The sequence below is a fragment of the Sceloporus occidentalis genome, unplaced genomic scaffold (genome assembly GCF_023333645.1).
Source record: "Sceloporus occidentalis isolate IW3139 unplaced genomic scaffold, rSceOcc1.0.p SCAF_221, whole genome shotgun sequence".
Classification (NCBI taxonomy): Eukaryota; Metazoa; Chordata; class Lepidosauria; order Squamata; family Phrynosomatidae; genus Sceloporus; species Sceloporus occidentalis.
Genome location: NW_028317201.1, coordinates 127,168 through 248,683, shown reverse-complemented (window position 1 = coordinate 248,683; position 121,516 = coordinate 127,168). Strand labels below are relative to the sequence as shown.

At 45.2% G+C, this 121,516-nt stretch overlaps 7 protein-coding genes across 12 annotated transcripts; 3 read left to right on the top strand and 4 right to left on the bottom strand.

Moving 5' to 3' along the window:
* The first annotated feature begins 3,282 nt into the window (after positions 1-3,282).
* LOC149277012 (protein-glutamine gamma-glutamyltransferase 2-like) lies at positions 3,283-19,428 on the top strand. Its single transcript, XM_089503129.1, has 13 exons — positions 3,283-3,292; positions 8,409-8,588; positions 9,965-10,207; positions 10,501-10,619; positions 11,460-11,588; positions 11,747-11,924; positions 12,104-12,239; positions 12,519-12,622; positions 12,702-12,941; positions 13,243-13,527; positions 15,900-16,060; positions 18,927-19,063; positions 19,272-19,428. The coding sequence occupies exons 1-13, from the start codon at positions 3,283-3,285 to the stop codon at positions 19,426-19,428; spliced, it is 2,079 nt and encodes a 692-aa protein (XP_089359255.1).
* Positions 19,429-22,643: 3,215 nt separating this feature from the next.
* On the bottom strand, positions 22,644-43,913 carry LOC149277011 (regulation of nuclear pre-mRNA domain-containing protein 1B-like). 4 transcript variants are annotated; one of them, XM_089503130.1, is made up of 7 exons: positions 43,763-43,913; positions 34,398-34,527; positions 33,800-33,936; positions 32,327-32,442; positions 27,075-27,201; positions 26,663-26,838; positions 22,644-22,793 (listed from the first exon to the last, which is right to left on the bottom strand). In XM_089503130.1, the coding sequence occupies exons 1-7, from the start codon at positions 43,911-43,913 to the stop codon at positions 22,644-22,646; spliced, it is 987 nt and encodes a 328-aa protein (XP_089359256.1). The 4 variants fall into 4 exon arrangements, with proteins under 4 accessions (XP_089359256.1, XP_089359259.1, XP_089359258.1 ...); XM_089503133.1 differs by having other exon boundaries at positions 27,075-27,208; positions 32,346-32,414; positions 33,811-33,936; XM_089503132.1 differs by having other exon boundaries at positions 27,075-27,194; positions 32,323-32,414; positions 33,817-33,936.
* Positions 43,914-44,047: 134 nt separating this feature from the next.
* LOC149277010 (TELO2-interacting protein 1 homolog) lies at positions 44,048-50,267 on the top strand. Its single transcript, XM_089503143.1, has 7 exons — positions 44,048-44,100; positions 44,829-47,020; positions 47,408-47,578; positions 48,817-48,950; positions 49,268-49,408; positions 49,614-49,818; positions 50,176-50,267. The coding sequence occupies exons 1-7, from the start codon at positions 44,048-44,050 to the stop codon at positions 50,265-50,267; spliced, it is 2,988 nt and encodes a 995-aa protein (XP_089359269.1).
* A 2,373-nt stretch (positions 50,268-52,640) lies between these two features.
* On the bottom strand, positions 52,641-74,819 carry LOC149277009 (V-set and transmembrane domain-containing protein 2-like protein). Its single transcript, XM_089503142.1, has 4 exons — positions 74,729-74,819; positions 62,610-62,779; positions 53,446-53,493; positions 52,641-52,913 (listed from the first exon to the last, which is right to left on the bottom strand). The coding sequence occupies exons 1-4, from the start codon at positions 74,817-74,819 to the stop codon at positions 52,641-52,643; spliced, it is 582 nt and encodes a 193-aa protein (XP_089359268.1).
* Positions 74,820-84,630: 9,811 nt separating this feature from the next.
* Positions 84,631-96,315, bottom strand: LOC149277008 (beta-catenin-like protein 1). Its single transcript, XM_089503137.1, has 16 exons — positions 96,286-96,315; positions 90,622-90,786; positions 90,043-90,149; positions 89,768-89,907; positions 89,389-89,486; positions 89,189-89,282; positions 88,305-88,396; positions 88,058-88,130; positions 87,568-87,626; positions 86,990-87,138; positions 86,560-86,741; positions 86,261-86,358; positions 86,045-86,125; positions 85,769-85,906; positions 84,939-85,011; positions 84,631-84,719 (listed from the first exon to the last, which is right to left on the bottom strand). Exons 1-16 carry the CDS (start codon positions 96,313-96,315, stop codon positions 84,631-84,633), a joined length of 1,668 nt encoding a protein of 555 aa, XP_089359263.1.
* A 12,707-nt stretch (positions 96,316-109,022) lies between these two features.
* Positions 109,023-109,286, top strand: LOC149277007 (apoptosis inducing factor BLCAP A). Its single transcript, XM_089503168.1, has one exon. The coding sequence runs from the start codon at positions 109,023-109,025 to the stop codon at positions 109,284-109,286; it is 264 nt and encodes an 87-aa protein (XP_089359294.1).
* Positions 109,287-112,099: 2,813 nt separating this feature from the next.
* On the bottom strand, positions 112,100-118,997 carry LOC149277006 (tyrosine-protein kinase Src-2). 3 transcript variants are annotated; one of them, XM_089503170.1, is made up of 12 exons: positions 118,757-118,997; positions 118,569-118,668; positions 118,358-118,372; positions 118,134-118,232; positions 117,860-117,963; positions 116,818-116,967; positions 113,584-113,739; positions 113,308-113,487; positions 113,140-113,216; positions 112,898-113,051; positions 112,539-112,670; positions 112,100-112,308 (listed from the first exon to the last, which is right to left on the bottom strand). In XM_089503170.1, the coding sequence occupies exons 1-12, from the start codon at positions 118,995-118,997 to the stop codon at positions 112,100-112,102; spliced, it is 1,617 nt and encodes a 538-aa protein (XP_089359296.1). The 3 variants fall into 3 exon arrangements, with proteins under 3 accessions (XP_089359296.1, XP_089359295.1, XP_089359297.1); XM_089503169.1 differs by lacking the exon at positions 118,358-118,372 and having other exon boundaries at positions 118,134-118,262; XM_089503171.1 differs by lacking the exon at positions 118,358-118,372.
* Positions 118,998-121,516: the final 2,519 nt, after the last annotated feature.

Sequence of the window (121,516 nt, the reverse complement as noted above, 5' to 3'; positions counted from 1 at the left end):
ATTTGATAGCTATGTGGCCATTTAAATGTTTCTAATTGCTGCCACCATGCAAATACATAAAAGGTCTGCATTTGCCCCAGTCCCCAGCTATTTGCCATGCAGGAGATGTGTTGGGCTGGACAACAAGGGATGGGAAGGCAACTTTCTAGATTTTGGGCAAGTCACATCAGGTCATGCGGCAACCGGGAATTTTTATTGTAGGGAAATCTAAAATCAAGCCTTGTCTGCAGCTGCAGCAGCCAAGTTCCGTATTACTGAGCATGCCGCTGTAAAAGTAAACAGAATAAGTGACACCTTGGCACACACTAGGGGCAAAAGAAAAGGGGTCCAAGTTTAGGACGTACAAGATGAAAACTAACCTACCGTCCTTCCACGGCACTCTGTAAATAAAATGCGGCGTAATAAAGGTGGTTTGCTGACGCTTCTACCAGCTGATAAGGGATATGCCCCCAATAATGTCTCCATTGTGTAGGAGAGAGCCCAGAGATTAGATGGTGAGTAGAGCTCCTCTAGCGCCAGCCTGTAACAAAGTTCACCGAATACCACGGAACCTATTATTTTTGGCATTGTAGCAAAAAAAAGTAAACAAAAAGATAATCCGCACGTCTTTTATTCTCCCATACATTTATCTCCTCCAGTTACCTACAAAGTCCCCCCTCCTCTTCTCCCGCTTGTTAGCGGGAATTATCAGTAAGAATTAAGTAAATATCACCGTTCTCCTTAATGAGGGCCAAAGTGACCTTTTAACATGACTAGGCTGGAGTTATTACATGCACCCGAAGCACTTTCGCTTCTCCTTTTCCGTTTATCCCCTTTTAACGATCACGGTGCTCTGTTATGGCACATGAAGGGTTAAGCGCTCCACGACACATCGTCTTTTTTTTTTTCCGCTTTACGTACAACACGTCCCTGTCTGATTTCCCAGGTGAGAGTCAGACGCTCCAGGGGCTGGGATTAATAGGTGTGGCGGTGAGTCACGGCGGTCTCCTGGTCGTTTCCAAGTCTGCCGTGTATTTTCAGGTTTACGTTGCGGGATACGGCTCTCTGCCATCGTAGCCGTTAACGTTGCCTGCTCTATTAACCCTTTTCCAAGTGTCCCTCATTCATACACTCGATTCTCTGTCCCTTTTTCCTCCCCTGATGCCCCTCTTTTCTAGGAGCTCAGACGGTTTGCTGGGTATGAGGGTATCAGAGGGTTCTACAGCCATAAAAGTAACAATAATGTGTTTATAAATTAAAACGTGTAAATAATCATTCTTTTTCTGATTCCATATCTATTTGTATGGATGACAATAATTGGGCCACATAAAAGCCCCAGTAAAGCCCTTCCCTTGGCCACACCTCTAACCACACCCCCAAATTAATGTCCACTCCCCTTTCGCTAGTTGTAACGTTGAGGCTATGATGCTTGCATCGCAGTCATAGAAAATACAACACAATGAATGAAATTTGTATTGAGAGAAAGAATGGGGTTGTAAATGGATATCAGACAGAGGGCTGTGGCCCGGGGGCCGCGGTCTCTGACCGCAGCAAGCCTTGTGGGGTCTGCGTGCATCACTATGCTTTAAAAAAGGTGCGATGGCCCAACACAGGGGACATTTATTTGGTATCCAGTTGAATACCCAATGGAATCGTAATTTGTCTCCGGACTCTCGGGGGGTGTGGAAGTGTCCGTGTTCCCAACAGCTGTAGCAAAACCTTCCGAACGCACAGAGAAGAGACTCGTGAGGTTTTAAGAGGCATAAGCCAATATAAGAAGTTTTACCAAGCGCACAAAAGAAGGTATTTCACGTATCTAGAAGGGATTCGGAAAGCTCGACACCGATGAAGAAGAAACATTTGGGGTTTAGAGAGCTTTGTCCAAGAGAGTGGTTTGGGATTAGCAAGCTCTGCGCACACGAGGAAGAGATCTGTGCTGTTTGGGAAGCGTTCTGCGCATGAAGAAGGCACTTGTGAGGTTTAATACGCTGAAGAAACTCATGGGTGGTGATTGAGAATGGTCTGCAGAACCGGAGAGGTTTATGAAGCTCTTCGCTGACGATGGGATGTTTTCTGAGAGGCGGAAAGTGTCATTCTGATTAATTTTATATGTAAGAACGTTTTATCCGGGTAACATATAATCCAATAATACTGCGCCGACGTTTGCATCCCCGATCGACGTGCTTGGTCGATATGTGACTATTTCCCACAATGCTTTAGAACATAAAGCGATACTATTTTTTAAGATGTATTCCGTTATACAGCGCTGCGGAATATGATGGCGCTATATAAAACAATCAATACTGTTTTCAGACTGGGAAGATCCTGTGGATTAAGAGGGGACTCCTTTACAAAGTTACGATTACCAGGAATTATTATTATTATTTATATAGCGGCAACAATTTACGCAGCGCTTCATACAATATATATATATATATATTCAGGGGGTCGGACATGGCATGTATATCATGTAAAATGCTGTTGGGAAGTTGGGCAGTAAAGGAATACAATCATCGTGATTGTCTAAACATGTACCTGAGGTTTATATCCACGTTAATTTATGGAACTAGGTCATCACATGAGTAAAACTTACCAATATGTTCTATTAATGCAAATATTGGAGTCCCCCCCCCTCTTTTTTTTTTTTAGAGCTGTTTCAAATATGTTCAACAGAATCCTTTTTACAAAACACCCTTAACATAATTACTACTAGTTAACGTCACTATCCCTATTTCTGTAGGAAGCCCTAGACGGAAGAGCTTACACTCTAATTGGGCTGACGATCCACATTTTTGCACCAGCACGTACTCCATTGCTTGAAAGAGCAAATGGGGGGGGGGGGGGGGGCTGACATTTTAGGGCTAAATCTCCTTAATCCATACAATGACAGTTTTCCAAATGCACACATCTCCTTGGATAAGTCCTATAGTTCTGCATATAATATGTACACAGTAGACCTTAACTCCTTGAGTGCCAGAGAAAGTTTAGCGAGGGTTAAGACCCAATCCTTTCAGCACTCTTGAGTAGTGGCTTTGCAAGGCTCTAAGCATTCCTGCTCTGGAAAGCAAAGGGTTAAACCACTACCCTCCACCCAGCAATCAGAGGGTTAATAAGCTGCCCCCCCCTTCTCTCTCCTTTGTAGTAAATGCCACCCATGGTCCTGTGAGTAAAGTTCTCCCTGCCCTGACTGTCCCACTCCCCCCCCCCAGGGGTGTGATCAGGAGGCTGTGTATAAAAGGGCAAAGCTATAGTTAGGATATCATTTCTTATACAGAGAGGAGATCTGTTGCTGGGACCTGAATCATGGCTGAAGGTACTGTGTATAAAGATCACTTCTCATGGTCTATAGACCTGCACCTATACACTGACCTCATATACAGCCTGCACAATGACATCATAACTGCTGTAAAGTTGGTGAATTATGAGGTTATTTTTAGTTAGGCGCAGACTGCCCGCGGGGGTGAGAAATATCTGTGCATTCTCTTTGTATAAATCCATGCATTGCAACGTGAGATGACTTCTGCATATATATGTTTGTCACTCTGTATTACACGCTTATACACTTCTATACTGTATGCAGACTCGGCGTATTGCTTTCTATACGGCCAGATACACCATAAAGTTTCGGGTCTGCCTTAACATATTTTCATAACGTATATTTTCTATAAGTCTTGGTATAGATTCATGCATCTCAATGTCATGTACTTTTGTAACGTATGTATCCTAGAATGCATTACATATGTTATGCGGTATGTATCATTGCAGATATACTGCGTGTGTGCATGTGTGTATATATATATATATATATATCCCCTATATGATGCTATTGCACCAATATTTTTTGTTAATTTATATAGCGCCATCATATTGCACAGAGCCATACAATGTATCAAAGACCATTCTAGTGCAAAGTTCTATAAGTGGTGCAGTCGCCATAGCAACCAATGGAATGCAGATAACCCCACAAAAATAGTTCTTTTTTGTTTTTTTTCCATTCCGCGCTCTGTGCCCCGGTCCGAATGGTCGCTGCTGCGGTTATCGCTGCATATGTGTCCTGGAACGCGTTGGCTACGGCTCGTGATTTTGTGTGTTTTCTGTGCACGCAATCGGCATAGGTTGGAGAACACAGAAGGTTAGAGCCGTCTGCGCTTAAATAGCGAGCCCTCGGGCGGTAAAGGATGTATGAATATTAGGAACAGATGTAATACAGGGTACGAACCTCACTGCAGGAACCCCCTCTGAAGTCAAATCCGGGACCTGCCAACCTGAGGTTACCAATATTTAACCCTTATACCACCTATGCGTTTTACACAACGACTTGTGTTAGCAAACTGGCAGGCTGCTCCTTCCCTAACGTCATGTGGTTATAAATTCCTTACTGGGTCACCTGTGCTCAAGCAGAAACTGAGGTATACCTGGGGGATGGGATGCTATTGTCAAGCCATTATTCTGCATGAGCAGCCAACAGATAGTGGTCCAGCTGGCTGTCCAAATGGTTGGCTGAGATCCATGGGAGTTGTAGTTGGGTAATGTTCTGTCCCCCTCTTTACCTGACTGTATCGGCTCGTCTTAGTCCGTCGGTTCTAGCTTTGACAGACCCTTTGAATGTAGGGACTGTAAGAAGTGCCGCGGGAATCGCTGGTTCTATATAAATAAACGATAATGATGACTTTACCATACCTTGGGTAAAGGGGTGGAATTTGGAAATGCAAAGTACAAAAAGTTTCCCCTCCCCCCCCACCCAGAGGAATGTGTTAAAAGCTTTTTGTAGGCGACAGATGACAAACACAAGGCACAGGCTCGAGAACTGCAGATACAGAGAGGGGCCGATCCCGCTCGCCCGCCCGCCCTCTGAAGGGTTAAACCTGATTCTCGTTGTAAATGACCAAAGTACGTGGACAGAACGCTGTACACCTTGGGGTTGTTTTACAATAAGATATAAATATTTTTAAATCACGTTATACAGAAAAACATAACATTGTAACAATTTTGTGTCTATAAAGAGCAAATAAATATAAAATGTCCTTAATGTCTGTTCCTTTAACGCTACTTTTTAGCTTCTATGTTTTCACCACACAAGGGGTGTGTGTGTGTGTCCAGTGGATTGTGTAATGTGCGCATGTGTGTATGTATTGTGTTATGGTGCTGTATTTATTATTTACATTTTAAATCTTAAGTAAAATATATTTAAAGAGTGTCGCTGTGTGCGTACGATATGGCCTGGGCCCCATAACTGTGTTTTGTGTCCCTCCTCCTAAGCGTGACATATTGGAAAACTTGGTATTACTGTAACAGTCACAAATCCCGTGTTCTGCATCCAAGTACATGCATACAGGCGTGGGGTGGGGGTGAAGCTTTCCTACGCTACTATCCATACACCCAGTACATATACACTGCCTCCTGTATTCAGCTCTAGAAGGGGGGGGGTAACATTACTTTGGCATCCATAATTTCCAGTATATTCCTTTGCCAGATGCTTTATGTAGGGAGGATTCCATAAACCTGCTGCCAACCTTCGTTAAGGAGCCCGACGACTCCGTCCCACGCTGGCAATCCCTTTATTTTTAATGTTCGGACAGGAGATCGTAATCTATAATTAGGAGGTCAGAGGCTTAGGTGTAATGGACGGAGGTTTAACTTTACTGAGAGAGTTGTTGATGCAGGGAACAGCCTCCCTGCAGAGGTGGAAGAGGTTAATACAGTCATTGAATTTAAACATGCATGGGATGGGCAGTCTTTAAGCATGACCTTGGGCAACCTATTTTGGTGGCACTCCTTACATATTCTTACTGGAGATTACGCGTGTTTCAAGGAACAGATACGATCTAGAAAAGAATGTTTTATAAACTTTGTTTCTAGAAACTAGAATGAATATCTGTTTTTTTTAAAACTTTTTTTAAATTTTTTTATTGAATTGGTGTCATTTTATGATACGCATTACACTGTTTTTTTTTCTCTGCTTTTAGCAATTTAACGGGTGATCACTTCTGTCTCCTTTTGAGTTCTACTAATATATACCTCCCAAGTGTCCTGAAACCCAGTCCCTCTTTTGTATTATCTCGGAATGTTTGCTGGGTGTTAGAGGGTTTGTAGGGTTCTCCTGCGTATAGAAACAGTAGCAAATGGGTTTGTAAACGAAACAATGAAAAAATAAACCGTATACAAATACACGCCATTCTCCCTCTAAACGTATACATTGTATGTATAGAGTCACAGAGTCTCACAGCAGCATCTTTAACGCTCGTTATTTGAAGCGCTTGTAGCAGAACGCCGTAAAACGGCTGCGTTTCGAGCCAAATCAGACAGTAATTGAAAGAGACCATGAAAAATGGCAGAAATCATAAGGTTTATGTTCGGTTTGGCGTTGGAAGAATTTGTCTCGCTGTGGCTGCCAAGTTCTGTAAATATTTTTCGGGGGTCTAAATTGTTCCAGCGTTCGGTGAATAGGTCTCTGTGATCTCCGTCCGCTCTTGATGAATGTCTCGCCTTTCACCTATGCTCAAGCATTTATTTTTTGTTCTATGAGTCCCAGTTAGGAAAAAAACAAAACAGTAATACCATCAGTCTGGTTCTCTTTAAAAAAAAACCAAAAACTATTTTGACCACCCATTTCCTGTTGACGCATGTAAAATTGCTAAATTAGTCATTATTTACCTTTTTGACTATGAAGGAAAAAATTGCAAAACGAAGGCAAGATAGATGTAAAGCCGCCTTGCTAGATTGGATAGAGGTTTCGATCCGCATACCTGATTTGTTTGACCCCGAGTTTGACCCCAGTGTTGGGGTAAAGGGGCAGATTCTTAGGGTCCCGTAGTCTGGGCCAGCACAGTTTCCATGACGACGGGGATTGGAGCCATTTGGGAAACGCATTTGGGACCAGTCACTGCCTAGAAGATTCACGATGGGCATTCAAAGGGTTAATATCTCGGGGTCAACTCATTCATAAACTCCCCTGATATGATGATCTGCCGCCCAATTATTAATGAACGTATGGGACATATATGTGTATATTTTAACGTTCCGTTTCACCTACCCTTCTGATGAACGCTTTGGAAGTAAACGCAGCGTTAGAAACATTATCCCCGGGACCGCTGGATGTCCGAGTCCATCCCAGAAACATTTCTCTTGTGAGAATTACACTGTAGCAACGGCAGCTCCTCTGTAGAACGTTGAGGAACTATTATTCCCACGATCCCCCAGCTGAATGGATGCACGGTTCTAGGGCATATCCCTGCACCGAGGGGGTATTTATTTTTTTTTTTAACCAATTAAGGAATTGTAAAAATTAAATTTTTGGTGACTCATAGAAGTTCCTACTTGGTAATGACAATGAAACACAATGTACTTTCCTGCCGAGATTCCAGAGATTGGGAATGTTTTTTATGGTCCCAGGGGTGGTCGGTCCTGATGCCGTGAATCATATCGTGTTATGATTCATATTCACAAGCAAAGTCAGTAGGTCATGGGTTATATATCGTCTGGCTTGTAAATATTGATCATGACACCAAAGGTCCAACTGACCTTCACAAACCAGACCAGAGGCTTGTATGTTGAATTATCAAGACTGTTGGGCACAAGAAGAATGTGCTCTGTACAAATCTCTAGAAATTTGTCTGTTTTGGGGCCATAATTGTCATTGGATTATGTAGGAACCTCAGATTTGGCATTTTGGTTCTTGTATGGTATGTGTTCTATACTGGAGCTTTGGTCTACAATGGATTCTCCCTCTGTTTAGTTGAAGTCCTCCAGCATGGAGGCCGACTCCAGAAGTAATCGATCTCCCAAAAGTTACAGTCTCCAAATAATTGTAGGATGAGATCAAGATTGGGGAGGAGGACATCTCCAGTTTCAAGAATAAAGGGGGACGGGGGTCACGTTTTCAGCAACTTGTAAAGTTAATGAGCGTTTTCTGTCGCAGATCTTCATCATTCACCGGAGGAGTCAAGTTGTAGTTAGATATAGAACAGGAGTAATTAGGGTCTTCACAAGTAATGCATATCCTCGTCTGTTCTCACACACAGCTGCGTTTTGGCCGGCGCCCTAAAACTTGTCAATGAACCGGGAGGATTATGTTGGATGGAATGCTTCTTGGGCTCCGTGTCTCGGGAATATAACAAGACAGGACCTCGTTTACCGATACTCAATTACCCATGTCCGGTCGCCGAGGTCTGCAAACACACCAGTTCCTCTGGGTCAAATAAAATGAATTTTGCGGTGATGCATAAGATTAATCTTTTAATTTCGGTTGAGAACAGGAGAAACTATAAAACTAGTAAAATCACGGCTTGCTAGGAAGAAACTGGTATGTCAGAACACAAGTATAGACTATGTGCATGAATGATGGGCTACTGTTGTATGACTTTTAAGATTCCATAATTAAGAGATAACACAAACATGATCCCTAATATCTTCACTTTGTGATTCTGCAGATCTGGTTCTGGAAAGCTGCGACTTGGATTGCTCCAGCAATAACCGCAGCCACCACACGGCAGATGCTGGCTGTACGAAGCTCATTGTCCGCAGGGGACAGGCCTTCCATGTCAACCTTCATTTTTCCACCCGTGGTTACGAGGAAGGGGTAGACAATCTGGCGATCAATGTTGAGACAGGTATGTTATGGAATGCCATTCTGTGTTTAATAACGTCAAATTAGATATGCAGGAAGTGACTCTGGTACAGTGGGGAACCCAGGTCAAACATATCTGGGGTACGCGTTGGTCTTTTGAAGCTGAAGCTACTTCTTGGTGGACACGTTGGCCCTTCGAAGCTGATATGGACTACTTCTGGAATTATTTATCATATCACCCGCTTATTGTTGTTCAGAACCATGGCGTGTTCTGAGACAGACATTTAGATCCCAATTCATGGAGAGGGAGCATACCCAACACAGCTTGCCGAAAAGGTATACGAGGGTAAAAGACTCCTTGACATCTAGGAGACCCCTTGGACAATAGGCAAGTCATCCCAAGGACGTATTTTTAGTTTATATTGTTATATAAATCATTAGTTTCCTTTTTTATCAGTATACTTCTCCATTGTTGCCTTTACTAGAAATATTTGGGTTTTACCCAAAACCCATATTTAAGAAGATGGCAAAACAGTGTACAGATACGCTATAAACAAAATGGATGTGGTGCATTTTCTATTCTTTGTTGGGCACCTTATGAAACCACCCGGTCCAAAAGGACCTCAGGTGGAGGAGGGCTGAGCAAAATGTCCATATTTTGGTTAATAGTCTTTCTACATAGAAATCCATTTTATGGCAATGAGCTGTAGGAAGGGGTATCGCTTAATGCCGTGTTTGTTATTTCTATATGGACTCATCTGTAAAAACATGTTTGCCCTGAACGTTGGGGTGGAATTCCGATCATACTGCAGTAATCCCCGGGCAGACGCCGATCCGTTTAAGCGATGTCTCTGTGTTTGCAGAGGGAGTTCTTAGCTCGGTGTTCAGTAACAATGCCAGGAAGGATAGAGTCGCAGGTGGCTATAAGTTAAAAGAGGTGCTTGTGCAAAGTTTGAGAAGTGGTCTTGTTGTTATAACAACGGTAGGAAGATTCCAGTGGTTGCTATGGTGATAAAACCACTTTGCAGCAGGATCACTTTAATTGTTCCATTTTGTACGATATATCTTTTTAGTGTTTCTCATATGTGCGTTTTTCAGGCCAACGATCGTGATCTGGCTGTCTCTGCCAGAGCCGTCTGAACTTTGGTACCTGTGTATGTGCTTAGTTTGTGTATAGGAGTGAGTCTAGCCCCAGCCGCTGGCATTAGGTGTTGGGTGGATGGCTAAATACCGCATCCTACCCCAAGCTAAGAGAGAAGTGTTCCAAAGACCCAGGACAGATAAGGAGAAAATCTGATGCAATAGTGGTCTAATTACCATAGCAACTAAAGCAATGTTACTGCTGATTCCATAGAGTGCCATGGGGTTTTGACATAAGTTAGGACTTCGGTGATCACGCAGATTTCTCTCCTCCTACAGGTCCACAGCCTTCTCAAGAATGTGGAACCCAAGCTCACGTTCCGGTGTCGGACTCCCTTCAGGAAGGAGCCTGGAGCGCAGCTGTGAGTAGCAATGATGGGAATGTGCTAGTACTGTCAATCAACTCTCCACCTGATGCACCCATTGGTTCCTACAACTTTTCGCTGGAGGCCTCCACAGGATACCAAGGAACCAGCTTCCATCTTGGGACTTTCATTTTACTCTTCAACCCATGGTGTCCTGGTAAGAACACGGAAAGAAGGGAAATTGACATGTTTACATCATGGTGTCCCAGACAGGAGTGAGCTGAAGGACATGGAGTCTCTAAATGTTGTGACTTTGTCTGCCAAACTCACAATTAGATTTAATTACCTTGTCAGATTTTTCTTAAATTAGACTATATGCAGTAGTACAATGGCACCCACCAGGTTCAAAAGCTTCATTTCTGCCCCTAGAAATGTTTTATCTCCATCTGGAAATCACTTTGGGGATTCCGAGTCTACCCTTGTATATTTCATTTTGTCTCCTGTTCCTAGAGGACACTGTATACATAGAAAATGAGGACCAGCGAACAGAGTATGTGGTGACCCAGTATGGAATCATCTTCCAAGGGACGAAGAGCTCAATAAATAGTGTTCCATGGAACTTTGGTCAGGTACGTGCATTTGCGAAGTTTCCTTACCCTGCCTTTAAGTTTCTGTCCCTCGCACTGCTAATGCATGGTCATCTCAGGATACCATATAACCAAATTCAATTGACACGTTCTGGGTGAGGAAAGGAATGCATAACCAGACAAGTATGACGGCCTGTCATGAATACGATGAGACGAATGTCCAAGGACATTCAAAGGACAAAAATGTTGTTGCCTCCTTGTGACCTCTGCCATGTTTTGTGCAGAAGCACCGACAGAGCAGTGCACTTTTGTCCTCAAACAGTTCATTCTTTATTTTCCCACAAAGATATATTTCTGGTCTTCAAAGAAGTCCCTCCTTTTCCTTATCGTAACGCCGCTGCCGCTGCTTCTCCACCACAGTGTTTGTTATCTCCTCCCGACACATCCTTGGATGAACGCCGCTTGTCCCCACGTTCAGTTTCTTCCACTCACATGCATTTATTTATAAAAACCCCAGCAAGAGACTTTCTCCCAGTCTTAACAGAGAACTCGCTTTATTCCATAAAAGGTTTTCAGCAAATGCAGGAGTCACAGATAACTGTGGCTACGCTGCTTTGAATGATTGAGAAATATGAATGACCAGAACGAGGAGTGTATCCTGTGGGAGGATTCTATGGAAATCGTTAAATGACACGACAATATGTCGCCCCGCTTGATTTTGACATTCTTCCAACAATCTCCAGTTATTCCTAGTGTTTAGGCAGCATACCATGGGATGATATGCCGAATTTACTGTCGCTCAGACATTTCTTTTTGGGGCAAGCAAAACTCTCCTGCGGATACATACTTTCTTAGGGTCCTGAATACGTTTTTGTTTTACAGTTTGAAGACGGCATATTAGAAGCATGCCTCCAGTTACTGGATACCAACCCTAAATTCATGAGAGACTCCAGTCGGGACTGTTCTCGACGGAACGACCCAGTTTATATCAGTCGTGTTGTGAGTGCTATGGTGAGTCCAGGACACCATAAAACTTCCTCTTCTCGCCAACGCCTGAGGTTGTCTACAACAATTCTGTCACGCCAACAGGAGTTAATGAGTTTGTATCGGAATGTAAAAGTTGCAGAGAATCTTGCATATATGTTTTAATGTTGCTTTTTTTTCCGCAGGTAAATTGCAACGACGATAGAGGAGTGCTCTATGGCCGCTGGGACAACCAGTATGATGATGGCATCAGCCCCATGTTCTGGATAGGCAGTGTTGACATTTTACGGCGGTGGAGGAAATTTGGGTGCCAGGCTGTGAGATACGGGCAATGTTGGGTTTTTGCTGCTGTGGCGTGTTCAGGTGAGGAGCATGGAAACACGGATGACATGGGTACTTAGAACTTTCTAGGTAGATTGGAAGCAATAACTTTCAAAACTATCATTGGGGGTCTATTCTTTAGATTGTGCTTATTTGTAGGAAGGGTGCCTTCTGCCCTGGGCTCCAGAATCTCACCAACGTCTCTTCTTTTCTTCCCACAGTACTACGTTGTCTTGGGATCCCAAGCCGTGTCATCACTAACTACTACTCTGCTCATGATACTAACAGCAACCTGTTGATCGAGCAGTACCTGGATGAACAAGGCAATAAGCAGAAGAAACAGAAGGACATGATATGGTAAGTCTGTACCTGAACACGTCTTCCATGCCTTTTCTCTATTAACATGCAAAGTACTTCTGCCTGTATGAAGCATTGGTGGTTATAGAGTGACTCTCGTGCAAAGTTTGTGAAAAATGCTATTTATCATGATGAAAACCAGTGATTTTGCTTCTGATGATTGGACGTTATTGGTGGATTGTCATAGAATCCTACAGCTCATTCTACAAAAGCAAAGTGACTGAGGTAGCAGCAGTATTAATCTTCCGTTTCATCTCAAATGTTTCTCTTGGATTGAAGGAACTTCCACTGCTGGATAGAGGCGTGGATGGCGCGTCCAGATCTGGGAGGAGGTTACGACGGGTGGCAGGTTGTGGATCCAACCCCACAGGAGAAAAGTGAAGGTATGGGCAACATGCGATGCAATACTAACTTCTTTGTTTTCGGTTGGCTCGGTTTTGTGACGTTCTACTGTCTCCGCAGGAGTATACTGCTGTGGCCCAGCTCCCGTCATTGCCATCAAGGAGGGTGACCTGGGTATGAAGTACGACGTTCCATTTATTTTTGCGGAGGTGAACGCAGATGTGATTTATTATGTGGAGCAGAAGGACGGCACGGTCAAACAGACTGTTTCCACTTTTCAAGTGGGTCAGAATATCAGCACAAAGGCTGTGGGACGGGACAATAGAGAAGACATCACACACAATTACAAATACCCAGAGGGTAGGCGTCATTTATTTGGCTAACCTCTTAACTTCTTATTTTCTCCCACAACGTCTAAATTCTTCCTTATGAGCGGGCTTCCTGACTTACAATGTTTTGACCCTTTTATCGAACAGCATTATATAAACTCCCTCTTTAGTGTAGAAACCTGCCGATTTTAGAGGTCATCACAACTTTAAACTATAGTTTGAAAGGATTGGCACTTTACCGTTGGGAAATAAATGGCTTCAAATTAATAAAGCAAACTTCTCATGATGGATGTATACAATGTAACACGGCTCTGCATTTCTCTCTTCTAAAGGCTCTGAGGGTGAACGAAGGGTCTTTGAAAAAGCAAACAAGCTCTCGGGGCTGGAGAAGGAAGAGGAAAGGGGGGACGCCTCTGGAATCACCATCAAGATTAAAGGTTCCGAAGGGATGAACAAAGGCAATGACTTTGACGTGTTTGCTGTGATCAACAATGGCACAGAACAGGACAAGGAATGTCGCCTGATGTTTTGCGGTCGCACAGCCAGTTATACTGGAGATGTCGGCCCACAATGTGCGATGAAGGATCTTCTCAACCTCAAGCTGGAGGCTCAATCAGGTAAAGCGTGTGATTCTGCCAGGTTATTTAAACCTCTTGCTGTACAAGATGTGGTTGCCTGAAATTCCCTTTATCTACAACCAGAGGCTCCTAAGACGGGGAGGCTGGCATTCTAAGGCACAGGGTTGGAGGTCCTCCATTTGAACTTCTAAGACTGTGTCACAATGTAACAAGTCAATTAAAAATGGAAACTGGAATTTATTGTACAATAATCTACGTGCTCGATAATCTGAAAATGGATGGGGTCTTGGAGTCAAAGGTGATCCCTTTCCAACGTTTTGGGACCTTCTAAGGTCCCTTCTGGTGGACTTTCTTTGACAGTCTAATGGGAGACAAGAAGATGTAACTGCAACACTATAGGCACAGTGTCTGTCTTGGTGTGATGTACTTAGAAAAGAAGGTGCATGCAGAATAGGTAGTGAGTATATGAGACAGTCTCCTACTTCTACAGGGAGGTGAATACAGTCCAGGAGCTTAAAGTACGTGTCTGATATATATAAATAGAGATTATTGGCACAGATATAGAAATATCAACAATCATTTTGTTCTATAAGTCTCTTGATTCCTTGGTGCTGAGTTAATTGTTAATTCTTTTCTGTCACCCAAGATTGAAGCATTTACACCCAGCCTGACTGGGGTCATGTCTTCATGCTCGGTACTGGATCCTTTACCTAATATGGTCAGTAAGCCTGATGGAGGAATGCTCCTCTCCCACAGAATGTTTCATATTCAAGACTCCGTATCAGACATAAAATACAGATCTGATTAGTGATACACGCGAACCTGTCTGTGACTTCCACTGTTGGCTTGTGAGCTAGAAAAGTTCCTTAGAATTGACATGCGCAGTAGAGGGGTAGGAATTGCAGGAGTTATCTTTACATTCATGGCACTTGCCCCACCGTATCATTTTGACCCTTGTAATTATCTGAGCCCCTCTACTTCTCCCAGCTAACGATCCTATTGGGCAATTACGGCTTGGTTATACCTTCTACCTTGTTGTGTGATCCTGGAAATAGAGTTACGATTGGCCACAAGGAACAAATGCCAGCCGTGTCCTGATGATATCGTTGTTTATTTGGTATTAAGATCTAAAGCATCTATACTGTGAAAGTCATTTTTGTATTACTGTCTAAACCAGTAAAGTAACATTGTGCAGCACTACAGAATATAGCGGTGCTATATAAATCAATAAATAACACTGGAGTACTACTGTCTAGAATTAGCCAGCAGTCTATGGCTACATTGTTACTATTCTTTCATATGCCAAGGATCGGCAATGCCCCGGCGCGCAGTGTATTAATGTCAGTAATAGGACCTGCATTGTGTAAGTATGGTTTGCAGATCAACCGATAACCGTTATACACCAGGGCTGCGTGTTGTGATGTGTTAATATTTAAATTGGTTCACAAAACAGTAACCACTTTTGTTGCAGTCTTTTTTCCTGTTATTGACCGGTGTCGTTTGGTTATGAGGTCATCCTGTCTGTCTTTTTACCTTAAATAAAGGTTAATAATCAACCTTTAGTGAAAGCGTTTGTTCCTTTGATTCCCTGTCGATGTTTGGATGGTTAGGGTTACCCTACAGTCTATGTGCACTAGAGGGCGCTATTAGAGATTGGTGAGCTTAATGTTATCTCCACCCATCTGTATTTAGCTGGTTGTCCAAGCTCCACCTATCTTCTAAGTCCCTCCCACAAACCCTGTTCTGTATTACCTTTTCTTGCTTAAGAAGCAGGCATGAGCCAAGGGGCTTAATCCGTGACCGACCTGTTCCCAATAAAACCCCATGTAATTCCTGTCCCGTGTTCTGCCCAAAACACAATACCTGGGTTTTAATAAGCGTTGCCTGGTCTGTATATCATTACGTGGTATGGAGTTACGGTTAATATCACAGTGGTGGCAGATGTATCCTCCATATGATGTTACAGCGTGTATAAACTAATATGGTCCGGGGCATTGCTAGTTTACCCGCTGGTGGATTTTTATGGTTTTGCAGTAATAGCATTGGGGGTGCAAAAAGTCATCTAAGCTTTTTAATAGAAGGTACCTTGACATTGTGCTAGCCTCCAAGCTGAATTAAGTAAATGGAGAAACAGAAACTCTCCTTAGATGTCTTGCATCACAAACTCAAATATCTATTGCCGAAGCCCATTAGGAGCTTCTGGAAGTTGGCCAGACGTCAGCGAGAAACTCGGTGGGGTCGAGCAGGTGTGTGAGAACCTAACCGGTTTCTCCTCTGGGAAGAGCCAAGATGGCCCTTGATAGTAAAAGCTGATGTGGCAAAAGTTCCACTTTTTATATCTGAAACATACCATTTAGTATACTATAGCCAGTCATTTGTAACCATGACTTTCTTGAAAATTCCTTGAACAGAAAAGAAAGTACCACTGCGGCTTAATTATGAGCAGTACGGGTGCAACCTGACAGAAGACAACCTCATCAAAATGATGGCTCTCCTGCATGATTATTCAACAAAGGATATCTACCTGGCCACGAGAGATATTTATGTCAAGAATCCGGACATCAAAGTGAAGGTAAGGCTTTGAAGCAACATGGAAGAGTAACATCTTTCCTTTCACGTCACTGCTTTAAAAGTTTCTGTTGCACGTTAGACCTGTACAGAGGTTCCGGGCAGGTGGCTTGACAGTACAATAGCTTATGGGGTCACACATTAGGCGCACCCTAATTAAACCCTACGGACTTGTGTATCCTTCTATGGCCAGCTGGAGCACTACATGCTGTCCATCGCCAGACCGCAGTAGGACTTCAGCTCTCGTTGAAATACAGTTTGCCTGATCCTCAACTATGCTTTTATTCAAAACCTGGCTGACGGTCAAGCCAGTTGAAGTTCAACAACAGCGGGACATAGTTGGGTTCAGAAAGTGCTGCTATTAAACTCGTGATGTTTTGTTTATGATGGAATAAAGGGATTTTTGGTTGCTGTATGCCAAAACGTGGCTATTATTGGTGGTATATGGAGGCGGCCAAGGCAGCCATGGTGGGGCAGAAGGCAGGCTTTCATGACCCAATGACACCAGAGAAGGGAACTTTTTTAGTAGTCTTCCAGCCCATGTTACTTCACTCTGACGTTCTGGACAGAGGTAGCTGGAGCAAACACCACCCTGCTCGCTTCTAGTGGTATATGGATTGTTAGGTATGTTTAATAAAGCAAGTAAAAGTCCCTGAGGGTGAGAATGTGTCGTAAGGTTGTGTAACTATTTGTTTAGACTAGTACAAGGACAATGCATGGGACAGAGCCAGGTTAAGCAGTAGGAGTTTTACATTTTGGATATTGAGTCAGCTGCGCAGGGAAATGATAGTTTATTATGTTAGGCAGGCACATCGAGAGCTCCCATTAATCTCTCTGTCCATGTGGATCCAGTCTTCCGACCCCGCCATTACATCACTTACGGGAGGGGGCCGGGCGTTTAACTGTTACAAGCTTGCAAGTTCTAATATCCCTTGAAAGGATCGTAGCACAACTTATAATATAATGAACCCCCCCCAAACCCCTCTCCCTCCAGCTGTCTGAGCTATTCCTGGACAGGGGGGATTTAATATCCATTTGAGTGGCTGGAAACCAGTTTCCATATAGCTTCACTAGAGACCATTCTATATGACTTTATGGCAGGTGCTCTTTAACACGATACACTTGTTGATAAATAATGACAACACGCCATCCAAATAATACATGATTTCACCAACTGTAAGAAAAGCACAGATAAGACCCTCTGAGTTACTGTAGACCCCTGTGGTTAGATGACAGCAGTCTCAAAACTGTGCTATTATCACTCGATCCAGTTAGCCATGCTCTGGTGGCCGGCAGGGCCGGACTGGGACTGAAAAGCAGCCCTGGAAACATTTGGAGAGCAGCCCCATATAGTTTATCTCCCGGTCGAGCTCTTATACCCACACGCACCCCTTATACATACCCGAGTCACACTATTTGCCGTACAAATAACTATAAAAGATTCTTTTTATCACATTATTTGTATTAAAATGCCAGAAAGCAAAAGTGTTAAAAGGCCCTAATACATGAAATACATTACACAGAATGGAATCAAAACATTTGCTACTGCGAACATTTTTAAATGAAAGTTCCATTTTTTTTTTTTTAATAAAAGCTATGATTAAGACATTTTTGTTTTTATTTCCTTTTATTTGCCAATCTGCCCCCCCCAGTTATGCACATCTGCCCCAGGCTTGCTACTCTGCCCCCTGATATGCCTTTTAACCCCCTATATGCTATGGCATATAGGGGTATATAAGGCATTTCTGGAGACAGAGTGGCATATAGGGGGTAAAAAGGCATTTATAGAGGCAGAGTGGCATAAAGGGGGTTAAAATGCATATAATGGGGCACTCTGCCTCCAGAAAAGCCCTATGCCCCCCTTTATGCCACTCTGCCTCCCTGATATGCCTTATACCCTCCTATATGCCACTCTGCCCCATGATATGCATTTTAACCCCCTATATGCCACTCTGCCTCCAGAAAAGCCTTACATACCCCTATATGCCACTCTGGCATTTAGGGGGTTAAAAGGCATACCATGGGACAGAGTGGCATATAGGAGGGTATAAGACATTTCAGGGAGGCCGAGTGGCATATAGGGGGGCATAAGGCTTTTACATAAAAAATATTATACAGTTTGTTAAAAAAAAAAAAAAAATTGTTTACTGACCTTCTACTTCTTCCACTTTGGGGCTTTTTCATCTTGGCCGCCATTTTCTATACTGACAGGAAGTCACTGACCCGACATCCGGTGCTCCAGCAGCCTTAGTGCGAGGGGGCGGAGCTTTCACCCCTCACACTGCTCCCATCACTATGTGGCCATCAGATTGCCGGAAATATAATCTAAACGGCTGCTGCGTGCTGATGCCGCCGGCCGGAGCTATTTTAATACTTTTTTTTTTATGTTTTTTTTATTTAATATGCCGGATCGCCTTGGCATATTTAAAAAAAAAAAAAAAAAAAGTATTAAGGTAGCTCCGGCCGGCGGCATCAGCACGCAGCGGCCGTTTAGATTATATTTCCGGCAATCTGATGGGAGCAGTGTGAGGGGTGAAAGGTCCGTGCGAGGGGGCTGAGCTTTCACCCCTCACTAGGCGGCCATCACACATGGCCGCTGGGTGCTGATGCCGCCGGCCGGCGCTGCCTTAATACTTTATTTTATTTTATTTTTTTATTTAATATGGCAAGCCATATATAATTAAAAAAAAGGAAAGTAGCGCCGGCCGGCGGCATCAGCACCCAGCGGCCGTTTAGATATAAAGAGCTTTCATCTAATAACCCTAACTGTTGGAACTTTGAGCTCAATGTGTGCTATTTTCTTAAAATGTTACCGGGATAAGCAACGAAACACAGATGTAAGTTTCTGATTTCTCCTGTACCATCTACAGGTTATGGGGGAGCCCATGCAAAACCGGAAGCTGGTGGCTGAAATTTCACTAAAGAATCCTTTAAATGAACCGATAACCGGCTGCAGCTTCTCCGTGGAAGGAGCCGGTCTGATAGAGGGACTCTTGGAGAAGACTCTGTAAGTTATATATCTAACAGGGGAGTGTATTTAATGCATAGCACAGCCCATGACAAGTTTTTTTTTTGTTTGTTTTTTTTTAATCTGTAAATTCTATGTAACTCAAACAGGAGCCAAAAATGATAAAACCTAGCTTTTATTAGAACGCGCTTGAAAGCAACCACAAAAATACTCCTAGACAATGTTTGACCTCTTACTGTCCTCACAGCGACTGCCCCGTGGAGCCCGGACAAGATGCGAAGGTCAGAGTGGACCTCCGTCCCCAACAAACCGGACTGCGGAAGCTAGTGGTGGACTTTGAGAGCGACCGCCTGAAAGCAGTGAAAGGTCACAGGAATATCATTATTGCGCCCCAGCCCAAGTGAGAAGCTATGGACACTGTTGGGGGGTAGGATAATGTCTCCCCCACCCCCACCCCCACTCAACATGTTACCTGGCTATCCTATAATGTGAGCATTTTGTAAACTTATATATACATATTTAGTACTATCCACATCTTAAGTCCTCACACCACAGAACCTGTATAGTATAAACTGTCCACAACTCTGCCATAAAGCGAGGAGTTATGAGAAAACTCCGTGGTGGCTGTGCACAGGGGGTTAAAGACCTCTTTGCTCTAGGTCCATGTCTTACCTCCAGCCTTTTACTGTGTAAATATTTTGTATCCATGCATTAAAAAACAAAATTTCTATGAAATTAGATGTTTGGTTTTCTCTCTTATGGAACTTTGTGTACCCCTTTACCAAATTACTCTGTTCCTGGACGATGTATGGTAACAGAAGCCAGTTTGGGATCCATCCCATCTGGACCTGCTTTGATGCAAAGTAGTCAGATATTTGGAGTCTGGAAAAACACACACATGGCCCCCGGAGAGTTTTAAGCGGCCTCTGGCAGAATCCAACTGGTTTCCTATTTCAAACTCCCCTACACCTGACCCTTTGCAGACTCCTCACACATACCAGCAATGGCTCCATTACTCATTCCACTTCACCCAGATAATCCATTTCATCTCGGGCAAGCAGTAATTTGCTTGCGATGGAGCGAGGCAAGCAGCTAAGAGCTCTCTGTACCATTTTCTCGTACCAAACGCTACATATTTGAATGCTTTCCAATTGTTCACACTCTGTACTACAAGTGTTTCCATGCAGATGTTACTCACTTAATACTACAGCTAACCTCTTCCTACTAATTGTTCATCTGACGATTCCAAAATGAGAACAATAAAAGAAAATGAGTTCTTTCATACAAAAGCACTTCCCTTCATACATCGATTCATCATCTACTTACATTATACATAATAAGTATATATATTATATCAGCCGCTCTGTGTTGTCAGCAAAGCTTGGGTTAAACCTAAAGACGACCTGAGCTAGACAACAGCGAGTTAAGGGCGCTGGAAAGACGACAAAGATTTTTTTTCCAGGCACAAGCCCAGGTTATTCTAATAGGTTAGCCAGCGGTACAGTACGCACAATACCAAGGAGTAGTAAGAGCCAGGGGGAGGAGGTAGAGGTAGTACGAGGTGCCCCGATTTCATTTCTATGGCTTAACAGAGACTCTATTGGCAAAGAGTTCTAACGCTATGTTCCCAGACAGTATCCAGCTCTTTCCTGTATACACAATTACTTCCCCCCCCCCTGCCCGCTAGGACCATCACGCTGGCAGCTGGATAGGATACGGGAAGGACCTCGGGCAAAGGTGCATCCATGATTACGGAGAAGTTATTTGTGACATCATCAAGACAATATTTCCTGACAAAGCCCCGTTAAACCAGCCCACGTGGACACAGGGCTTTAATTAAAAGACAGGCTTTGCAAGAGTTTTTAAACTTTTAAATGGGGGCTCTGATTAAATTCCAAAAAAACCTGATTAGTTTACGCAGCGGCGGCAGCTCGCTTGCCATAAATCAAAACCTTTTGCAAGGGCGCAGCCGTTGACTTTATTGCCCTATTTACCTTTTAAGTATAACCGCTGGATCAATAACAAGGCTGCTTTGGACAAAATGATAGTTTCCTGATGAGCGCAGTTATAAAGCAATCGCCCTTAGAAATCACATCAGTCATTCTGCAAGAGACGCATACTACAGACACATAACTGGAACAGATCTTGGTCGTAAAAAAAAAAAAAAAAGATGTTTAGTGTGAAAATACAAACCACACAAATCCTGCTGAACCCGACGTCGCGCTATAGTTATTATATATAAAATATCTAATATAATCTCATTGGTATACAAGATGATTAAAACATTCCAACTTTACACACTATGCTAATCTACACAAAGCAGATATCACGCCAGCTCTGGATATTTCCAACATGAAATACAGTGATCGGTGATTGAAGGGTTAACTTCCAGTTGTGTTATCCAATGGCTTTGTGCTTTAGAACAATCTCCCAGCATGCATCGGGCCTACTGCCAAAGAGTTAAATTAGCCGATGTGGAGCTCGATAAAGAGGAAGGTTACAAAGCATGCCGCGACTGTGCAACGCATCGCCATTGGAGGATGAAATTAATTATTAAAAATTAGAAAAACCTTTAATGGACTAAAAAAAAAATAATAATTACATGATGTTTCATTTCATTCGTTTTAAGTTGTTAAGATGGTTTTTTCCAACATAGAAAACCAAATAGTCTTTCCATATAGTATTTAAAAAATTTGTTGTATAATACCACAATCAGTGCAATATTTAAGAAAACACACAGTATTTGCAAATTGGGTCAAAACATAACAGCTTTTTTGAATTTTCTTAAATGTATCTAGTATTAACTTTTTGTATTGTTCTGAGTATAGGCATCCCCTTGACAGTTGAAGCCATAAATTTAATGGAATAAGTGTGTAATATATATATATATATATATATATATATATATATATATATATATATATATATATATATATTTTGGAGGGGTGCATATAATCAGGACAATACGGTAGGCAAATTTTTTTGCTACCCAATATACCTCGTTTTCAGGAGGAATGCCCCCTTGACCACTTGATAATAAAAATGATGAGGATGAATAAAAAGATGTCACCGTAGCAACACAAGAAATGAACCAATCAGAAAGAATGGTGACAAACCCACTTACAATTTAGCACCACAATCAGCCTTGACGTTCTAGATCAATTTGGTTCTAGAGCTACAGATGTGGCCACCACCAAGGAGCTAAATATTATGTATAGACACAGGAGCACAATTGCTGTCGAATCTGCACACCTTGTATTGTGTATTTTGTATCACAATTGCATGACCTCAACAGAAAAAAAAATGGAAGCAGATGCGGAAACAATCCATACTTCATTAACAAGTCTATTTAAAAAAAAAAAAAAAAAAAAAGGTTTTTTTAATAACAGAGGAGATTACAGCCAGCACTGCTTCACCTATCCTCACCAGTGCTGCCGGGAAGAGAGAGGGGCGAGAGGCGGGCGGCCGGTGACGCTAGTCTAAGTTGGTGGGTGCCGTGGGATCACTATTCTCGTAGCAGGGAAAGGTTCCAGTCTCTAGGAGCTCTGCTCCGCTCCCTCTCCTTTTTGCTGGTGCCTACTGGAGATGTGAGGAGAGGGTGAGGAGAGGAGGACTACTCCTAATCTGTGGAGAACAGGTCCCCTGCAGAGGGGAGAGGTGCCAGTCCACCTGTAACGTTGGGAAGTAGCGAAAGGTCGGGGAGGCTCTGTATGTGAGACTTCAGCTCTTTCCGTACTTGCGTCACCCGAGCTAGCTTCTGTTTGTACTCCTGGGAAGCGATGCACACAAAAGAGGAGAAAGTTAAAATAATGAATTAGCGTGTTAGATTTATCTTTCTGCGCATGCGCTTTGATGCAAGCTGATCCTTACTCATCAATAGAAGTAGCATTATCAGAGGAAGCCAACCACTTTTGGAGAGACACAGCTAAAGGAGCCCTAAGTTCTGGCTTAAAGGGACAAACATCTCCTTGGCGGCGATATCCCTACTGTCAGCTCCAGCACTGGCTTGGGGAATGATGTGAGCCAGGATCTTTCCAGATGGCAATGAGAGTGCTTTCGTGCCACCGATTGGCTGACTTAAGCAGCCAATCAGTGGCACAAATCGTAGGACCAAAAGTTTGGAACGTGGCGCAATCACTACAGCTGCCAAATGAGGACAAAAAGCTTCAACAAACCTTATCGCACCTCCCACACACACTACACCTCCCTATCCCAAACACTGCATTAACACACACACACACACACTACACACCTCCCTATCCCAAACACTGCATTAACACACACACACACACACTACACACCTCCCTATCCCAAACACTGCATCAACACAAACACACACACACACACACTACACACCTCCCTATCCCAAACACTGCATTAACACACACACACACACTACACACCTCCCTATCCCAAACACTGCATTAACACACACTACACACCTCCCAATCCCAAACACTGCATTAACACACACACACACACCACACACCTCCCTATCCCAAACACTGCATTAACACACACACACACACACACACTACACACCTCCCTATCCCAAACACTGCATTAACACACACACCACACACCTCCCTATCCCAAACACTGCATCAACACAAACACACACACACACACACTACACACCTCCCTATCCCAAACACTGCATTAACACACACACACTACACACCTCCCTATCCCAAACACTGCATTAACACACACACACACACACTACACACCTCCCTATCCCAAACACTGCATTAACACACACACACACTACACACCTCCCTATCCCAAACACTGCATTAACACACACACCACACACCTCCCTATCCCAAACACTGCATTAACACACACACACACTACACACCTCCCTATCCCAAACACTGCATTAACACACACACACACACTACACACCTCCCTATCCCAAACACTGCATTAACACACACACACACACTACACACCTCCCTATCCCAAACACTGCATTACCTCCCACACACCTGACACGCCATTAATCTCTCAAATTTTATCTATAATGCCTCAACATATCTGCTCGGTTTTCCCCACTCAGACTTCATTGCACCCCCGCACCAATTCCCCGCATCCCCCCCCCCCCCCAAAAAGCTCAGCCTCGCTTGGAGAACCCTTGACCTCTTCTTAAGAAAGAAAACTAAATACACAACATCTGGCATTCTAATAACCTCCAAAAATTCCCCAAATTAATTTGACTTCAGGAAATGATGAATTTCCCTATTAAAAAAAAAAAACATCGACACCACCTTGGGAGGGGAGGACAGGAAGGGGTAGATTCCTGAAAGGCAAGGGCTAGGAATTAGGTCAAAAATAACCATTGCCTCGCCAGCGCAAATACACAAAATACGGGCTTAAACACACACAAGAGCGTATAGTTACTGCAACTATAATAATGTAGATCGCAGCATCTTATAGAGCGTGTAAGGGGTAGGGTATGTAACTGGCACAATGTTTTAAAGGGAGTACTAGGCGCCTTCTCATCAGAAGATGTGTCCCCCTCCAAGTCCCTGAGGGACACATTCCATGTTTGATGAAATGACAAGGGGTGGGAAAGCGAGGACGGCGGAGCGAGGGAGAAAAAGCACAGCCGCTGTTACCAATCTGGGAAATATTAGAAGAATGGTACGGGAATAGATGGAAGGCTGCACTCTACTCAAACGCTGAAGACCATGAATGCAAACGGTCACAAAAGCTGTAACAATTACTCACTATAACCGATAACCAAATAACGGCTGTAGAGATCCACATCAAATGGTAGAAAAAAGCTAGGAGCCAAGGCTACCCAAAGAAACCTTTGTCAAGCGGGTGCGAAATCTGCATATTTAGCAGATAAGAGTAGCAATAATAAAGAGGTGGAACGTGAATATTGTATCGCTGGACAGCTAACGAGTTCTTTATAAGGCTCACCTCGTCACAAAGAGCTTATTGTGAGCCACATACCTGGCCACTGCAGAAAGGCCTTGAGGGGTATTTGTGAGGAAAAAGCTGATTTACTTGCTGGCTCCTCAACGGAACGAGAATGCGAAGCTGCCTGTGGATGTCGTATTAAAAATAAAGCAGAGTCCACGTGGGTTTCATCCGCTGGCGCAACCTCCATGGGTCTCATCCAACCCACTCATGACACCTGGTCATGTGTGCACTTGACATGTTGTTGCCAAGAAACTTTCTCCTACTAAGAGGCTCCAACAGCTACGCCATCTGCTTCTCTCACAGGTTACGCTTATGGCTACAGAAACATCTGCGGTTACAAACTCGCCCTCCAACCTCACACATTATCGCATCAGAGCTTGGATAATATGAGACGTGGACGTCTCTCGGGGTTACAGCAGTCTGGCGATATTTGCATCCAGACAGACCGGACGCAAAGACCTGCCGCAGCGGTGAAGACATGTAGCTGGGCCATACCAAATCACGTGCGGGAGAGGGGTGCCAAAGAATAACTCGAATAAAAACGTTTTCCAGAAAAAAAAAATAAGTTAACAAAAACAACTAACACGTTTCAGGCGTTCCCACCATAACTAGGTGCAACAATTGTACAACTCACTCACAACTATCACTTTCAGATAAACAAATGACTGACAATATGTCCAAAGTCTGCTAACTTACTATAAAAAAGCAGAATATCCAAGATACACCCTAAAATCTCTGTCATAATACGTAACCATAAATGACACAAAGTAACCAGAAATCCTCACTGTGGCATATGCCCTAACACACGATCGGGGGTCACAGAATGCCCCCCCCCCCAGATAAAGAGAATAAATAAAAACACACTCAATGGCTACTGTTACAAATAAACCACTAATTACTCCAGCAGTTCCACATCTCGTAAAGAGACTTGTAGCTCTCCAGGAGCTAAATTACGCCTCCCACAGCACTCTGTAAGACTCGGTCTGAGAATCATGGGAGTTGTAGCTGGAGAGCTGGTGCTGGGGTGGAATCTTTTGGGTTTCCCTGGGATTTATTTCCCCTATTTTTGATTTCTGCAGAAAATAATACAGATACAAAAAAGGCCTCAGAAGCCTGATTTTAGAGCAGCAGATGCAAGATTTCTTTTATAATAATTCCAGCTGTTAACTTCAACCCCGCCATTAATTTTCCCACCATTGGCCATGTCAGGGAATGTCACATCTGTTCCTGTGGGAGCTGCTGAAGACACTTCCAGATGAGAACATTTCTTGGGGCGCAAACACGCTGCCAGCTCAGCTAACGTGGAGAACAGCTTGGATACATGTCAGGGGCCCGGCTCTTGTTATCTACCATCCCGGTGCACCCCACAGCTGCCAGGCCAGCTTTGATGTTCCTGGGCCAACAGGACGTGGTGTCCCACACACCTACTGCACGCAGACCCAGCACTTTTGCTTACAATACACTTATTTGGTCCTTTATTAGGTTTGGTTGGTGGTGGACCTCTATCATAGTGGTTAGCCCACACAGGCCACTTGGCATCACCGCATATGCTAATGAGCGCGCTATGCGAAATACAGGCCAATCATAACCTGGATTGACTAAGGAAAGAGTTCACAAAGTAACCGTTTTAGTTTTCCCGATTGCTTTTTTTATCCGAGAGACTGCAATACATGCCTGTGACTTGGCACAGACACGCAGTATTACCTCTAGCTTCTTCTCCTTGTTGCTCAAGGCCTCCTTCTGAGACTGTGTATACTCCATCAGCATTCGCGCCAACTGCCTGCGATCATCTAATTCAGCTGCCAGTCGCCCGTTGTACTCCGCCAGCAGTAAACAAGCCTCATCCACCGTCTTGGAAAGTCGCTCGGCGGCTTCTTTGTCTGAAAGGCGATGGAGAGGAATCCCTAATTAATTCACTGGCTGTACTCGACTTATCCCTTTAGGGTTCGTTGCAAAATATAGGCATCATCCCGAAGCCGACAACGTACATATTTATATTTTGGAACACAAACTATGTACATTTGAGAAGTGTTCACAAAGGCAAATAAGTGTAGAGCAGCCATGTACGATGGTGAAAGTAGAGCACTATACCTCCTCTTAGATGTTCTCCACTTACCGGTGATCTTTTCCAGTAACGATACATCTTGGACTTCTTGCGGAAGGGATGCGATCTTCTGCCTTACGGCAGCGTCGCCTGATGCGGCATTTTCAAGATCTTGAAGAGCTTTGATGAGATCTTCGGTCTGTTTAAGATAAAAGATGGATATTGGGTGAGGTGTGAGCACAGTGGGCTTCTAGGGGGATGGCCTGGGTTCTCTTTGGAGTAGAGGCTAGGGAAAAGGAGAGAGGGAGAACATGCAAAAAATAAAAGCAATAATGAAAACCAGAAGCGGGACTCCACCACTGAGATGCTGTCCTGCAGAGCTAAGAACGGCTGCGGGATCTAAAGAACCATCAAGCCAAGGTGGGACAGCCAAGCTGGGCTGTAGAATAGCGTGAGCTGCCAGATGGGTGCGTCAGAGGTCAGCACAGAAGAAGAGAATCAATGGAGCTGCGTGGTGCTCGGACCAGAATACATGCATGTCTACCTCTGCTTCTCAATCCAGCTCCTGACAGGGTGATTAATCATCCTATAATCGTCCCGGTGCCCACCACAAATCATCATTATCAGCGCACATACGCAGCTGCCTGCACCTGACAATGTGCAAAGCATCCCACGGAGATTTCCATCCATTCCCTTAACCATTTCACCGGCAGCGCTCTGCATTAACACGGGAGACGTTCGGACCACGGAGGGGACATCGACCCCACAATTACAAAGCCAGCTAACATGGGGCTAGGGATTCCCGCTGGCCATCAACTAGACATTATATCACCCAAAAAATGTTCCATAATAAACATTCTAACAGACAGGCAGCACCGACACAAACACTTCTTTTATTTAGCCAATTGCCCTAAAACGTAGTGATTTGTAATGAACATTAAGCAGGGCTAACTCTCCACTGTGGTCCTTAATGCATCGTTGAGCTGACGAGCTTTGACCACGTCCCTGTCATGGCTCTTTCCAAAGCTTTGTGGTCTCCATCCATACACAACTTGTGAAACTTATTTCTCTTCTACACCTAACCGGTTAATTGGATTTTTCCTACTGATCAACAGGTACTTTTGATTCCTCCCCAGAGATAACCAGCTACATTCCCTGTGATGCCTCCTCAAAGGGCACCAAATAAGACAAGACAACCGTTACGCACGTCAACCGCTGATGTAAAGCCACCTGAAGACGGACCAAGCCCACCTAAAGTTTTAACGTTTCTGGCCGCCCCGCTGGAGACCCTCTCGGACAAGCTTGCCAAGTTTCTACACTGTTCTGGCTAGTTTGCCGTCGACCCATGATGTTATTGGCAGTACATCCCTACGGCGTGGGTCATTAACGGTCACAAATGTTATTCTTCTACTCCTCTCGCGCCGGCTTGGCACAATGTAAACCAATTAGTGCTCTATGGGAAGTTAGGGACGTAGCCCTGCTGCGTGCGAAATAAAATGTAAAATATTATAATAAATCATAAAGTAATTCTGTCCTACCTCCAGCTAACGGCAGCGAGTACAGACCCGGGTAATTTTAGCTGCTTTGTAGGCTTAAAAAGAAGAAAAAAAATGGATTTAATCTCTAATTGAAAATTCCTGTATGGAGAGTCATTTAGGGCTCTGTCTAAGCCTTTTGTATTCAACCTCCTACAGCTGTTTAAATCTTTAGCTTTTTTTTTTTTTTTACTGAAAATGTGAATATCGCTCATTTACCGCTGTCAATGTATTATTCTATGATGTCTTCGCCCACGCTAGACAGCTGGAAATGTATATCAGAGACACGTTGGAGAGTGTCCTAATTTAATTCTGCTTACCTGATAAAGCTAGATATATGGTTTATACGAAATATAAACAGAATGAGTTTACATGAATTAAATACTGAAGGGGGGGGGGTGATTAGATTATCCGAGGGTTCTTGCGTCTTAAAACCACTCTTCCTACAACTACGAGCAGCTGGTAGGACGTCCGATACATTTATTATACAGCCGAGAAATTACTGGGGATTCTATATGTTTTGTAGCATTTTGTATCGAAGATCTCCGGCGGTTACAGGGACAGTTTAATGTCTACGAGCTTAAAAGAAAAAGCATAATAAAGCACTTTAATATGCAATCTTTAGAAGAGAAAACACTCGCTTGATGGTGCAGCTCCTCTTCCTCCATGATCTGAACATTCTCGCCACTGACTGGCTGCTTGAATCAGCCAATCAGCCAATCAGCCAATCAGATACCCGGGAGTCTCCTCTGGTAAGTCGGGGGGGGGGGGCAGAGTGGCAGCATATCTCGGGGGGGGGGGGACAGTGGCAGCATATCTCGAGGGGGGGAGGAGGACAGTGGCAGCATATCTCGGGGGGGGGGACAGTGGCAGCATATCTCCGGGGGGGGGGGAGACAGAGTGGCAGCATATCTCGAGGGGGGGGGGGAGGACAGTGGCAGCATATCTCGAGGGGGGAGGAGGACAGTGGCAGCATATCTCGGGGGGGGGGGGGGGAGGACAGTGGCAGCATATCTCCGGGGGGAGAGACAGAGTGGCAGCATATCTCGAAGGGGGAGGGGAGACAGAGTGGCAGCATGTTTCTTTTAAAAAAGCACCAAACTTTTAGGGTGCGGCCTATATACGGGGGCGCCTATATCCGAGCCAATACGGTATATCACGGGTATGGAGATCTTTTCAACCCCATGGGGGGGGGGGTAGAGAAAGGAGCCGATGCATATGGGGGGTTCTATAATCCCCCCCCAATCCATTTACAAAAGGGACCACACAGCTAAAATGTGACAACGCACAGGCAAGGGTTCTGCTGATGAACAGAAAAGGTAGAACCATATAGCACAGAACAACATAATATATTAAACTGTAATATATTTAAGAAGTATTTCTCCTTTAAGCTAAAATTTTAAGATTCTAGATCTAGAATGCTGAGAAATCACGCCCAGGAGCTTATAACAAGGGACCAAGCCTGGCAAGCTTCTTCGGCAAGCTCTGAGCCGGCCATGCATAATGTATGGATCAAGCTATAGAGCTACATCCGTCTCGCAAGCTTACCTAGAAAAATATTCATTTCCAATAATAAAAGGAACCACAAGTCTGCCTCTCTGGAAAAGCTACGATAAAGGCTTTTTAATTTATATATATATTTTTTTGCCAGGATTTATATATTACAGCGGTGACCTTATTTTAAAAAGCATGCTATGTTTATGTCACGAGGTTTATTCAGAGGTGATTTGTGATGAGAACGATATTCCAACACACGCAGCCAAAAATAATGTGTTTCTCCCGGAAAAGGGGCCGATTTAACCCCGTAATGCAAAGCGTGGCCAGAAAGGTGAATCTCAGCACAACTCAGTGCTTAGTAAATAACCCCCCATCGTTACGGTTAAAGTTGTAAAGTTGAAAAGATGAGTCTGTATATTTAGATGAGAGGCCAGCGTTAACGGATCATCCAAACGTGAGGACGTAACTCCAGTGGCGACAGGTATATCTTCCAAGCTATAACTGTCTTATCAGTAAGGCTTTATACAGCGCTGAATTCACCTTTACCTATCGTTATGCGTGTTTATGAGAAGTTATATAGGCAAGATGTGGCGTGACTAGGATATCGGTAGATAAGAGTGCCGTATTTGCTTGATTATAAGAGGACCTCTTATAAGCTTTGGATTGTAATATAGGATGACCCTACGAGGAATAAAAATCAAAACCACTGTTTTTGCTTTAGTTGCTCTCACACTCTCATTCACTCGCTGTCCCAGAATATCATGGATGGATTCTCAGAGAAAGAGAAGCTTTTCTGAAGCTCTTTATCTCAGTGAAACCCCGGATAATGGAGCTGGCACCGGGGAGAAGCAGAAGAAAAAGAAGAGGCCAGAAAAGAAGGAAAGGGAGACAGGGACACAGAAGTGGCCGCCAGTAGGTAGGGAGACATAGAGAGCGTGTGAGCGTGAATGAGAGCGTGAATGAGAAGCCCCTAGGCTTAGTCGGCTGTGCGGTGGTGCTGTAGATCTGAGGCCTGAATAAAAGGTAACCTAGATTAGAAAGACAAGGTCATATTTTTATTAAAAAAAATACAAAGTAGGTGTTTTCATGAAAAAAACAATGGTGTGAGAGACTCTGCAGAGCGGTTTGGCCCTGAACATTTCAACGGCGCGTTTAGCCTGTTCAGTAATTGTCGCTGAGCCCTGCCATCAGGGAAGAATGCATTGAGAGCATACATACGACCGCCTGCGCAGAACACCTGCCTGCGCCCTCCACAAAACCAGCGGCGTTTGTGATTAAAACACTATTTTACTCAGTAAGAGACGAGACAAGCAAAGCAGGAGAAAGGCTGGCAATGCTGTCCCTTTAAATAGATCGTGTTGGATCAGCAGCTTCTTTTATGGCAACGCTGTGTGAATCAGTGACCTCTGCGACCTCTGTCTATAACCCCGAGATCTATAGCTATAGAAACACACGAGACTCGGCGGAAATAAATACTTCACTTTTTGCTGATGAGACTCAGCGGTATTTTGCATTCGATTGCAAAATAATAATAATAATAATAATAATAATAATAATAAACCACAACTAAATATATTCCGCCTGTTAAAGACGACACATCTGTGACATATCTTCACCGAGCCGCCGGGTTTATCTGCCGGCAGCTCGGAGCGGGAGCGATCGGATGTAACAAGCCTCCTACACGACCCGACTGCTTTATCTCAATGTGAAATAACATCTCACATGACAAGCTGTCGTGACGGCTGTGCGCTCCGAGGAGGCCCTTCACAATGTTTACACAAACTGGAAATTAAACGTAGAATGCGCTGAACGGTCCAAAAACACATCATTTCGAAGGCTTACGCCTGCTCCGAGCTCTAATGTTCCTGCGTTAATGGGGGGGGGGGGGGGGATTATCTGGATCGCTTTCCTACCAAGGCAAAGGGGGATAGCGTGAGTGATCACACTAACGTGATATATTTGTGTATATACACATCTGCACGCAGAACGACAATAAAAGCTATATTTCACGGCCGCGGCAGGAACAAAATAAGAGTATTTGCGGAGTTGGGTTAATGATTAAGGAACTATATCCTGCCCGCCTTGGATCAGGTTGTTTATTCCGATCATTTTTTACTCAAGGAAATGTTATAAATAGTGATCTGACCAATGCATAAAGAGAAGAAAATGAAGAAATAAAACTCACATGCTGTGAGAAGGAGATGGGACAAAACCCCCAAATGTTTGACATTTGGAACAGCATAGATTGTAGAGATTGCGGATTTACCATCCCCCTGATCTGTAAAAACTCACCAAAAGGGGTCCGGCCGTGGGGTCCCGCGGGGAGTAGCTGGCTGGGTAATCATCGTCTTCTTCTTGAACTTGCTGGAAAGTACGTTTTAACGTCGTCGTCGTCTTCTCCTCAATCACTGCAACAGAAAGACCACGGTTACCATAACGGAGACGTTCTGGACACGGAAGGGTTAACCTGTGGGCATGCAGCACAATTGGGTGCTGAGCAAAATAGAACGCCGCTCAGCCATTGTGTCCGAGCGCAGCAGATATTTAAAGATAATTTCATGTGGGATTTATCTGAACTAACATAGAAGCAGTGTCTCATCGGTATGGATTGTGACCCCAGAGTCACCCGTTGCCACCGATCTACTGCCGTATCTGAAAGCTTGTGATTCCAGACAGATCGCGCCCACGACATCGCCCGTCATGGCAGCTGTTACTCATTGCTGTGTGTGTGTGGGGGGGGGGGGGGGGGTAATCCGGATGGCTAAATTAGGGAACAGCAGATCCAGATAGAGGAAACATAATTAAAGCGACAAGGCACAAGTTTAACTATTAATAAATTGGATTAGCATAAGGAACAGTTCCAAAATGGCATTGTTTATTAGTAATGCCCTTTTGCAGACCATTTTGCACGGACTTCGGTGGATTTTTATTGCATGCAAATCGGAGCCGGCATCCTTTAGTTACTGGAGTTAGAATATGAGACTTCCGACTCCTCCCTAGGCCGCCTCCACCGAAACAGGAAGCATTCATAGGTACACTTCCTGCACATGCTCAGTGGCCCTCCTGCGGAAATCAGTGATTAACATGCATGCCACTCGCATGACATGATTCACTTAACCATCGGTGTTCAGAGGGGGAAGTGACTTCTATACAGCAGGCACACATGCACGGATTAGCATGCAGTCAAATGCACTGGAGCCCAGGCAAAATGGGCTTTAATACGTAAAAATACATAGGGGACTGGAGCGTCCCTTTAAACGCCGTGTATCATATAGCAGCAGGGTGCTGTGTAATCACACTCTTCTTTATGTCACTTGCTAATGTTGCAGCCTTGTTTTGGCTCTGTGTCTGCAAGAAGCGCTATATTCAAGTTGAAAATGCAAAACCATGTTCTGTAATATCAAGGTCTTTTACGGTTAAACCCCATCAGGCTCATTTTCTAAAATTAAGGGAATCTAATAAGCAAATCTCATCACGAAAGCCAGACATGGCCTTTTGACCTCCACAGAAGTAAGTCTTGTTCTGGCTTGTTCTAGATTCCCGTCTTAGAAAATTATCTATTGTAATCATTACCGCTATCCATTGTTGGAGTTAATTGATCATTTATTAGCAATGGCATTCTACAGACAGATAAGAGCTCCATCCATGGTCTGTAACACTGTAGTAGTTCCTGCGCATGGCTGAGACATGATCACAGGGGGGCAATGAGGGATTCGCCCAGATCTCACAAGCTGGACGGGAAGACCACCCCTGGTGGTGCCATACCTGGAGGTTCCCTGGGGCTGTTATCTCCATCAATAGCCGATCGGAGCTGCTGGATGAAGTCGGCTGTGTAGACGCTGCGCTCCTGCCAGATGTGCAGCAACCTCTCCAGTGCCTTCCGGCAGCCATCCTCTGCCTCGCTGCAACAGGGTTAGAAGGACGACGGGGTGAGGAGACGGCAACGTTTGGGGCAATTAGGAAAATAAGGAACATAAGTCAAGAAAAACGTCAAGGGAGAAGAACATGAAGAGGTTCCATGCAAAAGCTTCCTAAGACATGATGTTGAATACAAACCGACATAGGGACCAGGGCATGAATCTAAGTAAGAGGCGAGTGCTGCGGGATAGGATGGCGCTATAAAAATCATTAATAATAAAGTGATATTTTATTTTGGGGCAATCCAATGCCGTGTATATAAAAAAAAAAAAAATGCTGAACCATCTCTTGGATCCACCACCGACACAAACTCACTCGGCCTCTCGTACTTCTGTATAGCTCCGGCAGTGCTGCCCCCTTTGTGTACGGGACCCCCTGGAAGCCTACAAACAGCCCTTGCCCTGTCGGGACACACTTTACGTGTGCATGCGCAGGCCCTCTTTACCTGGACACATGTGTGAACGCATCCAACAGCGCTGTCTCAAACTCACGGGTGAACTCGGGTCCCTTCCGCTTGCTGTTCTGGATCACATCGTTGGCCAGGTACAGGAAGGTCAGCTTCCGACTTGGCTTGGCTGCAAAGAGAAGCGGATCAACACCTGGATTAACAACTGGCTAAGGGTGATAGGACCTAGCGATCTAGCCAATATACATCAAACACCAATGCACTTTGGCACACATACATATAGGGCTGCAACTAACGATTATTTTAATAATCGATTAGTTGGCCGATTATTTTTTCGATTAATCGATTAATCGGATAAAAAAAATATGCAAATTTTTCGTTTATTTAAAATAATTTAATGAACTGGATGTTAAAAAACAACTTAAAATTTATATTAACATTCTTATTTTGTTATGATGTAATGAAAAACAATATTTTCAAAGTACAAAAACCCAAACACAATATTTATGAAACAAAATAACCCCAAACATTCTGAAAAGAGGTGGACTATTACTGTTCAAGAAACTTTGCCCCAGCCCTGGCACTCTGCCCCCAGCACTCTGCCCCCAGCACTCTGCCCCCAGCACTCTGCCCCCAGCACTCTGCCCCCAGCACTCTGCCCCCAGCACTCTGCCCCCAGCACTCTGCCCCCAGCACTCTGCCCCCAGCACTCTGCCCCCAGCACTCTGCCCCCAGCACTCTGCCCCCAGCCCTGGCACTTTGCCCCCAGCCCTGGCACTTTGCACCCAGCACTCAGCACCCAGCCCTGGCACTTTGCACCCAGCCCTGGCACTTTGCACCCAGCCCTTTGCACTGTGCCCCTGCACCCAGTCTCCAACTCTGCCCTGCACCCAGCCCTGCCCCCACATTCTACCCTGCCCCCACACCCTGCACCCACACTCTGCCCTGCACCCACACTCACACCCTGCATCCCCACCCCCACTCTGCCCTGCACCCAGTCTCCTGCCCTGCCCCCACACTCACACCCTGCATCCCCACCCCCACTCTGCCCTGCACTGTCTCCTACCCTGGCCTGCCCCCCCACCCCCACTCTGCCCTGCATCCCCTAAAACCCCACCCCCGCGAATCGCTCTGTGCGAATGGAGCCACTCGCACAGAGCGATTCGCAAAGACATGAAGAATACTTACCTCCGGAACGCGTCACATCCGTCACGCAACTAAAAGAAGGCGGAGACTGCAGAGCGTGTAGCGGAAGCGGGGAACGCTCGCGGAGGTAAGTAAAAGGAGCCGAGTGCTCCAACAACGAATCGATCACTCGATTAATCGATAACGGAAATCGTCGTCAAATCGTTGTTTCAGCCCTACATACATACATATACATATACATATATATATAGCAAGGGACGGACGCTGCAGACTGAGCGTTACAGCGCCCCCTGCATGTCAGTATTGATAGGACACACATGGCACATGCTCTTTATTTAGATGCGAGCTGAAGAAGCTCGGGGATTTAACGGCACAATTACAACAATTTGGGAGCCGGTTTAACACCCGAAGCAGGTGGATTCAAATATATCGAGTTTCAAAAAGAGAGGCAGTCTGTGTTTATGCGGCTACATCTGGCTAGGATCAGTAATGAACTGCTTTATAGTAAATATACATTAATGGCGGCCTCTTATATGGGGTTAATCAGAGCCACCTGTCCGGCACGCACACCCGCCATGCTGAAAATACTGGAGTTCGGTGATCTGTTACTGGGAAGACCCCAAGAGAAACCGCGGCGCTCCCACATCAGTTATGGGGGTCCTTCAAACGTCAAGTCACCCTATCCCCTGCACCATACTAGAGACAGCCCTGTATACTGTATACTCCAAACAGCCCGCCTGGCATACGGTGTTAAGGACAAAAATACCTTCAACTGCCCTTTGCAGGCAATTACTTGGCCCCCTTTTATTAAACCGACAGCCTACGTAACCGATTAATCTAGTAAAGGCTGGAGCTAATGATTGATCTAATTGGATTATTTTAATGATTGATCGACCAACGTAAATCTTGTATCTGCAGGTTAAAAAAAAAATAAACTATTCCGATGTCTCGTTAACCCCGCGGAGAGCCTGTTTTGACACCAATCGAGATCCGCGAGCCGCGAGCCATATGCTTCTTGTTGTCAGCAGACGTCGTACATTCTGCGCGTTTTATAGGGAACCGCAATACAAAGTAGCATCACAGAGCGATACAATCACATCGCGCACGGACAGCGGCGAAGGGCTCTCCTCTAACACGCAACCCGAAAGAAACCATTAGCAAAAGAGCAGATACGGAAAGCTTAAAGCAGGGCTTGGCAAATCCCAGGTCAGGGGTCGTCCAAGACTGGCCCCTGCTCATGGTGCAGCACGGTGTGTGCAAGCCAGCCGCCTAATAAAATTCAAGCGGCCGGCGTGCACAGACGGCGGTCTTACCACCTCACGGGCCACACCACGTGAACGTTGGTCAGCTGGCTGTGCCAATAATCTGTTTTATTCATGGTGATGGGCTGTCTCCTTAGTACAGTGTTTAGTTTAGGGGCTGCGGAGTAACGGTCGAAGGACCTAAGTTGGTATCCACCGTTGGTATTGAGTCGCAGCCTCTCCTTGTGGATAGACTCAGGAGTTAGGTTATCCACGACCCATCAATGGTACCCATCGCTGAATGAGGTGGGACCAAGCCAAGCCGCTCCGAGGGGGCTTTCACATCGTTAACGCTCTGCAGATCACTGGAAGGCTGGAGGACAGGAGGACTGTTCTTGGGACATGTCGTCTCTTACTTGAACTTGGGCTGTGGGCGATCATTCTGCAGCAAACACTTTGTGAAGATCGTTTCTTAATGGCGGGGGTCACGAGAGCGCTGACAAAATTGGGGTACTAAGCAGTATATGGCCATGTGTTAAGGTGCACATGACGGCTGGCAGCGTCCCTTTAAAGTTTATTTTTCATTTTCTTCACATTGCGTGATGTGACTTTTTTCTTACATAAAAGTAGCTAAGAATTTATTTTAAAGGCAGCTTAATTAAAAGTATGGTTGTTGCGTTCTTTCAATCTTTCAATTTCTTTCGATGATTTCCTAACGGACTAATTAAGGCGGAAACAAAACAAAGACCTTGAAAAGACTTCTGTTTCTGGGGCAATATTGTGACAAACACACAGAGGTGTCAAAAAAAAAAACCAAAAAAACCACACAAAGCAAAACATTCAGCCGATTCATTAGGAAAGCGAAGGACCAGCCAACATTCAATTAAGTAATTAATCACTTAGGGAATGGGTAAAGCAAATGAGGGCACCGGGTGGTAACGCAGCGCTGGCACCAGCAAAGACATGAAACTGCCGGGAGCGGCTGTCATCCAAGGATGGGTTTGTGTGTTACTGACTCCGTGTGACAATCAGGTGATGTACACAACGGCAAACAACCTGGGGAGCGAGAACCTAAATGGTTTGCAGGATATGCGTTCGTCTGACTGCACATGATATTCTCCCCTCCGGGCCGCTCCAGCGCTGCCTCTGAGACCACCACAGGCAGGGGGTCTATCCAGTGCGCATGTCTGGAAAGCGCGCTCAATTTTAATGGTAGCCGTTTCCTACCACTGATTGGCTGCTTCAAGCAGCCAATCAGTGGCAAGAATGGTCCGCAAAACGCTCTGAAAAATACCCCTCGGCTTATAATCGGGGTCGTCTTATAAATCAGACCTCAAATAGGTCTGACTATGAAACGACTAAGATCCAGATCCCCCGCAGCTGCAGGGGACCGCGATCCTCCTCCCCCCCCCCCGCACCACACTTACCGGTACTTTTGAGTCCCCGGTGTGTAGCTGGGGCAGCATGTAGATGTCTACGCGATTCGTGTAGACAACTTCCCCTGCAGCAGGAAGGAGGTGTGGCTAGTAGCGGGGGTTGTCTGCGTCCATTGCGCAGACCTTCCCCGGCTGTCAGAGATCAGAGTTCCCCGCACCGGTGCCGGGAACTCTGACAGCCGGGGAAGGTCTGCGCAATGGACGCAGACAACCCCCGCTGCTAGCCACACCTCCTTCCTGCTGCAGCGTACGTGCGTGGGATCTACACGCTGCCCCGGCTACATGACAGGGAAGTCAGAAGCACCGGTAAGTGGGGGGGGGGGGGGGAGTGTTAAATGGGGGGCATAAGGCATTTCTGGAGGCAGGGTGCTCTGTGAAATGCCTTTTAACCCACTTAATGCCACTCTGCCTCCAGAAATGCCTTTTTAACCCTCTATACGCCACTCTGCCTCCTGAATGCCTTAAACCTCCCTATATGCCACTCTTCCCCATAATATGCCCTTTAACCCTCTAAATGCCAGTGGCATATAGGGTTAAAAGGCATATCATGGGGCACAGTGGCATATAGTGGGTATAAGGCATTTCTGGGGCAGATGTGCATAACTGGGGGGCAGGTTGGAAAATAGAAGGAAATAAAACCAACATATTTTTCTCAATCATAGCTTTTATTAAAAAAAAATAGTTTAGATGAATTAACATTTACTGGTAAAACTTTTTTCCTATAGGGTCGTCTTATATTCAGGCTTTTTCTTTTTTTCCTAAATTAATATTCAGATTTGGGGGGGGGGGTCGTCTTATAATCAGGGTCGTCTTATAATAGAGCAAATACGGTAATATGCGTTCTAAAATTAGTTTTTAAGCCTATTTTGTTTGCTTATTTTTTTACATTTTTTATTATTATGTTTATTAAAATAAAGGATTTAGTTGGAAGGATAAAAAAAAAAAAAAAAAAAAAGATAGACTTACATTAGAGGATATTTCATATTATTAGATTTAAACAAAAATATATATTTTTTAAAAGATAGTATAAACATACTTCCAGGGTATAGCAGGCAAAAAAAAGGGTAAATATGTTTTGAAATATAATATTACTAATAATAGGGAGGTATAGGAAGTACCCAAAGTTTATATATAAAAAAAAGTTCTAAAAAGGAAGTGATTTTGTTGTACTCTAAGGAATGCCATCATATTTTACTTGTACGAGGCTGGACAGCTCAATGGTTTTTATGGTCTGTTCTGCTTGGACTATTTATCACGAGTGAGCGAATAGGTGAGCGTTTATGGTCAAACATAATGGATAAAATCTCGTATTATATTCACTCCCCGGCTAGCGCAGCCTTGTACTCGGATGGATTTCCATTTTTTTCCCAGTACACGCAATGAATTTGGTACCTCAAGGTCGCGCTTCTGTATCCAAAGGGGAAAAAAATACACGTTTTAAGAATTTCTGCTCACAAAAGCAAAAAATAAAATAAATTAAAAAAAAAAACAACAACCCAGGAACAGCTTCACAGCTCCCCGCGTACCGACCAGATACCCACTTTAGCCCCCTGCACGCGTCATACATTTCTCGTTACCTGGGGTTTTTCCAGTCGTTCCCCCCCCCCCATAGTTGATGAAGAAGGGACAATGCCGGCAGGTTCTTCCACCCAGGTGAGCTAAGCGGGCCCTGAATAATGCATGGATCAACAGGCGAGGAGACTGACGAGATCTCACTATACATTATACAGGGCCATCCAAGCCGTTCCTGCAGCAGATGCTCCCTGGGGCTGGCCCTTCATAATGTCTCTCCCTCTCCCCTTAGTGAATAGATCCCTCTGTTTAGCGATGTCAACCAATTTCCAACATTAAACATGTTTTACATTGTACCCCGTATTCTGCTTCCTACAGGACACCATCACCTATAGGATCACCTATAGGATACGTCAAATTTCTCTAAAGTGTTTCTATGGATTCATTGTTCAGAGTTGATCATACAAATTAAAAAAATAACCACAAAAAAGGGTCCAGAAGGGACCCGCAGATAACGCAATCAACGGCTCTAAGAAACCAGATGTTTCGTAGATAACAAACTGAACGAAACGTTGCATGACACGGCATACCGGCACATACATGACCATAACTTTATACGGTCTAAACAGGAGAGAAAATAAATAGCAATGCAACTACAATTCCCATGATCCTCAAAAACTTGAAGGCCATTTGTCGGGTCTCCGGTGTGACCGGCATGCTGACTAAAACGTCACGGAAGCCTGGTGTGATAAAAATTCACTAACACCGAGTATAAGGCCATAGAGCCAGCGATGCCCGTTCCCATTTAAAATAAGGTGGATTGCATTGAGCGTTAAAGGTGCTGTTCCATCTACTTGCGCATTAGTACGTTCTAGCTATAGAAGCAGAAAATATTCTCTCTTGTTTTTGTGATTAAAGCTGCAGAAAAAAAAATGATTAAGTGGACTAGAGAGAATAATTCATGTTTTGTCTAACTGGAACAGCACCTTTAACAACAGGAAAAGTTTGTTTCTTGTTGTCACGGTCAGGACTACTTGCCAAGCCGTGACTGTGTGGAGGGCGTGGGCATGAAGGGGTTAATAGCACCAGGCCTCTGGATTTACTAACTTCACCCCTTAGCAAGGCATAAATTACACCAAATTAACCCCCAAATCCTGCCTGTATCCCCCCAGGTAGTCTGCCACCACTCACGATTTTGATACCGGATTCGTGAGAAATCCGAATTAGAACCTTTATCTCTATATATATATCAACCCACCCCGGGCAACTAACATATATATATATATATCCTGTAAAACTTAACAATATGGTAACGTGTTATCCTCTCTTAGGGTTTGTGGATATCGATACTAGAGCCCAAAGACAGACTTGGATTATGAATATTTTAATAACAAAAAGACAAAGATCACACAGTGCCAGAATTACAAAAACAAGACATACAAAATAAAAATAAAACAGCAAACAGTTCTTAAAAACAATAGGACTTAAACACAGGACCCTCACTCACGAGTTTCTCCAATAAGTAGGCCTGTGGGAACTCCTTAAGTCCAGATGGTTTCTTATGATGTTGTTCTGATCACAGAATATCATGGAGTTCTGCTTTGAGGTCGCTGCTTTGTCCCTAAATCAGACTTTTGCAAGCAAACGCCGCTCTGACCACATGACTGATTATATGACACCATCCCCAAGAATCGGGTCCCATCTTTGATGTGCCAATAAGTTATGGTGGGGTAAAGGTGATGGAAACCCCCCACTTAAGATAGGAATGGAATTCCTATAACTCAGGGTCCTTATCAGTTAGGCCATGAATCACCACAGGGGTCCTTTGGGAAGATGACACCTCTAGCCAGAACAGATACAGAGGGCATTCACAAAGAAACACATTAAATCAACCTCAGATTAACTCATTGAATGCTTAAACAAAGAAACTAACCACCTCTGCTGGGTTACCCTTCCATGCATCCACTACGTTATATGAGTTAATCATGACACTTGTATCACTGTAATTTTTTTTACTCGCGTTCAAATCTCTTATCTCAGAATTATACGTCATTCCCGGCTGAAGGATTCCATTCCACGTATCCCCGTCTGGGGCTTTAGAATTGGGAAGGTGGCCGCTTGTTGCCATTCAAAGGCTCACAAGCCGCACGCATTGGGCATCAAGATAGGGGTTTGCCACAATCTGCCACTCGACTCCCGGGCGGTTGCCGAGCCCAGTAAACTTTTACAAGCCTCGGCCGATGATTCAGATTTCCCCGGGAGGGATTGATTAAATGTCAGAGCTCCGGGTTGATGTAAACGACCTGCGGCGTGCGTGAGAATGTTATTAAGGAGAGGAAGGTGGAAGCGGAGCGCGTGCTCCCGCATCGAGGCGCCCGGCTTACAAAGAGAAAATCTTTACCTGGCACCGTCACAGAAATCTCAATGTAAAGAGTCACGGCCAGGACATAAAGCCTGCAGTTTTGTTTTTTTTCTTTTTCCCCCTTAAATAGTGACTTTTTTTGGTTCAGAGGCTGAATCCGTAGGATAACGGGGCAGGCCTATGAAAGCACAGCTGAAGATTGCTGGATCAGGTTCTTGTATGGCACCAAAAAAAATGGTTGTCCGTGCTGAGAGTGAGTTGGGGAAATGCCTTCTCGACTTCGTTGGCATAGGGAATCCCGTAACGAATGATGGGTCTCAAAAAAAAAAAAAAAGAAGAACATGGACTAACCAAGCCCTGGGTCAGGATATGAACCCATATGATTATATTTACAGATTAAAATATGTAGCCTTCTTAATGTCCTTTTGTTGAGAACTTAAGGTGATGATGAGGTGGCCCACACCTCAAAAACGTTACCTACTCCACCAACCGCATTCAAGTGAGACGGTGCAGAGACATCACTCATCTAACACTTTATGGTTGCCTTCAAATATGCACAGCTACATAACCCAAACCCTCTCTGCATCTTCAGAGATGATTCTGAGAGCTTCTGATAAGTAGAAGAACCTTCTACTTCTTTATCCAAACTCCGGTTCAACCAAGTCCAACCCTGAAAAGTAGAAATTGATTTCCACATTTCATTGGGAAAGGAGGGGTTGCCATGTAGACCTGGCCAGAAAGCCAAATGTGACAGTGTTTGCCACAAACCCCTTTTATCAGCCATGGGGACCGGCTCACAAGTGGCCTCAGTGGCACCACTGATGATGTAACTGCTGTACACCAGGTTCGGGCTGGGCAGTACCGGTCTCTCACCAAGGAATTTCCCACTTTAAGGGACGCAGATTTAATAAATCGATTCATATCATCTAAGCTAAAATCACGAAGACCATTACTAGCCGGTAGCTACACCACGTCCCAAAAAAGTGCCGGATTACAAAAGGAAAAAGGTTAAGTAAACGACTTTGGATCAGATAGAAAGGAGTCACAGCGCATCGCGGTTTGTTGCGCATGGGGACCTGTCAGGGAGTCCATGCTGACCCCTGTCCACTGCCGAAAGCGCCTACAATGGGCACGCGAGCAGAAGAACCGGACCACGGAGCGATGGGAGAAGGTGACCGGTCTGATGAGTCCCGTTTTCTTTTACGTCACGTGGATGGCCGGATGCATGGCTGACCAGAGAGAACACGCGGCATCCGGACGCACGGCGGGCAATGAGAGGCTTTGGGCAATGAGAGGCTTTGGGCAATGAGAGGCTTTGGGCAATGAGAGGCTTTGGGCAATGAGAGGCTTTGGGCAATGAGAGGCTTTGGGCAATGAGAGGCTTTGGGCAATGAGAGGCTTTGGGCAATGCTCTGCTGGGAAACCTTGGGTCCTGCCATTCACGTGGAGGTTACTTTGACGCAGACCACCTGACTAAGCATTGCTTCGGACCATGCTTGGGGGGGGGGTGTATGTATATATATATATATATAGATAGATACATTTTATATAGACTATATCTTATATGAGAAAACTTATTCTACAGTAATAAACTGCATAATTTGCGCATAATGGGAAACATTTAGCCTCGGGAAGAAGTTACCCTCATACATTAAACTCCGTCTATATAATAAATAACGCACAGGTTAAGTACATGTGCACACTTACCTTTCCGGAGCTCCCGCTGCCACACTGTCACTATATTAGCTGCGTGCTTCCGGTGATGGATCAGCCATAGGGACAATGTCTGCACGCTCTGCTGAGAATTACTAAGCTCCGAAAGCTTCTTCTCCAGGGCCGGCTCGGTAAATGACGCCATGGCTATCGGCGGGCCCTCGGCCCAACACAAGATGGCCGCGTGACCTCTCACCCTGCAGCGCGTCACGTGCCGCGAATCGAAGAGACGCGTCACCTTGACAACGGAGCACCGTTCGAATGCAGCGACGCGTTTTAATGACGTACTTCCGACATGTGAAACCGCCCTATCTACTGCATCATGAGCTAAGGTAAGATCATATTGGTGTGAAGTATATGAGTTTCTAAGAACATATGTATATACATACATACATACATACATATATACATATATACATACACTCGCACGCTAACCACGTACCTGGGGGCAGTGCATGTATAACAGTCATGGGAAATCAGTGACGGTTATTATATGTGTCCCAGAAATGTTGGCAAAATTAGGAAGTCTTAAGCAAATCTTAATATTTCTTAATAAAAAATAATTTATAGAGAAAATATAACCGTTATCTCAGGCTTTTATTGTATCTGTTGGAGCGCAGTGCTTTATTCTAACTGTTTAGAATTATCTTGGTGTATAAAGGGTTACTTTTTGACAGCCGGTGTAGTTATATATGCCAAATGTCTCTGTTTTGGGGGAATTGCCCCCCTTTGGGACATAAGTTCCCTTTTCCTCCCCTGATATCTCTCTCCTTTAGGAGTGTATAATGTTTGCTGAGCATGAGTACATCACGGGGTTCTGCAGCCCACAATAACGTGTATAGAAAACATCAGAGAACACGTTTCTAAATAAAATTATAAGAAAATTATATGTTCTTTGTCTAAATGCCTTACCCAGTTAAATAAATAGCTATCGATAGACTATGAAGTTGCATAAAAAGTTTTCTGAATGAGTTGAATAACTTGTAGCGTATTTGATTCTTCTTTAAGAAACGTATTTTTGCTGATCATAATATAAAATTCTTTTTTTTTTTTTTGCCAGGATCAACCTAAAAAAAACCCCCAAGATGGCAGACCCCACTTACGGTGCTTTTGAGCTCCTTCGCCCGCACTGCGTGCAGCTTACAATGGCACAGACGCTGCCTAACGTGGAAAGTCTGCGCTCGCAGATCTCTGCCATGGAGGTATCGGCTCTTCAGGGCCTGCTGGAGTACGTCTTGTTTCCGCTTCGCTTCTCCTTGAAGACATCAACCTCAAAAAAGCCCGGTTTTGTGCAGGCGGTGCTGGAATGTATCTCTTATCTCCTATCCTGCACTTGTGTTAAGAGCTCTGACACGTTGCATGAGCTTTTCAATGAGCTATGCTGCTGCCTTCCCCCTGATCCGCTTAAACCAGTTCCAGAGGAGCTAAAGCTGGGTGTAGCTTCTGCGCTTCGCTCTTTGCTCTGTTCCTCGAGTCGTGATGTACTTCCTGTCCTTTATAAGCCCTCTACTCTTCCTGAGCTTGGATTCGCCATCACGATGCTACTGAGACTCGCAGAGCTTGAGAAGTCACGAGAGATACGATTAGAGGCTTTGAATTGTTTGGAAGCTCTGTCGCTGCCAGATCTGAAGATATCGGTGGGAGATCTTTTGGCTTCCTTTCTGCCTGGTGTCTGCACGGTCCTCACTAGGATAATCTGTGGAGACCCAAAGCAAGGTTACCGAGTGACAACTGCTGCAGTAAAGCTCTGGGCTGGTATAGTCTCCAAAGTCTTGTCTGATGAGGACCTAGCAAAAGTTCCAGAACAGAAGCCTGTGGTTATTGGGGTGTCCGAGAGAGTATCAGAACTTATGATTCATAGGGACAAGGCTTGGGTGAAACACACAGCTAGTCGCCTGCTTGTACATCTAGAAAAAATCACTGAGCGTTGCACAGCTGATCCACACTGGAAAGTGAGGCTAGCACTTGTCAACCTGGGTCATCTTCTGCTTACTCGTTGTTGGAATTCCCTAGAGGAGGCAACAGGGAATCTCCTTAAAATCTTAGTGGGTCATATGAGTGATGATAGACCTGAGGTGAAAGCAAGAGCAATGGAGGCCCTGCAGGAGGTGACAAAAGACGGTCCATCATCACGGTGCCTCGGGGAAGTGCTTTCAGAAAACCTCCACTCACTTGCTGTGACACTTCCGAGGTTACTGAGTTCTCAGGACGACCAAGGCAAGCTTCACACTTTGGCACTCTTACTGGGATACCTACAGCTACTTGGCCCACGTCTTACTCACACCCTGCACTCATCTGCTCATCTACAGCGTCTTTCTGCTGCACTTCTCCAGACACTGGAGCTCGACTTTTGTTCCGTCAAGGTGGTGGAGGAGCGGACTCCTTCCTCTGCTTGTCCTTTGGAACAGTCAACCACAGATGGAGCTCAACAGAAGAGCTTCCGTTTCTTTAGGGACCCACGCGTGCTCGCCTTTATTCAGCGTGTATGCCGTCTTTTGGCATACTATGGTGAATTCCGTTTGCTTACCGATCATTTCTTGGGCATGTACCGAGCTCACAGGCTGCCTGCGGTGCTAGTGCTGAACCAACTGGTTCTGGGAGCTGCTGGGATTGAAGTGGAGGCGCTGGATGGGGGTAGCCGAGCAATGAATGCAGAAGAACTGCTGGATGTTGTGCGCCCTCTTCTGGAAGAGTACATTGACCCTGCCAACTGGCACTTACATATATGCCAGAACAGCGAAGAACTTGGAGGTCGGTTGGCATTACTCCATCTTGGAACTCCTGCCAGGCCTTCCCTCAGTGATATGAGTGCCAATGCCTGGAAGCTCTGTCTTCAACTTGAAGGAATTGCATGCTTCGCGCAGGCTCTAGGCCAGTCCTTCCGTTCACTTCTCATAACTGCCCTTTACCCGCTGCTAGAGAAAGCTGGAGACCCCTCGTTAATGGTCAGTAGAGCAGCTTTGCTGGCACTGAGCAATGTTAGCCAAGCTTGTGGTTACAAGGATGTCAACCAGCTTATTGAACTCAATGCAGACTACCTAGAAAGTGAGATCTCTGCGGGTCTAAGACTCCTTCATCAGCGCCATGGGGGCGCAGCATGTGTTTTGCATGCCGTGCTGGAAAACTGTGGGCCCAACCTGTTGCCCTTGCTGGGAGAACTTATCCAGGATCTCCTCCCTGCGTTGGACCAGTCACAGGATGAAGCGGCCAAAATCCTCCTTCCCGTGCTTAACTCGCTCCTAGCGTACATAGGTATATTTTGTTGTATTTAATCCAAATTTAAAAACCAGCCACAGAGATGTTTCTGATCTATCAAGGAAGATTGAACTTCAGACCATGGTCTGGAAACATGGTTCTTAAGTAGAAGATACAGAGATCTGTCACACATAAGTAGAGATATGAGAAGTGAGGCAACATCTATGAAATACACTTATAAAAATGTACACTTTATAACTCCAGGGGAAAATCCTACCAATTTAGAATTAATGTTTGCTTTGAGAAATAAGCTATTAAATTCCCTTAACACATCTATGGGGTAGACTGAAAGGTCCTTGATTGCTAATCACTATTACTTAAATAATAGAACTGGTTAATGGAGCTGATTGTTCCCTATATTGCTGCTATTAACATATGTTACAGGGAAGTGGTTTCCTCCAGAAAATGTTATTGTGGCTGAAGAATCGGTTGAAGAACCCGTTAATGATCTGGAACATGCTGGGAGTCTGGCAAACGAAATGCAGGAGTTTTTGAGGAATCATATTGAAGGGCAACGCGTGGCAAGAGGAGATGTTCTGGAGGAGGAGTGCACCGGTAAGCCTTAAAATGTGTTTGTAGGGCAGGTATAGGCCAAGACATTTGTGTACCTGAAGGATTCTTTCCTTACCAGTAAATGGGCTGCATCTTTGTGCTGCCACATTGCACAATGGCTGCCATTCTAGTATAGGTGGGCACCCAGCCATGGCAGGGCATGAGTTGAGCCTCAATGGAGCCAGATCCCTGTTTGGCTCACCAAGACCATACGAAAGTTGAGTTATACCGGCCCAATAGATGACCGGCAAGGTCGTCGGGGGGGGGGGGGGCACTCAAGGGCTCGATCTGAATGAGATCTGAAAACAATTCCAGTGGTTACTACAGAAACTTCACAATATCGGTTCCATCCGATTCCTGAGTCGTTGTGACGTTCATGGTCGTATATGGCACCCAAGCAAGCGCAATTGTTTCCGTAGGGGATATGGGCAAAATTATCTGCTCCATTCCAGTGAGGACCCCAAAGCGGAACGGAAGGTGGGACTTTTAGCTGGCTTGTTGGTCTCAAGCCCACATGGCTTACCCAGTGTCCTGCAGGTACTCCATTCTTTTTTTAGTGAACAGACCTTTTAAAAATGTACCCGTCCATCCAAAATGCTTTTGGTATGCTAGAAACGCCTCTAGGGAAACTATCTGGTGTTGTTCTTTTCTGGTTTCCAGCCTGAAATCGTTTTAGAGATATTTAGTTTAAAAATTAAGGACTATTCTACCAAAGCAGAGTTGGATTCGGATCGACGTGGGACAGATTCCATCAAAGGGGAGGAATAACTTAATAGGGAGGAATAATAATGCAAATCCCGAGGAGGTGGAATTAGTTACAGCTTTCCCAGGCATACAGATAAGGTAGATAATTTCAAAGCTTCTTGTAAGCACCATTCCGTAGGTTTATTAGGTATAATGGACTGTAAAGCATAGCGGCTTGAAATGGGACAGGTTTGTTTATTAAATACCCCCTAAATTTCATGAATTATATGATGTTGTTATGAGTGATAATGTGCAGCCGGCTCCTGTACGATCACTGGAAAACCTGTTATAAACCACCATATCATACCATGTGAAGGGTTTGATGGGGATTATTAGACTTTATGCCCAAAATTTACCCCTGAGTCAGGGAGCTCAGTATTAGGTGTTGGTCTCACAGAAGATATTCCAAAATACATTTGCTTCTGTTGACTGTTCCAAGGCCAGAGATGTCATATTTGGTTGTGCGCTTTTCATTTAACTTCTAACCGTACCCTTAGATGTGGAGCCCCCACCAGACACCAGTGACAGTGAGCAAAAGCCACCAATGGCCACTCACATCAAGATCGCCAAAGAAGTGGCTGAGAAGTGCACGCAATTCCTATCGCACGGCGACCCACAGATCCGAATACAGGTAACGGATATAGAATACACAATGAAAACGTTTGGGATAGAGGTTTACGATTGCAGCATAGGCATTAGGCAATTTCTGTTGATAGCAATTATAGAAGAATCCTTTCTTGAGAGGGTGAAATAGGACAGGAGGAAAGGAGGGGTGCTTGGTGGAAGGGGAGAAATCAAAATAAGGTTAACATTGAACCCAAATCTACTAAAAGGTCCTGCAGATTGTGGTCAAGTTAAATTTGGTGCCAAAAACTTGCATTAAAATAGTTCTGTAATTGCGGAAAATGTTTCTTTGATGACTCTGGGTAAATCTGTGATGTCCCGTAGGCTCTAGACACACTGCAACTGTCTTTAAAAGCACTGCAAGCCGAGGAAAATGTGCTTCTACCTCTTGCTCACAAAATCTGGCCTTGCCTGGTGAAGAGACTGTTACAGGACGAGCCACTTATACTGCTACGGGCTTTTCAGGTAAACTCGGGACCTATGTGAGGTCATTGATGGACCTTCATGGACCTCTCAACAGCTCGCTTCATCTACTTGAAACTCTTGTATGGGTGGCCTTTGGTAATGTAGCTTATGGGAAAGCCAACCTATGGCTGCCTCTCACACAACGTGCTGGATTGTCTTCTTCATGTTCGGTCAGTGACTGTCTCTGCCCTCTCGTGTTTATCAGGTGTTGGTCTGCCTTACTGTTTCCTGCAAAGATTTCCTCCGGCAGCGGATTTGTAAAGATGCTCTTCCTGCTTTTCTCAATTCCTTGCGCTCTCAGGCAGCAATCAGTTCTCGGGCCGGCCCTGTCTATAGCCATACCCAAGGTTTTAAGCTACAGCTGGGTCTTCTGGATGGACTGGGGACGCTGTGTGTGTCAATGGAACTAGGTAAGTGCCTAGAGAGGGTCTGTCTGATATCTTGGGGATTTAACGGAGCGTTGCAGGACGGACGGGATGTCTGAATTGTTAAATAACGATGTAAGGAATTATGTGCAGCGTCTGAGCCTACAAGCGTGAGATGTTGGATTAGGTGAGTTATATGGGTCTGAGAACTGTGGTGTAATAGAGCCCGAATCTATTGCCTTGGTGCATGCGACATTAGGGTCTGAGTATGTGAAAGGGCAATACTGGGGTCTTGGAATATAATGTGTTCTGCAACTGGGTGCAACATAATTTGCAATAAGAGATTTGGGATCGTGTAGTCAGCTGAAACCATGTTATGGATGCGATATGTTATCACTGCAGGTGACAGTGACTTAATGGAGGTGGTCGATTCCTGCATGCTGTACCTGAGTGCCCGCCAACCAAAGAAGCTTCAGGATGCTGCGGTCAGGTAAAGCATTAGGAATATTTGTTCAACTCATTCACATCAAGGATATCATCAACCACCATGATGGAGACTTGATTTCACAGGCACAATAATCATCAACCCTAAATAATTTCCACTGGTGCCTAACCATCTCTATTGGCAAACACCTTTCACAGCAAACATGTACATTTTTGTGTCTTTTTGCGTCTTTTTGCTGTACACCATTCTCTGTGTACAAAAACACCTGCTGTGTCCACACACGCACTCTTTATACTCACTTTTATACTCCAGCACCTGCTCACCATTCCCCTTACTGTTCTGCAAGCTAGTAAACATTGGGTGCCCATGAGCTAATTTCTTTGCTTTCCTGTAGAACCTTCCTGACGTTGGCCAAGATGGACCCAGATATCGTATGGTTGCACCTTTATGAATGGCAGACTCCACCGGCGGCCCCACACTCCTCCCTTGCCAAGCTGGAGTGGAGGGTGAGGGCCCACGATGAATATACCCACAATGTTCTTAAACTCCTGCAGAAGATGTAAGGACGTTGGCCACAATTGACCTGGACAATGTATCATTACCCATGTATTATATTGCCACCTGCAGGCAGGTGATGTGGATTTTGCAAGAGTAACGCTATTGGAGGCATTCTTGGTTTACCAGATGGCATCCACGTGGACTTCTCTTCCGAGAACCTCAACAGAACAGACTGTGGCTTTCCAAAGTTGTATATTTTGAAGTGCTCAAGTGCACTCTTGGAATGAATTAAAACAAGATGTTGGCTTGGTATGACAGTACTACCTATTTTAAGCTCCCGGCGATCTCCATCCATCCTCTGTGAGGGTCCCTGCTTTTGTTTATTTTTTAACAAATTCCAGCATCCGCTTTGGGGTGATCCATTAACTTTATTTACATCCAGAAAGACCAGGGTGACAGCGAGAGAGTGAAACTAATAGGCCCTCTTGGGGACAGTGGCCATCTGGGGATGCGCCCTAAACAATAAGGCATCCAGGGGATAGCGGATATTTCTACCACCAAACCCATTATCAACTCTTACTCTGTGTCACCCATCTCTGCAGTAGCTGTTATAGCAGCATATACAAGGCAAAGAGCAAGTGTAGCAAATGTTACTATATACTATACAACATACATGTCACCCCAACAAAGGATAGAGGCGTGTAGAGCATAATAATGAGCAAATGCATAAAGACGGGGGAAAAAAACTTTGCTCCTTTGATGACATGAGCATATGACCTGAAATGCAAATAAATAATGGGGAAAAAACATGTCATGTATGTATAAGGTCATATGATGTCATAACAAAAAATTCAAATTAAAATATGTATCATCTGAAGAGTTATACACCTGCTAACAATGTATTTATGCTCTACACACAGTATACTGTTAACTGGACAGTCTCATGACAAATAACTCCATTTTCTAGCACATGGGTTACATTCCATGGAGCCAAGAGGTGATGAGCTTGGCAAAGAGGTAAGGATGCCTGTGCGGTCCAAACTTGTCCAGGATATTTTTTATATTACCATCTTAGACTTAGTTGAAGGATTAGTTTCAGAGCCCATCGCTACAGAAACGGAGGGCTTATGTTTCGAGGCATCAATAAACCTTTGAAGACCGAGGGGGTCTGCACACCTGCTGGCAGAAAAGGAGTTATATTATTGAACTGCCAGAAAAGTGCATGGGTACAAAAAGCATTTTCGACAGAGGGGTGCGCAATATATCACACAGGGCTAAATGGAATAAACATGCCGTAGATAGAGTTCTCTTACCGTTGATTATCACTTAAGGTGTTACACTGGTTTTGGGGTGACCCAATTCCTGTGTGGCAGAAACCTCTAAATCTTTGGGCAAGGAATCCACCTTAACCCTAAACTGACTTACACATTTTACTGATGCCTCACAATTACTACCTTGTTTCAACACCAAGCATACCGGATACTCAAAAATAAGCTAATAACGTAGCCAGGCTCTTCACTTCCCATACAGTGGTACACAACCCATAAGCAAGTTAGCCTAATTAACATGAGAAAATCCATACCAAGCGCACACAAGCCTCTGTAAGGTGAGCGTTTAACCCCCGTGACCAACGAGAGGTGGGATGAAAGAGAATGTGAACGATCTGTGTATAAATAAAAAAGGGTGCACACGCCGTGCCCCTTCAATAGTCCACATTAACAGCAGTCTACCAGGGCATCTCTTATGCTCTTCGACGTGGAAAAGGTTAACACACCTTCGAGAGTCTGTTAAAAGTCACAGAGCTTTATTCGCCAACCTATCAGAAGGTGGGAAGAGCCGAGGGGATGTTGAGGTGGGTAATGGGCAGATGCCTCTCATGCACTCCTGTACATCGATGGGACGGCGGATCCCCCACCCCGGCAGTCTACGGCTGGCATTGGTCACAGGGCACCGCCGAGCGCTTCTTCAGCTCCTTGCCTGGGAAGTGACGGTGAGTGCTTGTGTCCTGCATGCGGTGAGAGCCGGCGTTACGGCGGCCCAGTTCCCCTTCCACGCGCAGGAACGCCTTCACCCGGTGCTGCTTGCCCTTCCCTTCGCTGTAATCCAACACGCGGCACTCGTACGTCCCCTCGTCGGACATCTTCACGCTGGACAGGCGCAGCTTGTGGGAAATGTTACTGCCGAAAACTTTCACCACCTGCGTGGGAAGTAGAGGTTAGAACCTCGCAAGATTGATGTTAATGACAACATTAAGTGCAGAGGATTGCCACCTAGCTGAAGGTCTAAAAATGGTTTAACGCAAGCAATATCACGACCCTTTTCTCCTAGGAAAGAAAGATGACCTCATCAGTAAAACAAATATCTTAATATGGTGGAGTTTATTAACGTAGATCAGCCGCAGGGTTTGGCTTCTCTGAAATAAAATAACCTTTTACATTTAAACTAAATATCTGCAAATGTAACTGAACGGCGCCGCTCCACCTATGGTGCCTCATAAAAGATCACTAGATAAGTGCTTTAGGAGACCTTCAAGCCAAAGTCCCTGCTGTGATGGCGTGTGGACTTTCCAAATGAGGACCTCCTTGTACTAAGTCTATTCTTCATAATTCTGGGTTTCCCTAATAAATTAAAGGGTTCAACCACATCTCCTCGCCCCCCCCCCCCCACATACGTTATATATATACGGAGTACTTCCATGCCACCAGTAGAAAATGTTAGTTTTCACTCACACTTATCTTCGTGGCTCCTTTCTCAGGGGCCCCTGGAAGAGTCTTTAGCTGCAAAAAAGATAAGACTTATTAACAATGGGTCTAGTTGCAAGAATAAGCGATTATATACCCTCCGGCATGCCAACTACTTTAAACAACGCTCTGAGAACTCTTAGATAAATCCTTCCTGCTCTCCTGCGTGTGATCCCCTCCTTCCATGCGCTGCCTGTTCCTCGATTATCCCCCTTCTCTGCCATCCCCTGCATTATATCTTCCTCTCTCTTCTCCGTGATAATTAACCTTCACACTCGACCGCGTCTGGTTTAGTAATAGGTCACGCTCTTATGTCTCTCTATATGTTCTTGACTAACGGCGCACACCAGAATAATCTAGGGGTGGGAGAGGAGGCGGCCGTCGAAGCATAGGAGTAATTCAGCACGGCTTTATAGTCTGGTAACGGTGGCTGATGTCCAGAAACCCGGCTGCAGAATGTATTAGTTACCCCACTGATTCCCAACCTTTGTCTCTGTATAAGATGGAGACCGGTGAGCTCCAAGCTGAGACTCTTTCCAAATGCCGACACTCCAAGAGACCGTTGCAAAGTTTCTCACTAATGGTGGCGACGTCTGCGCCAATGGTCTTCACAAAAACCATGACTGATTTAAATCAACCGTATTCAAGCAGGGCCTTCGATTTTGGCAAACCAGCCAGTAAAGGTCCAGCTCAGACGCTTAGGTCTCTTTAAATCAAAGTGGGAAACACATACCTTTTCCAAAGGCTAAGGTCAGGGCAGACAGAGTTCAATAAAAAGTTTAAGTCAAAGCCAGGGACTGTTACATGGATAGGAGACGCGGAAAAGTCCCCAACGTCATAAAGATACTTGTCTACCGCTCTGCAGAAAGTGCCCCCCCCCCCAAAGTATTGAAGAGTACTCAGAATCCCAAAACATAACAGCCAAATGCGCAACAATAATAGTAATAATTAGATTAGGACTTTTCTACATTGTAAAAACTATAACCCGAGGACCAGAGCACCCAACCTGAAATACTATTTATCTCCAGATGATGTTTTACCCCCTTCCTTTTCACAAACCAGCTCAACTGCCTCTGAATTCTCCCACACCAACTCTGGTTAATCGCCGCACAGACTCTTTGGCTCATTAAAATCTCCTGCACGGTGTCCCTGTTAACTCCTCTCAAACCAGCAAACACAGAGAAACCAGTACGATATACGCTGGGTCGCATAATTAGTTTAACTGGTAACATGGATGGACAACCACCAATCCAAAAGTCAAGATGTAGTTGATGGAGACAAGAATCCAAGTTGGCAGGAGAGTAACAAACTCCTAAAGGGCCCCTCCTGCATGTTATGGCCATTGAGGAGTCTGAACCGGCCAATGGTGGAATCCAAAACTGGGCTTGACCACCTCGACTACAGCTTGTACGCCTCCACTATGGTCAAGCTGGGACTATCCAGTCCTGGAGTCTCCTGGAAGCTGAGTTGAGGGGCCTCTCCCCTGAGTTATACCCCTAACAGGTGGGGAACCATATCCAGGTACTGGTCACCCTATGAGGAGACCACCAAGTACCTATACAAACAGCGACAAAGAAAACTAATGGTGCAGTCCCACTTATAAAAATATTAATTGTACTGTCTTGCATGCTAAGCAGAAGAACTGTTATTTTAGTTTAGAGAAAGCTTTTTTAGTTCCTATGGCAACAGGCTATCAATGCCTGCTTTTATGTCACATAATTGTTTCCAGCAAAAAAAGAGAATATTTTACATTATAAATTAACCGAGCTAATGAAACATGGGGAAGGTTTTGGCATCCAGCAGTACAAGGAATAATCTTCCAAATGTGAGAGAAAGAGTGAAAGAGAGAGTGAGAGAATGAGAGAGTGAGTGAAGGGGTAACATGTTTTGGTGGGTCTTGATTCTGTAATCGTTGGAACTATACAGGGCAACACTTCAGGGGTAATTAAACCAACTGAACTGTGAACAATACAGTCAAGGGTGAAAAAACAGACTGACGGGACCACCATGTCCCTCCTTCCACTCGACGAATCGTCCCCACACCGGCTTCTGTGCACCAGCGCATGAACATCTTCAATACACGCGCATCAAGTCTGTCTTCAAAGCTCACAGCGACACCACGATCTGCCACGGAGTCAAAAGCAATGGATCCCACCCTGAGAAAAGCTAGATTCTTGAGACATTTTCTCTTTTGGAACCCAAATCCTCTGCCCTCTTTCCTCCCCTGATCCCCCTTTTTTTCTAGGAGCTTTGAACGTTTGGTTCTACAGCCCGTTTGATATGAGGTTTGTTAGTGGGCGAGTTCTCATTTAGGTGGAGAGTACTGACGACACTCAATCTGGAACATTGACGATATCCTTGCACCAACAGCACAAACATAAAGAGTCTTTATTGATCCATAAACAGACAGGACAGCGCGAGAACCAGGAAGACGGCAGAGTTCAACGCATTTCACGCCCAGTGGAGCTTAATCATAGACATCCCATCAAACACATCTGAGTTATCAAGGTGAACAGTCAGTCTAGTTGGCCATCGAGCCCTATTGAGTTTAAATTATCTTATTTTCCATCTTGTAAATGCATGGAGGGATTCAGTAGAACCCCCCTTGCCCCATTCGTTTACCCCCCATGCCCCATTCATCTGTCGAGCCAAGATCATTTATAATGCCTATGAGACGTTCCTTTCCACTTAAACATCTATATCCAGTCTGCATTTATAAAATATTATTAGAGCAAAATCCCACGAATCTATTCAATTTCTATCCCAAATTCACAGCCAGCTACGATTAGCACCGCGGCCAGTTTTACTTATTGCGCTTCACCAAAAACCCCAATTACTGTGAAATTAAAACAATATTTCATCCGCGGACCGATTCCCTGCTTTTCGCCAGTTTTCTCAGCCGCTACGTACAATTATAAGAGTCTATAAATTGCATACGATATTTTTCAAACACTGGGTGCAAGAAACATGATGTAATAAGTGGGACTGGTAAACGTAAAGTAAAAAAGATGATTAAAGCAATTTATTAATATGTTGCCTAGATAACACATACATCTATGTCCTCTTTAATAAGAGATGCTAATGTCTGAATGGGGTATTTAATAACCATCTTTTATTAAAACATATATGATATATATATATATCAGGGTATAATAATAATAATATATATTATAATATATATATATATATATATCAGGGTATAATAATAATATATATATATATATATATATATATATATATATCAGGGTATAATAATAATAATAATAATAATATATATATTATAATATATAACAATATATATATATATCAGGGTATAATAATAATAATAATAATAACAATATACAATTATATTATTATAACTGTATTGTTTTTATTTTAATGAACAGTATCCACATAAGTTGTATTTTTATTTTTTATTTATCTATTATTGTTCGCTTTTTCCCTAAGAAATCCGTAAGCAGGAAGCATCTACGGAATGAGAATTCTTTAGCAATTGAAAGTTCTTGGCTGAAACCCTCGAATGTCACACCTGAGGTGTAAAAGCAGAAGTTCGGGATTGTTACCGAGCGAGAGGCTGTTGACAGCTTCTCTGAGAAAATGTCATAAAAGGATCGGAGAACAGAGACTCATAAGCCGGGAGCAGCTGACAGATCTTCTTATAACAGCTCGGTTCCTGACCCTAGAACAGTTCGAGGAGAAGGCTGAGAAGGTGCTCATCAGAAGACCCTGGGTAATTGGCTGATCTTTCTACGGCGGCTAGGAATAAACCTATTATTCTAAATGTTACAAAAAATTGCTCATAGATTCCAGGTTTTCTTCCAAAGAAAAAGAAAATTGAAACAGCTGTCATCTGAGGTCAAGAACACATTCAAGATGTAGAGATGAGAGATTCCACAGTAGAATGCGGAAGGTCCCCTTTGATTCTTTTTTAAATCATTGGCCATTCGAAAAAAATAAACTTTAGTAGGAAACTAAGAGCGTCTGCAGAAGACAGGTGTGATGCTGACGCATTTCGCAGTAATCATCTTTTCTCATCACACCAACTCTGTAATATTGCGAGCGGTATTTAAAGACTGTTACAAATAAGCCTCATGCAGCAGCGTCGCTGGAATCTAGGTTTCAAAGACACAAACAGGTACCGTTCTAAGCGTGTAGTCAACACTATGGCTCATGCAACCCATGCCCATAAGTATATGTCCATAAAAGCAAAATGGGGGGGGGGGGTGTTACGGATGCTGCCACTTGCTGGGTGACACCAATCTAGATGCTGCATAAGATAGCTAACCGGCCCCTGGGGGGCAAATTGTAGGTATGCGTCTCATAGCTCTCGTTGTCTATGAGACAAAACCCTGAGACGGTGGGAAGGATATATTGTGCAGTAAGAAGGGGCTGTTAGCAGGTAAACCCAGCAAAGTATGTACGTGAGGGGCCCTGCGCATGGTCTGACTTTCTGCTGCTTAATGGAGCCGCGAGATGAAGCAGAGACTGAATTAATACTTAGAGGCTCGGATTACTCGCGGAAACTGGGATACTCAACCCGAGCCCGGCAGCGAGATCTTATCGTTATTAATATTATCCGCCGTGCCGTCTAACGCTCTGTAACCCGTTTCTGGTGAATGTACAATGAATATCCTGCTTTGGTGTCTTTTTTAGGCACGCATAACGTTACAAGTATTCTGGGGTCTCGTGGTGTCCAAACAGCATGAGGCTGGGGTCACGGAGCAGAGGAAACAAAAGGTTATTTTTCTACAAGAACCTTAGAAAAAGGTAAAAATCACATCATCGCTTAGACGCGGAAAACGAGAAGCTACTCATGAAGATATATTTGAATCTCTCTATGTGAGCGCCCATAGGTCCTTTCCTTTATCCTTCATCAGGCTTGAAGGGATGAAGACAGGCTTCTGCCATAGATGGGGCATCCCTCAGCAGCAAACGTCCGTATCCATAGTACGTCTATAAGTGAAGGTCATGTATTTCTTTACCATTAAGTTATCTGCAAAGATATTTGCTGATATGTATATCATCTTTGCATTTTTCGTACCATAGCAGTTCCAAATCTGACCACAAGGTGGCCGGGGAATAACTAGCGATATTCTTGGCTAGCATTTCTACTCTGTCTGGGTCATTTTTGTGGTCCCTCTACGGCCATTCCATCCAGACCTGTATGTTAGTAAGTGTGTTGTTATATATTTCGAAGAGATATTTCTATGCTGATATATTACTGATCCATTTCTCAGGACTAAGTGGCGCAGCCCAAGCAACGCGAATGTATTCCTGTAATATGCCAACGGAAAGAACAGACATGTTTTCTATGTCTCCTAAAACATGCATATTGAACGGGATGCCTAATTAATTAGCCTTGGCTCTGAATCAGTGATTGGTGATTAGCATTATTAGAAAATGAAAGGCTTTGCCAAATAATGAAACGCAATGATAACAACAAGCAGACAATAAGGTATTAAAGGTTCCAAGTTCTGAGATTCTTTCAGTTTGAGAACGTTTTTCACTACATTGGGTTACATTTGAGAAGTTGGGGTTATAATGGAGTATGGTGGAACGTCACAAACTAGCTTAGCTTCCTTGGTGTCACTCAAGACCTCCCAGGTAGACAACATTCATGACGGGGATACCATTAATACGAGAGGCTTCCACTGGCTCCTGAAACAATTATTTTCTAAAGAAGAGTCATAACTGATGTTTCTAATGGCGTATCTTGTAGACCACAGTCTCTGGGCAACCTCCTCCAGGACAGTGATTAGTGGCAAACGGGGGGAAAAAAAGGAGGGATCATTTTAGGAGAGGGCATGGTTTACTTGTACTGGTCAATATGGCAGCTTTACTCATCGTGGAACAGATAATTACTATAAGTGATAAGAAAAAGACCTCAACGATGAAAATGTAGCTGGCTGGTAGAAGAATGACTGTTGTCCTCTTACCTGCTGGGTCATTAATTAATATTCCCTGCACCTCTTGCCTCTACCGTGGATCTCCTCCAGAATGTAGGTGGCTTCGGGTTGCCCAGACCCCTTCTCCTCTCGATACCCTTCACCCCTTTTGAACACATCATACCCGTTACCTGTCTTCACTCAACCTTTCACCAGACACGTATCTTTATTATTATTATTATTATTATCCTTTATTTATATAGCGCCAACAGTTTACGCAGCGCTTAATACAATACATAAATTCAAGGGATATGACAAGACAAGAATTGACAGACTAAGACAAACCGATACATTTGGTGGAGAGAGCCCTGCTCGCAAGCTTACAATCTAGAGTATCTTCGGCTTGATGGAACCTTTGTGTTATTTAGACCCCTGACCGACGTATTCAACATACCAATTTTTTTATTCAGTGAGTTGTACTTTTTTCTTTTTGCACTCAAGCTTTGTTTTTTGAAGTTTTTATATCAAAAACATGTTAGTTTCGTGTAACTAGTAGGCAGTAATTTACCGATGGCGGCTTTTATTAATCCGTGTGCTGGTGGAACAGCCAGATCCACCTTCTCATCAACGACTTCCTTCCCCTAGACGAATTGGCCAAAAATCACACAGGCGCCCTTTCGACACGCCGATAATTATTGACTTTTATTCCCATACTCTCCACTGCTCCAAAATACCACTTTAGCCAAAGGGTGCCTGCGCTTCCAAAGCAGAATTGCTAAAGTTTCATTTCATTGCCAACATACAGCGAGAATGATATGCACTACTGTTCAAAAGTTTGGGGTCACTTAGAAATGTCCTTGTTTTTGAAAAGAAAAGAAGATTCTGTCGACTAAAATAACACAAGATGGATCAGAGATCCAGAGCAGACGGGGTTAATATTGTAAATGACTACTGTAGCTGGAAACCGCTGATTTTTAATGGAATCTTTTCATAGGCGTACAGAGGCCCTTTATCACTCCCATCACTCCTTTATCACTCCCATCACTCCTGTGTTCCAATGGCCCTTTATCACTCCCATCACTCCTGTGTTCCAATGGCCCTGTATCACTCCCATCACTCCTGTGTTCCAATGGCCCTGTATCACTCCCATCACTCCTGTGTTCCAACGGCACATTGTGTTCGCTGATCCAAGTTTAAGTTTAAAGGGATGATTGATCGTTTGAAAACCCTTTTGCAATTATTTTACAATGGGGAAATTTCCTTGTTTTCCCATGGAAACAGCTCAGTGACCCCAAAATTTGTGACCGTTAGTGTGTTTCAGCATCATTTTGTGAAATGCAGCTCGGCTTTACAAATGTTTATTCCGCATGTGTGTATTTAAGTGGCCGCTGAAAAGGTATCTGTTTCTACAAAAGCCACGGTGATCCATTTATGTAAGGATAACTAATTCCCACCGAAACATTCTATGAATATCCGGCTCGGTTTCTGGCCACCAGCCACATGGGATACAGACAGCTCGTGGATCAAATTGTAATTCACGGTTCCTGCGGGACGCGGACGCCTCCACCTCTGCATTTTGAAACGCAGCAAATCCCCCGCGGGGAATTACGCTCAAGAAATACACCCCCCCCCCCAGCCAGAAGCCGTCTTCTCCTTTGGGTCTTTAGTGAGTTATATGTGTTGTTTATGATAATTTTTTATTCCTTGGGGGGAAAATGGAATTGGATTCGGGAAGCCAGGCTGTCATTAACCCTTAGGACATGTATGAGAATACATGGAACTCGTTCAAGGAAAAGGGCGGACATTGGTGAGCGCTCCAAGTAATGACGCAGACTGTACATGCAAATGAGGAGGCATCTCGTATGCAAATTAGCGCACACCTATATCTTACCCTATTGTCATTTATGAATAAATACTGTATGTATTGTTTCCCTTCTATATGGGAATCTATAAATATATACTGAACGGTAATCTAAGTAAAGATCTCCCCCAACCCTTACAAAAGGAGACGGGAGCCAATCATCTCTCACCAAAAAGTAACTTAAAAAACGCGGAGATATTACTTTCAAATCTTCCAGTATTAAATTAGGTTTAAACGAGACAGAAAGGTTGCCACAACAGGGCCAACAACGGACAGACTAGACGGGCCGAACTCTATGCTTCTATGATGTCACTCTCAATGATGAAAGATCATTAATGTACAACACGATAAGGTTTCATGCACTCTACCCGTTATCTTTTTAGATTAAGGCAGTGTTGGGGGAAAAAAAGTATTGTCTGGGGTTTTTTTTTGCAGGAAAAAAAAGCCTCAAAATATATATATATATTGTCTTAACAATGGATGCTTCTCCTTTAAGGATGATGAATTTTAAGAACCCGAGGTGAGATTTCACGGAATGTGATTTTTTTCACAATAACATCTCCGCAATCCATTAAATCTGTTTACTTTGGTATCTTTTCCTGCTTGCTAAATTCGATCACGTTCACGGGCAAGGATTTTATATTTGCTCTTTGATAAATGCACGTTTCGCTAAGTCTTCTTAGCAAAAAACTGATAAATTTGGTTCCCAGGGGAATCGGGGAATAAGGAAGTACGGGGTAAGTTAGCATGTTCAGTACTGGGAGCCAACGTCTACTGATTCAATAACGGAGGCCAAAGAGCCTGACATCAGGACAACGGCAGACAGATATGAGAAGTTAGATCCACCAGATCTTGAAGGCTTCTGGAACTACATGTTGGCTTATATTGCATTAGCTACTGAGACAAAAAATAGAAGTTTCAGGAAAGGGCATGCAAACTGAGAACATTGAACCAAATCTTCTGGAGACCTGAGACTCTCAAACAGCCATGATGAAGACATACTTGGAACAGGGACGAAATCCCAATTTCAATGCAGTTATCGTAAAGAAACATCGTGATTTTTTTTTTTTTTATTAAGCTGAATGCAATAATGTAGCTGTCAAAAAATTATCTACTATGTCTACTCAACCAGTCTGTGTAACTGTCTTAAAGAGAAGCTTCTCATGGTCCAAATGCATGAACCTGGCTGTAAAAGTCCATAAATGTTGAGGCTAAATTCTAATTAGTGATTAAGAGACACTCGCAAGTTACAGCCTACGACCCCCAAAAATTAGTCCCTTGCTCTGTAATTCCTTTAAAACGTTTATTCTGTTAATTATATGTATGATAAGCTATCGGAGAAGTTTGCCTGATCTCTGCCTTCCAATGTACACATTGTGTTCTATCCTCTTGCCGATGGCACTCACCTGGCTGTCTGCCCACGTCTCTTTGTTTGCCCAGTCCCGGTGGGTGCGAATATACCACCACTGGATCTCCAGCGAGTAAGGGATGTCTCCGCTGCCACGGAAGGAGCACGCCATCTCCACATCTTCTCCAGGATGAGCGCTCACGTCTTGTGGCGTCTCTGTGAATAATGCTGAGAGAAAGGAGAGCGTTAGCTAAACTCTGAATGAACTCCATGTTTTACCGATTGCGCCATATGAGCTACATTGTTACTTCCGTGACTGCTGCATCTAAAACCCCTGCCTGTTATACCTCCTGTTACTCCGTACAACCAGTCTTCCTTCTACCCCCTCGTATAATTCCACCTATTGCCCTATCCAATACCCCCTTATAACTCCACCTATAACGCCATATATCTCCTCTCTGTTAATAAGGGTAGTTATATAGTTTATGCCCCTTATAACCTAAAGCCCAGTTGACTTCTCTACCCCCTCCCCAGTCCCAGATTTGTCTTTTTTTCCCCAATTCCTTCTGCTTTCCGACATCCCTTTCTCGTATACGATCTTCTCTTTTCCCTAAACTCCTGTGTTCCTCTCTTTCTCTCCAATCACCAATATGTCTCTCCTCTAGTCTCCTATAATCCTCCTTCTCTCCCCCCTGTCTCTGGCTCCTTAGCTGTAGTATTTAGTTTCCCTTCAAGGGCCGCAGAGCACCATCTGTCAACAGAACTGTAAAAAGCTGATACATGTAGAGGGGGGAAAGAGCCTGCAGCACGGGGGAAATGAGAGAGAAGACAGAGAGATGGAGAGAATGAAAAACAGAGAGAGGCGGGAATCATAGGAGAAAAAGGGAAAAGAGGGAGTGAGAGTGACGGACAGAATGTGAGAGTGACAGAAAGATGGATGTGTTCCTGCACCATGGAAGGGGGGAGAGGGACAGAGAGGGACGGATAAAAATAGAGAAACGGAAAAAGGGGTATCCAGCGGCAGCATGCGGGGAAGATGGAGAAAAAAGTGGGGGAGAGAGGTACAAAGTATGTTATTTACCTGCAGAAAGGGGGGGAAGGAGGCAGAACAACAGAGGGAGGAAGAAAACACAGCCCTCAAAGTCAACAGCTTGGGGAACGGAGGACGGTAGAAGGCAAGGGGGCAGCTGGGCACAGGGTGTATAGCTTTGGGAGTAATTGTAAGTAGACTTGGTGGACAGGGTAAGAAAAGTCGAGGAGGTGGTCTGTTACCCCTACTATATTACCTTACTCTTTATCTTGCCCGTACTCTCTGGGGGAACTTGCTAAGCGATGCACTACTTGTTGAAGAAACAGAATTTGACTGCAGATCGGCCCCATTCGGCCCCCCGTCTAGTCGCCTGTTTATGCTGCTGTAAAGACTTAAACCTTAATCAGTCGTTGGTCTCGTCTTAGATTCAGGAGCCTATCCAATGCATGTTTAAAATCCTTTACTGTATTAGCCTCTACCACTTCTGCTGGGAGGCTGTTCCACTTATCTTCTACACTGAAATGTACTACTTATTCACTGTGTAGAGACAATGTAGAGGCAGTACAGTGCCCAAGGGTGCGTGAAACCGCGAGTGAGAACAGATTTGGACAGTAACTTAAGAAGCGATAAGGAAAATAACAGAAAGGAGGAAAAGGAGAAATAGAGGTAGAAGCCATATGGAAGAAGGCAGTCAGCAGCAGTCCCTACGCATAGGTAACTGTTTAATTAATGAATTAACGGACTCATCAATTGCGCTCGCAACATGTTTCAGAACTCAGTCTGCCCACAGAGCTTGCAATCTATTTTAAACCCTCGGACTTACTCTATGGACCTAAGAAGAGGGACGCAGTGGCAAAAAAAAAAAAAAATATCTAAAGACGCAACTAAAGGTAGAAGACCGAAGAGAGAGAGGATTCTTCAGAGCAGGCTCCAGAATATTGGAAGAGACAGCAACGGAATTATATATCCAGGGAGATTCAGGGGAAAAAAACAATGTGACAGGAGAACAGACGCAGGAGCCGGCCGAGGCAGGAGCTTCACATGAGATTACTGGAAAAGGTCCTGCCAATAAGACAGGCAAAATTAGCAAGGTAAAAACATAGCAGAAATAGAGAGGAGGGGAGAAGAAAGAGAGAGAGAGACGGGGGAGAAGAGAGAGAGAGAGAGACGGGGGAGAAGAAAGAGAGAGAGAGACGGGGGAGAAGACGGGGGAGAAGACGGGAGAGAAGAGAGAGAGAGACGGGGGAGAAGAGAGAGAGAGAGAGAGAGAGACGGGGAGAAGAGAGAGAGAGAGAGAGACGGGGGAGAAGAGAGAGAGAGAGAGAGACGGGGGAGAAGAGAGAGAGAGAGAGAGACGGGGGAGAAGAGAGAGAGAGAGAGACGGGGGAGAAGAGAGAGAGAGAGAGACGGGGGAGAAGAGAGAGAGAGAGAGACGGGGGAGAAGAGAGAGAGACGGGGGAGAAGAGAGAGAGACGGGGGAGAAGAGAGAGAGAGAGAGACGGGGAAGAAGAGAGAGAGACGGGGAAGAAGAGAGAGAGACGGGGGAGAAGAGAGAGAGACGGGGGAGAAGAGAGAGAGAGAGAGACGGGGGAGAAGAGAGAGAGAGAGAGACGGGGGAGAAGAGAGAGAGAGAGAGAGAGACGGGGGAGAAGAGAGAGAGAGAGAGAGAGACGGGGGAGAAGAGAGAGAGAGAGAGAGAGACGGGGGAGAAGAGAGAGAGAGAGAGACGGGGGAGAAGAGAGAGAGACGGGGGAGAAGAGAGAGAGACGGGGGAGAAGAGAGAGAGAGAGAGACGGGGAAGAAGAGAGAGAGACGGGGAAGAAGAGAGAGAGACGGGGGAGAAGAGAGAGAGACGGGGGAGAAGAGAGAGAGAGAGAGACGGGGGAGAAGAGAGAGAGAGAGAGACGGGGGAGAAGAGAGAGAGAGAGAGAGAGACGGGGGAGAAGAGAGAGAGAGAGAGAGAGACGGGGGAGAAGAGAGAGAGAGAGAGAGAGACGGGGGAGAAGAGAGAGAGAGAGAGACGGGGGAGAAGAGAGAGAGAGAGAGACGGGGGAGAAGAGAGAGAGACGGGGGAGAAGAGAGAGAGACGGGGGAGAAGAGAGAGAGACGGGGAAGAAGAGAGAGAGACGGGGAAGAAGAGAGAGAGACGGGGAAGAAGAGAGAGAGACGGGGGAGAAGAGAGAGAGATGGGGGAGAAGAGAGAGAGAGAGAGAGACGGGGAGAAGAGAGAGAGACGGGGGAGAAGAGAGAGAGACGGGGGAGAAGAGAGACAGAGAGAGAGGGAGAGAGAATATGCAGAGAAAAAAAGATGTGAAAGAAGAAACAAAACAAAAGAAAATAAAAGAGAAATAACATAAGGGGGTGAAAGAGAATAATACGGTCTTTGGAGAATTGGGGATTGAGAACATTTCAATTACATACAATAGCAAACAGGCATCATACCATCGGGAGAGGGTCCTGGCAAGGGGGCCCCTGGCTACTGCCCCCCCCCCCGAATGTCCTGATTGAAAGATTTGGGACCAGCGTTTGCCCGAACGTTTTTTTGTGATCCTTAACGGGATTTCTGTGCGGCTCCTTGGTGAATGTAAACAGGACAGGGTTCGGATTGCACGCACTGGTTTCTATTGTAGGTAGCAGCCCTGGTGAGGATTCACTCGCTGGAGTGGGGAAGCACTCCATTATACATTATAGCAACTCCACTAAATAGTGAAAAAGCCAATCTATAATAAAATAAAAAAAGAAAGAGTGGAAGAGGGGTGAAGAAGTTCGGGTAAATAAAGAATACGGGAGATCTGGGCTCGGCGGCTCGGCAAAGGGGCAATCAGAAGCCTGGAAATGCCATTGAGCCGAGTAAATGAGCCGTGGGGGAGCTCAGAGCCGGCTGCCCATTAGACAGATTTGCTCTGCCACATGCGGGTCCTCAGTCACTGGTAACAAATTAACATGATCCTGGTATCCTCTCGCATTAACAAGTACCCACAGGCCTGGGCGCGCATGACAGGCAGCACACACGGCCATGGTGGAGAGGGGGGTCAGTGCCAGGGTGCGGGTAAGAGGGGGAACGAGGGTTGACAGGGGGGGGGAGGCAAGTAGTGCCTGCAGGGGTAGTTGGACGATTAAGGGGAGGAAATGATGACCAACAGGGGGGGTATTTAGAGTCAGATCGCTGCCGACAGAGGACTGGGTATAATGAGGGTCTCCCTGCGCTGTTCATTAGGAAAATCACCCTTGCCTGGATTAAGATCATCTCTGTCACCCCGCTTCCTCCCGCTGTGACCCCCGTGTTAGGCTTTTATCTATCAGCCACCTCTAATGAGACCCCCCAGCCAGTCTCCCCCCCCCCCTGCCCTCCACACCAGGCTACCGGCGTGAGATAAGCCACCCGACAGTACTCCGCAAACGAACCGGCGCGGGTTCATTAGGTTGCAGCGTCTCCTTAATAGCCTGCTAATTAATATTTAGCTGTCTAATTAGCTTGCAGCGCCCAGATGTGAGCCATTTATAGCGGCAACCTGGACGTGCCATGTCTGCTTAACCTGTTAGGTGCTGGTGGGCTCTGCGACCTGCTTGCAACATAATCTCCTCTCCTACATGCTGATGAATAGAAAGACTGACATATAGATTAGACAGACAGACATATGAACACATCCGAACAGCAGCACATTATCCAAGACAGTGATAAGAGAAAGAAAATGAAAGGTAGTGGCGACAGGGATGAGCTTCCCCGCAGAGGTATCCTCATCCGAAAAGTGAGAAAGAAGATGGTGCAGGGGAGAGGTTAAGCATGTAGTGCACTAGCGAGGCGTGGAGGACTGGCGCCCAACGGTGCGTTTATATACCTGTCCTCCGCTCCCATTACATCCTGACAGCCCCGTAGATTACCGGGTAATGCGAGCCCGAGGGGCAGGAGCCAAGACACGCTCCACAGGTTTTAGTGTCTGCGTGAGGGATTTATGGGGGGCTCAGACTGCCCCCCAGTGCTGGACGGACTAAAAGCTGCTTCATAAAGCTCATGGAATGAAGTTCTACTGCAGGGGGGGGGGTCTCATCCGGACTCACTTCATAGAAACTAGGATTCTGATTGTGAGCTCTATAGGCAAAGAGCTACTCTACTATCACATTTGGATCCAGACAGGTACCTCAACAGATCTAGCGAGATCACTCCAAACCATAGAACAGATGCCGGCGGATCGGGCCCATTGGACCCACCTAGTCTGACAGTTTTTCAGACCTTAATCAGTCCTTGGTCTTGTTCCATTTACTTATTGTGTTAAACTCTACCACTACTGATGGGAGGCTGCTCCACTTATCCACCACCCTCTCACTAAAACTTCCTTACATTACATCTAAGCCTCTGACCGTCATTTGGTTTGCTCTGTAACTACACTAGATTGCAAGCTCTTGTGAGCTCCTATTATATTAATATATATTAATATAACATAACTATCATATTCTCTTAGTAACTGTTCATGATATAACTGTTTGTAAACATCCCCCATTTGTTGCAGTCTACTAACACAATATTTTGCTTTAGAAAAATGCATAAATATTGCACAACAAACAACGAAAATCCTGCAATAAACACAAAAAATACCCATGAAATCTATGCTTAAAACCTATCCGGTTCCACAGATTTAATTGCAAGCTTCGGTGCCAACAAACACACGCTGCACAGAGCATGGCATCCATGCCATCCTTTCCGGTAGGACCCTGGCTACATCAATACACTAAGAGCCGTAAGGGTAACAGTTACCCTGCAATGTATAATCCTCCCCCCCAAAGCTGCGCAGGTACGGCCACTGCCCGGGGGTACGCAAACAAAGCTGAGCACCTGCTCTATACAGAGCCTCTAAGACCCCCATCCCAACCAGAGATGGAACATTTCTGGAAATTTTGAAGGCATGGGAAAAAAAAAACAAACGAAAATAAATGTTTTTTTCTGGAAAAATTGGAAATTTTCAGAAAAAATTAAAAGTAGTTTTACAAATTTAAAATTTGTTACACCGGGAACACGAAGTGCGGAGTATATAAAAAGTATGATGCCTGAAATAAAACTATTTTTTTGTTGAAAATGTAATATTATGTTAAGAATATTTTGACTCTACATGAGGACCGGTAACCCCCCCTCCCTTTCCTTAAAATGTTACAAAATAAATTAAGAAACCACAACCAAAAACAAAAGATCTCCTCCGATCCTCCTCCGCGGATTGGACGGGGAGAGCGATCACAATCGCCCAATCAGATTTGCGCCTTCGCACCGACCGCAAATGAAAAAGCGAAGTAGCCGGCATTATTTGTGCGTCTTTCATAAAGGTCTTCATGCGATAAAAGTTTGAATGTCATAAACTTATTATTTATTATCATAAAAGAAGATATTCCACGTTCCGTTTTCCCGAACAAAAATCCCCCAAAAATAGGTTTGGGAAAAAAAAAAAAAAAATTTCCCCCAATCTTTCAGTTTTTTCCCCCAATTTTTAAATGTTTTCCTCCCCATCTCTGACCCCAACCTGAGCTTTCCTCGCAGGACAGACCGGTAGAGGAGGGCGCGCGGAATGCTGATGGTTCTCGCACACGGCGTGTATACAGATGAACGGTAATTGGCGCGGCGCAGGCTGTGTACGGCGTCTGAAGGTGATCCTCTCGTTCTCGTTGTCTGTACACAGTAGCAGATTCGCGGCAATAAAATATTAATGGGGGATTTTGGAACGCGGAGCGACTGCCGCCCGCTGCCCCCCCCCCCCCGGCAGCGCCAGATCCCTCCGTAAAATAAAAGCAAACCCCACCGAGGGCCTGATTAACATGCTGGCGGCATTACAGAAACCCGTACGAGCATCTGATTATGAGTGCAGATCGCATGTAGATAGAGAAAAAGCCGCACTGCCTTATCCTTAACCCTTTCGCCGCCAGCGGTCTGCAACAGGCTGCCCGAGACAGTCATCTTTAACCAGAACGTCAATGTCATACCCAGCGCTGTCTGAGCCGGTCCTGATAATCTGCAGTCGGGGGGTCCCTGTGCATTACATACAAACCCAGCGCTGTCTGAGCCGGTCCTGATAATCTGTAGTTAAGAATTCGCCCGCAGTCTGTGTGTCACACTCACGCTTCCCTCTCATTCATCAAACCCCCTCTCAACATCACTTTACAAGTGGTTTTTATAGATGATAGCGTTGAGGGTCACAGTACGTGGAGGGGATAGAAAATGACCACTTTTTGTGGATAATTTGCGATGATTTGATGGTTTTGTTGGAGCCGAGCTTCCTACGTGGCACTAGAGGGTTAAGGTAACGGAAGATAAAGTATAGATAAAGGGTTTGATGGTCGGACTCAGAGTAATCTGTAGAATTCAATTAGTCGATACCCCCCCCCCCATTCTACCCTCTAAGGCAGACGCAGCAGCGTTGGGAAGACGGGCTCTGGGGTTTGTGTCATTTTATCACATTAGTGGGGAAATATTTCATCCAAAGGTAGGGGTCAATTCTCTAATAACGGACCTCAGGAAACAGTGGCCCCCACTGGCCCTGGAGAACAGAACCTAACACGCCATTTACTGCATTTACTGGTTTTAACTTCAAATTATTGACAGCAGATTGGGCTTTGAAGCGTGAAATATGTTTACTAAAGAGCGTTAAAGGGTCAAGAGATCAAAGGTTGGCAGCATCTACTCGACCTATCTTCCTCCGTCTTACACCCCTGGATAATTTGTGTCCACACCATTCTCACCACTCACCCTCCGCTCACACTCACATGTACCCCGGTCTAACTCTTCCAGTGTCTGCCAACCTACTCAATATCCACCGTCTTCTACGCGGTCCACGTCCTCAATCTTCACGGCCCCCTGCAACCCCTCTCCAAACTCTCATCCATCAAAGCGTTCCTCCAAAAGCCCACCAGATTTCCACCAGACCCCTTTACTCTCTTGACACTTCTCGCTGTCTCTTCAAACACCAAACACATCTCCAGTACTTTTCCCTTCGCTGCAACCATCTAAACTATCAACCAGCCCTCCTCAAAATACCAAAACGATCACACAAACTTCGCACTCCTAGACACCGTCACAACTCTCCTCCCCGCCAGCGCTCTCCACTAACTCCTTCTCAATTCTTTCCACTTTAAACACAACCATCTCTCTTTCTTTTGTCTCATCCGGCCCAGCTTCTCTTTCAACGGTCTCCATTCTGCCCCAACTCCTTCGTTTGACCTTTTCTTCTCACCAAATACTCAACAAAACTCCAAAGCTCCTGCAGTTCTTCCCTCTTCACCAACTTAATATTAGATCTTCATCTCGTCAGGAGACCTCTCTCTTCTCTTTCTCAACATGATAAGCCTTCTTCTAACACCCTCCCTGCTCCCCTCTTGACCTCTTTCTTCCAACACTTCCTTCTAAACCCCAACACCAAATTCCAATTCTTCCCCTCTCCATTCTCTTTCCCCTTTAACCAACGGCTCTCCTTCCTTCTGTAAATCTATCAGAGAACCCGTTTCATCTCACTGCTTGTCCTTCACAGTTTTACTCCTTACCCTATCTCTCCATCTCCCTTTCTTCTCTGCACCTCTCCCACTCTATCCATATTTCTTTGGAAATACCTCTCTCTCTCTCTCTCGCTTCATTTCTCTCTCTCTCTCTCTCGCTCTATCCATCATTGGAAATACCTCCCTTTGTCTCTCTCTTTCTCTCTCTCTCTCCTTAACTGTATAAATATGGAACGCACAGCCCAGCCCTCTCCACCACACTCATTTTTATTGCCAGCACAATTCTTGCAATTACACCCACCGAGACACTTGGCGCGTATTGCAATCCAGTGCAGCAACCCAGATAGACATCCAGCGCTCCAGGTAACACAACCACTCGAGTGCTTCCTACTAAACACAAATTAATATTTCATCTGCAAGCATCCTTGCCCACCACATTCTCTCTACCTCCCGATACCTACATAGACAGACAAAAACTCTAGCAAAGTGATAACAGTCTACAGTTTAGTTATTCAAGGCAACATTACAACGCTAGGTAGTTGTTGGTTATAGTAGTAGCATAGATCGGATCCCCTGCAGAGGCATTCTAGAGATGAATTATTTGGTTCTGTGTCAAAACCCTGTGCAATTTTTGATTGTGTAATCAAAGTACACAACATATAGCTCTGACACCAAACGTACCCACTCGGTAATAATCTATCTAACCTTTGACCTCCTGCGGGAGCGATTTGCTAAACGGTAGGCAGAATGGAGCACAGCAGGCCAAGCATCGTGGGGACTGAGGTTGCCAAACGGCTGCGAAGGAACCTGCTTGCTACCCCGGTATCCTTATAATATATAAAGAAGAAGATCGTTCACTACCCACCTCCACCCAAAGGACATACACTGCCTACACCCAGATTAACAAGACCTTACAAGATACATTACTTTACTGAGAGGGTAGTAGATAAATGGAACAGCCTCCCAGTTGAAGTGGTAGAGGTTTACACAGTGAAGGAATTTAAACATGCATGGGATAGGCATATGGCTCCTGAAACTAAGACGAGGCCAACGACCGACTGGATGGGCCAATCAGGACTTATCTGCCGTCTATGTTTGTGTTTCATAGAATAACATAACATTCAAAATATCAACATTTTTACAATAACAACAATAATAATAATAATAATAATAACACCCCCACAATTTCACTGCAGTGCTGAGATTAACAGATATCCCAACACCTCCCGGGCTCTATCTCACTCCGACATTAAAAGACGTAGCATTTTCTATAGCACCGAGCAATTAGCAGCCGTTCCAATGTCTATAACACTTAGACTTTAACAGCCAGAGCCATCTCTACCGCACTCCGCAATTAACAGACGTGCAAAACTCTATCACACGCCGCCGTTAACCGCCATCCAAAAATCTATCACGCTCGGCTAATAAAAGAGGCCCCCATCTCTACAATTAACAGGAATAGTCTCCGCCATTTTGCTTTACGGAGAGGGTGGTGGATATATGGAAGAGCTTCCCAGCAGATGCGGTGGGGGGGATTTAAACATGGGACAGGCATATGGCTCCTGAAACTAAGATGAGACCAAGGACTTATTAAGATCTGAGTCTCTAGAGCAGGCAAAATGAGCAGACTAGATGGGCTGAATGGGGCCGATCTCCCATCAATTCTGTGTTTCCTACCCAGCAACCAACAGATCCTCCGGGCGTCACGGCTAACAGATACTTATTACTAATCAGATACTTCTGCATGTTTCTGCGAGAAAACTAAGCCCAACAGTATGAAGAAATATCAATACGTGTCCAGAACTCAATTAGCGGAGGGGGGTGGCAGACATGCCAACTATCCTGATTCTTTTCACTAATTAAATGTATTTTAAAATAACGCAGCCAATCACAACACAGATAAGTATTATAAGTAGGGATGGACGTGTAAATATTTTTATTAAATACCAGTTTTAATCAAATATTTTGTTTCGCACATTACATTCGATATAGTGCGGGGGTAATACGGTATTCTAATTTCGGTTTAACCCACCAACATAATGAGCTCAAATACAATTATTTCGGGATTTATTGCAAAAATGTCTTAAAAGGCAATGAGGCATTCTAAACACATCAAAAAGAACACATAGTTTCTTTTCTAATTCTCTGTTGATCGATATACTTTTTCCCCCCCAAGCCCCCCCTTTAGCGACAAGACCATTTTAGCAACAAACGTTACCACGTCTGAACAAAAAATGACAATTCCTTATAAGCCATCTCACAATCCCTCATCCAAATAACCTTTCCCCCCCTATCCTTAGTGTCGTTATACTCCGGCAATGCCCCCCCCCCCCCGATCTTTATCATACAACTGATAAAAAAATTCTAATAATTAATAAAAATTTATAATATTTTCCAAAATGTTGCACATTCTCTATTAAAAATAAATTAAATCATAATTTTTTTTAAAAATCTTAACCTTAAGAAAAGAAAGACGACTTGTTGGTTTTAAAAAAAAAAAGAGAAAATAAAATATGCCACAATCCCAATTAGCAGGTATTTCAGTTATTACCATAATCTCTTATAATCCAACCTTTATTGTTAATTATTAATAAAAGTAATAATAGAATCTATATTAGGCACCTATAGGGATGGATAATCGAGTATTTATACTACGAATAACATATTCTTAATCACATATCCTATATAAAGACACCACAATCTTTATTGCACGTATTGTGATAACATATGCCCCAATTTTTATTACGAAAAAGACATGTCAGTCTTTGCCACATACCCAGAATTATTAGTATTTATTGATTGATTCATTTCTAAAGCGCCCTCATATTCCGCAGCGTTGTACAACGGATAACATGATTTTTAATCAATAATTATAATCAATATTCCAGTCTTTACCATTAAATATATTATAACATATGTCCTATATACCCTTATTGCAAAAAAGCACATAGAAAATGCCTATATATATATTAATATTTTATATGGGGGGTTTTTTATTAGAATATTACAATTCTGTCTCTGATAAAGGTTTAGAAAACTGTTTAAAAAATAAAATACAAAATAAAATATAATTATAACCTATGCTTAGCATACCAAAGGCTGCAAACCTCTTGATAAGTGTTGAATACCCCAATACCCCAGGAGGTATCTACTTGCTAAATACCCCCTTAAAAAATTTTTTACATAACTGAATCCTGGTTCTAACTATTTCTGATTTTTTTTTTTAAATTTTACATTGTTTTTTAGATTCTACCAAAAATAAAAACAAAATCCAGAAATGAGATATATCGACAACCCACAGCCTTCAACTAAAGACCCCCACAGTAAAAACTATAGGACTCCCACAGCATCAATACAGGGACCCCCCTACAATGCAAAATGTATAGTGCAAAGACCTACAGCAATCAAAGCGGGTCATTATATATTATACATTATACAGAACGCAAAAGGGCACCCCAAGATTAAATGACCACTACAGAGACCCCCAAAGCAAATTGCCCCTCATGCAATTAGTAAAAGCCCCCTTAAAATAATATTAAGCTTAAAATTCCAAGAACCCCCACAATGCATTATAAGGTAGGTCTTGAGGGCTCAAGCAACAGACGCCCGCTCCCCCACAACAGACACCCCACAAATAAGCCCCCCATAGTAAAATATAATACTGAGAGCTTTATTACCATCGGCAGCGCTGTGTTTATCCCCAGCACTCAACTGGATGTAGACCCCCAGGCAATGCAGGACCCCCAGGCTGAGACCCCAGGCTCCCATGGCTCTATAACCCGGGGGGCTCCGGCCGCTCTCCCCACTGCAGGATGCGCGCGGTGCGGAGGGATCTGAGAGTGATGCGGTTGAAGGCTGGCGGAAGGATACGACTCCGCAAAAAAAAAAAAAAAAAAAAAAGCATCAAAAAAAGGGAGAAAAAAAGAAATACTCTGTTTAAAGAGCAGCTGGGTCCTGTATCAAAGCCCTCGGAGTGAGGTGCAGAGTGTCAGCCAATCAGAGCACAGCAGCCTTCCCTCTCGTTGAATCTGGGTGTTATAACTCCTGTAGTGTTTTCATATGAATATTCTGCCTCCTGCCCCACCGGCACTGTGTGTGATTTATAAATAGATTGATCACCTGGGTGCTGAATGACATTAAAGACACACAAATGCTCTATATGAGCTCAATGTCACTCAATGTGCTTATTTTAGATTGTCAGCTCTTCAGTCCAGGGACAAATTCAGCTTTTAGACATTCACTGCTGGGTCACAGAGGGATCTATGGGCGTAAATATAGTACATGCAGCTTATGCATATACATACTGTCTATATTCTATGTATGTAGGATATTGTACATGTACAGTATATATATATATATATATATATATATATATATAATATTCACAGCACCTATATACTTGTATACCTGTTGCACATTAGGCAGGGAAGGTGATATTCCAGTGTGATGTGGGGGCTGCTTTTATTCCCTTCTTCATGATCTGTAGGGTGTAATCATTGATTGATGAATTTTATGTGCGTCTTATAAGTCTGTATTCATTACTAGAGAACAGCAGGTATGGATTCTATACTGTCTTTTGCACTTAGATCTGTAGGTTGAGTATCCAACACTTTAAGGCGTACATTACATCATAAGGGATCTATAGGGTGTGCGTTCACTTACAGGGGCTGTACGGTGTGTATCCCACTATATAGGACAACCCTACAAACTCGGCCCATCTGGTCTGGCTCGGATCCCAGTACAGATGTGTAAGGTCCGACGGCTTTAGGTGTTCCTCTGGCGGATAATAACCGATGTCATGTTTTCAGTGGGAACTCAGTCCCGCAGACTTCAGGTTCATTCACCGCTGACATTTGTCCTCATTAGCGAGTTCAATAGTGTTAACAGCTCAATAAAAAAATCAGCTGAGCAGCCGGTTCTTAGGGACAGTCGCAAATGCAATGGAGATAAACCATTCAGAAGGACATTCCCATCAGAATGACAATTCCTACATAGTCAACACCCAGGACGCCTGACCTTTCACCTCCGAGCCCCCTATAGGCCTATAGTCAATACATTAATTGGTCAGCAAACTACTTTGGACAATCGGAATGCGGTGCGGATCGCTTCTTAAAGTCATAATATAAAGTGTACCCCTGAAAGCCTACACAGATCCCCCAAATTCTGAGTATCACAGTATCCCTCATTCTGATCTACTTCTCCGCTGGTCAATTCCTGTACCAAAATGGGTATACGCTTGCACAAAAGTGGCTTCATTGCTTTGCTTTTGTCACCTGTGTGAAAGCAGGGAGAATGCTCCATTGGCATTTCCAATTGTGATTCTCCAGAAAGACCCCCCAACATAGACATAAATCCCCCCCCCCTCCACACACGGTTTGTGCAAACAGGTTGGATTTCCCATACAAACATTGTGAAGCTGCTCACTTTCTCTGGTCCGCACTGCTGTATAAATTGGTTATTGGCAAAATGACACCCGGGGCATCTTATCTGAGGACCTTCAGATGTCTTCTGAAGGACAGAGGGGACTTCTCGCCGTGCCAGCTTGTGATTAACATATTATATGGTAAACATGTTTCCTGTCATTAAATACATGGATCCTCTGAGTCTGTATCTGTTCCCAGAAGAACGTCACGCAAAGCTGTACCCCAAAATACCTCTCTCTGTTGCCCCTCTGTTCTGACCACCATCCTGTCCTATATGTTTTGAAGCCCCTACCTCCTGTTGTTGTTCACTTTTTATTCCCAGCCCCCCTAGCTGTCCTCGCACTGCAGGATTTGCCCTTTCTCTGACAGATGAAATCATTCCCTTGATATATTAGAGGATCTGAGAGTTTTTCCCTGCTGAGCTTCCTCCACTGGTGCTTCATTACTGAGAGTTCAGCACCTCGGACAGCTACTGAAGGGAGAGAGGCGGAGAGGAGTGAGGAAGAGGAGATAGAGAAAGAGGAAGAGACGGCGTACATGGAGAAGTGAGGAGTGGAAGAGAGAAGGCGACAGAGCAATGGGTAGCAAGAGAAATGAGAAAGAGGGAGTGAAGGAGATAGATAGAGAGAGAGAGAGAGAGAGAAGAAATGAAAAAGAGAGAGGAGAAATGGGGGAGGAAGGGATACAGAAACAAGTGAGAATTGAAAGAGAAACAGAGAAATGGATACAGAGAGAAGTGAAGAATAGAAGAGAGAGAGAGAGTGGGAAGAGGGGAAAAAGGGAGACAGATAAAAAGATATAAAGAAGAAAAGTGGAAGAGAGAATATGGGAGACATAAAAGAATACAGAAGCGAGTAATAGAAAAGAGAGAAAGAGTCAGGGAGATACAGAGAGGCGTAAGGAATGGAAGAGAGAGAGAGGGAGCGTGAGGGACATAAAGAATAGGATATAGAGAGGAGAAGGGAATGGAAGAGAGGGAGTGAGAGAGAGACCAAAAAAAGGATACAGAGAGTGAGGAATGAGAGAGAAGGAGTGAGGGAGACAGAGTAAATGATAGAATTAAAGGGATGGAATAGAGAATGAGGAAGTGAGGGAGAACAAGAAAATGATAAGTGAGAAGTAAAAGAGAGAGAGAGAGAATGAATGAAAAAAATGATAAGGGAGGGAGCCAGAGGGGATGGGGGAGACAAAGCAATTCACAGAGAAAGGAATGGTAATACAACAAGAGTGGGACCAGGAGACAGATGAAGGGAATTAAAGAGAGGGAGAAATGCAGGGTACAGGGAGAAAGAGTGACAGATCATAGTGCATTAGAGGGTGAGGGAGATAGGAGCGAGATAAAACCCAGATAAACAGATACAGAGATGAAGAGAAATGACGTGAGTAAGGGAAGAGATACTAAACTAGAGATAAAAGACAGATGGGAAGATAAAGACAAAGAGAAGAAATGATAGAAAGGCAAAGGCACATAATTCTCGCTTTCTCTACGGAAGGCTTGAGTCAGGCGGTTCCCATGTGACAGACAGAAATGTTACTCTTTAATGGTCTTGGCTGTTCCACAAGGGAGCTGCCTCCTGACTCTGTCCATCCTCCATCCACCATGATACGTGATTTTTCTTCCAGCTTCTCAAGCAGTTGTTAGGAGCCAACTTTTTGATGATATGTCAAGATTATCATAACTAAAACAATTAAACATGTTCACAAGAGTGGAATCTGTCAATAAGACTAATGACACCGGTGCCTCTTTAAGACAGGTGGTCCCACAGCAATTCAATTTTACCCCACCCTTTAATTTTATTTTAAGAGACATATAAAAGCAAAAGGCGTACTAAAAACTAATGAAACGTACATTTAAAAAGTCACACACGCGCTCTCCGGCTGAGACCCAGATAGACAGCCAGATCTGTCCTGTGTTGACACATCATAGAAGATACATGTGATACCCCGTTTAGCTCTGTATTATAAAGTTGCCCCGAGTGATACATTATAACCCGTAAAACAATATGTCCCTTGGCAAATACATGTAACCGTAGATTATATTACATGTGCCTGCAGAGGACAGCAGGAATGAATCGAAACTCATTTTGTTTTCTTGGTAGACATTCAATGACAGGTTCCTTCCGCTGGTTGGTTGTCCATTGGATGAGTTGATGGCTAACTAGAACCAGGAACGTTTACAAACGTCATTTAGCCTGCGTGTGATCATAGAAATTGGGGCTTAAATATATTTTTTAATTCATGTTTTTCCAAGGATCCAGATAAAGAAAGAACCATTCCGTCATGGAGATGATTAGAACGTTGAAGGATGATCTAGAACCTCAGGAGCATGAGGAGACAATCGGATTCTCTCCAAGGAGTTTTGGGTATTGCGATGAATAATCGGGAATGGAGATTGGGTTACGGCCAGCAAAGAATACAATTGATAATGTGCGGGGGGGGGGGTTTGGGTAAACACAAGACTCTCTTAGCCGCAGGGTGTCCGCTCAGTATGGCGAAGGGTTAATAGAGTCCTTAACACCTTCATGGCAAACAGAGCTGCCTGCCTGTGAGAGTAATTCCTTAGTTGCCGGTAACAACCCAGAGATTTGTTCTTCTAAATGCGGAATCAATAAGGAATTTCATTTCCAGATAAATTAAAGCAGACACTGGGAATCCTTCACTGGGAAGAGAAGGGGGAATGAGCAGAAGAGAGAGACGGGGACGCATTAAAAGAGAGACACACAGAAAAAGAGAGTAAATAAATGATAAGAGTAGGGGTGACCATATGGCTTCTTTAACCAGGGACACATTAAAAGGCATCATGCGGGAAAGCAGGAATCTTAATCCAACGCTGCAGCATACAGTATGTAATATATTCCATGAATGTCCCTCGTTGACAGGCCACTTGGGCAACCACCATAAAGAGAAGGAAATGGGGTTTATGTACCTTATGAAAGCCATCAGCACCGCTTAATCTGTAGCTAATCTCAGGGGCGTACCCAACATGCTTAACACTCAGGGTTGATGGGCTTTTTAATACCCTTTCTAGGTGGCTTCGGTGCTTGAGCATCGTAATGGCACCCCATGGCAGAAGCCACACTGGTTCCAAGGACGGACCATCCCAACCTCCCCAGCCTAGGTACGCCGCTGCCTGAACCTGTAAGATTGTTGCATTGGCTTAACTATGGTTTATGTTGGGCCAGTTCTGCCTTTCTTACACCAGAGGCTCGCCATGGTAGGACCTTTATAAGAAATATGAGATGGTGAGAAGAGAAGGTTTGGCTCAACTGATCTGTATCTCACAGTTTAGCGAATAAACCCCAGTGAGATGACAGAGGAACTCAAACAGCAAATGTGTGAGACAGAACAATCAGAAGTGAGTGAGCAGGCCTTGGAGCTACATGGATCGTTAAAGATGTGCATAAGGATGTGCATAAGGATGCCAAGAATGATGGCAAGAAGCCAATGGTCCTTCACCCAATATGAGTTAAAAATGGAATGTATCAGAGACAAAAAAACATACAAAGCTACGCCTGAGACAAGAAAATACCGATCAAACACGAGTTTGTTGAATGAATGAATGAATGAATGAATAAATGAATGAGAAAGATGAAACTTGCACGAATTGGGGAGAAGGAAGGGTGTAATACATTGCAAGAACTAGAAGAAAGCCCAGAGAGGCACGGATAGAGGTTAACGCGTATCATCCTGAGCATATAAAGAGCTAGATAAACCTCTTAGTGGGAAGGCATCGTGTGGGTAACCTCTTTATTAGGCCTTATCAGTGCAGTCAGGTGGGGGCCGAGCATGCTCTGGGTGGCAGGCAGTCAGTAAGAGGATATTAGCACATCCTTATCTCCTCTAGGAGCCAAGAATTATGGCTCTCCGCCACTCCCGCAGAGAGTACTATGGCTTATGCAAAGTGATTTGTATCGGTCTTAAGCTTTTGTTTTTTCAGGAGCCGGATGTAACAGTTGATGGAGTCATAATAGGCAGAACGCAGATAATCCACAACTGGAAAGGGTGCCAGCGCTTTGTGTCAGGGTTCTAGATAAGGTCTGGCCCAAAGGAACCTGGTGACACGGGCTAAACGTTTGAAAGTCGCATCTCTAACGAATACATCTCATATGTCTAAGCTTGGAATAATGCCGGATGTAGGGCTACATGTATAGCTTAACCCTATCTGAACACTTATGGAACATGCCTGGGATGTCCCCCCTTCTCATCTCTTAAAGGAACTTGGAATTGCTATGGTAGACCAGTGGGACAACCATGTCAACACCACTGATGGGAAGCTTTATTTAGAAATGGTACGTAATGGAGTCATCTATTAGGTTGATGGGAGTCCTAGACCGGCATGCTAGGAACAATCAGTGGAGAAAATTGCCGCCCCGTACGATGCATTATACATTTGGAATCCATAAGCATTCCAAATGTGTCCTTTTACATATTGTCACTCTGTATCCATAGCTGCTTAGAAGACAACAGAAAATATCTAGACATCTTGAATGCTGGTTTTGGTAAGACACACTTCCAGTGGCGAGGCTGGGGCAATAGTTTTTCTGCCCCCTTTTGCAGCCCGCTCCTCAGTGGCTGGGCAAAGGTACGGAGAGAGCTGCTCTCTACGTTCTAGTCAATCCCTGACCTTTTATATTGGAGAGGGTATGGCTTACGCCGTTTGAGTATTAACCTCTAGGACCTTTGCGTGTTGAGGTTGGAGCCGTTGCGATTTCCACCAATTTCATTTTAGTGATTAAAGCCATAAATCCAAGAAGAAAATTCCACGCTAGGGCTGTCATGTTGAATATTTGGGGGGGGGGGGTTGCTTTGGAGATCTGTCTCCAACACTTTGAAAACCGGTCAACCCCGGAAAAAATACGTTCTGTAGATATAATTTGTGGCTTCGTCAAAAATAATCTGCGGCCGCCAACTCAAGTCAGTCTACGTGGACTTTTAGCGCATTAAAGGGGCGATGTTGGAAGCTGCACCAAAGGAGTTAGAGGTCCGTTCCAGGAGGCAGAGGCGCTCTGCAGGTGCACACGCAACGCTCTGCACATTTCCTCGGGGGTATATTTAGCAGCATTCTAAAAAAGGTCTTTTTTAGCAATAAATCTGTCAGACCGATAAAGAAAAGCAACGGGGATCGGGGGGGGGGGGGGGGGGGTAATTAGCGCATGTCTCGTACGAGTCGGAAGGGGGGGTGGAGGTTATCGGGACAATGAATTAGGGATTGCATCGGCCTATAGGACTGAAGAGCATAATGCCAGGCCAGCCACCAAGCTGGCAATTGCATGTAACCCTGCGCAGAAGAGATAAGAGACACGGAGCTTCGCAGACACTAAGGACAATACGAAGCATTGAACCAAAACGCCTAATCTTCTAGCCCTCCCTCTCCGCCAGGTGGGTTTTTTTCATGCCACAAAGGGGTTAAATGCCTGCAGGGCTATTCTCATCCTTCCTAGCAACATCCAGTGGCCCCTCCACCTTTCGCTCCTCTCGCTCCCCCACTTTCTCCTGGTTTCTCGAGAGCCCAAGCAGGCTAATACGATTTTAATGACTGGAACGGTCTCTCGGTTCCTGCTCGGTTATCAATTACCGCATGTATGTTGGCAACCACTGCTTCGACCAGAACACGGAGGGCAGGGGAGCGAGAGGAGGAGGGCAATTAACCGTTCCCCTGCCATGGACTCTGTAAAATAATGCAAAAGAATAATGAGTCAAAGAATAAAAAATCCCCAACCGCTGAAAAATTCTCCAGCGTATGTATTTATAACGTAACAATCGTCACCATGCCAATTGCTTCTGCTATAGACGGTTGCCACATACCCCCCCCCCCATGCTCTATAATGCATCCTATACACAGATATAATCACAATTAATTGGCTTTTTGTTTTAAAGGAAAAGTCAAACCTTCATTTTTTTGTTCCAAATAGTTTCTTGAAATTCCATTATTTCCAAATAATCGACCTGTACACAGAAAGCCCCCCAGGCAAGCTTCGGAGTCCTTAATAAGACAATGTTTGCTAAGACACGCTAACGAGAATTGACTTTTCCGCTAAGCAGACTCAAGCTTTTCTGACTTTTCTCAAAAAAAAACAAAACAGCTTAAACCTAAATCTCTTTCTGCAGCTATGGCAACAGAGCTTTTCAGCGTATCGGTAAGTTCTTCTTGTGTCACATGGCTTAGTTTGGTGCAACATAAACATGCAAAAATCACACTAAATGATTATGTCGGGATGGGGTTTGGATAATCAATACTAACTGCAATGGGATTCCTACTCCTTACAGTTTAAGCCTCTGTCGCTTCTGCAGGGAGGCTGTTCCACTTCTCCACTCCCGTCTAAGTAAACGTTGCCCTACAAGTAAAGAGTAGCGATTTCTCTGCGATGCCGTTTGCATTTATCAACGTGAATCCAAAATACCCTGGAGCCCACCTTCCATCCCTTATGTCTCAGCAGCTGTATGATAAAATAACCGTGTGTCGACGAGCGGCTTTGGTAATCAATACACTCCAGATCGGCTCATCCCTTCTCCTAATCTCTTGCTTTGATAATCAGCCCCATCCACTTCCGCTGATCACATTACCGCAAACTCATCTTTGTATTAACAGCGATCACTCCGATATCTTATCCCTCATGTACTTCTCTCTGCCTACAATCTACCAGAATAAACAAGATGCGCTCGATGTTATAGCGGAGATGGGCTTTGGAACAAAATAAACAGATGTAGGATACAAAGTGACAGCCAGGACATGGATGTGAAACCTAAAAGTAGATCTATCTTACAGGTATCCCATCTGTACAGACTATGCCACATGAAGCCCAGCCATCACTTTATTGGCTATCTTCTTGCTTGCATTTACACAATCATCACAAACATACCCTACTGTTCAAAAGTTTGGGGTCACTCGGCAGTTTTCATGGAAAATAAGGACATTTCTAGCTGTAACAATTACAAAAAAAGGTTTTCTAACCACCAATTAGCCTTTTAAACTTAAACTTGGATCAGCGAACACAACGTGCCATTGGAACACAGGAGTGATGGGAGTGATAAAGGGCCATTGGAACACAGGAGCGATGGGAGTGATAAAGGGCCTCTGTACGCCTACGAAGAGATTCCATTAAAATTCAGCCGCTTCCAGCTACAATGGTCATTTACAACATTAACCCCAGATTTTAATGGACGAAATTTGGGTTTCTTTAATAATAATAATAATAATAATAAAAAAGGACATTTCTAAGTGACCCCAAACATTTGAACATTAGCGTATTTTACATGCGCCTCTTTATATACGAGTATCTGCACTCACAGCAAGGAGGGGGTGAAGCTACCATTTAAGCTGAACCGACAATAAGAAAAAAAACCTTAATTTATAATTTATTATGTATTTTTGTACTAATGCTTTATTTGCAGACTCAGGGGTCTGAAGGACGCAGATGTGACCTCTGTTAGAAGTGTTGAGCCGGACAACTGCGGGAAATAGCCACGCTCTGTATTCTAAAAATACTGTGTAAAAATGATTTTATTTATAACCCTGGTTACATTATTTACACATTGCTACCTAAAATACGATACCTAAAATGCGATCCGGTTTACGTGTACTTTATTATATTACGCAGCGTGGATAACCACAATTTCAGCTTTTTAATCGGTTTCCACAAAAATATTTTTTAAGCTTCCCTTTATTGATCCGCGGGTGATACGTATTCACATCTGTACTTTTAATTCAGTCGTTTCTATGGTTTGAAGGCGACTTGAGACGGCACCAAAGGTCTGAAATATTTGCCAAAAAATAAAAGAACACAACTAGACTTCGTATGAACTTTATATAAAAAAAAAAAAAAATACCCATACAAGAGGTCCGGAATAAAGATGTTTTTTAAGTGACCACAAATATGCAAACACATGGAAAACAAATTATATACAAAGCAGTCTTATGGCGTACTACCCATTATATCGGCCACACAATGGCTTCCTGGTGGAGTACGCAGTATATCCCTCACGTGATGGTCTTACGGTGCATTAGGTGTAGGAAGCATTGTTATATCCATTCCGTGTTGGCTTTACGGTGGAACATTATGTTGATCTGTAATTTCACAGTCTTATGGCGCAGTGCCATGTGCCGTACACAGCAGGGTCGCGCTGCGATGCTATGAACTTGTGTTTGGGGGATAACTCTACAAGGTCTCCATCAACTCCAGGATCCGCTTCTGCTCGCTCTCCCGGAACTCTGTATTCTTTCCGTCGCCGATACTCTCAGAATATTCTGCAAAGAGAGGTGGAGAGGTTATTAGCGACGAACGCACCAAGGCGGAGAGGACCTTCAATCCCCATAACTCCACCAACTGTACTCCACCATCCACACCTTACGAGATCAGTAGTATGCTTCATATAACCACTGCTAGTGATGTCTCCGGCCACGGGCCAATATAAAAGGCACGAAGGACCTTGTACAGTTCTTTAAACACTTGTGCAGAGCACTCACCTTTGAGAACGTGCCTCAGAATCTTGATAGAGCTGCCTCTCATACTTAAAATTTGCATCACTCGTTGACGGACCTGGAAAGAGTAATAAAGCAAATGAGAATTTGCCTTTCTGGGCATTCAGACAGGAGAGCCGACAACCGGCGTCGTAGATGAACATATGAAGAATAATCATAAATGAACCGGAGTTTTTATATAATTGGTTTTCATTTTGACTATCAGTTTGTGAATAGACAGTTCTTTCTATATATACCCCAAAGAGAATACCATTGGACTCCGGGGCTGCTTGGGTGTTTAGCAGACAAATGTAACACGAACATACAGAGTAATTCTAAAGAAAGCAACCTGCAGATCGGGGCACGGGTGATTCCTGGAGTAAAATAGAGAACCGATCTCTCATTATACGATCCGACATGTAATTTATGGTGCAAAATGCTGCTATAGCAACAGCAACCCAGACGTGAATAGCTGTGTTAAAGATTCAAACGGCGAGCACACAGCAAACACTAGAATATCCAAGAGAGGTTGCATAGTTATATTATAACATACATATCTGTTTAATTGGTAAGCTGGCAGATAGATATATTATATTAAGAAATAGTTACTCCCATAAGGGACAGAAAAGGCATTATACACAGGATCAGCATCAGAAACTGTGGTTTACCTGAAATATAGAATAATAATAATAAATAAAAATAATTAAAATGACCAAAGAAAGGACTGACGTCCTAAGGGAGTGAGCGGCGCCGGTTATACACAGTTCATTCTGAGCATCCCACCAAAGACAGCGCATTGGTACCGAGGCGCGCACGCATGGGCTTGCTGTAGTTACCTGCGGTACGCTTGCGTTGCAAAGCTCCGCTATGATATAGCACAGCAGCTGCAGCAAGAAAAGTCCAGCGTCGAGTCTACGGAGGTAGAACTCCTCTTCGAGATCATCATCCAAAATCTCACCACGTTTCACCATATCCTGAGGGGGAGAGGCAGGGCGAGAGAGAAGAGGATACACAGAATGAGGTCGGTAGGACTAGGGTGGCTTCCGAGCGAAGGAGTGAGTATTATACTGCTACGCAAGAATAGAGCAAGGAATGACCCCACCAATACTCACATGTTTCTCTCCCTCTATTCTCTTGTCGGCTGCCCGCACAGCATCCAGATACTTGAAGTAAAGCTCCATGAGACGGTCCACCTTGGGGAGAGAAGGAATCCATCAGGAACCAAAACAGAAGTACATGAAGTCGGAGAGCATGAAAGACATGTGGATGAAAGTATCGGGGATAAGCACGTTTTTGGAAGTCAGAAGAGCAGGGGTCCGGACGCTCACCTTCTCACTGTCGTTCTCTGTGAACTTGTTGATAAGACGTGTTCTCTGCTGTCCCCTCAGATTCCGCAGTAGAGAGGCCAGGATGGAGCAGACGTGCTCTGTTAAGATGGGGACAAAGCATCCATTTACAGATAGATTTTAACTAATAAAAGAAATACACGCTAAGATGAAAAAAACCTTAAAGAATAGAGACTCAATGAAATTACGTCCTAAAAACATGTGGTTCCGGGCTCCACTCGCACATGAACGGCTGGTATCACCAACTATGCTTCATGTTTCATTGTCAGATCCTTCCTTACCCTCGTGCTCCTTCTCAGAGACACCGGACTTCTTCATCTTTTTGGGGGATTTCATGAAAAGCGGGAAGATCGTCCGCAGGCCAAGGATGTCCACAAATTTGTGGCAGTTATCGGTCCCCTCGGGGCCAATCATGGCATGATCTAGTACCTTGAGGGCACTGCAGCGAGACATCTTCTTTTCTCTGCAAAGGCATAGAAGTAGAATGGGAATCGATCACAGCCTGTAACTCAAACATATATGTGGCGCAAACGCTGTGGCCTAGCCTCCCCACTGTACTATATGAAGTTCTTCTATCCCTTAAGGCAAACTTCAAAGACTCATGCAACCTGTGTTGATCTTCCACCGACACAATGGAGCCAGTTACCTTGTAATTCCACCCTGACCACACAACACCCACCATGACGTTAAACCGTTGTCACCAACACTAACCTCAGCATTAAATTCATGAGCTGCAAGCCTTCTCCTTTTAAGAACCGTTCCCGGTTGCTGCTGAGCATCAGACACGAGCACAGGGCATCAAACAGATTTTCCATCATCTCCTGCTCCTCTGCCGTGCTGGGATCATGGCGCTTAAACACCTATATAAGAAGGGATCTATGTCATTTTTGGCTGCTGGTACCCCCCCCCCCCCAGCCACCAGAGGTTACAGCATAAGGCGCAAATGATTAGTACACGATAAAGGCGGACATTTAATTGCAATCACAGGCTAACTGGTTGGCAAATTATTCTTCTGAGACTCTCGAGCCAAGTCTAAATCAGAGATACTGTGACGGTAAATGGAAAGAAGCAAGTAGTAGGAGGTTTAATTTTCAGGAGATCCTCAGAATGTCGAAGGTGGGGACATTGAAGCTAAAGTAATAATGAGTTTTTTGGGAAGGGGTGGAGTAGCTAGAGAGTTGGGGGTAAAGTTAATGACATGGGTAAGTAAGCATTAACATTGCTGAGACAGCAGTCTGCCACGGCGCTCGGAGGGACGCCAGGGTCTGAACGGGCAGGGAGGCACTCACCGATAACTGCTGAAGCAGCACATCTATTCCGTCTCGTTCTCCGAGGAGTTCCCGAGTGTCTGAGAGAGAGGGAGATAATGTCAGAGCTGAAGAATAGATCTATCAGCAGGGAGAATCAATAAAGGGTGACAGGGGAGAGGTGCAAGGTGCTACATGAGACAGAAAAGGGGAGGTGGAGAGAACAGAAGAACAAGACAGAAAAGGATGGGAGAGTAATTGAGAGAGAAGCTCAGGAAGATGGGAGAGAGGAGAAAGAATAATTACAGTGAAACCAAAAAAAAAGAACGAAAGGAAGACAGCAGTAAAAATCCGACGAGAGAAAGTGAAAGGAGTTTAGAAAGAAGGATTTATTGATAACAAAAGGGAGGTCAGTAAAGGTTCTGTAGCTAAGGATTTAAAGGCTAGGAGCAAGAAATACAGAACATTAAATGAAAAACAAAAGCAGACTATAGGAAATCAATACGTAGAGAAAATATAAAGTAAAGATCACCATCATTGTTCTGTAGAAGGATGGCCAGGATCTCACTGCAGTACAACTTGTTGGCATCAAACGGCATTTTAGCCTGTAGAAGACAGAATCAAAGTTAAAGAAAAATTATTAAAATAATTAGCGTTCCGCAGACCCTCAGAAATATCTCCATACGGGAGCTATGGGGTTAACAGGGATAGGAGGCCTGAGGAAGTCCCAAGGAAGACAATGCAGACAGGTGAGGTCAGAATGGACACAGATTACGCACCTTCAACCTCTTAAGAAGCCACTGGAGGAGACCTTGCTGAGCAGCCTCGGAACATATCTCAGGACGAAATTCAGTCATGTTCTCAATGATCGCTGGACGAGAAAGGAGAATTGTGACTTAATGGTGGGGCTAAGGGGCAATGACCCCACGAACAATCATTAAAAAACAGCCTACCATAAAGTGTCTTACTTACATTGCACATAATGTCACGAGAGTAAAGAAAAATACGTTTGTCCCCCTAAGTAGAGGGGACATGGACGGGCAGAAGCCATTAGTTTAGGGTAAGCTTCACAGTTGGCATGGAGCTACACCTACCATAATGCCCAGCCACCAAGATAGATATATCCTGCTAGTCAACCATGAAAACAGAGGGTCCGCCACAGCTGGAGAGATGCCTGTTTGGCTCCCCTGCATTAAATAAAAAAGTCTAAGCTTTGGTCTGGTGGGTCACTAGTGAAACCGCTGCCATCAAGGCTTTTAGCAGCACTAAAATCGTGTAATAAATCTACCTAATGGAAGTTAAAGATGCTTTCCCCACGTTAGGCACATGTTCAGTTATTACAAGTAAACTTCTTACTTAAATCTTTAAAACACAGTTACACGGGTGCGTTTGGTGTATAGCACTGGACAATGTAGGATTTGGGACATCCACTTTCACCCCTTTTCCCACCACGGAAGCTCTGAATATTGGTTTGCTCTCTCTATGTTCTAAGGAACATGTAAACACGAGCATTTAAAACTCAGGGGTTTACTGGTAAATTATTACAAGCCAGGCCCAGACAGGTAGGAACTTTCTTTAAAACTTATCCTATGGAGGAGACGGAAAGGGGGCTTCGATCAAATGTTCTGGCGGAGGGAAGAGAGTAAGGAATACAGGATCATACCCAAAGTATTGTGTACACCATCTGCTTCTTCCTTAACAGACTCATCCAGACGCTCCAGATTCTGCACCAAGAGTGCTACAATCTGTCCCTCGACCTGCGAGCACAAAGAGTTTAGGCAGAGGTCATTCAATGGGAACTATCATAAATTTAATCCCAACTAAATTGTGTGGGAGAAGTGGGAGTAATCCTGACATACTTACCAAGGCATCTATAAGGACCTGGGCTCCCTCCTCACTCTCATGCAACGTATCTATATCTGTGAGTTCCTGCAGCAGATCAACCACAGCTATACATACATGTGGCACGCTAAGGAAAAAATACTATGTCTAAAGTCATTTGGTTCCTACGGATACCATTAGATCCTTTACACAGCAACATATCGCGTGTGTCCAGCAAGTAGGTCAACTTTGTCATAAGCATACGGGGAACATACATGGCTTATATGTGCACATGGACGCAAGACAACAACTGGGCTGCCCTCATCAATCTGTCAATGACTGCAGACCGGTCTGCCCAGCCTACCCAGCAGCAGCTTCTCTAATCAATCCCATGCATATCTGTCTTTAGCGTTAAGGATATCAGTATTTTCATGCCCCAGGAGGCCCAGAAGTGACTGCACAGCGTTGAGCTCCACCAGCAGGTGGTATAGGTCAGGTATGGTGGCGATCACGTGCATCTCCTGTATGATGTCATTCAGGTCCAGCTCGGACTCCATGAACCTGAAAAATAAAGGAAAGGCCGGTTAGAGGAGCGCTAAGACATAACTGTTTAGGCGGGGTAGAGAGACGTTCGGTTTGGGACGGGATAGCAGGTAAGTTAAATGACAATATTCAAATATTCATTGCTGTGCTCACTTCTCGGGGTTGTCAGGGAATTTGATCCGCAGTTCCTGGTTCTTGTAGGATCTCTTCTCAAATGTGAGGATCATCCTTTTCACTGCGCCTTCATCCAGGGGCTCCACCTGAGCAAAGAACAGAGCATATAAACCATCTGTGACAGCGCACCAAATGTACGACCAGGCCAACAAATAATAATTCAAGCCCCGTAGACAGCAAACGTTCACTTTCCCTACTGTTTGAAAGCAACAGAAATAATAAAGCCATCTTCATGCGGGTCTTATCTGCAGATACAGGCATGGGGTCAATATTTAATGTTAAAATGTTACATCCATGGCGCCTAACCATCTAAGATGTACGTATGTAACGTCGATGCATTTCTTGGATTCTTGTTCACTTGGAATCATTTTATGTAAATCTATTTCTTCAATAAAATAACATTTAAGTGGAAAAAACCCCATGTACTTTACCAGCGGACATCGCCCCGCAGCCTCTGCATTAATGTCTAAAGCCCTTCCCGGCAATAGATGGAGGAAAGGAGTTAAGAACAGTCATTTTACCACAAGTGACTAATTAACAATTTCCTTAGTCTTTCACCTCCTCATCATCTTCATCGCCATCTACAGCCGCATCGTCCAGCGCTACTTTTTCCTCTTTTTCCTCGCGGCGCCAGTTTCTGCTCCCTCCTCGTTCCTTCTTTGGCCTTTCCACTTTCACCTCTTCTGGGTCATCATCGCGCCCTCGTTTCGTCCCTCTGTCTGGCTACACGACAATAAAAGTTCAGATTATTAAAAATACCTTGAACATTATTAAAATCCAACAAGCTTCTCCGTACAATCATAACGATGATCATAACCATTTGCCTCTAAACACTACGCCTTATGTAGTCGGAGGAAAAAGTGAAAGGAACGCGGTCTTAATTTACCGAAAAAAAAAAAAAAAAAGACCTCAAGCTGAGAAGGCTAGAACGAGTAACGCAACATGGAATCAGTTCTTCAACACAACGGGGGAAAAAGGTCTCAAATTGTGACATAAAGAGGCCATCAAGAAACTTTTCATTGGCCCGATTGGCGTTTCTGATTTTCCGACAGTTGGGTTCCAAACAAAGCTGGTTGCAGACCGTTTCAAGCCGTGCCGGCGCCAACTGCGTATCTGGATCATTCTTTGAGGCTGGACTTCAATGCACATCAAATTTGCAGAAGCAGGAATAGGTTGACGGGATTTGCATGCTGCTCTAGTCACAGAGAACACGGATAGTGGCCCCATCACCCGGCATAAACACATCCGCGCCGGGGGGTTAATAGTCCCCGTTCCGCTAAAGGTGGGTGTTCTGGCTGCTTACGGAGTCAGCGAAAATGATATTAAAAGTCCACGGACATCAGTAACTGGGTCACACGCAGCGGGCTTGTTAGCTAACGTAACAGGATAACAAAGTGAAATGAAAGATTTATCAGATTTAACATTTTTGATTTAAATATGTATTAAGTAGGGATGTCTAATACAACATAATCTGCGGGTTTTGTTCTGAAAGGAAATAAATTAAACGCGGCTCACAGCCGGGAAGGCTAAGATCCACAGGCTCATTGAAACGGACCTTTCAACGGAATACCAAGTACGAGGATATCTGGGGCGGCTGCCCTTTAATAGCAACAAGGGGAGGGTTCACAAGTTTGGGGTCACCGTGGAAAACAAGGTCATTTCTAGCTGTAACAATTACAATTCTAACGATCAATTAAGCTTTTAAACTTAAACTTGGATTAGTGAACCCAACGTGCCATTGGAACACAGGAGTGATGGGTGTGATAAAGGAGTGATGGGTGTGATAAAGGGCCATTGGAACACAGGAGTGATGGGTGTGATAAAGGAGTGATGGGTGTGATAAAGGGCCATTGGAACACAGAAGTGATGGGTGTGATAAAGGAGTGATGGGTGTGATAAAGGAGTGATGGGTGTGATAAAGGAGTGATGGGTGTGATAAAGGGCCATTGGAACACAGGAGTGATGGGTGTGATAAAGGGCCATTGGAACACAGAAGTGATGGGTGTGATAAAGGAGTGATGGGTGTGATAAAGGGCCATTGGAACACAGGAGTGATGGGAGTGATAAAGGGCCATTGGAACACAGGAGTGATGGGAGTGATAAAGGGCCTATGCGTACAGAGATTCCAATAAAAATCAGCCGTTTCCAGCTACAATAGTCATTTACAACATTAACCCCGTCTGCGCTGGATTTCTGTCCATTTCATGTTATTTTTATGGACAAAATGTGCTTTTCTTTAAAAAACAAAGACCCAAAATGTTTAAACTGTAGCATATATTTATAAATTAATATATATATATATAACCATTCATAAAAAAGGCACTGTTTGTTTAATCGCGGCAGCTTTCTAGATCACCAGTTGCCGCCAGTCACACAGACACCATGAGACTTCGACAAATGCGTTCCTACTGCCAGCTTGAGAAATGGCAACGCAGCGACGATCGGATCAGCGGATGACTGAACCGTCAGATTGTCTTCCAACCGCAGCATCCATATTTTAAAGCATTCGGGGAAACAGGCAGCTGCCGTATCCCGCTCGACGGGCGCCGCTGGCGGTTTGCTGGCAAACTTTCTGATCGTACTCCATGTCTTCCGTATACAGCACCCTACCCTACGCGCTGAAACATTAAAAAAAACACACAATCCTGCTATAAAAAGACATTGGCGTACATTTAAAGAGACAATCCAGAGATCTGAGACGCCCCTTTATATTTTCATGGTTGTCACGAGGGGGATTCTGCGGACCCCCCCCCCCATCCATTTGCCATATAGAAGATTTAAGCAATTCATTTACATTTTCCCGGTTTCTGGTTTAATGAATGCAAATTATTTACTTAAAAACGTATTTAATATGTTATTATGTATTTATTGTTCGCAAGGTTTCTTCATCTCTCGCTTCTTTCGTGGGATATATAATAGCGGGTACGGGTTCCCTCTGAAATTCTTAATAAAACTTAATAACATTTCGTAAAAAAGATAAGCAATTAAGGATGAGGCATGGGCTTGCAGAACGAGGCAGTACCCTGCTCGGGATGCGAAGGGCAATTTGGTGATTAATAATTCATGCCCCATGTTAGCCGCTCACTAATCTCGCCCTGCCAGCTTACTCCAGCGATCGGAAGAACCGCTGGGATTTCGTGAGTAAGAGGATACCTTCTGTCCGCTCGTCGCCCTCAGAGGCCGTTTATGGGGTTTAATTAAAAAGTTATTAATTACAGCGTATGGAGAGTTCAATTTTATGTTCCAAAGGCAGATGTCAGGAATATGCAATATGTCACTTTTCATGCAGGACCTCAGCTCGCTTGACCTCCCTATAGGTCAGGGGTGTCCAACCTGCGGCCCTCCAGCTGCTGCAGGACTACATCTCCCATACCCCTCAGCTCCTTAGCTGAAAAAGCATTATGGGAGATGTAGTCCTGCAACAGCTGGAGGGCTGCATGTTGGACACCACTGCTATAGGCTACAGGGATCATCACACGGAAACATCATGCAGGGTACAGGGAGGCTGACACATTAAATTTAATGGAATAAATGGCATGACTGATGCTTTTAGTTTGTTTATGAGGCGGGCGCTCTTTATCTTAATTTATCCAATCGGTTCTAGTTTTGTCAGACCCTTTGAAAGTAGGGACTGTAAGAAGCGCTGCGGGAACCGCTGGCGCTACATGAATAAAAGATCATTTGTTTGAACTGTTTCCCTGTGCCTGGAAACAGCTTTAAACACCAGTATACCCGACACGGGTCCCGGTTGTCTCTGGACCGGCCAACCGAGGAACCCAAAGCCTACTGAGCTCCGTAGATTTACACTCGTCGAGGACACGAGGCAAACGAGACCTTCGGTGAGACCTCAGGAGCTGGAGGGTGTCATCGATATACCCGAGCGGTGACCGCGTATCAGCTCAATGGCCACATCCGCCAGTTTACACCCCCTCTGATCCATAATGGTCACGTCCGGACTGTACCAATCAAGGCTGGGAAACCTAACGCTGTCTGAGAGAGGGTTAAATGCGGACGTGAAATCGTTTGTACTGCGATACAGCATCAGTCAGGCTTTAATACATGCGCAGAGATCACACGTTCGAGTTGAATTGGAATTTACATTTAAATGCGGCCTTAAGGAGCCGTCTGGTATTCCGCTTCATGTAAGCATAATGTCTGTGTGGCTTTTTAATGGAACTAATGTCTCCTGGTGGCTGAGAGCCATCTTCTTATCTCTCCAGCCACACACGATTAGTTTTTTCACCCCGCTGTACCTGATCGTGTCCCACGTCGCTGCTGGGTCCGGACCAACCGGAAGCTGCATTCATCAAAAAACACATTTACTTATTTATGTTATTCTGATTTATTTTGCAGAGTAATTCCCGGACTGATGCATAGTATTTAAAATGCTAACGTGTGTCCCGCAGCATGGGCCGAGTTCGGGCGTCTCTGTATGTTTGGGAGCGGCGTGCGGCGATACAAAGTGTCGGTGAATAGTGTCACTGGACACGCAGCGCCGTGCGACCCGGACGGGGCGGATCGGAGAGAACAGATCTGGTGCAGAGTGGTCGTTTACTCAAGTTCCTGCTGTTTGAAGCATTTGACTGGGTTGTCATGGCGATAAGACCACTTTGCACCACAGCTGCTGTTAACGATAAAAACCCGCAGTATCAAAAAAAAAATTAATGTAAACACGGATTTCTACGGGAGGGCAACCAGATGGCTTCCTTTAACTGTAGGAGCTTACAGAAAATACATCCTTCAGAGAGAGATATATATATATATATATATATATATATATATATATATATATATATATATATATGCCGGGACTTGCCATCGGGCATTTGCCTGGTGGGCCGGATTAATTTAGGGGCTGATGGAGCTGCAGCTCCAGGCTCCTACCTTAAAATAGGCCCAGTCAGGACCAGACTGACTGGGCCTATGCGGCCTCATTAACGCAGGGCACTTGCCCCTTAAGCCCGCCGCAACTGCGACCGGGTCCGCCACTCTAAGGGGCCGGGAAGCCCCCACCAGGGCCGGCCTTACGGGTGTGTGGCCGCACAGGGTTTAAGTTAAAACATCGGGGGTTTTTTTTTTTTTTTTCTTTTTTAACATCCTCCATGTTAAATAAAGTTAAAAAAAAAAAACCCCGAGAATGGGCAGAGGGGGGTTAGATAGTGAGAAATGGGGAGAGGGGATAGATAGTGAAAAGGGGGAACATAGAAGGGGCAGATAAGATGGGGAGAAGGGGTAGTGTGAATGCGTATGAGAATGAGTAAATGTGTGGATGAATTGTGTGAATGCGTATGACAATGAATGAATTCATGTGTGGATGAATTGCTTGAATGATTTGTGAGACTGCATTAATGAATGTGTTAATGATTTGTGTGAATGACTGAGTAAATGCAAAGATGGTACATGAAGGGTGGGCTTTAACAATAAATAAATAAATAAAAATGGGCTGCTCTGGCTTAAATGCCCGGGCCTGTATGTATATATATATATATATATATATATATATATATATACATATATATACACACACACAGATACATATATATATATATATATACATACATACATACACACACACACACAGATATAGGACCGTCACTCGTGTCGTGACGTGACTGTTATGCCTTTTTATTTGCATAATTTATACATTTTTGGTACGACTGACGGACTCCAATAAATATATATATATATTTTTTTTAATTATTGCACTTTTTGGGCACGTTGCGTCTCCTTGCTCCTGCGCATGTTACGTATACACTAGAAATGAGCGCACCGTGGAATCTGTAACTTCCACAACTCACAGCCAGCCGCGCTCCTTATACCTGAGAATGTACCCCACGCATTAACATTCTGCACTGCATAGTGACCCCCGAGTGCCTATACCCTGTAACAGGCATACATTACACCGTGCTCTGCATACTATAACATGTATAATAATAATAATAATCCATTATTACATAGTTGTTACCCGGGTATTATGTGAAGGCTGCAGCAGGGCAGGTCACTATAGGCATTATAAACGCATTAAATATAACATATTGGTATATGAATGCTCAGTATAAAGGCACATGTACTATACACGGTACTGCGCATATTACTCCCGGGCATCTCCTCATTTATCTCTCCGTTACTTCCTCCCAGGTCTTTATTCTGCTTCCCCTTCCGGTTCCCGTGCTCCATTTCCGACCTGTTCCCCCGCTACCCCCTGAGGTTTACCGGCCTTACCTGATACCGTAGCAGCTCCCCGACGTCCATTCTTACCACACCGCCTCGCCGACGTACTGCAAGACACTTCCGAATCGTCGTAGCTTGCTGCAGTAAAGCGTAACGCGCCCGCCGTACTGCCGTAAAGCAATACGCTGCAAGAAAGAAAGAAAAAGAAAAACACACCAGCGCGTCCTGCCTGAAAAGCTGCAGTAAAGCGGCAGTAAAGCTGCCCCACTTAAGAATTTAACATAAATAGCATAATTCATGGGGTTTTATTTTTATTTTAATGTACACATGGTATACAGTACGTTGGAGGTTGAAAAGTGGTCTTATCTCCATAGAAACCAATGGAATGGCCCAGGCAACAGGGAGATTCCTTTGGTTGCCATGGTGATAAGTCCACTTTTCAAACTTAAATAATTTATACAGTGTTTTATAAAACACGCCGGATTACAATCCTCATCATGCTCAGGCATCATGCTATTCCGGGGGGTCCGTCTGATCCGTAACCCCTCCTCAAACCTAAAACGAGAGCTTTTTCTCATTTTCCTTTTATTCATTCATTTACGTTTTTTTCTTTTGAAATGTCGAAAGGCATGATATAGCACAACAGTCCTAACTATATCAGAACAGTCCCGACAGTTGTATTAGGGGTCGCCACGTCGGCCACTTTTTCTAGAAGTCATATACGAGTATCCGGGAAGTTTATGCCTCCGGCTACCCGGAGCCCCTCGAGCGGGATGGGGGCAGGAAGCCCCTCTAACCGGCACATGTATGTGCTACGCTACAATCTCATTGTACGGCGCTGTGGCATATGATGGCGCTATATAAAACAATAATAATATGAGGAAGATACAACCGAGTAATTGATTCCCTTTAGTTTAGACATACTGCGGGGCAGCAGAAAGAAGCGCCACAGTGGATCACCGGGTCCTAAATCTACATCTTCTGGGGCCGCACTCCCCAAGGGGTCATGTGACCCCTTCCTTCCATCACTCCCCGGCCCAACAGGCCTGCAGAAGGGCAGAGGAAGAACGGTACGGCAGATCATCGAGGACCCCGTCTCCATGTTGGCGGCTTCTGTATTGTACTGCGCCACTGCTCTGTGCTGCTCAAACATATACCGTATATAAAAGCAAAAAAAAAATCTACAAAACCACAATACATGGAAAAAAACACCATAATGGACCCAACCCCCTCGAGGAAAGGGGTGCAGATAAAGACTGGGGTACCCCGCCGACATGTCACAACAGAGAGGGACCCCCAGGTTGGACCTCCCTGAGGTCTCGGACCCTCCATGGGCTTCAGACTCTGAGCAAAGCATAATTAATTAAATGTATTAACCCGTTCCCTGCTGTTTCTATACAGAGTATCATGTCTTTTCAGGTTGTAGAACCCTCTGATACCTTCATACCCAGCAAGCATTCTGAGCTCCTAGAAAAGAGGGGGCTTCAGGGGAGGAAAAAGGGACAAGAGAGATTTGGATGTGTCTCGGCGGGTACGAGGGCCATAGGTTTTTTTTGTTGGCCGCTTAGGGGTTCTAAAAAGTAATTTTGAGAAGTTATCTGGAAAGCCCATCCGATGGATGTTTGAATATTATTGAACTGCGTTCTAGAATCTCAAGGCTTCTTTTTTTCCATCAATGTGTGTATTTCTGTCTTCGCTTTTTCTAAGCCTTGATGCAGTGGCCCCCTGCCTCGAAAGCTTTATATATTACGCTCCGGACTTAATGGACTGAACATTTACGGATTTGTCGAGACTTCTAATTATACAGCTCTTAGAGTCCATTAGGAGAGGAGGGGGAGCATGAAGATAACAATAAAGGAGGTTCAAGAGAGAGAGCGAAGAAAGAGGGGGTAAGCTGAAAAGGGGGGCTTTTTTAATGAGGCTATTATAGAGGTGGGTTTAGGGAGAAAAGACAAATGCATGGTAAAAAAAAAATAAAAAAATGCCGGTTTGGGCAAAAAAGACTCAAATGATCCAATTCGGAGCCAAGGATGGAAGGTGGGAAAAAGGAAGGAAATGGTGGGTGAGGTAAAAGAATTAACCGATTAAATTATGGCTCCAGCTGAAACTACAACTCCCATTATGGTCAGCCAGCATTGCTGCTACGCTCAGGGTCTATGCCCGGCTTTATGGGGTTATGGTGGACAAGGCTGTCTTTAAGGTCCCAAGAACTTCACGGGGGTTCCGAGGAACTCGGGGGGGGGGGACGCGATGGCCACACGTTTGGGATGTGGGAAGGTGCGATGGCGGAGGGGTATTTAGTGAAGGAAGGTTGGGGAACCTAGAGGTAGGGGACAGGGTTACGAGGAGAGGCTTGTTGGGGGAAAAGGTGAGCGAGGGATAGGAGAGAGAGAGCTTCATGGTGGAGGAGATCGGGAGAGGTGGTGGTGGGGGGTAGACTTCAAGATGTGAATTGAAGGACCTCTCTTTCATTTGCGCTGTAATTCACTTTCCCATCTCGCGTCGGCAGATCTAATTCCCATCACATAATTGTAACGAGACTGGCAATACTTGAGAAGAGAGGGCAGGAATTAAATCAGTAAGGAGAGCTTAACCCTTGCTGTTCCAAAGCGCTAGCAAACTGTTATTAACCCATCAGGCACCACAGCCAAGCTTATAGGCAATGTGGTTTATTATACGCAAAAACCAGATCACATCGGCCTATAAATTACCGCAACCAATGTTCCCTTCCTAAGTTTGCTTCCCCGTCTCCTTCTTTCTTCTACCCGGGGGAAGTGATGGATTTCCAAGCCCATAAAACGATCAGTTGTTATTGTAAAGGGAATTTTTAGGTGGAAGCTCTGGGCGGAGGTGGCATTACCTAGGGGGTTGTTCTGTGAAATGCCCCGCAGATCTGCCTGGCTCTGCGTCTTTCAGGATGAAGGCACATTTGCTTTTCTTTAAGGTTAACGTGCCAATGGCACAGACATGTCCTGGGAAGGTTCAAAGCATTTAGGGATGGAATGTATGAGTGCCCCCAGTGCCCATGCCCCCCAGCATCTCAAACACATGCATAGTAGACCTAGTGGTGCTCCCCGCCAAGAGGTGCGCAGCAGCTGCCGGGGAAGCTTTTTTTGTTCTCGCATGCTCTCTCTTTCCCTCTTCTTCTTTTCCCCTATCGCTTATCCCATGCACTTCTCTCCCTTATCTCCTATCTCTTAACCTCATTCTATATTTTCTCCCCCCTTTCCTCTTCTCGCGCTCGTTTCTCCTTCACGAGCTCAGGAGAAAAGACCACAGACAGTTGGACCTTCCTTAGAACACAACTCACAGAGCAATGCGGCCCTCACGTGAGCCTGCGCAGGTTTCTGCTCCAGCGAGCAGAGGATTAAACTGGCTGCAGTCCTGACTTCATGAATACAGATCTGTTTACCCACTTCTGTCTGTCACCGCGGGGTGTCACCTGGAGTGCTTTGTTCTATGTGCCCCCATTTAATGCGCCCGCTTTCCACTTGCACCCCCTGCTGCCACTTTGCCTTAACCTGGAGAAAGTAAACATCATAGCCAGTTTATTAACCCACAGTAACAGGTACATGTTTAAGCATTTGGTCGACATGCCCCTAAATAGACCTCACTGGTCACCCTGAATTGTTAGTTAAAGGGGTACTCGATCCTAGATCTGTTATCGTAGCCCGATCTACTGAACAAACGCCCTGACTCATTATCAGTCTGCCTACGGCAAACAATAGAATGGCTCAGTCTTAATCATCCAGGTGGACAGTTTCACTAATAAAGGTCTATGGAGGAGCGGACTTCATTAGCATTGCCGTAAAGAATCAGCTTGGTGTGGTGGTTAAGCAGGAAAAAGGCACCCAAGAAATCACATGACCGACAAATACTGTATACAGCGCTGGGGGTTATTACTGTATACAGCGCTGGGGGTTATTACTGTATACAGCGCTGGGGGTTATTACTGTATACAGCGCTGGGGGTTATTACTGTATACAGCGCTGGGGGTTATTACTGTATACAGCGCTGGGGGTTATTACTGTATACAGCGCTGGGGGTTATTACTGTATACAGCGCTGGGGGTTATATTACTGTATACAGCGCTGGGGGTTATTACTGTATACAGCGCTGGGGGTTATTACTGTATACAGCACTGGGGGTTATCACTGTATACAGCGCTGGGGGTTATATTACTGTATACAGAGCTTGGGTTGTGGACCTCCCGTTTAAGCTGAAGTCTACATCTGCTAAAGCTAGAGCTGCATTAAATAGGTACAGTCAGTATGCGCCCAGTGAAAGTGTGACAGCTCCGTCCCCCTCCCAGTCTGCTTCCCAGTAACAAGCGTTCATTAGACGCTGACAGGCAACCGGCTAAAATTCAGTGCCTTGTCCTTCTCTCCATACAGGTTTCTACATTACCTATGTACACAGCACAAGCACACTGCAGGCACGTGACACGTCTCCCAACCAGGTCCAGGGCACATGTCTACTATATGTCAGAACTGGGCAACCCGAAGACCTTGCGGTGTTCTTGAATGCCCATCACCCTTAGCCAATGTCTGCCTACAGAATACTTGACTACAATGAGTCCTAAATCTATATTCTAACCACAACTCCCATCACAACTTAAAGGGTTCTCCCGACACTTCCCGTGATGACCTGACTACAACCCCCATCACTCCTGTCTAAGAATGGCCAGCAGTAGCACCAACCTCCCTGCTCGCTGACACTGCCTTTTCTGGGTGAAGCCGGGGAAATTATTTTTCTACTCGAACAGTTTTCAATTTAGATTAGGAAAAATTTGAAACTCCACATCAAGAGGCGTCAGTAACTCGACCAGGAATATCTGACATAGAGAGGAGGGGAGAGACACACGCACAGCGGGAGGGAAAATAGACAGGTGGGAAATAGGAGGAAGCGAACAAACAGAATTAAGTAAAGATAGGATTAGGGACGGCATAAACAGATGAGGATAGTGGAAGTAATAACGAGGGAAGTGGATGGAATGTGAGAGCGGATAAGTGTGATGGAGAGACGGGGAGAGGGCATCCAGACACAGACAAGGAGATGTGCACAAGATGATTGTAGAGAAGAGGAGATACAAGATAAATGAGAAGAGCAGAAGATAGAAGGGGAGCAGAAGATATGGAGGAAGAGGAGGACACAACACAGAAGGGGATGGGGGACCAAGGGCAAGGATTTAAAGGGGAACAGATATCAGTGAAGTAACGGGGTACAAGGAGTCAAGGGGCAGAAGATCGAGGAGAAGAAATGGGGAAATAAAGGACAGGTATTGCCTGTCTGGAACTTCTCTCCTTTCTCCTCTCCCCTCCCTTACAAAGGCTGCCTGAACCAAGCAGCAACTTCACAACAGAGGTGAGAAAACATAAGAGGGAGAATAATAATCCAAATCTGGAAAACTATTAATCATTCACACTTCTACCAGATTTTTCTTTATGTATCATCAAGACGAGTAAAGAAGACACGTTCCTTGGATCAGTACGACTTTCTTCACTCCTTGTCTTCCTGGTTATGCCAATATGAAGGTTTACTATTATGTTACCCTACAGTACATATAGAGTGAAACTTGATCTATCCCTAAAAAAGTGAATATATTTGCACCTTAAACAAATGGTTATGTGATATAAGAAATGTATATTATTATTTTTATGTTTTAGTGTTAGTTTAGACGTAAACTCTAATAGCAACTAAGTATCATCTTACAGCTTTCCGCGGCACCTACTTCCACATATTGGGGACATGTTCTGGGGTAACAGCCACTGCCCAGGCCTTGGTGTCTTGGCCAACAGGTCCTAAGGATGGTCCTTATGTGAGGCCTTCAATGAACTTTAGCTTCTGTTCTCCATCTTTTCTCCTCTAGCTCTCTCTTGTTTCTCCCCAATGCCCTTTTACCATCTCAGATCCTAGTCACTAGCAGTCTTTCAGTTGCTCCACATTTTCCCATCTGAGCATCCTTCTCAGATGCACTCATTAGGGGCTGGCTGTCTCTTTCTCTCGGCTGAAGCCTCTCTGATGCTATTATGTGATTGGCAGGTAATGGCCATGTGTGGGCGAGGGGTTAATTGAGGTCTGAGCAAGCCCCTAATACTGCGGCTGTTACTGCCTCTCCTCCTCCTCTTTCCATTTAATAAAATTCTTCCATCTGCTTCCCCCTTATTGTGTTACCTCTCTCGGCCAATATTTTCCATTCAGGTTTTGCATAGCAGACCCTGTCATTCTCGCTCCTTCTAATTCCTATCTATCTTCTCTCCTCAAATCTCTGTCTTTTTCTTATATTGTTCATTATTTTCTCTCCGACTCCCACCGTCTTACTCTTCCCTTCTCTCTCTCTTTCTACTCTCCAGCCTAATTTTCTCTCTTTAAGCCACACTGCGCGACATGCATCATTTTGAAGAAAAAGGTGGAGGACCTTTCCTATATTGGTGTTTGAAATGGCTTAGGTCCAATAAATTCCACAAAACCCACCATCTCTTTCATTCATTTTATTTGTTGCCTTCCAATTCCCCGTGTTTCTCCTTCTGTCGCTCTTCTTTCCTTTTCATTCCCTGCTCATCTTCTTTCTCAACCTTCTAATGTCCTTTTCAGTATACCGCATTTCCCTCTCTCCTTGTCTCTCATTACCCCTCCACTGCTGTTTAATCCTCCTTTAGGTTAATTTCTAACTATCCACAGATTGTATATGTTTAGGTTCTATACATCAAATGAACCCAAACGTTGGTCTTTACACATTAAAATAAGCAATACATGCTTTAAAAAGTGAATTTATGTGTAAACCATGGAGGCAGCCATCTTAACTTTTCCTGAACTCAAGATCTGCATTCTGCTTCATTACTTTCCATTTGTTAAGTTGCTGATTGGTTGGAGCAAAAGGGGGGGTAAGATAATTGAAGCACAGGAAGCTAGCCTCTCTAAAATAACTGTTAGTCGGCGACCACCTGTCTCTGTCTTCGTGTCCATTTTTCTGATTCCTGTCCTCTGTCCTCTTCACGTTCCCTCACAGCTATGATGATTCATCCACTCACTCTCGTCTTTATATCTCCTTTACTGTACGCGGGGCCACTTTCTCTATATGACAGCTCCCTGTCTCTCTTCCATCCCATTTCAGCTTGCAAATGAAATTCATGGACTGGGCCCAGAAGCTGACACTCGGTCAGTAGCACCCTCTGCATGGTATTGTACAGAGCCCGGTGGGCACAGCAGGGTTAAGTCAGCATAGTTGCGGCTGTCGGGAGGAATTTACTTCCCTGTGTTTAAACCGAGTGGGACATTTATCACTTCCCGCTCCAAATGGGCTTGTGTCGCCGACTGGCAGCTGTAATCTGTCACCAGCCCTGCTCTGCTTGCACAGCCCATCTGTCACTGTCACATATGGACCAGGAGGGACCGCAGCCCCGCGCCCGCCGCTGTCAGGGCATCACCGGGGCTGTGCTACACGTGAACCGCCTGTGCCGCTCTCGTGTCTTCTGTCACCCGGGAGCCGGTGTGTGTCATTTGCCGCTACCTCCGTCTCATTCAACTGGAGCACTCTCTTCTCGCCCCTTCTGCTTTTTCTTGCCCTCCTATCGCTCATCTCATTTGCATTTTTCTAATTTCTCTTTGAAGCGCTCCTCGTCGTACGGCTGTCCCTCTAACTTATTCCAGACAGAATGCTTTGCAATTTACCATCTCCCTCCCGCACCTCTGGCTTTGCTCTCTCCATCGCCCTCTGCTCTCACATTTTAATATCCCTTTATTGGCATAACTAATAGGTATAGGGGTTGGCAGACCTGGGCTGGACAGCGTAATCCACTCTCTCCGCCGATATTCTCGGGCACGTATCATTTATTCGCCTTTCCTTTCTGTGGGTAGAGCTGTGATGTGACATCATGCTCCGTCTATGTTACATCACGATGCCTCACTCCGCCCACGGTTCCTCCACAAAATCTACATTGTTCATACAGGACTAGCGATAAACCAGACCGGCAAGATGTGGTTTGGACTTCTGCCACCAGGACTGTCCTCAACTAAATGAGACAATTGGTTAGAATGTATACAAAATGAGTTAACATTGAAGTTGGGGGGAATTTAACTTGAGTATTAGGTGGCACTCAATTACACTTGGATGTCTCGTGGGTTGGTGGTCACCCTTTGAGTGTTAAAGGAAAACCACAATTCTCTCATTATTTCCATCTCTTCTCTCTTATTCAGCTTCTCGGCCCGCTTCCTCTCTTCTTCCTCCTGTGTTTCACCCCATTTATCTCTTCGTGCGCTGCCTCTGTTCAGTAATAAATCTCTTTCTTTTGAAGGCACTATCTCGGAATAACAGGTGATCAGTGACATGACAAGGGCATGGGGGGTAGATAGATAAGTTCCCCTTGAATGGTGCAGAGCAAAGATGGGAAGCCCGGCATTCTCCTTCCCTTTGTTGGGACGCAACACTAATCACCCTCAGCCAGCGGCCTGGCCTTATCAGGTAGCTGGTCTCCTGCTATTCGGAAAGACATTTGAAAAAGTGAGGTTTAAGAAAAGATTAACAGTGATGCAGAAGCAGTGGAGTGCCAGGCGGGTATTAGGGGAGAAAGAAGGGGTAAGAACCGGGGCATCCACATGTGGCCTCCTCCAATGTATTTATACAGCTGGCTTTTAATGTTATTCGCATTGGAAAGCGCGTATTGTTTCCGTTTTGGGGCAAAATGTGCCTTTTGTGGCAATAGCGCATAATAGCGTTATAAACCAAGGACAGGGTGTTATATTTCCCGACATGTCCAGACAAACTCGTCCTGGAAAAGGTTTCACTTTGTTTAACAAACCTGGAGAGTTTGTGTGAATCCTGATCGTTTCCAGAAGACTGTATAGGAAACACTAACCAAGAAACATGCCAAGGATGATAGGATTTACAGTCCAATCTAAAAAAAAAAGGAGGGTGAGTCCCTTTTTAGTACCAAAATCCCTTTTTTCTCCTCTGATTCTGTTCGCCGATTCCTAGGAGCTCAGAGTGTTTGCGGGGTATGAGGGTATTACAGGGTTCTACAGCCCTAAAAGCCCCCAATAATCACACATGGGAACTCTCTGGGTTTGGCCTGGAGATCTCTGGGAAAAGCGGCGCTCCGGGTCCCGGAAGCGGGGTCCTGACTTGCCCCACTCCCCACCCATTTCCCCCAATTCCCCCTATTGCCAATAGTATGCCAATAATGTGTATAGAAAAAAAGCAGGAAATGGGTTTATAAATTAAATTGTGTTATATTGCATAATACGGTATGTGTAATGCGTAACCAGAATTTTTTTTGGGGGGGGGGCGGTGGCAAGACCTTTTGGTCACCATCTTCCATTGGAGACTTCAGTGGTTTCCTTCGTTGGGAAGTGTGCGATATTAGCTCACGAGCCAGGCTGCGTTTCCCTCTCTGTATCAAACATGCCAACCTTGTCTTAAATGTAACAAGAATGACTACTTTTGAAATATCCACTGAAAGTAGGTGTTTTAGCGCAGCGCTCCTTCATTGTACGCAGTATTCCGATGTTCTGTATATGCACATTCACTGTTCTTCCCTCCAATCGTCTGCACTGACATTGAGACACAAAGGGTTACTGCTATTCTGAATGTGATTTAATTTGAATCCATACTTGACCGCTTTCAGCATACTGACTGTGATAGGGTAAAGCTGCCCTCTGCAGCCAATGTGTGGAACTGATGCCTTAAGGTAGTGGGTATTATATATCTATATATATATATATATATATATATATATTGAGCAGAAGTGGACGAAGAAAGAAGATAGAAGAAGAAGAGGCAAGGGAAGAAACTGAGCTGTGGGAAAAGAGACAGGAACACGGAAGCAGGAGGCGGAGAAGGTAGGGAGACATTGAGAGAATGAGAGCGTATCAAAGAGGGTGAGAGAGTGAGAGTGAAAAAGCAATGAAATGCAAAGGAAATGATGGGAAATGGGAGTAATTCTGTGTCACTGTCAATGTACGGCTCAGTATAAAGCGATGGGAGTTATGCTATACCACTATTTGTGTCTGGCTTGCTACATAATAATAGGAGTCATGCTATATCACCATCTGTGTCTGGATCACAATATAATGATAGGAGTTATACTGTACCAACCTCAGTGTCTGGATCACGGTATGATAATAGGAGCCATGCTGTTCCACCAGCTGTGTCTTTATAATGATGGGAGTTGCGGTATATGTCAGCGAGTAGCTGTACTGAGGATGTGTAGAGAAAAGTCTAAAAAAAATAGAAAAAAAAAAATGTTTTTTTGACAAACCAGCACTCACAGTTATTATTTAAATACATTTTTTGCCTGTTTCCATGCTTTCAAATGAAAGCCCTGTTTATGTTTTGTTTTTTATAAAAAAAACAAACATTGTGTGAGTATATACAATGGGAATCTTAATTAAACCCACATATTGTTAAAATGGCAAAATAGCGGCATGACCTGAGGTATGCAAAACCTCTAGTACTGAAGGGGTTAATATTACGTTAGGCGGGTGACCATTGGAAGAAGCCTATCACGTGTCCAACGTAGAGGAACCTGCCGTGTCTGGATTCACCGGCAGGTGGCTATAAAATGATATAAACACTAGAGTGACATCAGCTGACATCTAATAGTTCTACAATTTATCCCGTTGCGTAGTCGAGACAGAGGAAAACCATTGAAACATAGAATGTGACGGCAGGCAACAACCTTTCACCCCATCTAGACTGCCTCTAATCCTCTTAGAAACCAGCTTCCACAAACATATATGACCCAGACCCGGAAGGGAATATGGGTTGTAGCTCCGATGTTTAGAACTCTATGATGCAGAAGACAGCTAAATGAGGTCTGGATGTGACGTCAGGCGCTGGGGAGGCTCTATACGTGGTATTGGATTTCCCTGGAAGCTGCTTGAGAGGGAGTTGCGGCCTGGAGAGAGGTAATGCCGGCGAGACAGGGGTGTAATACAGAGTGAGTGCCCGGGAGACACTGGAGGGTGTAATACAGAGTGAGTGCCCGGGAGACACTGGAGGGTGTAATACAGAGAGACAGCACGAGAGAGACTGGCAGAGGTAATGCAGAGAGACAGCGCGAGAGAGACTGGCAGAGGTAATGCAGAGAGACAGCGCGAGAGAGACTGGCAGAGGTAATACAGAGAGACAGTGCGAGAGAGACTGGCAGAGGTAATACAGAGAGACAGCACGAGAGAGACTGGCAGAGGTAATACAGAGAGACAGCACGAGAGAGACTGGCAGAGGTAATACAGAGAGACAGCACGAGAGAGACTGGCAGAGGTAATACAGAGAGACAGTGTGAGAGAGACTGGCAGACGTAATACAGAGAGCGCGAGAGAGACTGTGAGGTGTGTATAATATACACACACACACACACAGAGAGACTGGGAGGTGTGTGTAATACACAGAGAGAGAGACTGGGAGGTGTGTGTAATACACAGAGAGAGAGACTGGGAGGTGTGTGTAATACACAGAGAGAGAGACTGGGAGGTGTGTGTAATAGAGAGAGAGAGAGAGAGAGAAAGAGGTGTGTGTAATAGAGAGAGAGAGAGAAAGGGAGGTGTGTGTAATAGAGAGAGAGAGAGAAAGGGAGGTGTGTGTAATAGAGAGAGAGAAAGGGAGGTGTGTGTAATAGAGAGAGAGAGAGAGAGAAAGGGAGGTGTGTGTAATAGAGAGAGAGAGAGAGAGAAAGGGAGGTGTGTGTAATAGAGAGAGAGAGAGAGAGAAAGGGAGGTGTGTGTAATAGAGAGAGAGAGAGAAAGGGAGGTGTGTGTAATAGAGAGAGAGAGAGAAAGGGAGGTGTGTGTAATAGAGAGAGAGAGAGAGAGAAAGGGAGGTGTGTGTAATAGAGAGAGAGACTGGGAGGTGTGTGTAATAGAGAGAGAGAGAGAGAGAGAGAGAGACTTGGAGGTGTGTGTAATAGAGAGAGAGAGACTGGGCGGTGTGTGTATAATAGACAGAGAGAGACTGGGCGGTGTGTATAATAGACAGACATAGACAGACAGAGACCGACCACAAGGGAGAAACTAGGAGAAATAATTTAGAGAGACTGGGAGGTGTAATGTAGAGAGTCTGTATAGGAGACACTGGTGTGTGTAATACAGGGATATGACAGGCTGGAGAGCCACAGCATGGGAGAGACTGTTAGGTGTAATAGAGAGAGTTTATGAGAGAGAGGCATGGAGGGGTAATGCAGAGCGGGTATGACAGACTGGGGGTGTAATACAGAGATTATACGGGGATTATGCAGAGGGTGAACCATGGGGGGGGTATATCGAGTTTTATACAGAGGCAATGGGGTTGGTTCTTCGTATTAAACCCCCCCCCCCCCCGGCGGGTGTCTCCTGAGACGGCCGTATGTTATACAGGGACGGCTGAGACGTTTGTCTGCGGGTGACAGTTTTTGCCCCCGAGGCTCTGAGAATCTCATGCCTGTGAGACGGCACACGCGTTACATGTCTGTGTCCCGGCACACGCGTTACATGTCTGTGTCCCGGCACACGCGTTACATGTCTGTGTCCCGGCACACGCGTTACATGTCTGTGTCCCGGCACACGCGTTACATGTCTGTGTCCCGGCACACGCGTTACATGTCTGTGTCCCGGCACACGCGTTACATGTCTGTGTCCCGGCACACGCGTTACATGTCTGTGTCCCGGCACACGCGTTACATGTCTGTGTCCCGGCACACGCGTTACATGTCTGTGTCCCTTTTTAATGTACTAACTGTTTACATGATGTATCTTTAGGCTGCACTGAGGACCCGGATAGCTGGCTGGAAGGGGGTTCTCTCCCCACCCGCGGCACCATGTACTGCTTACAATGGCTTCTCCCCGTGCTGCTGATCCCCAAGCCCCTGAACCCGGCGCTCTGGTTCAGCCACTCGGTTTTCATGGGCTTCTATCTGCTGAGCTTCTTGCTGGAGAGGAAGCCGTGCACCATCTGCGCTCTGGTCTTCCTCGGCGCCCTCTTCCTCATCTGCTACAGCTGCTGGGGTAACTGCTTCTTGTACCACTGTGGTGCCAGCCAGTTGCCCGAATCTGCTCATGACCCCGCCGTCGTGGGCACGTAGACGGACTGAAGAACCGCCTGAGGACTGCTTACTGCTGAGTCCCGCGGAATGCTGCTTTCTTTCAGGGAACGGTGCGCCTCCGAGACAAAATGGGGTCAACAAGGACTTTATCTCCAGCGCAGCAGAGAAGACGTTCTTCGGGTTGGCAGCGCATCGGATCCCTGCGGCCGCCTTACGTTCCCTGCTTCTCGACAGACTTTGGCACCACCTGGACACAACGGCACCAGTCCGTGGCATGGGGGCTTTTAAATGTCTATTTAGGCGTCGTCTTCTCCCGTTCTTGTTGGTATGTTTATTCTTCTTCGCGTCTCTGCCCCCGCCCATGTAGACGGGGGACCCATCGTGACGTATTTGGGGGAGCTTTATGCACCCAAGAAGTCCTCCCGCCGCCCGTATTGCTGTCCTCATCTATTACAGAAAGGAAGAGACGCTCCTGGGAAGCGGAGGGGTAAGACTCGCTGCATGGCCAGTCCCATGGTCTCACGGTAGACGCCGGACCCGGTGATAATCCCAACTTGATTCTTTTATCCTCTGTGTGTTGGAAATAAATCTGAATAAAGCTGTTTGTTATACCAACTAAATTAAGTGCAGTTATTCGTATGATCGTTTGCGCTAATGGGAACCCTGCAGCCTTATGCCAGATTCAGAGCAGGGGTCCGCCCCAACGTTTCTCATGGTGGACACTTTAATGGTGTTCTATGGACTTTCACAAACCTTGTCCAGGACGCTTCACCTCTTCCTCATTCAGTCGTCGCTTTAATTAATGCTGCGGCTAATTAATACCACTTTTTATGACCAGCTCAGAGTTCATAAGTAAGAAGTCAGGTGTTTCCCTTCCTCGACAGATAAGACTCCCTGAGGGTAAGATCTCCGCACCTTGGTCTGCACCCCCTGCCCCCTATAACCCCGCAGGTAACAGACTACTCCACTGGCGGCCTTTCCCTGTCTGCAAGAAAGGGTGTCGGGAGTCTGAGGTCGTCAACCTCTGCAGAATGTGAACCGAACACAGAGGTTGGGATAAAGTCAGGTAAAGCTTTACAGAGTAGGTGGTACATTTTCCCCTAGCTACTGTTTGGGAATACACCTACACATCAGAAGATAGGTCTATAGACCAAAATACTTAAATATTGTTGTATGCACTTTAAATACATAATTTATTTTGGTCTACAGGCTCCTTATTCTAGAGCACTTTGTTACCCTGCGTGCAATACAGTTGTTGGCCACCAGGTGGTGCTACATGACCAGGTCCCCAAACACAAGAATTAGTCAAAGAAAAGACAAAAACTTAAGTCTACCTCTTCTCTTTATTCACCGTACCATTATCATTAATATTATTGCTACAGGGATGTAAAGCAGTGGTGCCAGTGTTTTAAGTTTCCATGAACCCCTCCGCCTCTTTACAATTAACCATTTCAGAGAGGCCAACCTCTGCGTTACCTCTTACTAACATACATGTACAGACTCCAACGTACAGTGTATCTGGGTCAGCAGTCACAAGCTAAAACTCTGCCCACGCACCCAAGTGGTATGTAACAGTTAAAAAAAAAAATTACATACATATATTTACACGCACACATGTCTATACCCTGGCGTATAGTGTTTAAGACTGGCACAGTGGAGGCATAAATTCAGTACCAATACATACCCGATAACTGAAATAGCAGTGGGTGTCTACAGGCACTGTAAGAGTTAAAACAAAATGGGTTTCGGAATTAACCCGCTGGGTGCAAGGGAAGGTGTGAAAAATAGTTATGTTACCTTCTTTTCTGCCCCAAATTGGCAATTAGAGACTCACAATTCCCATCCCTGAGAAAATTTAGGATTAACCTATTTATACTGGCGGGAACCACATGGGGGGGGGGGTCTTTTTTGAGCGTGAGACGATAATCCCAATTATTCAGGAGCATCAAAAAGTAATTTGTACCACAATGTCAGTCCCTAAAACAATCATCCATAGTTTAATACACTTGCAAAGGGCCGGCTCTATAAAGGGTTAAGTCACCCACTTATATGAAGATAATGTCATGTCTAGAGATTCTGTGCTTGGGGGATATTTTGGCAATCGAGATGGAAATATCTGGATAAGTGAAATCTCATGTAAATATAATAAAAAAAAAAATGAAGGGGGGGGGGGAATCTGAAAACTCTGGTATTTCGCGTGAAATCTTTACGAGAGTTAAGATAGACGCCTCATTTCCCCAAACCCTCTCTTCTTTCCTATTGCAAAAATGCAGGCAGCGAACAAGCCCCCCTCGCTGAGTGGAGGTTAATTGGGTTCGGAAGACAGGAGCAGGGCCCGTGCCCTCATCAAGATGTCTAGTGTTTTGGAAGCCCCACCACCACTGCTACTAAAGTATAGAAAAGAGGTCATCTGTAAAAATCTGAGAGCGAAAATATTAGTCCTCCCCTAAAAAGGTACAGCTCTCAGAAGATTAGGTCAGGACAGCGAGGACAGGGCTCCTGAGCACTTTATTTACATGTCACTCGGATAGAGAAGTCTCTGGTACAGGGTCTCAAAAGGTGGGCTTCTGCAAGACGTCTGTGTCTGAAGATCAGGGTTACTCGGCTCCTCCGACGAGAGGGAGATGGCAGCAGCACCCTCAGTACCAGAATGCAGTAGGGCACATAGCTACCCCCATCGTAAAAGGGAAGGCAAAAGAAGACGGTCTACGGAACACAGGGAGCGCACCTCAGAACCCTGAAGGAACGGGCTTGTACCAATAAGTCCAATTAATCATCCTGTGGCAGTTGGGAAGGTGGTCAAAGAAGCGCCTTGCAGCTTAACCGGTTGTCTCCAGATTCCATGCTCTCGTCTACAGGTTGTCTCCAGGTTGGTATTGGGGCTCGGTTGCAGTGAAATAGTCCTCTAAGAAGGCCTGCAAGTATTCAAATGTTGGTCTCTCTTCTGGATCTTTTCTCCAGCACTGGCACATTAGGTCATGCAGGGACTCGGGGCAATCTGGCGGACATGGCATGCGGTACCCACGCTCTACTTGGTCCAGGACTTCACGGTTTACCATTCCTGGCAATCATAAAAGGAGAGAGAAGAACAGGATACACATTTAGAAAGAGGAGACAATTCAGAAAGAATACAGTGGAGACAACCAGGTAACCAGTACAACTATCGAGCGGTTATTAGATGCATTCCAGTGCATCATGGGGGTTGTAGTTCATCAATAACTAAAGAGCTACAGGTTGGCCAGCCCTGACCATCAGCGTGACGAAGCAGAGAGGTCCGTGACGCACACTTACCAGGATACGGCACTCTGCCTTTAGTGGTGAGCTCTGTCAGGAGAATCCCAAAGGACCAGACATCTGATTTAATAGTGAATCTCCCATACAGAGCTGCCTCGGGGGCCGTCCATTTTATTGGGAACTTAGCACCTGCAGCAGAAGACAATGACAGTTGGGTATTATATCCTTCAGTAACAATAAACATTGTGCAGATATACAAAGTATGCAAAGTCTCTCCAGAAAGGCATAAAACAAACATGGCAGCTTCCTCCAGGTGAATTGGCTTCTCTGGTCTTCATACCAGGTCTTATGAGCCTCACAGCGAGTTGTAGTCCACCCTTCAAGCAGTGAATCACGTTACACGTGTGGGCACCTACCTTGCCGGGCCGTGTACTCGTTGTCCTCAATCAGTCGAGCAAGCCCAAAGTCCGCAACTTTACACACCAGGTTCTCTCCAACCAAAATATTTGCTGCCCTGAGATCCCGATGCACATAATTCATCCTTTCTACGTAAGCCATGCCAGATGCAATCTACAGAGAGACGGGAAAAGAAGATGTAGGTGACCATGCGCCAAAACCTTTCCACCCGCTACCTTAAACCGACTCTTCCCTTACTCACCTGGGCGGACATGTCGACCAGTTGTGGAAGCCGAAGGTAACGGCCCATGTCGCCCTTTAGAAAGTCTAGTAGACTGCCTGCATCGGAGAGAGAAAAGAAGCTTTTGGTCAAGCAGGGAGCTAAGGGAGCTGTCAAGCTGCGATGCGCACGCAGGTGGCGTCTCCTCACCTTTGCTCATATACTCAGTCACAATGTAGATCGGCTCCTCCGATACGACCGCATACAGCTGAACTAGCTTCTCATGCCGTAATTTCTTCATGACTTGTGCCTCCTGCAGGAAAGCCTCGGGGGACATGGTGCCCGGCTTAAGCGTCTTGATGGCAACCCGAGTGGTCCCATTCCATGTACCTTGAATAAGAAAGAGTATTGGGTTTGGGGGCGGACGAACCTTGTTTTGCAAGCATTAAGACGATCAGCGCTGATCCCGGGAGTGAAAGCTCTTACCCATCCACACCTCTCCAAAGCAACCCTGTCCCAGCTTGAGCTCAAGTCGCAGGGAATCCCGTGGAATCTCCCAGGCATCTTTGGACAGTCCCTGAGTCTGAGGCTTCGAGGTGGGACATACGTTGGTCAGGCGGTGACACAAGCCATCTGCATGCTCTGGAAACAGGAGGAAAGGGTTAATCAGGGGAACGCAAACATTCTGCCGTCTCCCTCCTCAGGACTCCAAAAGAAGAACAAGTGGTTTAAAGAACAAATCAGCCTCCAAAATCATGAGAATACCAACCTCGTCTCTGGCTTTCTAAAGGACACTCGCTAGTTGGTGGAAGGTCACATTTATCACCAGGAAATTCAGGAACATTTAAGGTGACTCTGAAGCATATGGAATGATATATGGCGCATATATAACCAGGCGAAAGGGGTATTTAATTAGTTCGCTCTATTCCTCATTTATGTAAATTTTCATTCATGTCCCGGGATCCAACTTTCAGCCCAATCAGACTCTAAGAAGCCCGTGATTAGATAAATGCCGCTGTCACCCAGAACAATCTACCAAAGTTCCGATCTTCATAACATCAGCTAACAGAGGCGTTGGTAAATCGTCAGATCGCTCCAGTTCATCCAATTTTACAACTCTTAAAATGAGCTGTAGAGGAAGTATTAAATAATTGAATTAGAATTTAGACGCTCTATGACGCAAGCTTCTTATGGAAAAAAAGACAGTGATGGGGAACGGACAGATGTAAAAGACCGCCCGCCGATCGGACCAACTACGGCTAATACGAGCAAGACCCAAGTGATCGGAACCTCAATTGATCCTAAAAGTATCTGATACTGTAGGGCAGGAGAACTTTAATATGGACTTCCAACTGATACACGAATACACTTTCCACATCCATCTGCCAACCATAACTGGTGGCAGGCCATCGTTTGCGGGAACTGTAAAAGGGCAGAGGTCCCTGCTAGACTGCGCTGGGTCAGAAGTTGGTATGAATGACTAATGTGAGATCTCCACCAGAATTATCCATTGTTCTATTACCTTTGTGCTTCAATGGCCGCCCAACACGAGGAGGCATCTACAAGGTCCTGCAAGCTTATGCGACGTTCTGCGTCTTACTCTATTGACTCTGTTAGTGGCTCGAGCATTTTGGAGCAGAAGAGCCTTAAAGTCCCACGGGCTGGGGAGCCGTCTCCTTCCCTCGGAGCCAGTTTTCCACGGGTGATGTCACCACAGACCCTGGGCACAAACCCGAAAAAAGGAGAGCTCTTCTTCCAGGAAAAAAGCGTAAGCGTTGACAGCTCTGCCAACACTTCTAGATCCGAGACATCATTAAATCACCCGTAGAAGAGTGAATTCTAAAACCAATTACAACTCATTTGCACCTTTGGATGCCTCAAAAATGATTTGATATGTACAGATATAGATATAGTCAACCTCCCACTCCCTTCTGTCCAATCATCACGCAAGAATTAGGCCTCCGGCTAAAATAATATTCGGTACACGAAGCTCCTCACCGTGACTCACAGCGGCTTTACCTTCTAAAGAACGACGATAAAGGAAGGGAGAGGGGAAAAGAATCTCACGCGTTGGAGGTCTACAGCCTAGAAGAGCCAACGGGTAGCTCGGACTCTTCTGAAGCTCAGAGAGGCTTCCGATGGGAAAAGATCGAAGGAAGTTAAGAGAAGAACCTCTCAACAGACCTGGAGTCAACCTTATGGAGCCCACCTTACTACAGAACCAGTGGGCTTTCGTAACCTTAGTGGTTTGGTATCTTCGAACCATTTACGGCTGTTCTAAATCCTAAACAGAACAAGCCGGCAGAACCTTCCATGTTCCACCCAGAGAGAGAACCCCGGAACTAAAGAGACGGACAACAGACAGACCTCAACATACATCATGAAACCCAAAGAGCCGAGCTGGCCCTGCAGAGTGGAGTCAGAAGGGTCAAAATAGTCAAAAAGCATTCCAGAAATCTCATGAACTTCCTCAATCGCGCTTACAAGCGTAAGGTTTAGAGAGTAAGCCCCGTTTTCTTAACCAGGGCTTCCCGGTTGTGGAACGGAGTCCGTCCGTGATCTGCATTCTGGGAGAATCGCAGTAAATTTCTTTCCTGGCTGCGAAAAACTCCCATCTGGAATTCTGACACACAAAGCAGCTGCAGAGGGAACAAACTAAGCTTTTTTGTCTCTCCCTCTCCTCTCCCTCCCCTCCACCTTATGTTTATAGAAAGAGACGCGGCAGAGAAAGAAAGAGACAGAAACAAACAAACACAGAACAGGACCTAAATAATCAGAGATAGAGAAGGCTCGATACAGGCTGGGCTAAACCGGCCCCGTATAATGTATACTTTATGTAAGAAGATTCCCTAAAGGACATTGTTGATTTAAATGAATAATGCCAGGCCGGCTTATCCCTTCAGGCAGGAAAAACTCAATGGGGACTTGAATCTAAAATTCATAGTAAAGTCTGAGAGAGAGCTGAGAGGGCGGTGGATAAGTGGAACAGCCTCCCAGTAGAAGTGGCAGAGGTTAATACAGACAGCGAGGGAATATAAACATGCATGGGATAGGCATATGGCTCCTGATGAGACCAACGACTGAATGAGGGGGATCGGCCTCTAGACTGTAAGCTCAGAATTCCCGGCGGCCAGTGGTGGTCTTACTTGGTCCCGACAGACAGACAGACGCACCAGAGAACAATGGGAAAACCCCTGGCCCAGAGGACAGGGCAGGGCACAAGGAGTTTCATTACTAAGCGGCCGCCTTCATGCAAATTATGTCTGGGATTCTAAAGTGGGAGGAGTCACAGGTGCTAGGGGCAGACGATATGGCTCAAATAGGAGGGGGGGGGCTTGTGATCATACAGGCTTGGGGCAGCCAATAGGAAGCTCTCCAGTTGCACTAGGAGAATAACTCCTAAAAACACCCAGCCACAAATGGATCAGAGTAGTTGCTGAATTCTCCAGTAGCCAGACTAGAAATGTGCCGCATTTTTAAAAGCACCACCGGGGGGGTGTAGTTTAGCAGTAGCCCCACCTCTCCAGCCTACCGACCAATCACACCTGTCCGCATGCCCCACCCATCCCACACCTTTGCCCTCCTACTATTTTGTAACTTGTCACTCAGGGAGCGTTAACCCATAACCAGGTGATCCCCCCCCCAATACAGGGAAAATCATGAGATCCGTTACGGATCCCCTCCACCCCACCCCCCATGTTACCCCTGCCCCGATCTTACTGCTGTAGTAGGCCACCAGTTGCTGCAGGTTGTTGAACTGCGTGCGAGACGTGATGTAAAAGCCACCGCTGTCCAGCTTCCGAATCTTGTAATGTTTGACGTTCAAACCGCGGTTCGGATCGTAGTCGGAGACGGACAGGCAGTACGCACCTTAAGGGGACCAGAAAGACTGCATTAGACAGACAGGGATGATTTATTATGGGGTGGAAAAACAGCGCATGAGACGGGTAAAAGGGACATTGCAGTATACATTATAGAGCGCACTGTGTATTAATGTAGTATTAATGCGTTAGAGAGAAGGTTAGGGTGAGCAGAGAGTTCCTTCTTGACATCATACAGGGCAGCAGGTCTTTTGATGCGGCCCCGAAATATGCATTTTCTATAAGCATCCCTAGCCAAAAAAACATATTAAACATGAGACAGGCAGTAAGCATCCCAGAGAGACAGCAACAAGGTGCATTAGACAGAACGAGAGACCGCCGGGGGAAACAAACCAAATTGGGAAAAACAAAAAGACGGAGGCACAATATTAGTGATGAGAGAGCTGTAGGGAGAGCGCGCGGGTTCTGTCCGCAGGGGCCTGTTTCTGTGGTTAAGTTATTCAGACCGCCGCACTATATACCATCTGCCCCTCCACTGATACAAACGACGCACCGGGGGAAAGGGGGTAGAGAAGCCCGCAGGCCGCGAGCAAACCCACTGCTTCCAGTTGCTACGGGTAACGGGGAGATTCATCTCACTGACCCACATACTGTGACTCCCCCCCTTCCTCATACAAACGGCCCCCTCCTCATGCTGCTAGAAGCGGGCCGGAGAGAAGGAGAGAAAGACACTGTTAGGGGGGAGAGGAGGAGGAAAAACGGCCAGGAAGGGAACGTTTCCTGAACATCTAAATTATTCCTTCCAAAATACCCCCCCCCCATCTCTCTATATCACACCCCACCATCCACAACCCCGCACCTTCCACGACGTGACACGCTCTCCACCTTCACAGACGGAGGACCATCAGCTCGGCCAGCTACTGAGGCGTTATCTCTCTCACCTTTGGTGGTCTCGCTCTCTCGCACCAGGAACGTCCCCCGGGGGTTCTCTTGGTTCAGCAGCAGCCGCTCCGACTCCCTGCGCGTTATTTTTCCCAAATACCATCTGCAAGCACAGCAACATTTATCTCGTGAAATAAAAAAAACCTGGTCCGAGGGGGGGTTACGGGGTGGAGGTCTGGAGAGGAAGCCACCGGCTGAATAAGACGGTTGGCAGACAGCCATTATGAGAGATGATGGGGGATTGGGGTCTTCACCCCGTTTGAGTCCACTTACTCTTCAGCCTGAATGGAGTCGGAAGGGGCCACGTAGTTGCTCGGGATGTAGCCGGTGTGTCCGGAGCTCAGAGAACGCGCCAGCCACCAGTCCCCTTCCCTGCAGGTCCAAGAGGAGAAGACACTTAACCTCAACATGATCAAACATCAAGGTGATGGGGCCACAGGTTATGATGCATTTGTCTACCACCGTACGAGCACGACGGAGGTTTCTACGAGACATACCTGATGTCAGGCCTCCTACGGCACGGCGTGTAAGAAAAAGAGAGACAGTTTAGAGACGGCAGCAAAACAAAAGGGAGAAAGGAAGCCCCAAAAACCGACATTCTTTACTCGTTTCCGACCAAAGAGATAAAGCGTGCGACTCACTAAAGCAACAGAACTCTTTAGGGTAAAATGAGATGTCGCCCCTTAAAGAAGCCCCGCGTTCACTCACGTATTGTTGACGATCTGCAGACGGTCGCCCTTTTTAAAGGACAAGTCTGTTTCCGTGCGAGACTCGTAATCATAAAGGGCCACAAACGTGGTGACTCCACCTGCAAAGAAAGAGACATGTAAGGGCCGTAAATATAAATCCCCCAGGAGGGGACACCACGACTTATCTATACAGTCCTTGGTCCTCACCTGACAACGGCCCGGTCCTCTGAGGGGAGGTGATAGTGTCATTATAATTCACCCCTCCAAATGGTGTAAGGTCGCAGTTACCCCCAAATGGCTGCGCAGGGGGGCGGTGGGAATCCAAACTCTTGCTGGGGGTCTGAGAAGCAGAGAGGGAGGTAAACAGGTTGTTGGGGTTCCCCTCGGCTATATCCAGACTTCGGCTCCTGGGTCCCCCCTCTCGCGGCTTGCTCTTGGTGCTGCCCATCTGTCTGACACATAAAAAACAAGAATTCTTACAATGTCCTACAAATAACACCAAACCTGGCAAGCAAGGGGTTAACTCTGTTTTGTTAACCCCATTTCTGTTCTGGGACGTGACTGGACAGAGTACCCCCTCAACTGGAAACACCTAAATCTGAAAACACACACACACACACACACCAGGTGGGGGAGAGTTAATTAAATGTCTTGGAATGTGCAGAGCAGGCAAAGGCATCAGAGGGAGGGAGAGAAAGATTATTACAGACAGGGATAAAGAGGAGAGAATGATGGGTGAGGGGGACCTGACATTGATTGGGCAGATACCCAGCTGGGAAGGGGCAAGAATGAGGAGAGCCCAAGCAGCGAAACAAGGGGAGGTAGAGAGAATGAATGATCCGGGGCAAGAGAATGAACGATCCGGGGCAAGAGAATGAACGATCCGGGGCAAGAGAATGAACGATCCGGGCGGGGCAAGAGAATGAACGATCAGGTTGTGACTGGTGAAGATGTCGCTGGCGAACATTTAACTCAAATTTCCTTTTTTTCAGCCACTTACATAATTATATTAAGAATATTAAACAAAAAAACTATATCCCGTCTGAGATTCAGGAGTCGTGCACCCGTCTCACGCATGTTTAAATCCCCTCACTGTATTAACATCTACCACTGTGTATATATATTTCTATATTATATACAGTATGTTAGGAGCATAGAAAACATTAACCTTATAGATTTATGAATAACCTATGCTGAGACCAGGGCCCAAGAACACACAATTAGCCTCTTTGTGTCACAGCATGTTAAATGTGCCCCCACACAATTCCCTGCCCTCTCTGTCTCACCCATCCCATTAACACAACGCATGGATGCCACAAAAAACAGGAAACGCACAAGGAAATGGTCAATTAGCGGCACCCCAAGGAACAGGGGGGCTGCGGGGCAAAAACGACAGAGGGTATGGAGCGAGGCGGCATACGGGTGGAGAGCCCCAAGGCTCTCAAGAAGGGCGGATGGCAACATCACAGAGACCAACGAGGGGTATTTAAATACACGACATTACAGAGAGTCCACCAATTACAGAAGGGGGAACATTCCTGACATGTCCAATCTCGCATCTCCTGCTTAACCTCAGGGCCAGGCTGCGGCATCTCCTGCTTAACCTCAGGGCCAGGCTGCGGCCATTAAACACATGCATATAGCGCACTATTCTACGCATCCGTCGTCACCGAAGATATGGTCTGAGCTCGCCGGGGACAAGCGCCGGGGGCAAGAGGAAGGCTGGCAAGTGTGATAAGTGCAACAAGGAAGCGGCTGCCGCATAACACACATCCAGACTGCTTCAGACGCGCTAGGACTTTAAATGGAGAACTCATGACACATGGGAACTACAAACATGAGTATCAGGATGTGTCAGTTGTTACGCCGGCACTCGTTATCGCAGGGCTTGATTAACTCAGGCATGCCACGCAACGGGAAATACCCACCATCCTCAGCCGGTGTGTCTAAGAGTCATGGGAGTTGGCGTTAAACGCCTGAGCTATATGGTGTACAACGGCTTCATACGCCGCGAGGAACAGGTGTGATTCGTTGGTGCGTTCTATATGTCTGTACTCGGCACCTTTATACAGGTGTCACGCTTGGCATCAGAAGCGGAAGTACACATCACAACGCGGCGGGGCGGAAGCTCTAGGTGTAAGCGTGAGTCAGAGGGTTACGCGCTGCCCCTCCGCCCCGCTGTGTCACCGTACACGTGGGGGCAGCACAGGCATGTTAACCCATTGATTGGCACAGTTTTTCGATGGCATCACGCATTGGATAGAATGAATATATTGGATAGTGCTTATATTTAACCAAGCAAATAGCACGGCCCTGTTGGTAGCTATTTATTAATGTATTTTATATAAGCTTCATAAAAGTAACAATAATATATTTATAAACACGACTGAAGACCCCTCTGATACCCTCCTACCCAGCAAACATTCCGAGCTCATAGAAAAGCATAACCAACCCAGCACTCTACACAGCAACAACCCCCCCCTCAAGCGACGTATACCGCAACAACCCCCCCTCCAGCAACGTATACCGCAACACGTATACCGCAACAACCCCCCCCTCCAGCGACGTATACCGCAACAACCCCCCCCTCCAGCGACGTATACCGCAACAACCCCCCCCTCCAGCGACGTATACCGCGACAACAACCCCCCCCTCCAGCGACGTATACCGCGACAACAACCCCCCCCTCCAGCGACGTATACCGCAACAACCCCCCCCTCCAGCGACGTATACCGCGACAACAACCCCCCCCTCCAGCGACGTATACCGCGACAACAACCCCCCCTCCAGCGACGTATACCGCGACAACAACCCCCCCTCCAGCGACGTATACCGCAACAACCCCCCCCTCCAGCGACGTATACCGCAACAACCCCCCCCTCCAGCGACGTATACCGCAACAACCCCCCCCCTCCAGCGACGTATACCGCAACCCCCCCTCCAGCGACGTATACCGCAACCCCCCCT

Bases quoted from the DNA above. Each gene is read 5' to 3' on its own strand.
- LOC149277012 (XM_089503129.1), top strand. The intron at 8,589-9,964 runs GTATGTTATGGA...CTCCTCCTACAG, and splicing joins GGCGATCAATGTTGAGACAG to GTCCACAGCCTTCTCAAGAA. The intron at 11,589-11,746 runs GTGAGTCCAGGA...TTTTTTCCGCAG, and splicing joins GTCGTGTTGTGAGTGCTATG to GTAAATTGCAACGACGATAG.
- LOC149277011 (XM_089503130.1), bottom strand. From the start codon at position 43,913: ATGGCGTCATTTACCGAGCCGGCCCTGGAGAAGAAGCTTTCGGAGCTT. The intron at 34,528-43,762 runs GTAAGTGTGCAC...TTCTCTTTGCAG, and splicing joins GCAGCGGGAGCTCCGGAAAG to CCAAGCCAAGTCGGAAGCTG. The intron at 22,794-26,662 runs GTAATACTGCGT...ATCGCTTCCCAG, and splicing joins ACAAGGAGAAGAAGCTAGAG to GAGTACAAACAGAAGCTAGC.
- LOC149277010 (XM_089503143.1), top strand. From the start codon at position 44,048: ATGACGTACTTCCGACATGTGAAACCGCCCTATCTACTGCATCATGAG. The intron at 44,101-44,828 runs GTAAGATCATAT...TTTTTTTGCCAG, and splicing joins CTACTGCATCATGAGCTAAG to GATCAACCTAAAAAAAACCC. The intron at 49,409-49,613 runs GTAAACTCGGGA...CGTGTTTATCAG, and splicing joins TACTGCTACGGGCTTTTCAG to GTGTTGGTCTGCCTTACTGT.
- LOC149277009 (XM_089503142.1), bottom strand. From the start codon at position 74,819: ATGGGAGCCTGGGGTCTCAGCCTGGGGGTCCTGCATTGCCTGGGGGTC. The intron at 62,780-74,728 runs GTAATAAAGCTC...CCTTTCTCTCAG, and splicing joins TAAACACAGCGCTGCCGATG to CATTATTCACAGAGACGCCA. The intron at 53,494-62,609 runs GTGAGTGCCATC...TCTTTTTTGCAG, and splicing joins AGACGTGGGCAGACAGCCAG to CTAAAGACTCTTCCAGGGGC.
- LOC149277008 (XM_089503137.1), bottom strand. From the start codon at position 96,315: ATGGACGTCGGGGAGCTGCTACGGTATCAG. The intron at 90,787-96,285 runs GTAAGGCCGGTA...ATTGTCGTGTAG, and splicing joins GGGAGCTGCTACGGTATCAG to CCAGACAGAGGGACGAAACG. The intron at 87,139-87,567 runs GTGAGTGCCTCC...CTTCTTATATAG, and splicing joins TGCTGCTTCAGCAGTTATCG to GTGTTTAAGCGCCATGATCC.
- LOC149277007 (XM_089503168.1), top strand. From the start codon at position 109,023: ATGTACTGCTTACAATGGCTTCTCCCCGTGCTGCTGATCCCCAAGCCC.
- LOC149277006 (XM_089503169.1), bottom strand. From the start codon at position 118,997: ATGGGCAGCACCAAGAGCAAGCCGCGAGAGGGGGGACCCAGGAGCCGA. The intron at 113,740-116,817 runs GTAAGATCGGGG...TCCTGTTTCCAG, and splicing joins ACTGGTGGCCTACTACAGCA to AGCATGCAGATGGCTTGTGT. The intron at 113,052-113,139 runs GTGAGTAAGGGA...GTCTCTCTGTAG, and splicing joins TGGTCGACATGTCCGCCCAG to ATTGCATCTGGCATGGCTTA.